At 39.0% G+C, this 144,179-nt stretch overlaps 3 protein-coding genes and 2 long non-coding RNA genes across 10 annotated transcripts in view; all 5 read left to right on the forward strand.

The window, feature by feature from the left end:
• The first annotated feature begins 1,999 nt into the window (after positions 1–1,999).
• FAM149A (family with sequence similarity 149 member A) lies at positions 2,000–17,280 on the forward strand. Of its 4 annotated transcripts, none has more exons than XM_026105229.2 (14): positions 2,002–2,256; positions 4,495–4,605; positions 5,929–6,058; positions 7,544–7,686; positions 8,986–9,111; positions 9,533–9,709; positions 10,901–11,091; positions 12,468–12,622; positions 13,237–13,340; positions 13,566–13,793; positions 14,109–14,229; positions 14,420–14,545; positions 14,949–15,027; positions 15,907–17,280. In XM_026105229.2, exons 1-14 carry the CDS (start codon positions 2,204–2,206, stop codon positions 15,978–15,980), a joined length of 1,818 nt encoding a protein of 605 aa, XP_025961014.1. In that variant the 5' UTR covers positions 2,002–2,203; the 3' UTR covers positions 15,981–17,280. The 4 variants fall into 4 exon arrangements, with proteins under 4 accessions (XP_025961016.1, XP_025961014.1, XP_025961015.1 ...); XM_026105230.2 differs by having other exon boundaries at positions 4,495–4,596; XM_026105231.2 differs by lacking the exon at positions 14,420–14,545 and having other exon boundaries at positions 2,000–2,256.
• A 146-nt stretch (positions 17,281–17,426) lies between these two features.
• Positions 17,427–42,245, forward strand: LOC112986138 (cytochrome P450 4V2). Of its 2 annotated transcripts, XM_064511059.1 has the most exons (13): positions 17,427–18,216; positions 18,731–18,865; positions 19,040–19,219; positions 27,795–27,907; positions 28,475–28,560; positions 30,015–30,205; positions 30,656–30,725; positions 31,928–32,054; positions 32,458–32,649; positions 34,250–34,352; positions 34,867–35,001; positions 35,176–35,355; positions 36,180–42,245. In XM_064511059.1, exons 2-13 carry the CDS (start codon positions 18,754–18,756, stop codon positions 36,350–36,352), a joined length of 1,662 nt encoding a protein of 553 aa, XP_064367129.1. In that variant the 5' UTR covers positions 17,427–18,216; positions 18,731–18,753; the 3' UTR covers positions 36,353–42,245. The 2 variants fall into 2 exon arrangements, with proteins under 2 accessions (XP_064367129.1, XP_064367130.1); XM_064511060.1 differs by lacking the exons at positions 17,427–18,216; positions 18,731–18,865; positions 19,040–19,219 and adding an exon at positions 23,510–23,968.
• Positions 42,246–44,285: 2,040 nt separating this feature from the next.
• On the forward strand, positions 44,286–62,635 carry F11 (coagulation factor XI). 2 transcript variants are annotated; one of them, XM_026105164.2, is made up of 15 exons: positions 44,286–44,390; positions 44,968–45,026; positions 47,851–48,010; positions 48,718–48,824; positions 50,449–50,608; positions 51,176–51,285; positions 53,643–53,802; positions 54,628–54,737; positions 54,825–54,984; positions 55,108–55,223; positions 55,621–55,795; positions 57,794–57,969; positions 58,272–58,367; positions 60,155–60,294; positions 61,888–62,634. In XM_026105164.2, the coding sequence occupies exons 1-15, from the start codon at positions 44,383–44,385 to the stop codon at positions 62,041–62,043; spliced, it is 1,893 nt and encodes a 630-aa protein (XP_025960949.1). In that variant the 5' UTR covers positions 44,286–44,382; the 3' UTR covers positions 62,044–62,634. The 2 variants fall into 2 exon arrangements, with proteins under 2 accessions (XP_025960949.1, XP_064367131.1); XM_064511061.1 differs by lacking the exon at positions 44,968–45,026 and having other exon boundaries at positions 44,332–44,390; positions 61,888–62,635.
• A 2,957-nt stretch (positions 62,636–65,592) lies between these two features.
• LOC112986145 (uncharacterized) lies at positions 65,593–87,184 on the forward strand. Its single transcript, XR_003259940.2, has 3 exons — positions 65,593–66,044; positions 67,797–67,916; positions 87,135–87,184. It is a non-coding gene; the product is annotated as an uncharacterized LOC112986145 (long non-coding RNA).
• A 54,158-nt stretch (positions 87,185–141,342) lies between these two features.
• The window catches only part of LOC135328393 (uncharacterized), a 16,244-nt gene continuing 13,407 nt past the window's right edge, over positions 141,343–144,179 (forward strand). Inside the window, exons 1-2 of the long non-coding RNA XR_010389225.1 lie at positions 141,343–141,472; positions 143,872–143,982. This is a non-coding gene — a long non-coding RNA (uncharacterized LOC135328393). The remainder of the gene's footprint in view (positions 141,473–143,871; positions 143,983–144,179) is intronic.

Consider the following 144,179-nt stretch of genomic DNA (forward strand, 5'->3'; position numbering starts at 1 on the left):
TATGTACCTAATTATTAATAAACCTTGGTTTCAAATGGCTGTCCCAACAGCCCCTGGGATTTAGAGAAACAGGTCATGGATGTTCATTCTTGTTTTTGCTTTCAGTTGTACCCATTGCAGACATATGTCTTTTCACTTTTTCAGCTTTCATATTATCTCCATACCTAAGGTATCCTGCTATCATTTTTGTGCTAATGTGTTCCACTTTTTGTATCTTCTGTTCAGTCGAAGTAACAGTCTGTGCTGCCGATAATGTTGCATGCTTTTGGAGGTGTAACAAAAACATAATTTCTTCACTGTGGAAATACACTTTTTATGTATTGAAGCATAAGTTGTAAGGCAAGTTAAATGGGGGGGAAGCCAAGGTGACTACAGCTGTCAGCTGAGGCACACAGAATTACTGTGGATTTTATATTTTCTCATGATAGTGATTTTGTAGGATAATTAGTTATGTGATGTCCTCTTAGGACAGAGAAGTTAAAAAGATAAAAAGAAACAATTGTTGATAACTTTATATCTGAATTTTTGCTTACCATCATCTGCTGCTTGCACATGCGAGCAAGAGAGGTCTCTGGAAATGCCCTCTGTCCCAGTACTGGTAGTGTAAATGGCTTCTGCAAAGCTTGCCTGCTCGAACTTAATGTAGGGGTGCATGGTTTTGGCCCTCTGTTAGTCATTGCCTGCCTTCTGGTTTGTTCTAGCTGATTACAAAATAGCAAAAGAGTAAAAACATCTTCGTCCTGTCCTGTATGCTGCGCATTCTTACTTCTTACGTACAAGTTTTTAATCTGCCAGCAGAGTAATTGTTTTAGTTGTTCATCTCTTTTGTAGTCTTACTGCATTTATCCTACTGGTACCTGTTACTTAAGCTTGCAAGTGGGTGTTTATGTGTGAGTGGCCATGGAGCAACATTTGGAAAACACTTTCTGCTTCACTGTAGTATCTCAAAGGGGGGAGTGGAGTTCTTGACAAAGGTCGTTTTCTGTTGCTGTCCCCTGTGCTCGCTTTTTCTTGTCTCTTGTACAGTCCAGAGATTGTGAAAAGTCAGCCCTTATTGTATTAAAGAATATTTATGCACCTGTGTGGATTGGTCTTTGGGACCAAAGTGACCAAAACCTAGTGTTATCAGTGTAACGTGTCATTGATGAAAGCGAGATCCCCTTAAACTCTGGGTAACGTTTTCTGCAGTAACAGAAAAATACTTGGTGAGGGGCACTGGAAACTACTGGGATCACAGAATCGTGGAGGCTGGCAGGGACCTCTGGAGATATCTAGTCCAACCCCCCACTCCAGCAGGGCCACCTGGAGCACGTTGCCTGGGACCATATCCAGAAGGCTTTTTGAATATCTCCAATACTCAGCCTCAGACAAGTTTAAAACTAAGTAAGAAATGGCAGAAAAAATAGTTTGTCATCAGGCTTTTGTTACAATTGTGACAATCCTGATGAGCTGAATACAATCAAAAGATGGATAAATATGCAATTTTTATGTTCAAGGTTGAGGACAAACCTACAAGAATGCTTGCTGAGGATGATGAGTTGTTACAACACATTTAATATAAATTTATATTAAAAGTTATAGTGGATCAGAAGCATGGGGAGCCTATTTTTTAAAAGCGCAGGCTTGATGATATTTCTGTAACCGACTGTCAAGAAACAAAAAAGCATAGTCTTTTTCCATACTTTTTCAACCAGATAAAATACTACATGCTAAATTATGACATTAGGAAGAGTTAAGTATCAGTTTAATGTTGCTGGGTTGTTTCTCCTGCGACGAGAGGTTTTATACCTCATACTTTTTAATTTTAACTGCACTTAATATTGCCTTTTATTTTTCTTTTCTGGTAAGAATACCTTTTTTTCTTGTTTGTGAAGAGAGATACTGTCTTCTTTGAGAGAGGCTTCAGGAAGACACACAGATGTTAGAACTGACGTACTGGTGCTGGGGAGAAATGGTCTAGCGTAAGTCTGCAGCCTACGCTCTGTCCCGCCACCCCTGCTCGTGGAGATCCGGGAGCTGGGCGGCGAGAGCGTGAGCCGGGTCGGGAGTCTCGGGGGGCCGCCAGCCGTGGCGGCGGTGAGTGCCGCCTCGGGACGGCGGGGGCACCGCGTGGCCTTGCCCTCGGTGCCGGCGGCCGGGCGGGGGAGGCGCCGCAGCTGCCCGCCAGCTCCCGCTGACTGTGCTCTGTCCCTCGGCGGCACCGATGCGTGCTGCGAGCGGGCCGTGGGGCGGCTGCCGGGGGCTCGTCGTCGTAGGGTGAGTGTGGCGGCGGGGGGCACCTAGCTGCGGCGGGCTGCTGGGGACGGTGTCCCTGGGCTGGCTGGGTAGCACGCTGCGGGAGCGGGTGGTAAGTGAAGCCCTGGCGGGTGGGCAGACAGCGGGTGATTTTGTACTGTCGTGATTTCATGCCTGCAATTGCAGAGGCATCGGTTAAGGCTTGAGAGCAGTCAGGAGCTGGCTGCTGGAAGTGCCTGCCAGTGCTGCGGAAATGTGCTGTGTACGTAGTGTGTGCGTGTCTTTCCCCTCTCTCTTTTCTTTCATTTTATTGCAATCATTTCCTAGGTTATCTTCTGATGTCATGTGGTCCAACGAGTCAGCATGAGCAATACTGCTGCATGCAGTGGAATAGTGTGGCAGAAACCCTTTCCTTGCCTACATCTCGCACAGTATTTGATGCCGTTAAATGTTATGCATATGCTGTTTTCACAGAGAAAGTCTGAAATTTTATTAGTGATACTTTGTGGAGGTAGGAGGGGGTAATTTCATATATGTAGCTTTGGGTTTCTTTTAAAGCCCCAACAGACTATTGTGGTTCTTTGAGGGGTAAGCAAGCGTTGCAGATGCAGGAGATCCGATTGGTATAGTCTGTTTGGCTTGCCAAAGACTTTCATCAGTCTCCTACTGAAGTCTTCTGAGGGAACTAAGCAGCCAAGAGGAAAGGTTTCTGGGCAGGCAAATCACTATGACAGGAAAGAAACTGTGGTTTCTTTTCCAACTGTGTTGCATAGGGGTCTGTGCTGGGCCCTGGGTTGTTTAAGATATCCCTAGCTGCCCACATAAAGAGGTGAGCGGTGAAGCACGAAGGCTTGGTGATGATAGGAAGCAGTGGAAAGATGCTAGCAACAAGGATCAGGTATGAAAAAAATCAGAAAGACCCTATAAAACTGACTGGGCAATAACATGGCAGATGAAATGGCAGCGGAGGGAACTAGCTGCCCGTGCAGAACGCTGGGCGGAAGCGAGCTGGCCACTACTGCCTGGGAGACGGCTCTTGGTGCCACAACAACGTGAAGTTTTTGTGGGACTGCCCCATGCCAAAGCCATTTATATGGTATCTTTTTTTTCTGATAGTAGACAAAAGCAGGTGCCTAGGGGACAAGGAATAAGATTATAGTGAGCATATAGACATGCTTTCCTGTACTGTTGTCTCAGCTTCCAAGAATTTAGAAGTCAGGTCCCTGCAAGTCCATCTCCCTGATGAGAAGTTTAAACCTGTGGTAGCTTTATGGTGGCTTGTTAGCCAAGGCATAGGAGTATGATATGTGATGTGGTTAGAGTGAGTGGGGAGTTAGATTTTGACAGATACATCCTTGTGATCTGTTGAATGGCAGGAGAAGTGTAAGAAAGGATAGGAAGAAGGTAGAGCAGCTGTGACTGTTGCAGGGCCAACGCACAGTTCTTGGTGGGAGAGATCAACAGAACTCAGAAACTATAAGCTGTTTCCTTACAGTTACTCATTCGCAAGTGTACTTTGGTGCAGTCATGCTTCTATTCACAGTTATGGTCTGAGGATTTTTTCTGAGGAACCCTTTGACACATCTATGTATGTTTTGAAGAGGAGGGTTTAGTATGGTAATGACAGAACTTAACAGGATTGTAGAAAAGCATGATTATAAGCAACTTCTGTTCAAAAAAAAATAAAGTCTTGCAATCTGTAAATGTATTGAGAATATGTCCTTGTTCTTGATGTTGGACTAACATCACAGTTGACTTAACCAAAACAGCCAAGTTCAGCATTCATAGTTTTAGTAAAGTAATAATTTTGGTAATCATTTGCTCGGCAGCATATCTGTAACTTGTTTTTATGCAGAGATATATCTGGGAAAATTGACTCTAGGTTAATGACTGAACAGAAACACATAGTTAATAACTACTGCATGAATAATCATTATTTTGTGCCTTTGAACTATTCCTGGAATACTTAAGTGCTGCTGCATTTGTGTTAGCTTCAGGAAAATTTTGAAGTGCAAAATTGAAGCAGAATGCTTTTGGAATAAAATCCCAAATTACACGCACGTTTTACTGAATAAGTGTTCGTGTAAATAGTGAAAAATAAAAAACATTTTAAAACAAGGTAGCTCGTTTCAAGCAAATGTTTGTTTTCATGGACAAGATTGAAAAATTCAACAGAGACACTTTCCCCTTTTGTCGGGGGGGGGGGATGCGTGTTAAGCTTATTTAATATTATAGAATGATGTGTTTTTATGTTTACAGGAAGGGGCTGTCCAAAGGTCCTACAAATAAATGTCTTTCAGAAAAAAGCAGAGTGTCTCTTCCAACACTTTTTGAGAAAAACATGCAGGAAGCCATTGACAGGTATACTTGGTATGCATTAACTTCTGAAATGGTACTCCATTAATGGACTCTGGGCTTAATTATTTCAGTATTGGTATTCATTTTCACTGGTCATGCTTATGGATGTCAATTCACATAGTCATTCTTATGGATGACAATTATTAGGTTGGGAATTTTACTTTTCAAATAATTGTAATTTGCAGGTAAAGCAGAAGTTTAATCAGCTGAGATCCTGATGGTCCAGCCTTTTACATATGAGCCAGGTTAATTCATTATTGTAGAGCTAAGAAAATATTTGCCTGTTATCTTTTCTTTCTCTAATTTGCTTACTACTTTTGTATGGCATTTGTTAATTAGAATACGTTTCTGTGGTTTTTTTCCTTCTGCTTCCGCTAGCTAAGTAATTCCTCTCTCGGTATAGAAATATGCAGATTCCACACAATGTGGAATATAAATCGACCTAAACCATTGCTTAGAGGGTTTCAACTTTGTTCCCTGTTTGTGTTATGGATTTGCATATTTTTAGAGCATAGCCTGGAAGGTAAGTCCGACTTCATGGTTAAAGGCAGATAATGGTAGGCAGCTTTGCAGGCCAGCCAATTTTCCAGAAGTTTCATTCCAATACACACTGGTTAGGGTTTGGCTGGCCTGCCAGTCTGACTGCCCTTGCTTTTGCTGTATCCCAGTGTTGGTGGTAGCTGGCAGAGGACCAGTTAGAGCCTTCTGAGAAGCTGGAATCCCATGATTCAAGATTTAAAGCATACCAAGTCTAATGGTCTAAAAAATACTATGTGTACAGTTATATAGCTGGATGGAATTGACACATATGTAGAGATTTTATGCTCAGCTTTAAATAATTCATTGTGATAGCTTCTAATAATGTTAAAGAAGGCTTGTGTTATCAGTAATGTGTAGTTTTGGGTGTGCTTGTTAAATATGCTGGAGAACATAAAATAATTGTTAGAGCTGAAAAAGTAAGTATGTGTGCAAGTAGGGGTGTGTGTGTGTATTTATATTTATCTGTACACAGGCAAAATAAATACTTAAGTGCAGTTCTGGAGTGCCCTTAAAATTAAAATGGTATATGTAAAAAAGTGTAATACAGTGGAAAGAGTTGCCCTTACGGCAATAAATGGTACACATAGCGTATACCCATTGCCCTCTGCTTACAAACGTACACTTGCAATTCTTCACATTGACTCTAATAGTATGTTCTGAAAATCGTGCCTCCAACAGGAGGCTGTATCACTATCCATTTATATAATCACTTGCATTATTTTTAAAACATTTGTATAAAAAATCTTCATTTTATTCTTCATGTATTCTTCATTTTAATTTATTTTCTTTCCACAGTGAAACAGTTTCATCACTTTCTAGTGGTCATACAACACCTACAGACTTGAAAAATTCTTGGTCTGGCATAAACAGCTATACTACTGGCTTGTCTACTGAAAGAAGTTCGCTTTACTCTTGGAGGGATGATGTACGTCACAAGCTGTTACAGTACACTGTATCTAAATATTGTAGAAAAGGTTAATTTTTACAGAAAATGGGTGTGCAACACATGTCCAGAAGAGTTGATCATTTCCATCCATGATAGCGTAATGATTAAGTATATTAACTGAGTATTGAAAAGATAGTTTTGTGTGCAAGTTGGTATCAGTGCAGCTGATGTGTGTTAAAAAACACAGTATGAAACAATGATATTTGGAGAAAACAAGCCGGTTTTACAAAAGAAGATAGGATTTAGGTTTCTGAGTCCGAGTGAGTGAAAGAAATATCTGTTTTCAAATGCTGCATAATGCAGAAAACATCCAAATTGAGCTATTCTGAACATTTTGAATCATGCAGTATGTTCATGAGTATGCATATAAGTGTCCTACTCTTATTAAGTAAGTGTTTAGCTCTTGCTTAAGCTCGGTTCTGTTTCATAGATGATGCAGACGTAGTTTAAGTCCATTAAGGCATCTGATCTCTCAGGCGTGCTTAGTACACTCTGGCAGCACTGAATAAATCCAAAAGCACAACAGCCACTGTCACTTTCATTTAAACAAAGCCAGCCCTGGCTGGTAGTGGTAGTTACATCTTTAGCATAATGGCCTAATCTTTAAAGTACTGACCCAGTCTGTCACCATCCAGGAGAATGCCTGACCCTAGACTGTATCACAGCCTGGGTGAGAGTTACTTTGCCACTCCTGTTTGATGTGGTCTGCTCTGTGGCCTGGAATGGGTGGAGCACTCAGCTGGAAGTGAACAGATATGGTTTGGTCCCTGATAATTATCACTTTTTTTTCAGTGCAATGAAGTATCTAATGTAAGTAGCAAATAACATTTTGACAGTCATCAAACCTGGGATCCCTCAGCTGAGCGCTTGTGCCCACATTGCTGGATAAAGTCAGGCTCCTCTGGCCCCTCTGTCTGCCTGTGGGCTCACCCATCTCTAGTTGCACTGAATTACAGCTTCTGTGAGCAGGTTTGGAAGGCCATTTCTCAGACTGAGGGATGTTTCCTAGCCACCAGGGTATGTTGCAGAGAAGGAAGGTGCCTCCTCGTTGCTGTCTTAGTTATTTTATTCAGAAGAGTGCTGCTCAAAGAAGCAGGAGGCTTTGAGGCCTTCAGTCTCAAAGGTATGGGGTGTGTGCGTGTGACTCAGGTTTGGAGTAGGGAGGGAGCCAAGAGTCCAGACACTTTATAATTGGTGTTTTCAGTTGGCTAATCTTAGGCAGCTGTGCGTTACGTTGACTTCATAGGAAATGTAATTCCTTTTCACTAAGTCACCCTGCTCAGGCCAGCTACCTGTTTTTTTTGTGGTGCAGCATATAAATTGTGTGTTCAAAGCATGTGGTCTGAAGATCCATCCTGAGATGTTCAGCCAAATCTGTCTACAGTTACCCTGCTCTTTAAATATGATTTTTGACTATAAATATAATAAGTATTTGCTAACAACTATTGATTTTATAATATGCAGGAATTTGATAAGGCCAGCACACAGAGAGTACATCAGTTATTTTGGGACATTGATGAAATGCTGTTTGAAGGAAAAGTGACCTCTCAAACTCAGAGCCTGCAAGCAGAATGTGCAGACTGGGTTGAACGATCTCTTCATCTAAGGTAAGGAAATTTCTTGCTGATGCTGGTTTTAACCGGTTATCACTATAATGTGAATTTGATTGGTATCTTAATGTGAATTGCTTTTAATATATTGTATCAGTAAGACTTTACTTTTGAATCTGGATCTCTGAGACTGAGATGTGCCCTTGTTTTAGTGCTAATGATATTTACTTTGATTAATGCCATGATTACCAGGATGTTAAGAGAAAATAAAAATCACCTATTTTCATAATCACTTTTTCTAATGAAATAATGCATCTTACAAAGAAACACTTGCGAGGTGAAGGCATGTGAAATCCCAGGAAATTCACTTTTACTTTCTTCTACTGATTCTTCTAAAAAGAAATGAAAAACGAAGGTGACCACATGCTTCTGATCTATGCCACAGCCATAATGTCTTCCTAGCAGATCTGAGGATAAACACATGATTAATGAGAAGTGTTTTACATAGATGTGCGAAGCATCCAGGCAGCCTGAAGACTGGTTCTTATAACGCAGAGGAAAGAAGTCAGTGTTGTGCTGCATAGTAGTGCTCCCACCTTCATAAATAATGGCCTACTGTTCTTAGTGAGATATGGTGGCCCCAGGCTGTTTTAAGCCTAGATCTGCATGTGTCTAAGTAATCTTCTAGTCAATAGTTTGTTAACACTATCAAAAAGAATGCTGTCAATAACTGCAGCATGTTTTTAATGTGTTTTAGATATATTTGCTAATAAGGAAGCAGTGGTTATTAATTACATAAACTGTGATCAGAAATCATTTTACAGTGTAATTGTGCGTACACTTAAATGCAATTGCTCTTTCCTTTCCTTTCCCTGCCTCTGTGCATTATGTATGCTGGTGTTTGTGCATTTTCTAGTACCAGTGTACATTAATTCTAACATTATCTATATAAACATTTTGGATTATGACTTCTGCTCACACTGATGGAATTGTTCACTAAAGTTGGATGAGTGACCAAAGTCATAACAGATGTTATTTCTTGCAGACTTTTGAAAGGAAGTTTTACTTGCTTCATCCACCTTTATACCAAGTGAAAATGTTTGACTTTACTTTTAAAAATGATAAGCTAGATTCTCCACTTGCATAAATCAGCTCAGTTTTAATTGTTTAAATGATTGTTTAAATACTGGTTAGTGTAATGTACTGCACAAGGACCTGACATCTCTATAAACTGCTTATTCAAAGCAAATGTAAGGTGTGCTTTGACATTACCAGCTGTTTACAGGTGTTTGTATTTCTCGTATTAGTATGTGGAGTTTATTTTCATCTACAGTCTCCCCTCCACTTTTTTCCCAGGGTTCTAGGAAAGCAGCTGCTATTACCGAAGGATGAAGGCTTTCAGCATTTTCAGAGCAGAAGTGATAGCTCTGTGGACGCTAACATTTTACCTGGCCTCCATGATGATACTACTGATATAAAAGAGTATGTTAACAATTTTTTGTAGGTTTTCTCTTTTGATATGACTACAGTTGCGGGGGAGGAGGTTATATTCAGAGTATATTTGCAGAAGTATCAGCAGTTTGCTGTCATCTGTGTAAGACATGCTGTCTGTATAGAGGTGATAAAGTAAGGTTTTCTAGTATATAAAACAAGTCTCTTGATTGTTTGGAATTTCTGAGCACTATGTAGAATACTATTTCACTTGCATGGTCTTTGCTTACTAAAAGTAGAAGGTACTTAGCAAAAAAAAAAAAAAAAAAAAAAAAACCACTTTGTTCTGTCTTCCCTCTTCAGAGATTTGTAAAAGTGTAACTTTTATTAAACATTTCAACGTAATTAAATACATGGTTGCTTCTTTCTTTGCATATTTAGTTCTCTTTTTTTCTTCTTTTTTTCCCCCCAGGCTCTGCATTTCAGGCTCTAAATTGGTCCCAGCAGCATCTCCAGTTCATAAAACAATAGATTCCAGTTCCACTAGGATTTCTGCCTCTGACTCTTCCACATATTCATTCCTGGAAGAAGAAATCTATGATGTGGATGGAAAAATAGAGGAGTATCTTGCCTTTGACAACAAGGAGCTGTAAGTAACAGATGTATGTATTTTTTGAAGAATACCATGAAGAATTATTATTGAGCCTGGTCAGAGTTCTCTGCTGTAAAATATGGTTCCCTCTGTCCCTGTATTCAGTAGTGTGGTGGCTAGAGCACTCATTGGTCATGTGGAAAATTACCTATATTGTCTTTTTAGTGGTTCAAAACTCACCTTTCCTATGTCAGAGGAATGTGTCTAAATGACTAAGCTGCTGGCTGTTTTAAAGTTTTTTGTACGTGAAAATTCAATAAAATGCATGCTTGGTTCTGAAACAGGCAGTGGAATGCAGGACTCCCTTTTCCCCTTGCTTGTTTCTTGTTTCCTTCTCAGGATTAAATTCTGAGATGTCACATTCTCCCTAACTAGAACATTAGGCATTATAAAGCTTGTTATGAAAGTAACCAAATCATTTTGTGGATTAGACCATGCAACAATGTCTCATTTGTAATTGAGAAATTTGTAGTTCAGTTTGAGGAAGACAGAGGAGGGAAAGGGAAATGGTGGAAACCATTATAAATTTGAGATCATCCTTGTAATCTCAAGAAGGAAAATATGATGACATTAATGAAAAAGTAAATACAGGTTAAAATGTTCTTTGCGAGAGCCTGAGCCTATCCAGGTGGGAAGGAGAGGGAAAAAAAAAAAAAAAAAAAGTAAGTGTCCCACATGAGTGGAAAGGAAGGAGTTGAACATAAGTTTGTAGGCTCTGCTATTCTTATCAGGCTGCAGAAATCTGTCAGAGTTGGTTCTCTTTGATCAGTGGTACATGAGTGTTGCAGATATTTCCAGATACACAGGACCTGATATAGAAGAAATGTTCTGTGTGATAGTCCTCCTTTCAAATGCATGGAACAATAGTTCCCTTATGGTAAAAAGCATAGAATTTAGTCTCAAATGATGAAGTGCCATGTATAAAGCTGTTTTTTCTCGAGTTGCAAATCTCTTTGTTATAAAACACTGACTTGATTTTTTTTTTGCTTGCAAGCAAAAGAAAAACATATCAAGATAGGTATTTGTTAGGTTCTATTCCCATATGTACTCAGTACATCTGAATTTGATTTTTTAAACCTGTATTTGACTTTTTTCCTTCTGTATGTGTGTTTATATTTGCTCAGCATATTAGAAGAAAAAAAAAGTCGAAAAAGGTGGTAACGCATTTGACTTTGCTTCATTTATTAGCGATGATGAGAGTTTGGAGCAAAAGAAAATGCATCTTGCTGAGAAGAAGAGTAAACCTGGCATTCCCCCTGTGTCTCCTAATGCCTGTATCAAAGATGCTGTAGCTTCTGAAGTATTTGATTGTATCTGGAGCAATATAATTGAAATATTGGAAGAGCTGATTAAAAAAAAATGGGAAACGAATATCACAGGTATTTTATATTTTTAGAAATGGTAACCAAATCTAATTTGGAAAAGTAAATTTTTCTTAAAGTTTGGGAAACCTGTATATTTTAAAAAATCCATGTTTGTAGTACAGCATTATAAGATACGTAATGCCTTGTCAGAGATACCTGTCACCCCTGTCTTAAATAAGAGTCTAACTGATTTTTGGTGGGTGGATTAGAGGTATGAAGAAGAAAACATTGACAAAAAGAGCTCCACTGCAAGAAAGCACTAGATCAGGATGCAAATCAGTGCTGGTAGCAGGAATCACAGACAAAACATGGTCTGAATCTAAGAACTAGGAATCAAAGTAGCCTTGTCTTACTGCTTGAGCTTTGTTAATAAAAAGAACCCTTAGATAGTCAAAGCACTAATGAGAGAGAGACAGCTGTGCTGATATTGCAAGGGGTCGTGAGCTTAATGTGGGATTAAGAAATGGCAGTACATATAACTTTTTTCTGATGTTTTAACAGACTTAAATGAAAAAAAGTAAACCCTAGAAAAGTTAGCTAGCAGTGAAATTCTGTTCTTTTGTGTGCATGTGTTGTCCTTGGAGGCTAAGGGAAAATTCATGTCTTTCAATTTATTTTAAAAGGACAATAACAGAAAATTGGTGGTGGTGGTCGTGGGGCGCTTTGGAAACTACCGGAATAATCAACCTCAAATATAAGTTTAAAACTAAGTGAGAAACGATAAATTTTTGGGAAAGTTTGCAGAACTTAATATGTCTGGAATGTAAAAAGGCTTTTCACATCACAGGTGGATTGTGCAGCTCAATATTATGGTTTAAGGAGGATAACTTAGCAGTTTTCTGATATGTCCACTTTTCCTTTTATGAATGGCATCAACTTATGGCAAATAGACAGCTAAGCAAAGTATTTGGACTAGGAGAGTAAAAGAATTTGGGATTATAATAGAAATAAGATGATGGTATATATCCATGATGAAACAATATGGAGCTGCTGTCAGATGAGGATAAGCTCAACAGACTTTGTTCTTTCTTTTCATATGTATGTTTAGCTTTTTTTTGTTTTTTTTTTTTTTTTAAGTAATTCTTTCTCTGGGAAATTTTTTAATAATGTTCCAAGAGTCTTAGCAATATTTTCTTAACATCCCCCCCGCCCAGAAAAGAGAGAAAACACTCCATCTGTATAGACCATCTTTTTTGTCATTATCAGAGCACGTGTAAACAATATGGGAAGTGCTTTCAGAAAGACATTTATGGTAGATTTTAAATATCGTGGAAACTTAAAACTATGCAGAAGTATTTACTGTGATGTTTAATATTGTCTGCATCTTAATAAAAACTGACTGGTAAAAGCATAAGAATGCCTTACACTCCCTGTATTTTGTTGTTGTGCAGAGAGTGACAAACGGGTGGAAGAACTGAAAGCTGTTACAGCTAAACTGTCACATTTACCAGTCATTCGTGTTACAGCAGATGCTGGGAGTGTGCCTCTTTCCAGAAGCTCTGAAGCACGAAGCATGTCTTATGGTCCCCATTTTGTTCCATCACAGGTAAAAATAACTTTCCACCCAGGAACAGTCTCTTTTATGTTAACCTTGGATAGAGTCCTGATTGAAACTAGAAAAGACCTTTTTTAAAACTGATTATTTGTGCTTAAAGTAAGTCATCTCATTTAGAGGGAAAAAAGTTCATTCAAGGTGCATTTAGTGCTTACTGTTGCTTGTTTTCATTTAGTGGTTCCTAAAAGCTTAATTTAGCATTGAGATCAGTTTGCAGAAAAACTAGATTGTCAGACTCTATTCCCTCCTTAGAAAACAATTCTACTTTTATTGTGTTCTAGGTTCTGTTCCCATGGGTTGGACTATAAGTAAAAAAGAAAACTTGGGGGAATTGAATTCCAGTTTCAACTGAAGCTTATATTGCAAATTGAATTCCAGTTCAATAACACATTTCACTGTATTTTGTTTGTAAGAATGTTTTAAAATAAGCAAGACAACATATTTTCCCTATCTGCTACTTACAATTCTGCTGAACCATCTTAACTGAAAGTCTTTTTAAGTAAACAAGTACAAATATCTTCTAACTGCGTGTTTTTGAGGTCTTCCTTAAAAAAGAAGTCTTGAAACTGAAAGGTTAAATAAAGCATATTTTTTGCTTTTACTAGATTCACCGTTTCTCCAGCAACTTTTGTAGTGATTTGAAAGGTGTTATGACAATTCAAGCAAAACCACTCCAACAGAGGCATGTGGCCACAGTAGAAAAAATACGGTAAATGTTGGTCTGGAAATTTAAAAAATGCAGCATAATTTATATTATGTAAAAGATGTTTGCAATTTTAAAAAGGTAATAGAAATGCAGACATCTTTGTGCACATCATTGATGTGACTGAATGTTTAGATGTGTAGAGGTTGCAGTGATACTATATTAAGAAATCCTTTTACATTTTTTTCCTCTCTCTCTCTCCCTATACCTTTCTCCTCCTTTTTCCCCTAGGAATGAGCAAGAAGACAAACTACATAGCACTGGCTCCAATGCAACAAACTCAGTGCGTGCTAAACTGGGGAGAATTGCTGATAACAGTGTTCTCTCATCATCTCGGGTACTGCTGGCATCTTCTAGGAAGCTACCAAGCCATTGTAGGTTACCTTCTCTCACTTCTGACCAACCCTCCTCAAAAGCTCCTAATGTGTACAATGATGAAATCCTTAGGGGGACTAAATTGTGAGTTTTTTCTTTTTACTTTTTGCTTTCCTCTGAACTTTACTGAACTTACGCCAGTGAAGGATTTTGCAAAATACTTGAACTAAGCCAGGATTTGTTACTGATTATAGAATTCAGACAGAAAAATACAGCAACCAGAATGGTGTTCTTTAAGGGCTGGCATTTATGTTATTTTTTTGTTGCTTCATTAAATGCTGTTACTTTCTGTAGCTGAGCTCCATTAAGAAATGTCCTGTTTAGGTGTTTCTCATCATTTCAACTAAAAAGTCTCTTAATATGAATTTTCCTGAAAGAGGATCCTGTACAATTTTGTAGGGCTGCCAGCTTGGATCGTTTATCTTCTGCTCATGCACATACAACTCAGAACAAGTTACCACCAATAAACTCGGAGGCTGTTGAACAATATCTTTCAGTACCTCAACTGCAACAGAGCTCTGTAAGTTATGTTCGTTTTCATACCAGTGAAGAACTGCAAGCTATCTTGTCCCTGTCCCTGTGTTCTCTTTGTGTTCTCCTTGTGTTGTCTTCATGTTGTGTTCTTTGTATGTCAATTGAAAAATTCTTATTTTAACTGATTCAATAGCTGCATTCTCTCAGTGCAGCTAATTCTTTTCTAATTCTTTTAGCATCAAGGACATTATGCTTATAGTAGAGTTTCAAGTGCGGTACCTGGCACTACAGAGCAACGACCACTCAGAGAACAAACTGTTATCGATCTATTTTCAAGGCCCAAAACAACGCATACATTCAGGGTATGTTATGCTGTAAGCAGAGATGTGGAAAAATGAAGAAGCTTCTATTCTTGCCCATTTTTGGTCTATAAAAGGTTTTGCAGCAGTTTTTACTGGGTCTCTTCTGATTTCTGGTTTACAGGATTCCTACTCCCTTTAGAGAAGAGGAGGTTAAAAGGCTTTGGGAGGATGTGCAGTCTTGAAAAGCAGGACTAGTGTATGAAGAAGAGATTTCTTCGGCTTAATGCATCAAACAGTTCGTTTGAGGCAACCAATGCATGAAGTGTACAGTTTTTAGTATTCCATGGAGCTTTGCAGCTTGTTAGGGCTCACTCTGCTGGACTGTGTAATAAAAATTGTAATAAAACCATTTCAGTAGCTAAGAGTACCATACTAACTAATAGTACTGCTTTTCTTTTTACAGGCAGACACACCTCAGAAAAGGTCACTGACTCCCATGGATTTTGCTAACCAAACGTGGACGGGTCAAGGGTTTTCAACAGGTAGGCAAAATCAGAATTACCTGGAAGGCTTGAAGTCAACAAAACCTACTAACCCATACTACGGTCAAGAAATAATGAGTTCAGGGGAGCCATCTCTGTTTACAAGAATGGGCGTGCTTGGCAGGATGTTTTTACTCTTGGTTTTGAAATTTCTTTCCCCTTCGTGGTCTGAAATAAGCCAAACTATTGACTGTTAGGAGTCATGCAAAGCATCTTGTGCTTGTTGTGAAGAAAGGTTATTGGAAGGAAGGGAGGGTTGTTGGAAGGAAAAGGAGGAGTTTCCTCTTCCTGCTTTTCATTAAGAATTCATTATTCTTACAATTATGGCAAGGCTATGTGATGTACAAGCTGGATATTTTGCTGCTTTTAGAATGGCAACACAATTACATGTTTGTGAACTGTTCCATGAATTTTCTGATTTTGTGACACAAAATACAATTTTCTTTTATTTTAGTCCCTATATAAATTCACCAAATTAGTAAAATTCTAATGTGGGGAAAAGTAAAATTGAAAGTTTATGGTTTTGAACATAAAACCCTGTTGAATAAAAAAAAAAAACAAGTTCAGTTTGCAACTCAGACTTCTGTTTATAGTACCAACAAAAAGAGCAGGCTGTGAATGACTAATTTGGTTTCATTATTAAAATAAAGATGACCAACTGATTTCTGAGGTATTTAAGTGCCTGTACATAATCTTTATTCATTTATGGGATATATGTTTCCTTGAGTTTGAATAATTATATGATTGTAATAAGAGATGATAGAATGATTGCTAACCTGTTTGTATTCTCCTTCTGAGCAGGCTGATGGAAGTAAATATAATTATGCCATGCCTTTCAGTTTCTACTGCAATTAACAAACAACGTTTTATGTTTTCTAGGTTCACAGCATTACTACAAGTCCTTTCAGAGAAATCCTCGAACCTCAAGGAAGAGATTTCAGGTTGCTTCTTAACTCGGCTTAGGAAGAAACAGAAAAACCCTGCACTGATGGAGTGCTAAAGTACTTGATGTACCAGCTAGCATCTTGCGTACTACAGAACGTGTGCAGTATGTTAGTTTCTGCTGAGCCTTGTGATCCTCAGAATGCTGGTATTGCCTTTTTTGAAAGTTGTCTAAGCAGAGGTTACATAAAAATTAGAGCAAAATGAAATAAATGGTTGAGATCCCCAAGCTTCAGGTCTCTGCTCTCTTTGCAAAGTCAAGATGCTGCTCCTCTACTTGTTTCTCAGGCATTCCTTCTTTTTCTGTCTTTCCTCTGGGAAATGTTATTCCACCTAAAGAAGCAAATATGCTTAGGTTGTGACATCCTGTTCCCACTCTTTCATGTTTCTTCAGTGTTAAAGATGTTATGGCTCTATCCAAACATCAATCATATATAAAATTAATACTTTTTCTTCAACAGGAGTTTGCTGCATCTCCTCTTTAACTCCTGTTCTAACATTTCTCCATTTTTAGTCTCTCTGATTATTGCAGTTGCTCTGTTGTAAATATTGTCTGTCCCTACCTTTTCTTCTTCTTTTAATTCTTTTAAGATGGAATTCATTCATTGCTTCTAATTAAGCTCTTTTGTTTGTCAGTTACTGTGAAACTGCTGGGATAAACTTTGTTTCAGGCAGCAATGATTTTGCTGTGAGGCCAAACTTGTTTGTAGATCCTGAACAGTTGAAACTGCATGCTGACATGTCAGTAAGATAGTTCCCACTTCTTGAGATTTCTTATAAAATGTTGCTTGTTACTGTACAAATCAATCATGTTTCTTTGTACCTGATCCTTCAAAGGTTTAATATGAAAAAAATTACTTTAATGGGTGGAAGCATTATTTAATACTTCATGTGTGTAGACCCAAATGAAGGAAGATCAAGGAGAAGGCTGGGATTGTGTTTTGCCCAGGGGTCACAGCTAAGATCATGTCCCAGTGTGTTAATACTGTGTGTGCACGAAGTCATTCTTCCTTCCATCAAAGACGGTACAGCTTGAATAGATGTGGTAGAAGAACTGTTGAAGAGGTAAAACAGGAGGAGAAAAACTTAATTATTTGCCCAGATTTTGCAGTTAAGAACAGTCAGTTTCTTCCAGTTGGGAACTAATGTCACTTCTCCTCACTTCTCTTTATAAATGTTCAAGGATTGGTAATCCAAGATAAAGTATTTGTAATACATCTTTTCTATTTATACTGTTATCAGATTTCTGGTTTATGTCAATGGTTGTCAAACACTGCATTCTTTTGAGTAAATGGAAGCTTTTAAAAATTACTTTTCTGATTTAGTGTTTTCCTCTGGCTACGCTAAGCTTATTCTTTAGTGGTGTTACGATAGTGACTGAGAAACCAGTTTTGAGTTGCAGGTCTGCTTCATACGTTTTAAAGACTGTAAGTTTCTTAAGAAATTTGAGTCAGAGATCCTGTATGAGTTCAAAATTCACAGTTAAGTTGTCTTCAAAGGCATGTCCAACACAGTTTTGCAGTCATGGGTCTTCCTTTCTGTACAATAGAGAGATTCACAAAACTATCAAAAAAGACATGATAAATTGTGTTCATTATCCATCCTGTCGCATTTGATGGCAATCCAGGTATTAGGTTGTGGAATAAATCAAAAGATGAATGTTTACCTATTTGGCTCTGTAATGGTAGAAACAGGAACTAACTCGGTGGAGGTATTTTCCCATGAAAATAGGAATTGCTGACCTCTGTAGAGCCATAAGGGTCAATCAGTCAATTTCTGAATAAAAAGAAGAGCAGAGCAGTAAGCACCTGCTTCTGAAACTTAAAAGCAAAGGAAAGATCCTGCTAATTGAAATGCAAAACTTGCAGGAGACAAAAGAGGGCATTTGCTGGCTAGCAGAACTGTTTCAACAGTTTTTCCCTTTTGGTCAGTTTTCAGGCCCCTGGCTGAATCACTGGTCATGTTATACCCAAATAATTAGTGTGATAGGATAGAGTTCTGCAGTCTTGACTTTTCTTTTTCTCTTGGCTGTTGGACTGCTGAGTCCGGCTTTCTGTAATAGCTGCACAGCAGAGTATTTGCACAGGCTGCCTGTGTACAGGAATGGAGTTGAAGTGAACGCCTTTGTGAATCTGGACCTCTAGGGCCACGATACAACGGCCGCGGCTATCAACTGGGTGCTGTACTTACTGGGGCATAATCCCGAAGCCCAGAAGAAGGTTCACAGAGAACTGGATGAGGTGTTTGGTACGTTTCCATTCTTTCTTTGTTGGGACAGAGGAGGCGTTGGCCTTTGTGGGTGGGGCAATGGTACTTTGTCCTTTGTAAGCCTAGACATGGAAGGGGAGGTTGCAACATGCCATGCAGCTGCTCTGGAGCTTTCAGTAGGTGGGGGTGGTTGGGATGAGCTGTGGGAGATGTCTGTGAGTGAGCATTGCAAAGGCAGCAGCCAGTGTTGGGTCCCTGGGGCAGGGCATGTGGTTCTGATGTCTGTTGGTGGGTAGCTGATGCCTGTGCTTGTGGTAGTTGACAGGAGGTCCTGGAAGGGAGCTGGAGGGAGGTGTCCCAAGAAGAGTTTACCAGCGTTGTGAGAGTCCTCGCTGAGAGAAGGGATTCCCAACTTCCAGCGCCAGAGTTCGGTGTAGTCTTGTTGCTGCTGCTTGAGTAAATTGGAAGCCTTCTCAGGGGTGTGTTTGCGTCACTGCAAAAGGGATGTGTCGGTCTTATTGGCCCCTGTTTGTTTGTTTGTTTTTTTGGACAGGTAACAGCGAGCGTCCTGTCACGATGGAGGATTTGAAGCAGCTTTGGTACCTTGAGTGTGTTGTGAAAGAAGCCCTTCGGCTGTTCCCTTCGGTTCCGCTGTTTGCCCGTACCTTGCGGGAGGATTGCTATATTAGTGAGTAGTGTCCCGTTCTGCCTGTGTTGGCCACTTGGAATCCTGCCGGCACCTCCTCAGCAGAGGTGTTTCCCAAGGAAATGGCAGTTTTTGTTCTGTACAGCTGTTTACTGAAGTCGCTTACGTTGCTGTTGGGTTGACTCTTTTCTCCTGCCTTTCCCTTTCTCCCCTCAGAAGGCTATCGGATACCAAAAGGCACAAGTGTTCTCATTGCAACATACGTGCTGCACAGAGACCCGGAGATCTTCCCTGACCCTGAGGAATTCAGGCCTGAGCAGTTCTTGCCTGAGAACTGTAGGGGAAGGCACCCGTATGCTTACGTGCCCTTCTCGGCTGGTCCCAGGAACTGCATTGGTATGTAGCTGAAGAGAAAGCCCAGCTAAAGTAGCAGTGCTGCTCTTGGCGTGGTGGGCATAGCCCAGAGAGTGTATCAGAGATTAGGGTGGTGATTGTGCTTGATGGTCCTCTCTGAAAAATTCTGAATGCTGTCTCACGTGTCGGCGTTGTGCTTGAGTCCTCAAAGGGTATAGATCAGCACTTCCAGAGTGTGTTTCTAGTTTCAGTTGAATCGGTGTGAATTTCATGAATTTTGAGCACTGGCTTGCCTTCTCTTACTCCCATGTTCTCTGTCTTCTTCCTCACCTTTCTCTGAAATCTAATCCAAAGTTTTTAATCTGTGCTAGAAATTTTTCGTGCTAGAACTCATCAAAGAAGGTACATTCTGCTACAATTGTACCATCTGTTGTTCTTGTATATGAAATAGTGGGATTTGTGTCCTTCATCAGTCCATCTGGTGAATCCTCTCTGTCTTCCTTCTGGTCTCTGAACCCTTCCTCCCTGCCTGTCCAGTCTGCGTAAGACTCATGACAGCAGTGTTTTTTGCCTGAGGTAAATGGCAGATCGACCGGGTTGTCTCTGTGCTCCTCTTTGCCTGAGCGCTGTGTGGTACAGGAGTTTTCCCCGGGAAGGCCAGAATATCTAATTCCAGAATGTCTAAGTTTTCTTGGTACTTGCAAAGTCAGGACCATGTCCAAGTTATATTCATTTTGTCGGTGGTCAAATTCCACCCTTTAAAAACATGATTCAGAGTTTTACCTTGGTGTTTCAGAAATAACAATGTCATAAATGCAGACAATCACGAAGTATTGGTCAGTCGCCATTGCAGTTACAGTGGTATGTTTTTGATGGAGGAGTGTCTAGTCTGGTGAAGGGTTGCGGGAGTTAAACGGACAGCACGCCAATCAATATGATTAAATGCTGACACTTTATTAAGCCCGAATAGCGTCTTTTATATGCCTTAACAGTGATCCCGTGAATCAAACTATACAGTGACTGGTACATGTTCATTTAGCACGCACATCTAAACAGTGTATGATTGGATAGCATTTACTGTCTCCGAGGTGGCAAAGAAATTACCTAAGCCCGTAAGTTTCTCACTGAACGTCTGGGAGTTGTTTTTCTCCTTCCAAGGACAGTTTCTCACCACATTGCATGCCCTCTAGTAACCTTACCGGTAGGCCGCAAAACCTACTTTCACACTCTTGCTATTAGGATTAGGGCTGGATTGCTCACATGTCCATCTTCCTCTAGAAAATCCTCCACAAAGGGTATCACTTCTTATATGAGACCAGTGTTTGGTCGTGCTCTAGGATTTTGTAATCACTGAGGGCGTTGCTTGGCTTATTTGGTAATTTATTTTTGTTCTGGTTTTTGTTCAGTTCATTCAGCAGTTGGTGTCATGTGCCAAACTTCTGTCATCTGTGTGGATGCGTCTTTGTTAGCTTCCTTAAACTTCAGTCACAAAAAGAAGGGGTAGATTTGGCCAGTAACTTTGGGACTCACAGTGAAAGGATGGCACATGTCCTTCCCAAAATGGGCCGTTTCTGTGTTCTTTTCTTGGTGCTGGATTCTCTTTTGCGTAGGTCAGAGGGCGTATGTCCCCTAGGTTAAAAGTTAAACTTCTTTGATATTTATGTATATTTCTCCTCTTCAGGTATCAGTTTAAGAATGTTAAGAACTTTAATAAATGATTATTAGCTTTGTTTGTTTGTTTTCTGATTTTGACAGTTTGTTCCCGAAGCTGCTCAGCACTGGCAGCATCTCTTCATGTGAAGATGTGCTGCACTGATCCTCTCTTTGTGCAGATGATAGCTACTGAGGACTGCAAACTGACTCTTGCTCTTACTTTCTTCAGTGCTTGTAGCCTTCTACATAAACAACAAACAAGCTCCCTGCTTTGTTTAACCCTGTTGTAATCATGTGTGTTGAAAAAGAGGGAGGATCTTGCTAAGAAAAACCCTTTGCAACTGTAAATGAATTGTGGTGCTTACCAAGTTAGCAACTGGTTACTCTTTAAACTTACTGTGAATGTTGTGGGTTTTGCAAGGGATGGCAAAAATGTCTGATATTCCTTAGCTGGAGTACAGGACTAGTGAAAGGAGCATATCATGGTTTTCCAGAATGTGTTGTACCACTTCCATCTTTCTGTCATATTGGATCCATTTTCTTCATGCTTTTCTTTGGGTTTTTTTTTCTTCTTCCAGTAATGATAACTTCATTGATTTCCTATCTAAGAATCCAGACCTGCAATTTAGGGACTAGCAGAAGCCTGCGTTAGCATAACAGCTGTGGTTTGAAATAGCTGCCTAAGAGAACACATGCTTTCCGTGAACACAGACAAATAAGGTTTCACTTACGTGAGAAGCTGAGTAAAAGCAGATTTGCACTCCTATACACGTTTACTAAAACAAAGCTTCAGTAACTGGTAGTGCCCATGAAAGCCCAACATTGAGCAAATTGAGCTCAGCTGAGCTCTCCAGACAAAAAAAGGCATAGCCCCACATGCTAATCACAACAGACCAGACAATCTGGTAGAAAACTCTGCTGATAGACATGTCACCCTTTGCAGAACATCTTCCTTTGAAACTTGTAATGAAGGTTCTTAATGAGGGCAAGTCTTGATGATGAAGGCCTCAGGTCTCGGGTGCCACACCTCTCATTTCTTTCTGAGCATTTCTTTTACATCTCCTTTCAGTGTATCTGCTGCCTTTTGTTTGTAGCAGCATCACGACTGCCAGCTGCTGGCAGGATTCTGCAATGTGTTTCCTGATGCATTTCCTGCTCTCCCTCTCCCACCCATGGCTTTTCACCCTTTCCTTGCTATTTCACTGTTTTTCAATTTTTCCTGTAGAAGGAATTATCAGCAGACAGAAGAAACGGAGATTTTGACTCAGACCCCCAGTCTGCTGCTTCATCTAGCTATCAGCTGCAGGAAGGCATTAAACTGCGAGGTTTTTACATAGAACAAAGTATTATCACCTGACATGTTGATCTCTGTGTTACAAGGACAGAAGGTGAACCTCTTAGTCCTGCACACTTGCTTCTTTTCTGGGATGTAACTTGAATGAGAGGGGAGTGATGACAGTGCAGCTTGCCTTTGTATGTGCTTGCAGAACAGAGTATGTATCTGCTACTTTCTGTCATGAACTAATACAAATAACAGCAATAGTATCAAAGTTCATTTCCAGCTGTACTGTGTGGAAAAGTGCAAGAGCCAGCATTTGTGAAGTAGTGTTTGCTGGGAAATTGCAGGAACAAAGTGCCAAAACTTACTTCTCTCTGCTGCGACTGAACATTTGCCCTTCCTAAGCTTCTGATATCCTGAGCTTTCTCTGTGTTTCTTCTCTTAGTTGCTTTGTTTATGCTGTTTGCTGGTTTACTGAAAATGCCAGTGTTTACAAGTCAATTTTGGTTAAAAATTGAGCATGGATGTAAGAAAGCTTTTGTGATATGCTCAGGCCTCAGAAATAGGGGATGAAGTTTTGCAAGTCTTCAGCAAAGCAGCCAGGCTTTGGATACTGATAGCCTTTACAGTCCTCCGCCGTGGAGAATCCTGTCTTGGACTGAGCTATTGCATGTGAGCAATGCTATTGTCTTGCCAGACTTCTGTTTAGTCACAAGGTTTCTGAGCACTGGAGGCTTTGAGGAACAGGCGCTGAGCAGCAGTGAGAGCAGACTTCATGCTCCTGAGAGGAGGCAGGAAGAGAGCAGGGTTTGTGATGGGATTGCTTTTCCCCAGTGCTTTGCAAGCTGCTTGCTGGCCTGACCCGTGGCTGTGGAGGAACAGCCTGAGCCCTTGCCTGTGCTCCCACCTGGCCAGTGCACCTGTAGCACTGCCTGTTGCTGCTGGTTGTGTTACTGGCACCATTTAGCCTGTGACTTAGCATTCAGTAGTGAGATCAGCGATGGTTATTTGAGCAAAGAAGCATCTCTGCTTTACAGTGCTCTTGATCTCAAGTCTGTATGGGCTCTGGTTTTTGTGACCCCTTTCAGCCGTGAACCCAACACAAGACGAGCGCCTTGTCTTAAGCATCTGAAACTCTGCAGGTATCATGAGTTGGAGAGCACTGGAGCAGTTCTGTCTTGGGGAATGATGTTCCCTGAGCATCTGGAAGCAGACAGGGAGAAAGTGTTGAACAAACCCATCTTCCCCAAATCAATAAAAAAGGCTTTTTCCTCTTGGTAGCAGTTTGTGGCTTTTCCTTATATGGTCTTACATGTGATTTGTGAAGTCTGCTGTGACTTTAGTCATATGAGGACAAGGAAGCAACACTGTTTCCTGACACTGTTTGCTGTGCCCTCATGAAGTGCTTATAGGCAGCCTCTCAGCTGCTCTCATTCCACCTTATCTGCTGGCTTTATAATTTCTGTATTTATTTTCCTGGCATGGGGCTGTGCCTCTGGGCTGTGTCTGCTGGCTCCACCTCCTGCTCTTGGATGTGGGCTGGACGCAGGCACTTCGCTCAGTGCAGGGAGGCAGCCGGCAGTGACACTGGCTGCAGAAGACAGGGCATCCGGCCTGGTCAGGGACAAGGCGCGGAACAGCCAGCTGGGAGGTGGTAATGGAGGTCCTGCAGGGAGGAACCTGGCTGCTCCCCTGGGGGGCCGGGGTCCTTGCTCTGCTCTTGACAGTTGTGGCGGTGTACTCCCTGCGCTCCCTGATGGATCACTGCTGGCGGTGGTGGGTGATGAAGCCGATCCCGGGTATCAGCCCCTGCTATCCCCTGCTGGGAAATGCTCCGCTGTTTGAGCGGGAGGGAGAAGGTAAGGGCAGCTCACCCTGTAGCCCAGCTGTGAGGTCCTTTGGCTGTGTGGGGCTTTGCTGCAGGAGCTCTGTCTGGCAAGGGTCTTGGGGGCTGAGCAGTGGCTGGCTGTGCAAGCTGTAGTGTGTGCTGTTGCCTTTAGGTCCCTTGGGGCTGTGGGTGACAGAGAAACTGGGTGAGAAGTGGGGCAGTGGGAGGGGAGAGGAGAAGAGTGGAGTTGTGTAAGTGTGGGGTTTTTATCAGTCAAAGATTAGATGGAGGTCAATCTGAAGGTGACTCCCAGGTCTTTAATGCTAGACTCGGACCCATTTTTTGTTCTTAATGATGTGGAATATGAATGTTGCAGGACGTATCTTTTTTTTTGACTGCTCTTATGGGAAGTACTGTTTCACAACACAGAATGCTATCCCCAGTATGGCCGTTATCTGTGATTCAAGCAAAGCTTTTAACTTGGGAGGAGAAAAGCTTTTTTAAGCAATAATCTTCCCCCGAGTGAGCATATGCAAGGGACTTAGCATGCTGAACTGTTAGGTAGTTTGCAGAGTTAACTGAGCCTTAGTCTTACACATTAGGTACAGAAGAACTTCCTGGGTGTTTGCAATACTTACCTCCAAAGCAAACAGTTCTGTGCTGGTGGTGATCAATGGTACTTTCTTTTTGCCAGATGCTTGAGAGGGAGTAAACATGGTGCACGCTCCTTTTTTCTTCGCTACTTTGCTTTAAACAGGAGCATATTTCTTTCTTGAGTCTGGTATAGTGTTGCAAGTTGCTCTGCGTGTGCTGTCAGTGGAATAGCAGACTCTCTTGAGTGCGTTTGTGATGCCCGTGTATGCCAGTCTGCGCTCTCTGTGCACATGCATGTTCCTATTTGTGCTGATCCTTCAGGTATGAAGGACTTGCTCTTTAACTCCCAGACAAAGCCAGAGGAGAGAGAATTACTGGGTTATGGAAATGTACTGAAAGACACAGTGTGTGGGTGCACACATTGTGCAGTGCTGACACATGCTGAGACATGATCCCTCTGCCTTTTCAACTGGGCGCACACTTGCATCTTGTGGCAATATTGTTTCCTCTGGATCCAACCCTGCTCCTTCCAAAATACAGATGCAAAAAATCTTTATTTGGTGGAAGCAAGGGCAAGCAGCTTCCCCTGAAGTTGACTTTGGGAAGCAGCAGCAGGATCACAGTTAGAATGTGGTTATGAGGCTGACTGTGAGGCAAATCTTTTTTGAAAGAACATTCTTTCTGTCTCCAGAAAGCAATTTGATGGAGGCTTTTACATTCTGTTGAGTCTCTAATTCCCTTGGTTAGCAGGAGTCACATAGCTTCCAAGCTTTAGTTAAGCCCAGGACTGACCTTCCTTTGTTCCTGTTTATTTCTGTAAGTATGAATGAAGATTGTAGTTTAGATTTTTTCATCAAAAATGTAAAGGTTAAAAAAAAATTGGGATGAAAAAGGAAAAAGTTATATAGTAAAAAGCAGAATGGCTTATTGTCCATCTGATGGTCTTATTTATTGATGGCTGTATGCAAACTCTTGTGCTTCTGGAAACCAGTGGACTTCTGTCATAATCATGTTAGAAAACAGAAAATAGCAAAATAATTTGATACTATGAAGCCTTTTGGACAACATGTCATTAGAACTTGCACCTCAGACTAGATAATGCATTTTCTGGTCTGGGTATCTATTAGGAAACAAGCACTGTATATGTTTCCCTGGGTTTAGGGACCTTGGAATTGCCAACTCTACAGAGGCCTTGGAAGGAGTCATTTATCCTTTAATCTGATTTCTCAAAGGGCAGGGCTAGGATTTAATCCCTGAATATCCTGATTGCAGACACCATCTCTAGAATTGCAGAATGAACCTGATTACCTTCTGTGATGAGATTATTGGATCTGTGAACAAGAGGAGAGCAGTGGATGCTGTATACTGTGATTCAGCAAGGTCTTTGATACCATCTCCCATGGTTTCCTTAAAGCCAAACTGGCAAGATATGGACTGGATAAGCGGATTGTAAAGTGGGTGGAGAACTGGCTGGACTTCTGGACTCAACCAGTGTGAAGTCCAACTGGCAGCTTGAGCGCTAGTGGTATCTCTCAGGAGTTGATGCTGGGGCCAGTGTTGTTTAACATCTTTATTACTGATGGGGTGGAGTGCACTCTCTGCAAATTTGCAGACAATACCAAATTGAGATGAGTGGTCGATACGCTGGGGGGCAGGGCTGTTATTTAGAGGGACATTGACAAATTGGAGAAATGCTCTTGACAAGAACCTCATTGAGTTCAAGAAAAGCAAGTGCCAGGTCTTGCCCCTGGGATGGATGGGGCATGCTGGTGCCTGACTGACTAGAAAACAGCTTTGCAGAAAATGATCTGGGCTCCTGTGGATACCAGATCGAACAGGGGTTAGCAAGTGCACTCTTGCTGCAAAGAAGGCAATTGGCATTCTGGGCAGTTTTAGCAATAGTGCAGTCAACAGGGCAAGGGAAATAATTATTTCCTTCTATCTGGCACCTGTGAGACTGCATCTGGAGTATTAAGTCCAGTTTTGGTCTTCCCAGTAAGAGAAAGACATTGCTATACTGGAGTGAGTCCAGTGGAGTGTCAAGAGGCTGAAGCACATGGCGTAGGAGGAGAGGCTGAGGGAGCTGGGTTTGTTCAGGATGGAAAAGAGAGCTCAAGGGAAGGTAGTTGCTGTCTTTAACTATGTAACTGGGGGCTGAGGAGGGGGCTGTTAGGACAGAACCGGACCTTTCTTGGAAGTGCACAGTGGTAGGGCAAGAGGCAACAGACACAGGCTACAACACAGGAAGTGAGGTTAGTAATAAGGACAGAATTTTTCCCAAAATAAGTGCAATCAGGTACTGGAATACGTTGCCCAGAGAGTTTATGGAATCTCCATCCTTGGAGATATTCAAAATTCAACTGGGAAGGCCCTGAGCAACCTGATTCAAGCAGAAGGTTGGACTAGATGAGTCCTGGAGGTCCCTTCTGACATAAATCATTCATTGAGTCCTTGTGTCCGTAGAGGAGAGGACACCTGAAATGCCAGATCCACAAAGGCCTCATATGGGATCATTTATCCTTCAGTAAGGTTTCCAAAAGGGCAAGAGTGGAACAGTCCTGTTTAATCCTGGAACAGTCTGTCATCAGAGGCCTCTGCTAGAATTGCAAATTGTCACTGCTGGTTAGGGCTGTGAAAGAGTGAGAGCATGTAGGCAGGTAGGAGTAGGAAGCCCTTTGTTTGCTGGAGAACACTGATGACAGTGTAAGGGCTCCAAAGACTTTCTTCACCAACTATCAGAGACTGGCCATTTCAAGTGATACAGATGTGCAATGCTCTGCCATTAGGGTGTACTACAATGCCTCTGTGTGCATTACAAGTTTATGACCTGTAAATAAGGTCTTGGATAAGAAAAGGCTTGGTATTGTTCTTGGAAAGTAAGCAAGTGTCTTAATGTAGCATTTTGGCTAGTGTCAGCTAAGCAGAAATGTTAGCATAGTCTTAATAAAGTTTTATTTAGTTCAACGTACTATAAAGTATAGTAGTACAGAAGAAGTCCCTTGCTGCAGTGCTCTGAGACAGCTTTAAAGCTATCTTATCTCAAGTAAGCTGGGCTTTCTCTAGAATATAGTGCTGTCAGGAGTGTAGAAGTAAACAAGTGCTGCTGCAATGCAGCTAATACATGAGTGCAAAAAATGCAGCTTGCCTGTGGTAGAACTACAGCAAACATTATTTTAGGGCATATTAGGAAAAGCAGATCTTTACAGAGTTTTTATCTATTCAGCAAGCGCTTTTCTCTGTTTTAATTTGTTTTTACATTCCAGGTTTTTTTAAACAACTGAAACAGTATTTTGAAGAATTCAGGCATGTACCATTGTTCAAACTTTGGATAGGACCATTACCTGTCATGGTTTTGTATCACCCTGATACTGTGGAGGTGAGTGTGTTTGTCTCCTCCTTTCTACCTATTGCACTGTCATATAAAGGCAGTGCCCAGCCTGTTAGAGATGCCATTCTTTCTGTAAAAGTTTTGAGAATAAGGGCTTGCAATGATGTTGAAATTAAACTGGATATTATCCTCTGACCCATTGGTAAAGAAAGGCTGAAAGTGTGAAAGAAAGCCTGGTCTTGGAAAAATTCAGTACTGAAGATGGGGCAAGCAAATGAGAGCAGCAGATCAATATGTTTGGTAGAAAGAAGTGTCTCCTTAAGCTCTGTTTTTTGACTTGTGCAAACGTTTTTGCTCCCCAGAGCTGACCTGACTAGTAGATAGCAGGTCAGACTGGACCACTGAAATAGAGATAAAACATTGTGAAATGTTGGTTGCAGTGCTGGTGTGTGTCTGACTGTCTTTTGCCTAAGAACTCAATTTGCCTGTCTTTATCCTCCTGAGTTTTGGGGCATTTCAGTGGAGGGATCGAGGATGTGTAAAGTAATGTCAGCTGAAGTAATCTCTCTGCATCTAACAAGGGATGCTTTTTCTCCTCCCTTCCTTTTCTGACAGGTTATTCTGAACAGTTCGAAGCACATAGAAAAATCTTACCTGTACAAATTTCTACAGCCATGGCTGGGCACTGGACTTCTGACAAGGTATAGTAAAATGCATGTGCAGAGCTGTCTTCTTAAAATTTGCAGCGTATTTGATAGGAAGAGTGCTTGGTGGCAGCACTGTTGAGTGGTATCCCTGGGTAGAGACATGGAGATGATAGCTGTAGAAGTCTTATTCCTTGTGGGGGTCTTGGTAGCTATTTAGTACCTCATATCTGATAAGATTTTGGTGTTTATTTCTCAGCAACTTTTCAGCTCTTGTGGTTGCAGAAAAGAGTGTTTGTTTACTTCTCTGTATGTTGACTGTCCTTCCTAGACTCCAAAGGCCTTCAAGAGGCAGAATGAGCATTGCTAGTTTTTCTTTCTAGAATCTTGGAAGTGGAGTGAATTTAAGTTTTGAAAACTGATATCCTCTGGCACGTGGTGTCTTTTAGTCTTTAATGTTGCACGCTGGATCTTTCGACTGTCGTCACATCTGACTGATGTATTCTGATTCTGGCAGACCTTTGACTGTATATATTGCTTATCTTGGCTAGAGGAGCCCAAATCTGTGTGAAGGTCCTGGTGATGCTTTGGGGCAGGATAGGAGAGGATATGCCCTTGTCTTTGATTTCCATTGTGCAGTGGAGGCTCATAAGAAATGAAGCCTGGGAAAGAGTGCAAGTTGGGAATGGGAAGAGGGATTCGTGTCCTCTGCTGTCTGGTGGGTAGTGCCAGGTTCTTCTCATCCTTGGTGGTGGTGGTGTTGTAAGAACTGGCTGTGGTTACATGGTGTGGGAGGCACAAGTATATGTGGAAGGCAGAGGAATGCCTTTTATCCTCCCGTGTTTTGTTTACCCCCTTTAAGCATGAAAGGCAGTAATCAGTAGCAAAGGGCAGAGAGCTGAGGTCCCTGGTGGCCAGAATGGCATATGCTCCTGTTACTGTTCCTTCCTGAATGGTGGTTTTGTCTCCAGGTAGGCTTCTGGAGGTGGTGTGGCTTCCTTGTCCTTGCAAAAATGTGATGAGAAGCAAATGTTCCAACCTCACTGATCAGGGCAGTAGTGAGAGACTGAGATGATGAGATGCCCTGTGAAGAAGTGCCCTGCCTAGTCAGCAGATGGAGGCAGCCATAGGTGGAGACTTGCAGGGAAGATGGGATGAGTTGGTGCTTCAATGCCAAATGTTTGTTTTAATCCTATAGACAGATGCCTTCTGCTCACTTCCTCTGACTTTGTGCACTGAGCGACCCCAAAGCTGCATTGCTTGAAGGCTTGCTGGCATGTCCTTTGAGTGACAGCAGCTACAGAAATGGCTGCTTGTGCTTAGCTGGAGCCAAAGCACATCCTAGTGTCCCCTTCTGGGGAGTGGTCTGGACAGCTTGAAGAGTCAGCAAAAGCATGTCCATGTGTGAAAATGTAGCAGGCTGCAGTTTTGACTGTGTGATTGTGTGATGGTGGGAGTCTTGTCTCTGAGCTGAAGTTTTAACACATCCTTCTGCCCCCTGAATTTTGCAGCACTGGAGACAAGTGGCGGACACGGCGGAAGATGATTACCCCCACGTTCCACTTTGCCATCTTAACCGACTTTCTAGAAGTTATGAATGAACAAGGGAGTATTTTGGTGGAGAAACTTGAGAAGCATGTTGACAAGGAGCCGTTCGATGTCTTTCTCGATATCACTCTGTGTGCCCTTGATATAATCTGTGGTAGGTCCTCTTTGGTTATCGTGGAGGGATTGTGAATGCTGCAGAGGCTCTTAAGTACAGCTGCTGCTGTGTGCCAGCCTCCTGTGAGGAGGCAGTTGAAGTGGAATGTCCTTGCTTACTGTGTGAGTGTATTTCCATGCCCTGCCCTGCCTCACCCTGCCACCCAGTCTGTGCTTCCTCTTAGGGTGCCTGTGAGCAGGTGAGTGGTGAGCTGAGTTTGTGGGACAGGGCAGAGGTATGTGTCTAAATCGAGGCTGTGTTGAGGAGCGGGAGGTCCTGGGTGTGGAAATGTAAAGCGAGCACATCGCCTGGGAAGGGATGAATGCATTTACCTGTGGAAGGGGGTGCTGAGGTGCCAATCAGAGGCTGTAAGCAACAAGAACTTACTGTGTGCAGTGACTCACCATTTCACTTTCCACTCATGAACCCTTGGTCACTTCCTCTTTGTAGAAACTGCGATGGGCAGGAATGTGGGTGCTCAGGAGAATAAGGATTCTGAGTATGTTCGTGCTATTTACAGGTAAATGAAGACCTTCCTGGGCTACTTTGTTCGGTTGGAGTTGATACTGCCCATCTCAGGAGTATGTTAACTGTGTGAGGAAGTGGTGGTGTTGGGGGGCACAGGAGAAAGTAGAAAGCCAAAACAGCAGGAAAAACTGCTGCAGTTTTTGAGACTTCTTCTGGGATGGGTATATGCAACAGGATGCTGAGGCTGTGAAGAGGGTTTGGCTGCCATTCACTTAGTCCCTTGCCATTGGAGGTAAAAAGTGCTGCAGTGTTGCATGTCAGCATGATTGCCAGAGTTGGGAGGGTGCTAATTTAGGCAGCATGTTAAAGCTGAGTCACTGCTCCTCTGCAGTGGTATTTACCCTGTTCAAACTGTATGTGGCTGTCCAGTGGGTTAGGAAAAGCCATGGTCTGTATTGGTACCACAGTGGTGTTTCAAACCAGATGATAGCCCCTTGGAGGAGTCTGACTCCTTTCCTTTTATGAGGCTTGTTGGAACAGGTATGTTATATAAAGGGAGCAGAGTTAGAGGGTTTGATTCTCATTGGTTTCCTGCCTTTTTCCCAGTACCCAAATGGTACTGCAGGTGTGCCTGACATGGGTCTACAGGTGATTATTGCTCCTCCAAGTCGCTTCCTGCAGCCAAAAGCATGTGAAAGAGCTGAATAACAATGACAGAGCCCTTCAGAGCATGCTCCAGTGTACTTGAACTCATATATCATCTCTGATGGTTTATTTCAAGTACTTTGCATGTGCTGCATGCCATATATGGCATATGGACAGTCAAGTAGGAATGTAGGAATTCCAGAGGGTTAGATATTTTGGAGAGCTGGCACAGGTTGTAAATCTTTGCATGATGTGGTCAATGCTTTGGATGTGGATGTGGCAGGATGTGGAGAGGAACTGGATAACTGAAAAGGTCTGTTTCAAGAGGATTCCCCCTAAATGAGAGTTGTATGATCTTCTCGGAGATCACTGCTTAAAGATGTAATTCATGGTGATGCTGAAATGCTGGGACAGGTACAGAAATTTTGAGATGGCCTAAAAACAAGAAGCAAAGAGAAACAGCCTTCCCTTCAGACAAATGTGTTTAAACCTACAAGCTATGGTTCTGATACATAGGGGCGAGTATGGCTGGTTTTGTTTCTTGAAAGTGTGCTGTGGATTTACTTTTTGTCAAGAGATGTTACTTAATGTAATTGTTGTGCCGCCTAGGATGAGCGATCTAGTTCAACGGCGACAGAAGAGCCCTTGGCTTTGGCCTGATCGTGTGTATGTGCTGTTCAAAGAAGGAAGAGAACATGAGAGGAATCTCAAGATCCTTCACAGTTTTACAGATACAGTATAGCCTCTTTTTTTATATGGTGGAGCCTAGTGGATGGAGAGAAGTTCTACACTAGTAGAGATTTTCCAAATGGGCGGTGAGGTTCATCCCCATTCACATAAGTGCATATGTGTCTTATATTTGGGTTGTCAGGAGGACAGCTCCTTACCCATCTGTTAGTTTGTCAGTAACAGCAATACTGTTTAGTTAATTGAAGGGCTCAGTTCTGCTGTTCTGAGAATGCTGGAGATGTTAGAAGCTCTTGACCTGTCTCAAGGTCTTTAGCCTGGAAAGAGGACTCTCAAACATTTCTCTGATACACTGTTCTTTTAAAATAGTTGAAATAAACCTGTGTGATGTACACTGACTGCGTGCATGTGCTTCATGTCTCCTATGGCTAACATAATGTTTCAAATCTCAGGTCATTGCAGAAAAAGCTGCAGAACTTGAAAAACCCAAGCAAGGGAAATGTGATGCTGATGGCAACTGTGAAGGAAGTGGCCCCCAAAAGAGAAAAGCTTTCCTGGATATGCTCCTGAGTGTAACTGATGATGAAGGGAACAAACTGAGCTACAGGGATATTCGTGAAGAAGTGGATACTTTCATGTTTGAGGTACCCAGGGGAGCTATTGTGGGGTTCTTTTGTTTTCCGCACCTGAGTCTCACCACTTACAGACAGTGACTACTGCTTAGCTCCAGAGATTGCTTTTAGTCTCAAGTTGTTTTAGCCGTGGAAGCATAAGAGGAAATGACTATGAAATTTTACTGTGATGCACAGATTCTTCAAAGCAAGGAATTACCCTTTAGTTGACACAATGTTGTTTCAGAAAGATGGAAGCTTTAGACCCAGAACTGTGTCCCCTGGTGAAGTGCTGGGCAACACACATCCAGCAGTCACTGCCTGTGTGAGAAGGCTTCACTCGTGCAAACGGGTGAGCGATAAGAGCTTAATGGATGATGTGGGCCATGAATTCCCAGCTCCTGCCGTAAAGCTCCTTTGTGGCAATGAGAGCTCTTAATGGTTTCTGTTTTTTTCCTTGCATTTTTATTGGTTCTGCTCTCATTTAGTACCTTGTCATGTTGGCTGATGGTTTTCCTTTGCTCTCCTGGTCTGTCATGATTCTGCATTGCTATTGTCTTCTCTTGCCAGGTCCCCTGTCCAATGAAGGATCTGAACAAGGATATTAGTTCTCCACACACCTCCTTTAGGTGGATGTGAATTCTGCCTCAGAGGAGCTTAATTCAGAAGCAATTACTGCTTTTGTAACCTAGAAAAACTCTTTCTAAATTACCATTCCTCAGCTGCTCTGTAGTGAGATTTGGAAGAGGCCCAGCATCCTGAACTTCATTACAAGTGCACCCTTTTAGTACCAAAATCTTGTGCTAGTCAGCTTTTCCCTTTACCTGTTTCCTTCTTTTTCTTGTTTCCTTTCTCCTCTTTGTTTCCCTTATCTTCGAAGTCTTTGTGCAGCAATGAGAGCTGCAGTAGGTGACTCCTTTTTCACATGGAAACAAAGAACCCTTCCCTCCAATGGCCACTATGCTGTCTCTCATTTGACCTTTTTTGATAGTTCTGTGAAGATTGCGGCTTGTGTCTCTTACATCCATGCTGTGGTGTAGTCGCTGGCACCCCAGGCCTTATGCTGTGGACAAGACAGTAACCAAGCAGGTGAACGTAGGTCCATATGGCTGTGTAGGTGTGCTGGCAGAATGCTCTGCTGTGGCTTGCTGGAGAGTTCTTGCTGGCCCTTTGCAAGAGCTGGGGGGAGAGAGAGAGCGAGAGGGAGAGAATTTCTGACTTGTGTAGAGCAGCAGGTGTCAGTCATGGGATTTTTGAAGAGGAGAGAAGAAAAAGCAAGCAGCGAGGGTCCCCATCTGAGACAGAGTAGAAAGGAAAGGCTGTGCTAGTTCCCCCAGCTGAAATGGAAAGCTTTCAGGAGGCAAAGGAGAGGGAAGCAGGATGTTTGCTGGTTTGACTTCAGCCCTTTTCTGCTTTTTTGGTCAGTTTTCAGGCACTGAATCATGGGTCCCATCATACTCTGATAATCAGTGTGATAGGATGGAGTTCTGCAGTCTTGACTTTTCTTTTTCTCTTGGCTGTTGGACTGCTGAGTCCGGCTTTCTGTAATAGCTGCACAGCAGAGTATTTGCACAGGCTGCCTGTGTACAGGAATGGAGTTGAAGTGAACGCCTTTGTGAATCTGGACCTCTAGGGCCACGATACAACGGCCGCGGCTATCAACTGGGTGCTGTACTTACTGGGGCATAATCCCGAAGCCCAGAAGAAGGTTCACAGAGAACTGGATGAGGTGTTTGGTACGTTTCCATTCTTTCTTTGTTGGGACAGAGGAGGCGTTGGCCTTTGTGGGTGGGGCAATGGTACTTTGTCCTTTGTAAGCCTAGACATGGAAGGGGAGGTTGCAACATGCCATGCAGCTGCTCTGGAGCTTTCAGTAGGTGGGGGTGGTTGGGATGAGCTGTGGGAGATGTCTGTGAGTGAGCATTGCAAAGGCAGCAGCCAGTGTTGGGTCCCTGGGGCAGGGCATGTGGTTCTGATGTCTGTTGGTGGGTAGCTGATGCCTGTGCTTGTGGTAGTTGACAGGAGGTCCTGGAAGGGAGCTGGAGGGAGGTGTCCCAAGAAGAGTTTACCAGCGTTGTGAGAGTCCTCGCTGAGAGAAGGGATTCCCAACTTCCAGCGCCAGAGTTCGGTGTAGTCTTGTTGCTGCTGCTTGAGTAAATTGGAAGCCTTCTCAGGGGTGTGTTTGCGTCACTGCAAAAGGGATGTGTCGGTCTTATTGGCCCCTGTTTGTTTGTTTGTTTTTTTGGACAGGTAACAGCGAGCGTCCTGTCACGATGGAGGATTTGAAGCAGCTTTGGTACCTTGAGTGTGTTGTGAAAGAAGCCCTTCGGCTGTTCCCTTCGGTTCCGCTGTTTGCCCGTACCTTGCGGGAGGATTGCTATATTAGTGAGTAGTGTCCCGTTCTGCCTGTGTTGGCCACTTGGAATCCTGCCAGCACCTCCTCAGCAGAGGTGTTTCCCAAGGAAATGGCAGTTTTTGTTCTGTACAGCTGTTTACTGAAGTCGCTTACGTTGCTGTTGGGTTGACTCTTTTCTCCTGCCTTTCCCTTTCTCCCCTCAGAAGGCTATCGGATACCAAAAGGCGCAAGTGTTCTCATTGCAACATATGCGCTGCACAGAGACCCGGAGATCTTCCCTGACCCTGAGGAATTCAGGCCTGAGCGGTTCTTGCCTGAGAACTGTAGGGGAAGGCACCCGTATGCTTACGTGCCCTTCTCGGCTGGTCCCAGGAACTGCATTGGTATGTAGCTGAAGAGAAAGCCCAGCTAAAGTAGCAGTGCTGCTCTTGGCGTGGTGGGCATAGCCACAGAGAGTGTATCAGAGATTAGGGTGGTGATTGTGCTTGATGGTCCTCTCTGAAAAATTCTGAATGCTGTCTCACGTGTCGGCGTTGTGCTTGAGTCCTCAAAGGGTATAGATCAGCACTTCCAGAGTGTGTTTCTAGTTTCAGTTGAATCGGTGTGAATTTCATGAATTTTGAGCATTGGCTTGCCTTCTCTTACTCCCATGTTCTCTGTCTTCTTCCTCACCTTTCTCTGAAATCTAATCCAAAGTTTTTAATCTGTGCTAGAAATTTTTCGTGCTAGAACTCATCAAAGAAGGTACATTCTGCTACAATTGTACCATCTGTTGTTCTTGTATATGAAATAGTGGGATTTGTGTCCTTCATCAGTCCATCTGGTGAATCCTCTCTGTCTTCCTTCTGGTCTCTGAACCCTTCCTCCCTGCCTGTCCAGTCTGCGTAAGACTCATGACAGCAGTGTTTTTTGCCTGAGGTAAATGGCAGATCGACCGGGTTGTCTCTGTGCTCCTCTTTGCCTGAGCGCTGTGTGGTACAGGAGTTTTCCCCGGGAAGGCCAGAGGTGTCATGCCGGGCCAAGTGCTGGTTTCACTAGTATACATGTGACCTCAGTTTTGACACACACCTGGTTCCATTCTCAAGGCAGGTACTCAGTCCTTGCTGTGCTGTGTTTCTAGAGTTATTGCTGTGGTCATGTAAATGCAGAAATTGTTGAAGTTGCACACCTGACAACAACACCTCTTTTGCTGCCCTGTAATGTGTAGGTCAGCGTTTTGCACAAATGGAGGAGAAAACCCTTCTAGCCCTCATCCTGCGGCGCTTTTGGGTGGACTGTTGTCAAAAGGAAGAAGAGCTTGGTCTGGCAGGAGAACTGATTCTTCGTCCAAATAACGGCATCTGGATCCGGCTGAAGAGGAGACCAAACTCTGTATCATAATGAAAGGAAATTCAATATGTTATTTTTCCAAAAACTGTTTAGGTTGGAGAATATTTTTAAATCGGATGTTTTGATGGCAGTCCAGTTAGTGAGGCTTGGAATCTTTTGGAACTAAAGTTGTTACTGATCGTTTCATCAAAGATGATGTGATAGTCCTGAAGTGCTGTAGTCTTCTTATGCATGAGAACTTCATGTTCATTTTTAAAGTGCAAGTTTTTAATCATCAAATCTTAGTGCCTCGTCTACTCAGATGAATTGCGACAATGCAAAGGAAAGGAAATGATGGGGTGAGGAATTGACCAGATTTTACAGTGTTAGTCAAAACTCCAAACAGTGAATGAATGTACTCTTGCATTTTAAGATCCTGCAAGCAACATAGAGAGATTCTTGCTAGTTGATGTTAAAGAGGAATTGCAATGGTGGACGTAAATACCTCTGAAAATTTTTGACTGTTCCTAATTAGATTCTCAGGCAGAAGCAAAATGCTCTCAGCAGCTCTCTAAGATGTTAATGATGACAGAAAAACCTAGAATGTCTTCAGGAAGCAAAACAGCGAGTATGTTGAGTAATGTAGCTGAAATATTTTTAAAACAGTTTTGTTCACTACTTCTGCAACAGCCTCAGGAAGATGCTCAAAGATGTGGTTTTTTCCCCTGTTTTGTCAATCAGAATGCATTCGAGTAACTAAAGGGATAACTGGCAAGCCCACAGGTCTGTTTGATTTTTATTTTTTTTCCTTTTCCTTTGAGAATGCAACAGTAGCATGCCTCTACCAAGGCTGCTGTATTTATACCCCATCATACCACCCAGTCAAGGAGATACGTGATTTGTTCGTTCATTCAATAGAGTAAAGGTGTCATAATCTCGACTTGGAGTTCACAGTTATATCAAGATGTCTCCCTGAGACATTCACAGAACCTGAGTGATTTCTTCCCTCCCCCCGCATTCTGCCCTATGAAGCTTTGTATTTTGAAGAAGGATAAGGCAACCACACAATAGACAAAAGCAGACAATTGTTAAAGATCATGTTTTCCTGAATGTTCCTCTAGTTATATTGGTATTATAATCCCCTTGATTTAACCTGTGGAAACATGTAAAAACATGGCCTTAATCCATAAGCCTCAAGCTGTGCCTCAAGACTTTGAAGGCTCCTAGCTATAAGTAGATGACATTTTGGCCTTTGGAATAGATGGGCTATATCTCATGCAGAATCATCAGCTGGCTGTAGTTTTGCATGTTGCGGCCCAGGTGCTAGAATTGTCCTTCAGGTCAGGTCTAAATCAACAACAAGCCCCACAGCAGTCTCCACGGCTTTTGCAAACACTGGAGAAGAAACTATTGCTGGACCAAACTGGGATCCTCCCACCGGTCTACCCTTCTGCTCTATGCTCACACTTTTGGGTGGTGCGTGTTACCCCAGCAGTGACCCCCGGGACTGCTAAAAGGAGGGCCTGCACAGATAAGCTTGTTTATCTTTTATCTGCTGATGCAAATGCTGTTCTGACCCTCCTTAGTGAAACGATCTGTCAAGAGCCTTCATCCTTGCTGTTCCCTGGATGGTGCCTCCCAGCCAGTGGGAGATGGTGCCTACTGTGGCCCAGGGGACAAGGCACAGCACAGCCAGTTGCTAGGTGGTGATGGAGGTCTTGCAGGGAGCCACAGGAGGAGCCAGCTCTTAATGGTTGTGGTGGTGTGCTCCCTGATGGATCACTGGTGGCAGTGGTGGGTGATGAAGCCGATTGCAGGTACCAGCCCCTGCTATCCCCTGCTGGGAAATGCTCCGCTGTTTGAGCGGGAGGGAGACGGTCAGGGCAGCTCACCCTGTAGACCAGCTGCGAGGTCCCTTCGCTGTGTGGGGCTTCGCTGCAGGAGCCAGGCCTGGTGAGGGCCTTGGGTGGCAGAGCTGTGGCTTGCTGTGCAAGTCGTAGTGTGTGCCGTTGCCTTTCGGTCACTTTGGGGCTGTGGGCGAACTACAGAGAAATTGGATGAGAAGCTGGAAGCCAGAGCTGGTACAGCTAATACTAGCCTGGTCCACCTCTAATGATTAATGTCTTAGAAAGTAAGAAAAATGTAATCTGTCCTAACTGCTTTTGATTTTATAGATTCTCTTCTTTCTTCTGTTACACGCTTCTAATAATACAGAGTGGTTCAATGTACTTCATAAAACATTAGAATAGAAAAAAAAATTCCTATGTTTTCTGAGTAAATTAAAAATTTCCTTGAACTTGCTGTACTCTTTATTTTGATAACTTGGTTTTGCCTTTTTCTGAAGATTTTACAAAAAAAATGTTTTACTATCTACTTTACATAAATGAAATCACAGAGCTGGACAAATAATTTATTGTAATTGCTACCTTTCTAAGCTCTAAAGAAAACTAAAGTGATATAACAATGATAATATAACTTTTTTCACTTCATTTTCAAAGGCAGTTTTTGTTGTTTGGTAATGGTGAGAAGTTAATTTTACAGGGTTGATTATAAAAATAATTTTCTTTATGAAAAGGTGACTTCCAGAGACAACCTTCTTATGCTAATACACATAAAAACAAATAACTCATCTTGTGTTTTCCCAAGGGATTCTTTGGTAAAGAATTAGTTAAAACTTCTGGGTACTTGATAATGTGAGCTTTGCAGGTGTACAAGATTTGCATTCAGAATACATTTTCTCAGGACATTTGGTATCTATCTGAAAACTGGAATGGTACCTCGTGTTTTGTTGAGCCCTGTCCTTAAATTGAGTATTTTGAAGACAAATCAAATCTACAGTTAGTTCCTTTTCTTCTGAGAGATCTATTTTGTGTACAATTCTTAAATTAACAAAACTGTAGCATTCATTTCCATAAGGAAGTAATTTTTGTGACACCTGTCTACAACAGACATTAGTTTTGCCTGTATTTGCTTTATTTTTGTTTCATACTTCTAATGTACCTCAAGTAAACTTTATAACCTCTAATAGGAATACCAAAAATAATTTAGAGATGCAATGCAGTCTTGCCAAGTTTCCTGATAAAGTAAGGGGATAATAAAATATTGTGTATTGAAAAGTATATGTACAAAGTAATTGTTCATGGTTGTTTGCTGATGGCTAGCTATCTCATGATGCTTAGATCTAAAGACAGCGGGTGAATTCTAAACCCAAATGTTCCTACTGAGTACTGGTTCATAGGGTAGTCCCAATGATGCTAATGATGGGCAGTGCTGGCTCCATTTCTGAAATACAACTCTGCCTTACCATAAGAAATGGATAGCCTGGTCTCATACAGAGCACCCTTCCTTATGGTGGCAGCAAGGGCAAAACTTTCTACTGGAATGACCTAAAAGAGTGTGCAAGCTGTTCAGGAGCATGGCATTTATGGTTGTTATGAAGAAATCTGTTAGTAGACCTTCTGCATGGCTTCCTAGGCAGTGCTGCCTGAAGGTGCTTCCAGAGCTGCCTCAGAGGTCCTAGAGGTTTCCAGCCATCTTGACACAAACTGTTTTCTTGGGCCCCTGACAGTTGCATGTATGGGACATGTGCAGGAGGTGGACTATTGATGGCTAACTAGATATCCTCCCGCCTTCCTGAATTTTGTCTGCGTGCACCAAAAGACAAACACCCTTGTGGAGATGTTACTACCTTGCTGCATACAGATCCCCTTGACATGCATGATTGAACATGGTATCTCACTGTTACTCTTCTTCCAGCAAGTAAAAGACTCAACCTTTGGAAAATCCCTATCCATTTCCCTTCCTGAAAGCAGTATTGGTGCCATCCTTTGGCAAACCTGTGAATGCAGTACTACCTCTCTTCATAGGTCATATTTAGAAGATTACCTTCTCAGGTTGTATGAATTAGAAACTAAACTAGCTCACTTTTCTTTTTAAACAAAATTTTAGATTCTTCTGAAGGCAGGAGTTCTCAGCTAAGTATAACTCCCATCTTTTCCTGGATAAGTGGGCTTTTCTGGTCTGTGCCTGGAATTACCATTGGCCAAGATTCACAGGGCCTGGTCAAGTCAATGGGAACCTCAAGTTGACTGAAATGTTCTGTCTTGTCTAATGACTAATAATGGCCAGCATCAGTTGTTTTAGTTGCGAGAAGCCAGGACTTGGGCAGTCCTTGGATACTCTATAAGAAAAAAATCAGAAAAGCACTTTTACAAATCAGATCCAGTAGTGATTTGTTACCTCATGTATTTACAACTCTCTTCGATGTGTTCTATGATCCTGAATTTGGTCTGCATTGATTTCTTACCTGACAACTGATGTACTGCCATTTCTGGGCTGTATTGCTAGGAAGACTATTGTGGACGTGTTTAATTGCAGGAGATGTGAGTACTATGCTATCAGTGCTTTTATTTTAGTAGAATGTGAAAAAGTGCAAGAGTTGCAGCAGTTCTGAGTGGAATTGAGTCAAACAGAAGACAGCTTTGGACAAGTGAGAAAATTGATTCTTCACCCAAATAATGGCATCTGGACTCGCATTCAAAAGGCTCCAGATTTTTCATCATAAGAAGAAAAGTTTAAGATTTTATTTTTAGTACTTTTTCTTGCAGCATTTGGTATTTCACTCTCTCTTTTGTCATATGTATGATAACTATACAGAATATACAGAGAATATATTAGAATACTTAGTATTTTTTCCTACTGCAGTATTCAAAGCCATACTTACGACATGATTATAGCATCCGAAGTGTGATGTTGAAATGCGAGTGTCTTCTCTTCTTGCTGTTTCACTGGTATCTTCCATCATTCCCTCTGAGATGCTATGCATTTTGTTCCACCTAAAAACTGATGGGCATCTCATCACAAAGTAGATATTTGCACTTTTTTGAGGTATCTCATTTTCCTCTTTCATGTTGAAGTTGCCTTTTGAGTAGGACTGCAATAAAAAATATGAGACTTTGTTTTGGCAGCCAGAATTAGACCTTAATCAGACCATAGTATTGTCCAGTCGTTCATTTCCTGAGGTGAAACAATTTAATAATTGCTGATACCAGCTGCTATGATTTTTCTTACCTCAATTACTGACAGATGAGATTTTGCTTACGTCACACAAATCAGAAAGTAGCATGAAGCTAGTAGGCAGCTACACTGCTAGAGAGATTTCATCTTAAGGAACGTGACTGGTTAGGCTGAATTCTTTTTTGCATGTGTGTGTGTGTGTTTACCAGGTCAAAATGAAGCAGGAGAATCAAAACAGAAGCAAACACTCCATTTTTATTTCATCTGATTCATCACAGTTTTGTAATTGTATCATCAAAAATGTTTCATTTTTATCACAATATTTTGGTGAGATCTTCCTTTGACCTCAAATTACTATCTGTGAGCTGCCATATGCTAGCTTAGTTTCTAGAATATTATTGGTGGGTAAGTGAATCTGATAAGGGAAATCAGAAAACTCGAGTCTTACATGTAGCCTTTACAAGGCTAAAGAGTTTTTTATGTGGTTTTGGAACTATGTACAATTTTAATTTCCAGCTGCCCTCCTACTATATGTCAGATTCTGTCTTTGGATTTCAGTGAAGCTCTGTAAATTGATACCAGCTGAGAATGTCTCAGTGTATTTAATAATTTGTCCTGTAGTAAACATTTTTTGTTTAATTCATTCAGGAATGTGTAGTTATTAACACATTCTTTTCTCTTGAATGGAAGTACAGCTCTTTTGATTTAATTGACAGTGCACTGATGTAAATAAGAGTGAATTGGTCATGTGAATAGCAATAGGTCCAATGAAAGAAAATGCATTTATTTTTCAAAGTGAATATGCTCATTAGGATTCTCTTTGATTATCATTGCTACCTTAGTTTTTAGTTTCACCATCAAATCTCATTGATATGTATATAAATCTAGTTAAAATGATGCAAGTTTTTGGGAGGGGTGTGGTAAATAAATTAAGCAACTGCTGTTTTAAGAGAGTCTTTTTGTTTTTCCACTGGTTTGCCCCTAAAACAAACAGCCCTCACCAAAAGATTCTTCTTCCTGAGACAAATTTCAAAAATACATAGTGGATTTTAGAAATTAAACCTTACACAAGCTTCTGATGATTGCTTCTTCTGTATGATAAGACACATGATCTTGGTGAAATTTATAATGAACCATCTGTTTTTTCTACCTATTCAAACTATATACCATATTTTTCCAAATGTTTTAAGCAGATGTAAATGAACTGGAATAACATTGCACAGTAGGAGCAGGAAAGCTCAGAGGAGAAATAAGCAAAGAAATTAAAAATCCTTGCAGAGAAGTCTTAATCAGTTTGTGTGCCACTAAGTGAAATGCACACGAAAATGAAAGAAAAATAATTGTTTCGATTACCTGAGCAACACAAAAGCAATAAGAAGTCCACCTTACTTTTGTTTATAAATGCTCAGGTACTAGTTTGTAGTGTTTGTGATTGCACTCAAGAATATGACAATTTTATAATTTAAAGCAACAGTGATGATTTTTCCAGAAGCATAAGGGATTATCATCATTTTAGAGATGAAGAAAGAGAATGTGATGTATCTGAGGTCACATAGAAAGTCTTTGGCAGTGTTCTCTAGAGATAGTATGACATCCTTTCCCAGAGCTTATAATGCCATGATACCTCTAGACCCCACAGGCATTGGAAGATCTCTTCTGAGCTGAAGAAGATCAAAACAGTACAGGGATCTTCTCAAAACACTTCATGTTACAAGAATAAACTATCAATGTATCTCGCAGCAAAGTCTTCTAGCTCATTCTTGTCAGTGTTGTATACATACAGCAAAAGAGTGAGCAAAAAAGAAAGATGATGTACTGGAAACGTTTCAGTCCTTTCCTGCAAGCATGACACAAGTAAAGCAAGTTGACACACAAGAGGATGTGAAGACTTTCTTTGAGACAGTTTTTCCATTGTAAGGAAGATGGGGAGACCTTGCTGGTGCATAAGGCATAGAAGTCATTTCAACCATCAGGATGCTCAAAAGGATCACAGGCAAAATGTTTTGGTCTAACCATTTTTTGAGCAGAACATATATATTCAGATTTGTACATGAATTTCTGTCTTGTCGGCCTATTCAGCCCACTTCAGAAAAAGGGGGGAAAAGTTCTTTGACAATTTCACTTTGATGTGAAGCACTTTGGTTTTTAGATTTGAAAGATTTTTTAATTTGAAATTTATTTTGTTTTTATTACACAAGTTAAAAAGAATTCTAGAAATCAAAACAAATGATTTAGGCTATAAATTAAATTTGCCTTCTTGTTGCATTTGTGTTTCAGATATGCAGCAGTTTTTTTTCTAGCTTCCTGCAAACCGAAAATGCCATTAATTGCCTTTAACAACAACAGACAACTGTAGAAGAAAGGGCCCAACTAAAACTACTGGAAGATATAGATAGGATAATTTCTGAAGAGTACTGAAAAGAGAGAATGAGAGCTCAAACTGGTGTTAGAAACAACAGAACACAGAATATGTAGCTAAAGAATATGCCTGTCTCCCTTGTCATGGGAACACCTAAAGAATATGGTGTAATGGTTAAAAAAAAAACACAAAACCTAAACAAACAACAAACAAACAAACAAACCCCACAGGTGATGAGTTGCTGCTCAGTTATGTTAGTTTCATAATGATGTCCTTTACTTGGGTCTGAATCTCTCTTCCTAATAATTTCACACCAATGCCTCTGACTAGTTAAGGGTTTACTCTTGAGATTTATGCTGATGCAAGTATGACTCTTATTCCCTTTTTATGTAGGTTTGTGTGCTAGTAGCGGAGAATCTGACTGATCTGAACCAGGGATTAGGTGTTTATTAAAAAAAAAAAAAAAAAAAGAAAAATGTCACTAAGAGGCTGATGCTCAGCTGGTGGAAGTCATGTATATTGATTTCCGTGCAGTGCTGGTGATACACACTGAAAATGTGGCCCAAGGTCAGTAACAATATTGACAGAGTGAGCACACTTTCAAAGTAAATATTAAGACAAGCTAGTATTGCAGACACAGTAATATTTAACACACATTGTAGATGGTTTGACTTCTTTTTTTTCTTCAGTAGAGCACAAACCTTATCCATTCATCCAGACCTACTGTATGTTCAGGTATGTAATCATTATTGCAACTGATATTCAGTACAGGCTTTCATAGCAATAAGGCAGTGTATGTTGATCTATTTAGAGATTCTGTTGTGTGGTTAATTTATTTGATTCACAGTTTAAGTGGTAGCCTTTGTTTTTAAAAAAGGAAACAATATAAGATTTATATAATGTGAAGCAGAAGTGGTGAGTGTGAATCAAATGTCTGCTGTGTTGATAATAGTATCTGTTTAACTACTAGGACAGAGTCATGGTTAAAACAACATCTTGACAAAATGTTGTTCCTGGTTTAACCAAGAATAAATATTCTGCTGCAAAACAAAGCAAAGATTATCCAGGTGCTGATTAGCTTTATTATATCTTTGCAACCCTAAGTAAAGGACAAAACTTTTGCTGATATTGCATATCACTGTGTATATGCCATAATTGCATATCACAGCAGTAATTTGTAACTCTCCATACCATTTTGAGTTGTAGACAGTACACATGTAAATCACTTAGTGATATACATTGTGGTACTTTATAAAATTAATTATGCATCATTTATTAAGCATATCCTAAAAAATAATTTTGTGTTTTTTAGGATGTTTTGGATTTATCAGACTTTTTATTTCATTTTCTTATTTGCTTCAGTTTACAATGGTAAGTGAATATATAATCCCTAAATTACGCACATGGAGTAACATAACCCTTTTAGAAGGGGAGATTAAAGAGGATAATGTTCGGAACAGCCTAAATACTTATACGCAGAGTGAGTAGAACCACAGAGCAAAGTGATTGTGGTGGGAGGACGCATGTTAGCGTCTGCAGTCTGGTCCTGAGAGAGCTGGCTTGATGTTCCACTGGCAGCAACTGAGTTGGGTAACTCTCACATAACCCTATTACCAGAAATGGAAGTATCTAATGGGGCTTTACTGACATTGTTGTGCCAATCGCCCGTGCTTTTACCTCGCCCAGCATATGTGGGACCCTGCTGCGTGCAGTTTTTTTCTGTTGGAGTGAGGCTGCATCCAGCTCTTTATTGTGAAACCAATATGAGGTTTAAAGTCACACACCCACAGCAAGGTTAACAATTTTAGCAGTAGCTTATGAAAAGAGCTGTTAGCAGCTGATAGAGTCCAAGAGGTGGTGGGGGCCTGATGTTTCTGAGCTGGCTTTGCTGTACACCAATTTCCCCCAGCACAAATTACAGCCCTCTAAAGTTTGCTGTAATTTGTTTTGGCTGCCAGCGGTTCAGTATGCCGCGTGGGGGTCGATGGGCTGCCTCTTCCCGGAGGCTCTGCCATTCCTCGTGGTGGGAGGCAGGGCAGATGGTCAGGGCGTAGGAGCTGCTCAGCCCAGCAGCCTCAGAGGAGGACAGAAATTGAGCTTCAGAATCAACATCTGTCTCTCTTTCTTTCTTTTTTTCCTTTATGTGAAATTACTGTGATTTAAACAGTATCTGTGTGATACCCACGTAGTATCAGACTCAAAAGATTATTGCAGTAAGCATGAGTAACTCAAGAAACAATTGCTTTAGTATAAATGATTTTGTAGAATTCCTGTGGAACACTGGAAAATTGTGCACATTTTTCAATGCCACTCTGTGTTAATGATTTACTTTGGTTAGCAAAAGTCAGACTACAAAGTGCCATTGCATTTCCCTGAAGTTCCCTGTGCTGATAAATTAGAGCTAAGACCTAATACAGTTTCATGTTCAGTAATGTATTAACTATTTTCTCACAGGACAATTAGGTAATGCAGTTTTTTAGCAAAAGCTGTTTGACAAATGTAGTGTTGTTTAAGAAAAGTTTTACTTGGATTGAAATCTCAGTAAAACTAAAATTTTCAAACATTTCTAAGGCTCAAGAAACATATACTTGTATAAAATTATTCAGAAGCAGCATAATTTTACATGGTATTAGAAGTTAAACATTAAGTAGCATAAATTGATGTACGTATATTAATTTACACTGCAAGAAGGTAAATAATATCTAAAGTACCTGATACGGCAGACAATTGCAGCATTCTTTTATTTTTACTTAATAATTCATGTAGAATGTTCCGAGTTATAAAAAATGCTTTCCTGTTCATGACAAAGTTGGGAAAAGAAATTCTACTGAGAATAAACACCAACTTTTAGACAAAGCTTATGAAAGCATATATACCAGAAAATTCCTGATACTTGTAAAGTACAAGTTTTTGTAAAAATAAGAGATTACATTTTTAAAATTATTAGCAAACCTTGCAAATATGGCTAATAGTTCCTTGTTTTTTCCTTTTGTTTATAAATGATATATATCTTACTCATGTACAGGAAACATTGAATTCCCTAAGTATAGTTTATTTTACATTATTTAATACCTTATCAAATAAAATCCACTTGTAATATTCTTAAAACTGTAAAAAGTAATACTTATATGTGTTTTTATTACACAGTATGAGAGCTCTAAAACCACAGACTAAGCAGCGAGAAAATCTCTTCAGTTGGATTTCCTCCCATTCTCTTCATCCCTGAGCTAAGGAAAAGCTATTTCGTAGATACAGGCTACAAACTAGCATGTTTGCTACCACTTCAGCAGGCAAAATATAAGGAGCAGAGAGTGGGCTTCTCTGTGAAGCAGCCGTTATGTATGTCTTAGCATGGAGATCTTGCATATTCTCAAATTTCAAAAGATAGGAACGTGTTGCCACTTAGATATTTTAAATTCAGTCAAAACAACTATACAATGTGAGTGGCTTTTACTACAGAGCGTTCAGTACAGGACTGATGATGAATTCCTACAAATCTGAGACTATAGCCAATCTTATTTTGATTTTGCACTATTCCTTAAATATTTCTCTCTTAACAGCATTTTCTTTGTTGTGAAGCAAGTTGGACTGGGTTCGAGGCAGGTCATAAGGAAGTAGCAGGTTTCTAAAATGCTGGGAGCGATTGAAACTATACAAATCGGCACCTATGAATTTGGCTTTAGAATGCCCCTAAGCATTAGGATTACCTTCACATGCAAGTTTCCAACTCTTTCAGCCTCTGTACTTTCTTCCGTCTCCTGGTTTTCCTCTTAATGATTCTCTGTCCTCTGTGCTCTTGGAAGATGCTGCTGCCACTCCTGAAACCTGCCACTGCCACAAGTAGCTCCCCGTCCTCTCCCAGGTCTGCTGTGCTGCGTGCACCCTCCTCGTGGCCTGTCCCGCTACCAGGGCTTTGGGTTTGGCTGCTGCCTCAGCTCAAGCTGTGCTAGTCCAGAGTTGAGCACAAGGCTTGGATGCCAGGGGAGAGAGACCAGAGAATTTATTTCTTGCAGGCTGGAAAACAAAGGTGATGCCCTCAGAGGAACTGTGCTACTCATTCCCCTCACCGTCTCTTCCTGTCAAAGGACTGTTTTAAAAGCAAGGTCAATGACAGAGGAGCAGTGTCTTAACCCTCTTCTGGTGAACTGTGTGCTACCATCTGCAATAATTTATGCATTTTGTTATTCCATATCAGAATGTGTGACTCAGATCTATGAAAATACCTACTTCCAAGGAGGAGACCTCTCTACGGTTTTTACACCAAATGTCAATTATTGTCAAGTAGTGTGTACTTACCATCCCACGTGTCTGTTCTTCACCTATTTGCCAGCAACATGGACTAATCCTACAAAAAGGTAACATTCACGTTTGTGCAACTTTTGCTGGTCTTGTGTGATATTTTTAGGAATTGAGTGCCACTTTGTCAGAACATAGCCACGCGAGGAAGGCTAAAGGGTTGCCATGGAAAACACGGTATCATATATCTTTAAAACCAGTAATTTAAAAGAGTATTTCCCAAACTTTGAAAAATAAAATCTGGTAATACTTGATCTTTCGCACTCACTTACCAACCCTTTCCAAGAAACAAGACCAGCTGTGCCCTCCCTCCTCTGTGCCATGTGCTGCTGAGAGACGATGGGAGCAGTTTTACATCTCCGGCAGCTCACTGTCTCCTGCTGTGTAATCTTTTCCCTCCCCACCATCCTTTCTCTTTATTTTTCTCACAGTTAAGAATGACACTAGCCTGAAAGGTTTATGCTGTGATCTCTCTGTATGCCCAGTACATCCCTGCCTTCAGAACCGTTTTACAAACCATTTGAAAGTGGGTGTTTCTCTAAGAGCTCTTGATGCTCCCACATAAATCATGTATTTTGGTCTGCCACAAAGCGTGCCAGTGCCAACAAAGCAGATACAGCTCTATCCTATCTTTCTCTAAACTGTAGTTGTTGCTTAAATTTTAATGCTGAAGGAACAGGAGATGGCCTATGTTTCAGCTGAGAAAGAATTAGAAAGGACTATGTTATACTGTAAAAGCTGTGAATTGCTGAATTTTAAAACACAGGTTTTCCTGCTACTTAAAAGACAGCGATACTGAAACATTGCCAAAAGTGGATATGGAAGGCGCTATCTCTGGACATTCCTTAAAACAGTGTAACATCAAAATTAGCGGTAAGATATGGTCAATCACGTATATGAATTTTATGCTCTGCATCACATAGCATATGTATTAGAAAACTATCATTTTGAAAACAAAGAGAATCAGGAGCAGCCAAGCATATGTATTAGAAAACTATCATTTTGAAAACAAAGAGAATCAGGAGCAGCCAAGCAAGGATTGGGATGTCCCTTGCCAGGTCTCTTTGAAACACAGCTTACAGTTCTTCCACTCGCTTCATCCTTCAGCCCCAACTATCCATCACCTAGGCTCCCCAAACAAGGTAACAGGGAAATTATGCTACTGCAGGCACACCGTTGCAATTGCTTCAGGCAGATGCCAGCCCATGTTTCAACTCAGCTCTAGTTGTAAAGATTAATTTATTCCTACAGTTCCACTCCAGCGAGCTGCTCATAAGATACGTATGACTGCCTGCTTTATAACTCTATAGAGTGAATGCCCAACAAAGCAGAAGCAATGATAGTCATTAAGTGATGTTGCTGCCTTCAATGTAATAAATTATTAGCAGCTCCATCTTTGAGTATATGCATGTTGTATGCACAGTCTTAGTTTCGGCATGCCGTGCCTGGGAATTATCAGTGGGCACATTTTAAGTCTATTAAGTGTGTTGTTTAAACCTCTACCACCATCATATTGTCATTACATAGAGATCAGCTTTAAGTGTAACATGATGCTGTAGGAAAATGTTGTCCCCGAATAAGGAATATTCAGTTGCTGCTTTTGAGGCCAAATAAAGCCTTATGGATGGCAGCATAATTCTTTAGTTTCATTGGAACAGCACCTGAATATGCCAGCAGTAAATGCATCTTGCTCTATGTGAGCTCCACATGGCAACTTATTGACAAATCAGTTGTGCTTGGTTCTTATGGGCACTCACCTTTCATTGCTTTCAGGACTTCTTTTAAAAGTGCTTTCCTGCCAGCATCCTATCATATTTATCCTTCTGAGTAGCTTTGGCCCAGCAAAATAGGCTTCTGTGAGATGTTATTTTTTATGCTATTTAGTGCAATTGATGTCACTGGAGTTACTCTAGAATCAGACTAATGTCACTTAAATCAAAAGCTATGCCTGTGTATTCACATGGGGGGGGGGGGGGGGCGGGAGGGAAACACCCTATGACTGGCTGACCTATGCATTCTGTGAAGAGAACCTAGTGACCACAAGGTAAAACAAGCATCCTTCATTGGGGAAAGCTATTTCAAACTCCACAGTCAAAATTCTCCCTTTGTGGAAATGGGAAATGGATACTGCTTAGGAGAATAAAATTTGCCTTTAAAACTGCTGTTTGAATTTAGAAATGGGAAAGTATATGTTTTAGCTTTAATCTGAATTACTTTATGATTAATCTCAACATGGTCTCAGCCATAGGTATTGGAGCTCCTCTCTCATGTAGGCAGAGACAGCATCAAAGTCTAAGTTTTTTCTCTACCATGCAGTACTGCATCCTGCCCATACTTCTGATTTTGTTGATAGAAGCATATGAGAAGTATAACGTAACCTAAATGAGCATGGGCAGCAGACAGTGGTTTACAACGGTTGTGTTGTATGAACATCTTTTAGGCAGTTCCAAAAAAAAAAATCTTTTTCAGAATGCTTTCTCTCTTCTGTTTTTCACAGCTTGCAGTCCAGACGTCCACAAAGGACTGGATATGGAAGGGAAAAATTATGATGTTACTATGGCTGACACCTATCAACAGTGTCAAAAAAGATGCACCAATGACAACTATTGTCAATTTTTTACATATGCTTCAGAAACATTTCACAATGCAAGCCTTCGGTAAATACAGGTTTGATCCCTCTCCCTGGACAGCGCTGTGGTTTAGTAGAGTAAATCTCAGAGCAGTTTAAGGTGAGAGAATTTATTCAAGGAAGTAAGTTTTTCCTTGCCTTGTTATCCTTGAAATGTTGATTCAAACTGACAGATAGGAAAATGTCTGTAGTAAATTAGCTTTCATTCATCTGTTGTGAGAAAGACAAACTCGATTATCATAGCACTGAAAAAATTTTTAATCCACTGGAGACATTAAGATGCAAATGATATTGGTAGGTGAGCAGCTTTATTGCTCTATTAAATCTTGCTCTGCTTATTACTCTGAAAATAGCTTTTTCAGTGCAGTCAGAAAAATACTTTCAATTTTAGTTGTACTATTTTTGAGCTGTTAATCTGCTCAATTTTGCAAGTTAAACATTGTTCAGCTAGACCTGTTCCTCATTTGAAGGTTGTTCTGGAGATTGGAGATTGTTTTCACCCATGGGCAGAATATACAGCATGGTAGGAGTTAAGGTGCCGGAAGCATATTGTAGGCCTATTGTCTTACTGCTTTCTTTATTTTTTGTCATTCAGTAAAAAATGCTTCTTGAAACACACCACTTTAGGAACTCCAACCAGCATAAAGGTGCTTGATGATGTTGTATCTGGATTCTCTTTAAAGTCATGCCAGCTTTCTGAAATAGGTAACTATTAAAATCTCTGTTGATTCAGTTTAGATTTAAGGGTTATGGATGACAAGAGACTCTCTATCTCTGATATACATAAATGTTTCATTATGTAAAAGAATTTTAATATAAACTTAATTCTTGGAAATATAGCTAGTACTCAGGCACTGAAGAGGTTCTGATCTTTTTAATTTTTCCATTTTATTATTCTGTGTTACAAAACAGTCATTTCCTTTGAAGATTAAATAATTCTTTCGTAAGATTAGGTTAATCAAATTGCATTTTATCTTTATGTCAGAGATACAAAAATCAAAGGTAAAAATCTCATCCAAGTCAAAGATCAGGAGGAGTACAAAGCTTTCCAGTTTTGTTTGTATACCATGTATGCACTTGGAAGTTTTTAATGAAGACTTGTAGCTTTCTGATACAATTGGCTAATGTGAAGGGCTGCATTCTGTGGGATGCACCTGTGATTTGTGATGAAAGCAGAGTCTGTGCTTGTTCCTGTAATCATTACTCAGCCAAAACTCTCAAGAATGCCGGATCAAACAGTTTGTATTATACCTTCTTATTCTCAGTTAAAACATCCTGCTTCACTTTTCTGTTTTTTATCTACCTCTTTCTTGTCTTATTGTCCGGTATTTTCTCTTCTTAACGGTGATATTGTTCTTCTGCCTCTGCATAGCCTTATTTGAATTTGCAGATAATCTTTTCTTCTCATTTTAAATCACATTTTGTATTTCTTAGGTCCCTCCATCTTTTTCTCTATCGACATGTTTTCTTTAGACTCTGATAGTTCCGCTATAGGAATAATCTCTGTAAACTTTGAAAAAGTTTATTTCCACTCCTAACAATGGAGGACCCATGGAAAAATAAAGTGTGAAGAATAACAAAGGAAGGAAAAGTTTTGGGACGGGGTATAAAGAGAAGAAAACAATTCAGCTATTCCCTCACTACATATATGTAGAAGAAAGACTGGAGGGAAGATTTTTTTTCCAAAGTGCTGCTTTGTCAGATAGACTAGAAGGACACATATTCAGGCTTAGAAGAAAAATTCTAGCACTTTGAGGGTCCAACTCATAGACTTGGAGAAGAATCAGGGGACTGAAGTACATGCACAAACAATATGATTTTTAAGTTGAAAGAAAAATCCAAAAACGTTAAAAATTATCAAAGACATGTATAGCTTATGCCAGTGTCGATATGACAGTAATTAGTATTCTTAAAGAGGAGAGGAAAAGAAGGCAGTAAGTTCTTTAGTCTTTCTCTCATGTCCTTTATCGTTAGTTTTCCTTCTCCCCTGAGCAGAAGACCAGCTCCTTTCCTAATCCTAATTGAATGTTACTGAATGTTTTTCTTCTGGCAGTTTGTTTCTTGCTATTTGGCCTTTCATTTTGTGCCTTTGCATCTTTCTGATTTTGTCCTTATGTGCTCATGCTATTATTCATTTATAGTAATTTGTCCTACTTTCTGCCTTTTGCAGTTTCTTCCTTGATGTTGTCAAATATTGAATAAACGATCATTGAACATGATCATTTAGATCATGGGTTAGCTTCCGTAAACTTCCAGATCCACATTTGTGCTTTGAATATTATTTCCTTAAGAAAATCCTGTGCTTTGGATCATTTTGTTTTTTAAAAAGCTTCATTTACACTATCTCATCTTTCTGGTTTGGTAGTTTTAATAATGCCCTCCATGTCATTGCTGCATTCTTTTCCCTTTTTATTATTGTATCAGGATTTTAACTAGGAGTTTAAGTACATCTTTGGAGAAGGCAACTCCTTTTTTTAAACTTGCTGGTGCTTCCTATAACTTCCATATCTATAGTCTGGTTATGTGAATTACCCTACCAAGTCTTTATTATGTTATTTTGGTCACATCATTGGGCAGACTTCAAGATTCTCCCACTATTCTGCCTACTTTTTAATTAGTATTTGGATAAACTGCTGAGCAGATCAGCCCACTATTTTCTTTCTAGTCTCCATGATCCTCCTAGATAGACCTGTCACCTCAATGATTTTAAACTTTCTGGGTTACAATAATTTATGCCTAACTCTGGATTTGTACCACTGATTTCTGGTAATCCTGGTTTAAAGTTCTCCTCATTAGATTAGTAAATCCATATTCTAACATGTAATTTCCCTGCTTCTCTACTTGAACCTCATCCCTGCTCAATAATTCTCTACATAAAGTGACATGCTTTTTTAAAAATGTTCATAAGAGATAGTTTTCTAGTTAAAATATCTTTCCAGCATATCAGTCACAAAGGAAGGAAACAGTGAATCAGGATACAAATAAATAATTTGTAAGTCTTAATATTTTGATAACACTATAAAATATTTGGAGTTTTGATATTCTTTTCTTGTTTTATACAGATTGTTACATGGACATTTTTGAACATAAAGAATTTTCAGGAATTAATATTACAACTTTTTTCACTCCCGATACCTCCGTCTGCCAAACTATTTGTACTTATTTTCCAAACTGCTTGTTCTTTACATTCTTTACCAGGGAATGGCAAATAGAATCCCAAAGGTGAATATAATGACTAACTTTAATTTTACAAGTAGATATTTGAAAAAATACTGCAGTCTTTTTTTAACCACGTTTTTATTATATTTATGGAAATTCTTGTTAAAAGGTTATTTCCAGTAAAGTGTCACTTTTTACATGTTTTATTTATATGTTCATAATTTTCTGTGGGCATTTCATCTGTTATGTGATGTGACCAGGTGTCTTGTAACGTAGCTGCATATTTGGTATTAATCTGAAAAGTTATATGCATATAAAGAGAGAATAAGCCTCCAGATCACTGTAATGACTTAAAGCCATATTTCATGAAATTGTTAAAACAGGCATTTGGTTTCCTGTGTTATGAAGTTATTTACTTGGAAGGATTTTGCATAAAGTTAACAGGTGTAAAGTGTTTCCTTTTAAAGATTGAACTTCCTTTTCTCATATTTAGTAGTGAGAAGAGTTAAAAGCCTACATTCCACACAAAACAGATGTGAAAAGAAGAATAAAGTTTCAAAGAAATTTCAGGGAGCAGCAAAACTGAGATGGCATATATCATCTAAAATCACCTTTTCTATGTATGTATAAATACTGTACAATCTTTAGTAGTACAGCCATATGCCATTTCACAAAACTGCAAAAGCCCTCTTTTTCTATGAACTTAGGTGCTGAGTTAGCATTTCTTTAATGCATTTTTATATGAAATATTTTTTACAGGTACAGAGGTGGGAGAAAAAGCACATTTAAGAAAGAACATTCTCTTACTGGTACCTACTTAGAGTACTCTAAGTACATTACTTAGAATGTGAGAAAAGAATTAGTTATATTTAAAATTTTTCATTTTAGAAATCTTTGCCTTCTGAAGACATCAAGAAGTGGTATACCAGATGCACTTATATCAAAGGAAGAAGCTGTATCAGGTTTCAGTCTCCTAAATTGCAGAAGATCCTTCCCTGGTAAAGAATAAATTACAATAAAAATATTAATTTTGAATTAGTCATGTCATTTAGCCTTACTGATGTTTGAAATATTCATTCTTACAGCCTGCAATTCTCGCACTTACATGAATATGAATTTTTTGGGAGAGGAACTCAACGTCACTTACACTAAAGGACACAAGGCTTGTCAGCGAGTTTGCACAGACATGATCCGCTGCCAATTTTTTACCTACTTTCCACTCCAAGATTCATGCAATGAAGAAAGGTGAGATACATTTTAAAAAATGCTTTAAAGATTGCTGAAAGAATCATTCTACAGACTTAGGGAACAGTGTATATGTTCTGCATAAAGAGTGTAAACTGAATCTTTATGTTAACTTATTGGCAGAAAATGTAAGTGCCACCTAAAAATGTCCTCCAATGGATCCCCCATGGAAATAGTACATGGAGGAGGAAAGATCTCTGGATACTCACTAAGATTATGTAAAAAAAAGGCCAGTACTGGTAAGTACAATTTTCAGTTAAAAGAGGCATTGCTTAACTGACTTCCGTACAGGAAGCCTAAACCTCCCCAGGACTCAGGAAGCTATATTTTTTTAGAAAAATAATTGCATTGAAATGATAACGGGACACCTTGTGAAGTTAAATAGTGTTCTGAAAAAGTGAAGGTAGTCTACTGTGATCCTGTGTAGTATGTATGTTGTAAACACAAATGCTAGCACCATGAACTTGCTTGTAATAGACATTATGATCAGAAATTGTCAAGGGCTCAGCATGTATCATGTAAAACCTTCTTAGCTGAAGACTGGGCCCAATTCATTGGTCAGCAGTGGTCTCACCTTTGTCTTTTCATTGGTGAATGAAAATGATCTTTAACCCCCCTTTTCAATTATTTCTGTAGTATGTATGGAGCATTCTGAAAAAACTATTAGGATTGTTGGAGGGACAGACTCTTCCCCTGGTGAATGGCCATGGCAAGTGAGCTTGCACGTGACGTTATCTCGTCAGAGACATCTTTGTGGGGGCTCTATCATCAGCAACCAGTGGATTCTTACAGCTGCTCATTGCGTTTTGAGGTGAGTGCTACATATAAATGTACTCGTAAAAAAAAATTTCATCCAGCATGTGAGAAAAATTGAGATCCTGCTTTCAGAGAAACAAGTATATATGATAATGATGAGGACTAGAATGAAGTAAACTATTTTCATGTAACCAAAAGGGGAAGTTTTAAGGCAGACCTTGTATTTTTGTTGTAATTGGAACTCCACACTATAACCTTTCTCTTTGTAGCATAGTCTTGTATTACTGATGCTAAATTATTTTAATGTACCCAGAAGATGAAGTTCTTAAGCAGGTACTTTAGATATCTACAGTAACTTAGACATCTTCATGTGATATATGCTTTTTCTTACTATAATATCATATCATATAGCATGATATCATGTAAAGGAAAATCTGTTGCTAATGTGTTCCATTTCATAAACTTCAAATGACTATCCCAGAGATTTCACTGTGGTACTTGGGTAATGGTAGTAATCTAGCTTCAGCAGCACTTGATTTTGCTCAGGAAAAAAAAATAATAATTTGCTCAAATTTTGCTGGGCGAAATCTAACTTATTTGGCCAGGATGCAAGATAAAGCTAGGTGGTGCTCAAATTAAGCTGTTTCTGATACCTGAGCTTTAAACCGACTCATTTATCTCTGCATTATATGAAATATAATTGTGTTGGGTTTCTTTTAACTTTTTTCTAATTTTATCAATCAATCAATTAATACTCTTTTTAATGTATATTTCAGCTATAAGAAAAAATTTAGAGCAGCCAGCACCTAAGGTATTGCTAATTTGCACTGAAACTTATAGTATGTATTGTTGATGACAGCAGATTACCATCAGGTCTGAGTAATGAAACCACTCCTGTTTTGAAGAGCTGATTTAACTGACATGCAAATGATCCATTTCCCTTGTTATATTGTCTGTATCTCTAAAGCATCTTATCCTGTCACTTACAGACTGAAAATTTTAAGGCTATATATTGATTTGGACTGATGGGACAGAAGAACGAGTAACAGATAACATGCTTCAAAGACGAGACCCAGCAACACAGGCTGAAATTAAGCATTTTTGTTCAAGTAGAGTAATCTGATTTTAGTGTGAAATAGTGTTGCCAACATTTGGCCTTTAGTGACAAACCCTATTAAAGTGTTTATACTCTCTGAGCCCCCTAAAAACCTTTATATAAAGAATGTCATTATCTCTCTGATATCACATTTGTAGAAGTTGCCAGCATTTTAAAGGGCAAAGAGATAAAGTATATTTTAAAAATAAAAAAAAGATGGTATTGGTTGGAAATTAAGACTAACTGATATTTTTGCGTTCACATACAAAACTTTCAAAATTTTTGGAAAACTTACTTAAAACAAATTTTTTATCTTCTCATTGCATGTACCTAAATTTAGGTTGCCTTGATAGCAGAATATTGCAATGAAATATCCCTTAAACTTAGTCAAAGTAAAGTTGAATTTATGAAGATTAACTGGAACTTTTCATATGGATCCATATTATTACACTTCCTAATCTCTTCTTTGCTTTCATTTTAATGGCTAGAGTCATTTTCATATTAAATAAGTGTCTAAATAGACTCTGCTTGAATTTATATTTCCAACTTTGTTTTAGTTAATAGGAAAGTTGTACTGAAATAAATGGAAAGAATCTCATTTACTTCTTCAAGGCTTACGTTAGGCCCTTGAGGATAAAAATATTAAGAGAAAAAAAGAGGAAATAAAAATTAGAAGGCAGAAGTAAAAGAATGAAAAATTATCAGGAGGAATGAGAGTCTGAACACAGAGGGGAAAACTGATGTGGGATGAAAATATAAACAGGAGGAGGATCAGGAGAAATGAAAAGTGGAGGGAATGGATCAGGCAGATCTCTAGAGTTTGAGAACGTGAACACAAAAATGGGGAGGATGACCTCAGTGCTTTCACTATACACTCAGGAGTTGGCACCTGCACGCAAACTCCAAACCAGTGCAAATCTTTGTGCCGCAGACTGACTGTTTGTCTTTTTCCCTCAGTCTTGAGAATCCCAACATTTGGCGTGTTTATGCGGGTATTTTAAAACAATCAGAAATAAAAGAGGAAACGCCTTTCTTCAAAGTGGAAGAGATTATTGTTCACCCTCAGTATAAATTCGCACAGACTGGATATGACATTGCTTTAATGAAACTTGATAAGCCTATGAATTTTACTGGTATGTAGAGTATTACAGAGGAATTCTGAAAATGCGCAGGATGCCATAGGGCTGGTTTTGTTACCGCAGTGCATGAAACCTGTGCTGGCTTCCTTTAATATGCGATTAATGGGGTTTGAGGAGAATCTTATTTGGTTGGCTTTGACGAAAACATGGGTGGGTTTTGTTTATGGGGCAATATATAGTATAAGGGACAAAACATAACATGGAGCCTATCATCAAGGGTTGTATAAGGTGCCCGTGAAACCTTAACATTGTAATTTTTTCTGCTGACCAAACTAACATTTCAAATTGTATTTTAGATCTTCAACTACCCATTTGCCTGCCATCAAAAGAAGATGCTGACACACTTTATACCAACTGCTGGGTGACCGGATGGGGTTACAGGAAAGAAAGAGGTACATGTTAATATTTAAACAGTGAGTGCTTATATCTGCAAAATTAATGTTACTAAACCCCCCCAAACAAACAAACAAAAAAAATGAAACCAACCTCTTGAGTCCTTGAAATCAGGAATTGTGGTTACAGGCTACACAGACAGCGCATTTGCTCACAGCCTTACTTGTATGAATTTGCATCAGTCATCAGAGTCAGTGGGCATGAATATAGCTAATCCTACACACCGATGCTCTGCACAGGGTCGTCAAGCTTTCTTGCTGCAGCTAGATGAATGCTGCAAGTTGCCTAGTTTCACGTTACTTTGCATGCTCACAGATGTACCTCCAGTTAAGAGATGATATATTATATTGAGAAGACTTATGCTAATCTGTGAAGCTTTAGGAGATCTACTCAAGACATTACTAATATCCTTCTGTACAGTTTTGTGGTCTGATCCTTCATTTACAAATGCTGAACGGTCTGGGGAGTTTGTGAGCTAGTCCACTGAGTTAATACAGCCCATTTGCCCGGGCAGAGGAAAGAGAGAGAGGGATAATGCTTTAAATAAGGAAGTTTAAGGATATAAGATAGACTGAGATCTTTTGGTTTCAGCTCATGATACATGTAGAAGAAAGACTTTTTTTTTTTTTTTTTTTTTTTTTTTTGCTAAGAAATATTCACTCGGGGATCAAATCAGATACAGAAAATACAGAAAAACAAAGAAGTTTCCAAAATAGTGTTTGAGCTCATGATCTTAATATGTGATTCTACAGTCAGTTATTCTGGTGGTTCCAGTATTACAGTTGCATAACTCCTTTAACTTCACTGGACATTTTTGTGGTCTACACTGGTAGACATTTGATTAGAGTCAGGCCAAGGCTTTTCTAAAGCAAATTCTACCATGCTTTGCACTACTGTTATTGCTGTTGAGCAGGCACTACAGTTTTCTTATCTTGCAATTATTTCTATTAAGTTTTCTTACAGAAAGCATATAGGAAAGATGAATAAAATCATCACTAAATAATTCTGTGTTCTGACACAAAAATCACAACAGGCTACTGTTGTGATTGTGATTTACTGCTATAAATGAATTTTGTGTCCTGATACTATCTCTGATTTGAACGCCTCTGATCTTGCACAGAGGTAGGTCAGGTGGCTGTTAATTGTCAGTCTGCTTTTATACTGTAATTTTTTTTATCATCTCCTTAAACACAGTGTCCGCTCCTTTATCCACCTTCCTATTTGAGGGTTAGAGTTCAATGTGAAATCTATTATATTTAGGCAGATATTGTATAGATTATATTTTTTTCCTTAATTTCTAAGAAAATGCTGACTCTCATACTTCTACACTCTGCATGCAAATTTCTCCACCCAGTGAACTACAAGGGCATTGAGCTGTCCAGAGTTGGCAGGTGGGAGGTTCCAATACTATTGCAATACACTAGTGAGACGTAATTGTTAAGGATATGATGCAATGCCTTTAATTGGGAATATGGGTTCCAAGGGCCGATGTGCTGAAATCCATAATCAAAAGAGGATTCATAACAAATCACAAGGGAGTTTTGAAGCTCACCCAGTCATGAGAATATGCACTGATAAAATGGTGTTACTGAAACATTCACATTAACGATCAACGTTGTTTGCTAACACAGAAAAGGAAAGACAGTGTCATAAAAGTCCAACATCACTCTAAAAGCAGTGGCCTCCAACTTTATAATATCACCATATGAGGATTTCTAGATTTTAATTTAAACTTTTATTTTGATGGAACTGAACATTTCTCTGTTCTTACCTGCATGTTATGTAGGTCGTGTAGAAGATATTCTTCAGAAGGTTACTGTTCCCCTCATGTCAAAAGAGGAATGCCAGGCAAGATATCGGGATCGCAAAATAGATGACCAAGTGATTTGTGCTGGCTATGAAGAAGGTGGAAGGGATGCTTGTAAGGTAATGAGAAAAAGTATATGATAATATATTCAAATATATAATTGCAAATCATAACTAAACTCTTTATAGTTAAAACAAAAATACAGTTATAAACAAAACTATCATTTAACTTGTCGCTTTTGCATGCCAAAAGCACAGACAATTGAAGTATATGTAGAACTTTTGTTATGCAACATAGAAATCATCAGGGATAGATTCTATGCATCTCCAGATAAGGAAATGCCTGAATGTGCATGTACACACACGCATACACTTTCTCTCTTTCTCTCTCTCTCTCGCGCGTTTTCTCTTACATGCAATCTCTCTCTATTGTCTCCTGCTAAGAAACAAAGTCAACTTCATACTGTATGTCTCCACTTAAGTATTGAGGCAAAATTCATTAATTTGATGAAAACTCTATCACTTTTGCTGAAAAAACCCCCACAGCAAATATGAAGAATAAATAAAAAAAGAAAATACAAATTTGTCACTCATCCATTTAAGGAACAAAGTAGTATTCCTTTGGAGTATCAGAAATCCAAAGAGAGGAAATATATATCCCAAAGCATTTCTCCAGTAATAGCAGATTTCCTATGTAATGTTTTTACTCCTTAACATGAAATACAGGAAGGCTTATTTTAAAACATCCATTATTCACAATTCTGAAGGGACAGTGTTAGGAAAACTATTAAAGTACATGGGTATGGAATAAAGACAACTTGAGCAGACTTGTCTGTTCATTATTGGAATTCAAAATGTCAAAACATCATGAGTTCAAATTCTCTGATTTTGTACTCATGCACTTCTATTAATTTAGATATTTTGAGCTAATTTATACAAGATGAAAAGATTGATTAGTAAGATTAAATATTCTACTGAATATAGTATTTACATTTTAAGCATTTAACAGTTAACATTTCTGTTCTACATTGCTGACTATTATTTTGGTTGGTATTGAGTAATTAAGAATAAAAATTTTCAAAGTTGGGAAGTAATTTATCCTCTATGCTAATTAAGCTTTCTTTATATAATAATGTGTACCAGAGTATGGAGATGCTGTTATATAAAAATAACATATTGCTATCTCAGCAACTCATGACAGCAACACTATACTTAAAAATGCTATGTTCAGAAAGGTCAGTTAGAAATAGGAAAAGAAAACAGATGTCTTTTATCCTGGGGAGGATAGAGTCGCTCAAACATAATAACCCACATAGAGAACTGAGGTTAGCATACTGAAAACAGCGTCACAATAAAAAAGATGGCAAATGTATTTTTCTTGGTTGCACATATGGTTTTTTTAGATCAATATATGTATATAAATATATAGGTATGTGTATATACATATATATGTATGTATGAGAAGTTTTAAACATTAATGGGAAGCTGAAATGTATTGCAATGCCTGGAAAATACTTAGAAGTCAATTTACCAGAAAAACAGAAAACCTGCTTCACCACTATGTTAATCAGCTTTAGGTAAAAGTAATTGAAACCTAGGCAGTTATGCTGGTGTAAACACTGAGTGATGCTGATTTTTATCAGGGTTTTCCTTGAGAGAAATACTGACCAGAGCTATCCCTTGCATACTCTGTCTTTTTCTCCTGTGACGCAGGGAGATTCAGGAGGGCCGCTGTCATGCAAGCATGAGGAAGTGTGGTATCTGGTCGGCATTACCAGCTGGGGCGAAGGGTGCGCTCGCCCGAGGCAGCCAGGTGTCTATACAAAAGTTGCTGAATATGCAGACTGGATTCTAGAAAAAACTACGTAGCGTAAGAGTTACCTGCAGGCTCAAAGTGATGCCATGGAGTAGTAACCATAGCAGCAAACAAAGAAGTGTATTAACATTCTGTAAATGGTGTTTACTGTTAGGCTGAAACATAAACATAAGACATGATTAGAAAAGGAAGAATGAACAAACTTTACAATTACTAAATAAAAAGCAGTAATAAAAATAAACCATGTTTAGCGTCACTGATTTGGCAGAAAAAAGATAGTCTGAACCATTCTATGGGACTTGATTCCCTGACCCATCAAGGTCAGTGAAGGGTTTACAGATGATTCTGGTGATAGCAGGATTCCCCTCTGTTGTGTAAAAAGAACTTAGATGAATTTTGGGTTCAGATAAAGCATTAGAAGTTCAGGAAAATCTTGGTTGATGTTGCTACTGTGAGGATTTGGTGATCATTAGCCTCAGACAGGAATTCAAAATATCATCTATCTTCAGTTTAATGCTGTAATTGAGACTCTGGCGACAGCCATTTAACACTGAGAGATGAAAGGGAGTAAATAAGATAGCAAATTATTACCTCATGAATTTCTCTATGACAGTATTTCAGTAAATACTAACAGGGAGAAAATGTTTGAAGTTTTTGGTAACAAAGGCATTTCTGTAGTGTCAGTCACTGAAGAAGATAAACAATGTACAATCAAATTTTATTACCTTGTTGCTTTAGTTTTAATTTAGATTAGTTGCTACAAAATTTATTTTACTTTTATGATAGAGAACCCAGATAAATTTTCTTGATACGTCTTCAGTGGGATTAACTGTAGAATCCTGCCTCCATGCATGATAGTTTGCCTATGTCTGGAGTGGTACTTACATGACTGAATAAAAATTCAGATGTTCTAACATGATGGTAGACACAGAAGCAGCACTTTCTTGACCTGCTGTGTCCGTGGTTGTTCTACAAATACACAGCTTGACTTGTTATTGACAGTGCCATGATGGTATCGTGTTTTGAGGAAGTCTGAATATTTTTCGTTGCCCATGAGATACAGAAAATGCACAGTAAGAAGAGTTTAAACATAACCAATCTGCACGTGGTTATTAAAATTTTGGGAGATGAGGCCATAGTAGTATGTGATTTGGAAAATGTACAGATAGCAAAGGATGGAGGTGAGTTATGTAAGAATCAATGTTGATTACTTGTCTCGGAAGGGAGAAATCAATAGAAGCACACAAGGGCCTCTGTGATCTCTGAAATACAGAAAGCCCAACTTTCTGAGCCTTTCTCTTGGTGTCTAATCATGTAGCTGAAGTTAATTGCAGCCTTTCTCTCAGTGGAGACGCTAAATGACCCCTTCCAGGCTGTTTTCACCGGGAATGTGTAGAAACTTGGGTAGTGTTGACTGTATGCAAAATATCTGACAGGTACATGTCTGGGGACTCACGGGTTCTAATCTGCTGCAGGAGTTCCTGACAGCTACGTGAGAACCTTATGATTTCATTTAAGAATGGCAACATTAGAGAACACCTGACCTTTCTGTGTATTTATGCACCAATTTAATATGTAATTCATGGAGACCTTTAGACTCATAGATAGAAAGACATTGGTATTAATATGTGTTAGATTGCTCAGGCTTTCTGATATCTTGCTATAAATGAGAGGCAGTTTGCAACCTTTATTTCTTCTCCCTTCTCTCTATTCGTCAGGGTGGGGGGCAGGAGATGACAAAAAAAATCTCTATTTCCTTAAAAAAAGTTGGCTTTATATTTAAAATGTGCCTCAGTTTATGTTAACAAGGAACATAAACATCAATGCTTTACTTGTTTTGACTAATGGCAAGTGTCTTTGGCAATCTCTTGTATTCAGCTCTTTAGTTATACTGAGAATAATAAAGCTCATAATCTTACTTGCACTAGATTGGTGGAAATCTTGCAAAGGTCAAGCGTCACTGTTGATGCATTGTATGACAGCATTAGTCTGCCCTGAGATTTTGTACAAATAAGGTTCCTGATCCCAGAAATTTACAGTCTCTTTCAGGCACAGACAAAACACTGCATAATACAATGATAGTCTGGAGGACAATTAGTGTGCATCATAAAGTGAGGCAGATTATAGTGCTGCTCAAGTGCATTCTTCAGCTTGTAAGAGTGTTCTTTGTAATTATTATTTTAATAATATAGTAAACCAGATAAAACCAGCTTCCCATTAAACTGGTGTTGCATCATGTTTCCTGTTACTGCTCACACTCTGCCTAATAGGGGGCTGAGGTATGTCGTCTTCAAAGTGACCTGAACTGGAAAGAGGAAGACATGAAGCCTCTGATTGCATCTGTACAGAAGAATTAACTAAATATCCACAGAGATCAACAAGCTGGCCCACTTTCTCTAGTTCCACAGAAGGGGGAAAATCTCGCTGATACTAAAATGAAAAAAAACCATGCTATAGTGTAGGAGAGCAGAACCCAGCTACTTACGAGTGATTGCCTTTTTTGTTTAGAATATAAATATTTATTTAGATAGGTTCCTGTAGAGCTGTTATATTTTTAATATCTAGATTTTCCTTACTCAATGACTTCTTTGAAAGAAAAAGAGAGAAAAGGAGAAATAAAACTTTGAGGTAAAGTGGAATAGTTCTTCAATGTGCTCTCATTCAATGATGTAATTTTGATTATCAGAACTTTCTTGTTTGAAAGATTATTGGTTTCATGGCTAAAGGAAATCTTTTGGTATAAGCTTTATTTGTTCTGTGAAGAATGATTATTCTGCTGTGATGAAAAATGCATAAAAGTAAGGAACTGGATGGAATGAAAATAATTCATAGTGTCAGGCTTTATGCTAGAAGAACTGGTTAAATTAAAATGTGGATTTTTATTCCCTACCTAATTTTCAGTATGTATGGAGAATTCTTTGGAAAACTATAGCTAGCTCATTTCACTTATAAAATATCTGCATTATATGATATTAAAAATGCATTTCCACTGCAAATAGAGGGCAACATTAATTTGGCTGTTGGAATAATAGCAGAAATGAAATATTATATATTTATATGCAAACATTTCCTGGAGTAGTAAATTAATTTTGTCCTGTGTTTATGTTGTAAACTGTTATCAATATTTATAGATCTATTATGTTTACTAGGGAGTATTGTATGTTATATGAGGGTTTTTTTGTGAAAGCTGTTGTGCTGTGGAGATATAAAATAGTTGCCTTCTATTTCTTAAGTTTTCTTAATTTTCATAGGATCCTAGAAAAGAGATCTGGAAAAGCTCTTGGGAGGTCACCTAGTGCACCATCCCACCCTAAGGCACAAGGAACAGCCTCTGCATCGTTCAGGACCAAAGCCCGTCTTGCCTCTTCCTCAACGCCCTCTAGCGATAGGGATTCTACAGTCACCTTGCACAATTTATTCTAGTACTTAACTATTTTTATCACTACTAAGTTCTTCCTTGTGGCTAAACTAAATCATCTTTCCTGCAGTTTAATTCTAGTAATTTTTGTGCTAGCCACAATGGAAAAGAAGAACTGTTTCTTTTTTCGTAGTCACCCTTCACACATTTAAAGACTTTCACTGTATTTCCCTTCTCATTTCTTTTCCCTTGACTACAAAACTCTGATCCTTTCTTAACCACATTTACCCTGGCAGCACCTAGAGAACAGCTGGAAAAAGGAAAAATGCATAGAGACAGTAGAGGGAAATACGCAAAGCTAGTAATGTTATGCTAGTAAATGTTAAGTCAGTTCAAACACTTTTCTTAGGGTTTTTCTTTTTTTTTTTGAAAGGGAAGGAGGGGGAAGCACTGAAGGAAGAAGACAATAGGCATAGGGCAGGCAAGAAGAGATTAAAAGGAGCTGATATGGAGTAAAACTCGAGTGAAGTAATTGAGAGGAGAGTTGGGACAAACAAGAATCAGTGCAAGATGAAAAAAGACCAGCCCAAAGGGTAGCTTGCTCGTCCCGTCACCTGGAACTGAAAACATGATAGAGCATGCAGAGATCTCTTCCAGCTCCACACAGACTTGCCCCAGGACCTGAAGATTGATGAGGTATGGTGCATAGACATGCTTGTCAGTTCTTTGCGTTAGGAAGATGCAGAGTCAGCTGAGGAGCAGCACTGCCCTGAAACCTTTGTGTTTCTGAACTGTGGATGATGCCCTTGGTTCGGCACATGGTTTGCTATTTAAAAACTTCATGCATAGATATTTGGTTTTTGAACAACAAATATGTTGCCCAAGATATTGAGCAGAGGTATATTCAACATGTTGTCCAATGCAATGGGAGAGCAGTGACATCCCATGGGAGAGGGATAGAAAGTATACAACAGGAAAGAAAAAGGTATGCTAGCTTTAAAGCTGTTTATCTTTTTTGGGTTTTCTGGGATTTGGCTGTTTTGACAGATGCCTTGAAGCCATAATGTGTGTTATCACTGAATGCAGCTACCCTTCTGAACTGTCTTGTTGGGAGAGCTGTGGTGAACCAACTTTCTGGTGAACTTAAAATTTTATAGAGTTCATACTGAAAGAGTCCACATAGTCCAAAACTTTGGACTTCAAAAAGTCCAAAACTTCAAAATAGGTGGAATGGGCTGGTGGAAGCACTGAAAGAACTATAAACATGGAAAAAAAAATCAAAGAGGATGTATGTTTCTTTCAAAAAAAAGTATTCTGCATTTTCCTATCTTTAGCAAGTTTACTATTGCTCTCAGTAAACTTCTGATTTCTTTACATTACTGCATGTTCAGCTACAACTACAGGGGAAAACTTTTCTTGTGTTCTAAAATAACTTAGAATTGTTTTGTCACTAGGTGGCACTTTTACTCTAGTTTGTCTTGCGTTTAATAGCTATGGTGAGTAAAGGAACTTGTTCTAGAATAGCTTTGATAAGAGTAAATATGTTCCCTAGATCTAAGATAGATATTTTCATTCCTACATGTATTGCTGAGAAATAATAGCAAATAATATACTTAGCACCTTCATTCATAGAACTCAGAGTTCAAAGAGGGTGGGTATTTTTAGCTCCACTTTTCTGTATGGCACAGGGAGATTAAGAGACAGTAGCACCTGAAAGTTGATAAAATCAAGCTAACCAAGCACTATTCACATGATTCCCTGCCTATGGAACTCTAAGATATTGCACATTTTAATAAATGCATAGAAAAAATATTAAAAGCTACTGTCAAGGTCCAAAGTGCATCTACTCATTCCTGGTGGTTTGGCTGCCTGGGCTCAAGGCTGGCCTGGTACAGCGCAGTTGTCTGGCCCTGAATCAGAGAGCTGTGGGAGGCAGAGCTGTGGGAAACATCAGTGAGGGCACCCACCATTGCTGGGGAGCTGTGGAGTGCCCTTGCCCTGGCCATGTCCTCAGAAACCCTGGGGCCAACCCTGTGGCTGGGGTGTGAGGTGGCTGCCTCAGTCACTGTCACCAGGCCTGCTCTGCTCATCCTGGCTGCCTTCTGTCTCTGTGTGCGCTGGCAAGTCTGATGAAAAGCTGAGGGAAAAATGCAATGGAAGACAGGAAAGGGGACATTCACCTGGAAGTTACTGTATGCCTAAGGTGATGCTGCCAACCAGAAGCAAGGTTTTTCATTGCGGTGAAAACACTATGGACTTTAAGCTTTGTTTCCTCAGAAGGCACAAAATTACTGCATGTTGTAATCTTTAAGCAAAATTTATGTCATACCTTAATAATGTATACCTACTTCTTACCACCCAAAAATATGATTAGCTGTTAGGAATTTTTTTTTGCCAAATTTTCTTATCTGGAAAATCTCTAGTGAGATTGTTTGAATAAATGCTCAGGATCAAGCATGGATGGACTGAAGTTCTGAAGCATTACTCTCCAGCATTCATTCTGGACGCGATCAAAAGTGCTGGTGCAGAATGATGTCCTAGATACTACAACTTCTTGAGAAGAAAAAGGTATGTAATATTTTACTATTCTACTACTATTCTATTGTATGTCCTCATCTCAGTAAAGTTAGCACCAGTCAGGCGGGAGGACAGAGAATGTGTGTGTGTGTTGATGAACTGATGAAGAATCAAGGAACCAAAGGTTAGAGAAATGTTTGTGGATTGAACAAGAAGCAATGGCCTTAAATTACAGTAAGGAAGATGCTGAGAAAAAATATTTGAGGATAAAGAGAGCGAAGCAGTGGGTAGGATAGCTGAGGGTCTTGTGGAACTTCCGTCATTGCGAGTACTTAGGGGCAGACTGCCTAGCGACGTAACTGGCCCGGTCTTCAGCAAGGGAGACTAGACAATCTGCTTTCCAGCTGCTGCCTGTGATCAATATCAGCCATACAAAATCATGGGTTTGTTCTTCTCTAATATATGTGACTTTTCAAACTTGAAATATCATCAGTAAAAAATGTTTTTTCCCTTACCCTTCCGTAGTTCAGTCCTTTCTTTCTGCTGCAAGTATCAGAGTTTTATATTTTGGACCTATTTCCCTTCTCTGTCGTGTTCATTTGGAAAGCTCAAGTACATTTTAAATAATAATAACGCAAAAGGAACTAAAAAGAATAAAAGGAAGAGAAAACAGGCCTAAACAGGACTAATATAAAGGCATGAGCTAGTTGTGCTGGCCCAGTAAATACGATTTTTGCCATTACCAGAAGGCCCCAGGCGTTGCACTGACTGGGCGGTGCAGGGTCTCAGGACTTGTCAGCACTTGCCTTGGCCTGAGCTGCTTTTAGCCTGGTTTGCCAGGTGTGCAGTGGCCGCTGCCTGCTGCCTGACCTGCTTTAGCTTCAGCGCTGGGAATACCCTGCGGGGTAAAGGCCTGCCAGCCCCAGGGAGCTGCTGGGCAGCAAACTGCCCCTTTGACTACCGAGGCTGGGGGACAACTTTCAAACTTCACCTGGGAAGTAATGAGAAGGAACGGACTGATAAGAAAGCATGTAAAAATAACCTCAAGTGGATCCGAAGACTGAGGAGGAAGGGACCCCCACCATGAACACTATACACCTTCCAGCTAAAGACTTGGGGTGCTGATAGTTTTAACCCTCCCCGCCCCCTGCCCCCAATTCCTCTCCTCTCTTGAGAAAGCCTGAAACCCTTGGCATCAGGAGCCAGAAGGACACTGGAAGGGTGAGCACACACCAGAGAAATGGTAGACAGTAGAGAGAGTTATTTTCTTTTTATAGCAACTTAAACTGTATTGTTAATGAAGCTTTTCTTTGTCAATTAGATTATATAGATTATTAGACTGTTAAAATCTTCTTTGGACCTCAGAGATCATTTTTGTAGTACCAGAAATGTTCTTTATACTGAAAGGGCTATGTTGCTTTTCCTATCATATGACTTGAAAAAGAAAGTAAACAGCATAGGAAAAATCTTTGTATGAAAGGACTGAATTCTGCTGGAATACTTTTTTGTGAAAAAAGACATGGAAGGTTGGCAGACCTCTTTGACATCACGGAAGGAGTTAGAAGAAACTAAAGGATACACTGGTACTAAGTAGTACAAGCAGAAAAATTTGCCATTCCAGTGCAATTTAAAACCATAGAAAAGATTAAAATTTATGGCTGAAGGGAAGATTAATGAAAGAGCTTACACAAAAATTACTGATGAGGAAAAAGAAAGGGGCTAGACTGAAAGAGCTAAATATACTTTGGCAGTTGAAGCATGCAAGCATATAATAAAGCAAGCAAGTAAAGAAAAGGAAGTAATGCTGACTTCTTAACTATTCCATAAACATGAGGAAACAGCAATGTATTAAAAAAGAGGGAATACAAAGGCCCAGTTCTGTCCATCAGCACTATATAGTAGTGTATATAAATATCTAATATACAGAGAAAATAAAAATGTAGTGGTACAAGTTTCACTTTGTTGATGGATGTTCAAAGTTTGGGGGAAGCACAATCAAGAGCATTGCCATTTCTGATTACTCTGACAGTTTTTTCCAAGAATACAGATGCTGTACTGTCCTACCTATATTTCATCCAAGGCAATATTTACATTCTCCTCCTCTACCACCTTCTTGCAGTTTCATTTGAGAAATTTTCCCTTTCCTTCCTGTCTGAAAAACAGTCTTGAAATATTGCAAGAATGAGAAGGATGTCAATGCCTTTCAGCCCTGAGGGTTAGCTCATTTCAGATGTGGCTAAAATGATCCCTACACATTAAGGAAAAAATTCTAGCTGCAGTCAAGTCAAAAGTAAAGTCTTGGCTATAATAGTAGCTGATGTTGACATACAAAGTCTGAGTCTCACTACGATGAAAGGGAGATTCTGACCCTCTTCAGGTCAATGGGTAGTTCACTTTGTAGTTTAGTAAGGCCAAAATTTGCTTGCAGGATTTCCTCCTACATCTTCTCTACACCGCATATTCTGAGCTGTAAAGTGGGGTGAACAGAATGATTTATCAAAGCTCTTTTATATTGCAAGAGGGTGCCATGGGCTGTCTCCTTTATGAAATCCCTGAGCTAGGTCTCTGTAAGCGAGCACAATCTGAGTGGTGCCATTGCCCATGGGCTGCCGCAGTGCGCTGTAAGGGTCCAGCTTGGGGCTTGCAAGCAATCTGATGCTCTCCGAGGACAACTTAGCTCTGTTGAATGGCAAGAGTAATTAGCCTGGATTCAGCATGGTGCTGATGCAATAAAATTCCTTTTTTTTTTTTTTTCCTTTTGTTATGCAGCTTATTCAGAGTTTGGGTACTTCTTCATAGTGCTAAATTGCACTGGCTGGGCATGCTTAAAAGCCACACCCCGGCCAGAACTTTACCCGTTGCCTATACAGTAACCAAGAGCTATTCTGTGATAAATGTCTGTCTTCATTTCTCAGGGGTTTTATCCTTTGCCTTTCTCACCATATGAACTTTCATCGTTACTTATTCTGCAGACCTTTTGTCTTTCGTTTGACCTTGCCTGTGTTGGTTGAGTTCTCCAGGATGTTTGTTTAGCTGAATGAGCATTGGTTAGATGTTACAGTACATTTAAATGCAAACAACAGTTCAGAGAATTCAGAGAGGCATGAATTATATCTGCTCCATGGATGATATAGCATATGTCCTCAGATACAAATATTTTGAATCTTCTGTACTGAAGAGCCTAACTTGTCTTTGGAAATTAGGAAACTTACAGTGGCAAACTACCTGACTGCAGTGGACTAACTCTTTATTTCACCAGGGATAGATTAAAAGAACACTAACATGGGATTTAAAAGTATGTGCTAAAGAAAATACTTAATTACAGTTCAACTTTCATCCAGTGGGCATTAGCTCAAAATCTCCCTCTCTTCCCAAGATCATTTATATATCTGACCTAGGACAGCCATGGTTTTTGAAAACTTAACAAATACTTCAGAGATTTTCCTTTGTTGGTGGGATCATTGTTAAAAACTTTTCTGAAGCTTTTTGAAGGTAGTAATGTATGTGTTAAGACTACCTAATCTTCAAAAATATGAAGAGACATTGGATAAGATAAACAGCAAGTCTTTAGACTTGAGAGTAGGACTATGTCTTCAAGTCCCTAGGGGGTACACTAGCCATCAAAACCCAGCTACCTAATCTGAAGAAAGAGTCTAAAAGCTGTAACACAAATGGAAGAGGTATTTTGCTAAATAGCTTCATATGATGAAGCTGGACACGCATCCATCTTCACCACTTACCTATGCACCTACAGAACAAGCTGTCTCTTTTGGTTTCATACTGAAGATTTTCACTCTTCTAAATGCTTTGTAGGATAGCCTAAAAACCTGTAGTAGGTTTTTGATATTGGACTAGAGGCCAAACTGTAGCTCTCAGAATAAAAGTAAATGAGCAGGTTGGAGGGGAATGGTTTGCCCTCCGGCATCACCCTGATACTGAGTTAGGCTGAACCTGAGCTGTGCTTCCCAGACCTTGGAGCTTGGAAGCACTTGTGAGACGCTAAGCTCTTACATAATCTTTACTTCACTGGCCTTTACCTATTACAGCCCTTACCTATTCCCATGCCTTAAGCAGTTCATGCAGAGAGAAACAAAAATGAAACTTGTGATAATTTCATGAGATTTAGCAGTACTGGAATTAGTTTTAGAACATAATTTTTTGTGAAATGGGTCCTTTTGAGGTTTTGTTGGTGGATTCATTTCACTGAGCATGCTTAAAAATAATAAAATTCAGGAATGCAACATTTATGATAGTGTTAGAAGGAAACTCTAGAGATGAGTCAATGGCAAGACTTTGACCTATTAGTTGATTACTTTTTAAAATTCCCTGGACTAGTGGCTTAGTCTGGAAAAACTCATTACACAAGTGTACTCATTATATACTCAGACAACATTCTGAGTAGAGTTCTTAGCACTGCTGTAATGTCTTGTTTAAAACTGCTTTCTGTTGATAGATGCATTTCAGATAACTATCTCAGTAAAAAAAAGAACTGAAGCACAAGTTATTAGTCTACAATTTTAAACTATTTGAACCTAGGGATCTTTTTAATGACATTATAAATACCCGACTGAGTTACAAACACCTACCAGTATTTGGATGGCTTATTCATGACCATCTACTTTTAAAGTGCTTTTCAAAGGCTTTTTGAAGCTTTTGGGGATCCTTATTACTTTTCACAGCATGATAAATCATCATTATCATACAGTAAATAAAAAAAGAGTAAATTGATAAATTGATAAATAACTGATATCAGCATAAAGTCAGTATTTGAATCAAGGTGTAGCAATAGCAATGTGATGTATGATAAAAGCTGCAACTTCAACATATGTTATATCTAAGAGTTATCTAGTTTTCTCAATAAAATTACTTGTTCCCCCCAACACACACTTTTTTTTTTTTTTTTTTTTTTTTTTTAATCAGAGCCATGCTCTTAAGACCATCCATCTCCAACTCTGCTTCTTTTAAGCTGCTCAGAAACCAATCAGCTCTGTCCACACATTTCAGCTTTGGAAGTTGGTTCATTTTAAACAAAAATTGCCTTTCTACTTGTGAAGTCCCCATCTCAGTCCTCAAAAGACATTTTTGTTCCTTATGAAAGCTCCACTACTGTAGAGCTAAAAAAAGAGCTCAGTTACTTCTAAGCAACTTCTCTCTCAGAAGTGCAGGAGCAATCACATGAACATTAAAAAAGTAGGAAAGAAGCAGCAGAAACAGGTCTACTCTGAGGAGCTTCACATGTAGCTCTCTGGAACTGAGAAAAATGCTCAGAAAAGGGATGAAACTTTCAGAAGACAGCCAGGAGGGGGCAGCTGTCAGTGCGTCCCCATTCATATCAGTGATATTGTAGACCCCAGAGAACAAAACAACAGATAAGGAAGATATAGCTTTTATTTTTTTTCAATTTAAGTGACAACACAACTAAAATGATATAATTTGCTTTTAATGCTGAGGCAGTCCTTATGTTCACAGAACATACTCTGATCCAACTCATATCCAAAATAATCACAGTGTAGCTGGAAGAATAAAAGTAAACATAGATGTCATTCTCTAATAGCCTAACAGCAACACTGCTTTATTGCTTTCCCATTCACTCTGATTCTCCTTTTCCTATTTTTCATTTAGTCTTCTGGCACCTCTCTCTCCTGATTTCCTCCCCTTCTCTGCTAATTCCTGCAGCAAGCAACATATAGACCTCGTAGTGACATTTTATGCAGGCACATTGGACCCCGCAGTATAAGCACTGAGTTACTGTCCTGTCAACCCAGCAATGAGAGATTTGAATGATAATGCAAAATCTATCCAATACTGGTACAGGAAGTCAAAGTGATTCCTAAGGATGTATTTCATTTGCTTTGTTGTCATTGCATAAATCTACACGTACTAAAAGATACATAAAATCCAGCTGGGGTTTTTCAAAACAATCAATGAGCATTATACATCTGTGGGCTAGTGTCTTTTTGCGGCATATGGCATGTGGGCAAAGAGCAGCTATAGTAAGCACTGAAGATGAGATCCTATATGAGCACAGGTTTTTGTTTACATGTTTGTTCATGTGGGCGGTTTTTTTTTTTTTAAATGAAGTCCGAGCTCTTCTACCAACCATGAATTAAGCAGCCTACTTGTTTTCAGAGTCTTTCTGATCACATGACACAGGAACCCAGATGGCAATTCTTAGTGAGATAATTTAATTCTCACTACTGAGCTATCTATCTGTTTAATTTACAATCCCTGGGAATTGTAGATTGTGCAACTAGTCTATCTTCCCCAGCTGCACAATATAGAAAGCAGTCCTTCCACTAATAAATTCACATTTTATTTACCAATCATGGAGTTGTATCTTAAGTACAATTAAATATGACTACTTAGAAAGGAGTAGTTATATCCATCCATTTACCTATCTATATGTACATATCTGATGAGAGATTTTCTTTCCTTTATACTATATATCGCTCCCCAGGTTCCTAGGTTTCTTTCTTTGATAGTGGGAAGAAAAAGACAGTTACAAATTTAAAATATCAGAGCTGTTTGTTCTTGCTTTAATCCAGTCTTAATTGACAATGATAGGGCTCAAATATATGAAGAATTGCCTTTTTTATAGCCTGTCTAGATTTCTTTGTTTCCAGTGTCAATTTTAGTTTCAAAGCACCAAAGCTCCTGAAAACATTCTTGGGGATGTAAGAAGCCCTGACGATTAGAATCTATGGTAGAAAATTTACGTTTCGGTAAGAAAGATTTTTAAGGCTTCCAATTAAAATGATATTCCTTTTTGTAATCCTACAGAACAGCAGACTAGGACAGGCTGAAAATAGAGCAAATGATTCTTTCATTTCTCAGTTCAAATAAAAAATAAAATACTGAAGTTGATTTGAAAATCACGCGATATTTTTTTTTTCATTTTGAGTTTGGTTAATTTGCTATCTGTTTTTTGAGATTTTTGTGTTCATGTTTATATGTTTGCTTGGTATCTTTAAATGCTAGACAATACTCTTGCATTGTTTTTATGGAAGCAATTCTCACACTAGGACTCTAGCTTTCAGAAGAACTTCAGATACTGAGACCTGTGATTCTCAATGTGACTATGAGAACTGTCAATACTACACCACTGTTGTAGGGGGATGCATCCTGTTTACTCAGTAATTGATAACTTTTTGGCTCTAACTAAGCTTAGGATTTATATAAATGGTCCTGACAAGTCAGACCCTGATTCTGCAGTCTCAAATTCAGTAGGATTTCATTTATGTGACTGGAACTAAGTATTTCAGTTAAGTATTATTATTCTAAAGCCCTTAATCCCAGTTGCCCTGAGAAGGAAATAGCTTCTTGAAAGTGTAACAAGCATGGGAAAGATACATGTTTTGCAATTTTTCATTGGGAAACAAAACTTTCCTACTATTTAGCACAGTAAAAAAATGCCACTCTAATGTTTGTGAAAGAAGTTGATTAGTTGCAAAGACAATTGATGATTATTTAAAATTAAGTCCCAATAAAACGCTTTCCAGAAAAATGGATACTGCACTGAGGAGCTTATAACATAAGACTTTGCACTTACAAGAATACTGCCAAGTGTACACCTTTTGTAAGTGTACCTTTTGTAAGGTGTGGAGGAGAAAAGACAAGTAGTAGTTTGTCTCCGTAGGCTAGTGGAAGGCAGAAAGAAGTTTTTGATTCCTCTTCCTGCCTCTTGTTTATGCATTGTACACAACGTCTGGATAACATCAAAGAGCCAAGATTCATAAGATGATGTAATATTCATTAATAGATGAAGAGATACACTTGAAAAGCATTGAGCAGGCTTTCAGGCATGTAAGCCACTTGTCAAATCTGAGAAAGAGACACCAAATACCCAGCTAAGTAGGACCAAGTGTCCTGGATATAATGAAATTGTGTTAAATGTAACTTAAGGGAGGAGGAACTTTAGAGTCTGTAGAGAAGGGGAGTTGGATCAGCTGAAGTGAAAGAAATCGTGATGTGCATAAAACAGTTTTCCTTCCTGTTTGTGCTATTTAGTTAAAAATTTTTGGTCCCAGCCTTGTCTTTAGAAAGCATTTATTTTGTAAATGTCCAAGGAGACTTAGTGCTGAGGCTGGGGTTTGAAGTCCCATTCTGGCTGTACAATCCCGTCTCCACGCCATTCCTGAAGTTGCGTTGGCATGACGGGGGCTGCACTGTGAGCAGTGTCAGGGGATAGTGTTGGGATGGGCACAAGAAGACAGAGGGAGAAAAGAGAGTAGTAGGAGGGCTGGGTGAGTTTGGAGTCAGGTAAGTGGGGAACTGTAGTTGAAGAGGTCAGAGATGTTGTGATTATTTTCTTCAAAAGCTTCTATGTTCTTATCACTGTGTTTCAACAGATAAAAATGTTCTTGTGTTTTGTACTATGTCATTATGGCTTGCAAGTTTCCTATTCCAGTGAATGATGCTAGGAAAAATACTGAATATAGTGAGAGGAGAATAGTTCTTTTTTTTCTTTTTTTTTCTTTTTTTTTTTAATTCCTTGACACTCTGAACCAGTACACTTCTGTAAATGTCAAAATGAGAAAAAACCCTCAAAGATTACCCCTAAAAACTACACTCTTCACTTGAAAAATTCATGGGTTATTCTTTCTCCCATATATCACCTAACTTACTTGAAAAAATTGATATCATTGTTCGTACCTGCACACATACTTAAATGAATCTCATGCTTTAGCTCTTAATCTCTTGCCCCATTCTTCTTGTCATTTCCATTCACAGTCTGCGAATTGTAATAAGTTAATGCAACTACTTTTGTGAATGAGAATTATTTGAAAAATTTCAATTTGTTCCAACTTGAGGATTTCTTAATGAAAATACTCTTAACATCTACAGAGGCTTATAGTATTCCTGCTTGTTTTTCATCTTTTTCTCATGAAGTTTTAAGCATTTCTACAAGCAATTAAACTCCTAAACCTGTAGACTTTATGATTTCTTCTCATAAAACTACAGAAATCTTGTTCTTACAGTCTTGAAGAATTTTTTTTCAGTGTTGTCTTTGAGATTATTTTTTGTGGCCAATACACCAGTTAGAAAATGAATGAGAAACACGGTGTTACTTCTACAAGCATGAAATTATTACAGAGGCATTCACCTTAAACTGTGTAATTTCTTCAGTTCTATTTTATGATCAGTTTTAATTCCCTGGGAATCGTGCATTCAGTAATATGTCAAGGTTTGTAGTCTGTGTGCTCATTAGTTTGGACAAAAGACAACATTTGATTTTACAATAAGAATTTTCATGTGCTTTGTGGAAAAATGCAATGGCCAAGTTTGTGTTGCTGTTCATAATCTGATGAATACCTTTGCATTTATTTCATACTTCATATGCGTAGCTGCAGTGTTAACACTGGATGAACTAATGTTTTATTCAATTGGGCTCAGCTTGGCTCAACTACTTTACCAATGATGTATCTGCTTCTGAAGTGGCTGGAACTGGTGGTGTTGAGACTGAGCAAATAAATTCTCTTACATGACTGCAGTAGTTTGAATAATGAACTGGTACTTCATTTTGGTGAATCAACAGGGAAGGGCTTTAAATACCAGCTTTACATTCACCAGATCTTTAGAGCTTCTTGGGGTGAGTAAGGGTGAACGTACAAATTATGTGGAATCCTTTCTCAGGTTTTACACAGTTTCTAGGCTCTATATCATGTTACATCTTTCATTTTTCTCACAGCAAAACACCAGAAAAGGAGAAAGCAAATCTAACAGCTTTTACTTTGGGACAGTCTTTAAGCACCATGGCCTGGAGATTTTAGGAAAAGTAAATTCCTAGTCTCTCAACCAGTCTGCCTGGTAAATCCTAAAATGTCTGGACCAACCTCACACTTTTCAGTCTAGCTGGCTTCAGGACTGACTGCACAACTGAGTTTTAAAGGCAGTGTAGCTTAGACCTTTGTGAGTAGCATAGCTCACAGTACAAAGATCTCTGATTTTTTCTGTATTGCATTATACCTGCCTTCTCACCTCCTCCTAGTGCTCTGAATTCAGTGGCTTTCTGCTCCTTTTTATTCCACTCTACACTCTGCTTGCTTCACAGCAGATAGGAGGGAGTCCTAATCATTGCTGATAGTTTTGTGCTACTAAATGGTGGTAATAAATTGTATTTTAAAAACTGCAAAATAGCATATTGGGTGTGTCAAGATTGCTGGTCACTGACTAGAAATAGTATTACACAGAAGGTAATAAAAGAAGCATGTTCACGCACAGGTTTAAATATTAGAAAGTAATTAATCTGTGGAGGGTGCTGATTTGAAGCTACTGAACCTTTAACATGCAGCGTATGCAGACCTTTTTATATGACAAGGGAGAATACAGTCATGTTAGAGTTGAAACCCTGCCTCTTCTTGGAGCCAAGAATTTATCTCAGGACTTTACCTGGGGAAAGAGAGCTCTCTCTGCTATGGCTGACACTGTCTAATAGCTGGTCAAGTGGTGCTCTGACTTCCACTCCAGCTGTGCAGGATCAGAGGGAATGGAAGGGCTGGCTATAAAGATAGTGTCTGTCTAGCAGATAAAATTGAGACAAAGCCAGGATCAAGAGGAAGTTTCAGCTTGAGGTTTTGAAATTCTCATTTTATCCGAATATTTTTAAGCCTGATATGGTCTAAACTAGCTTTAGTTGACTTTCCTGGAAAAAAGAAGCTTTTTGGTTTGATCCCTAGGTAGCCAGAGTACTACTTGCTGCATATTAGGGAGGAAAGCAAAGGTGACATTTTGCTGCGAAGACCACTGCATGCTCAGTATATAATCCCACACCGACAAAAACTGGCAGAATGCATCACATCCTAGCCAGGACTTTTTCTGTCCCTGCATTAGAGATAAAAATGATGGACAATTCTACAGTATTCCTTCTTTTCCCTTCATGAGAATTTTCTGAAACTTCCCCCATGAAGAAGCAACACACTGTGTTCTCCTATATAGGCACAGTGCATAAGGGATTTAATGATGGCGGATTTGGCCCTCTAGGTCAGTTTCCGGTGCGAGTGCTTTAAAATTCATAAAATGCCAGGGTAGGCTTTGGCCTGTTGCTAACTCGTACCATCTCAAGATGAAAATCTTTTAAAATGTGTGTGACGTTTAAAACACTAAGTGTTGTCTCAAATGATTAAAAACCCTAAAGCAACTGTAATTAAAGTTTAATAATTGATAAGGCAAGTATACAAAATGACAAGTTGCTTCATTTTGTAATTTTCCATTAAATCAATTTTGATAAGAAATGGCTGTTCCTGAAAAGATAAGCACATGGAATCTCGGCCCGTACCAGTGTGTGCACTTGTAATTCACCTCCAGTAATTAAGGAATATTTATGAAAGAGTAGGACAGTGGGGAATCAATTTAGGTAAAGCACTCTCTCTGATGAATAACTGTGTGCTTAAGGTTAAGCACATGTTAAATAAATGTTTACTGAATCCAGATCAAAGGACCTAAGGAGATATTTGGCGTTGACCTTCGATATAGAATATAAAAAAGAAACCTTTGCTGCAGGAAGAAAAAGAGGGGTTATTTTCACTGCTCTTCTTCCCCTTCCTCTCCGCTCCAGCAGCTCAATTTTATTCAGTGCAAGTTGCTTTGCAGTGCAGGCTATTCCCTGCAAGATCTGTGGAATTGCAATGCTCATGCTCCATATTCTCATTAAAAGGTGATAGGGCCAAACGAAATTTAAGTCAGGGCAGAATCTGACCACTGAAAGTTATCCTGACAGAGTAAAAGGTAACAAATGAAAAGAGAGAGGATTGGGAAGAGGAAGGAACAGAAATAAAGGAGAGAAGAGAGAGAAAAAGAGAGATCGTAATTAGTTATTTGAGAAATAGAAGGATATTTTGTAAAAGATTGCAATAGAAAACTGCAATAGAAAACAGTATTCCTTCAAGCTGTTTTGGGGTTGTTTCTCAAGATAAAGCTTGCTGCAATTTGTAGTCAGTGTTCAGATGGACATAATCTGTTTTGTTTTTTTTTTAAAAAGATGGATAACAGATATTAATGCTACAGATGTTGATGCTGGTTTCTGGGGAATTAGAAATGAGCACAACTTTAAGAACTTAGATGTTAGATATAAACAATTGCATGGCTCTAACCCCAAAGGGAAAATTTTATTCCGTATTCAGTGGAAATATGAGCAACATGGAAATAAAGGGGAACCAGTTCATTGCTGCTCAGTCAGTTTGGCAGAGTGAATTCCTGGAGCTTTCAAACAATAGCTGGTGAAAAAAAGGGCATTTTCCTGCAGTAGGATACACGTAGTGCAAAATCAGAATTTAATAGCCTTTAATCCTGGCAAATGAATAGGTGAGCTGATGTCTTACAAGTCAAAGTATGACTACAGAATATGTCTGCTGTATTTCCAGAGTGCATGGAGACACTTCAGGCTTTGGTAGCACTATGTTTGGTTTTCTTATGTTGTTACATTAAATGTTATGAAGGCAATGGAATGCTAAAGGACTTTGTAATGAAGAAATGTCTTACTAGTTTCTTATGAGTAAAATCAGAGGAACTATGTTTTAGTGTAAAACACTGGGTAAACGCTCAGTAATATAGGTCTGTAATCACTGGCTGAGATCTCTGTGTGGAAGTGTAATACAAGTGAGTATCATAAAAGCAGGAAATGCAGCTGATTATTGCCTTGTATTTCCCTTCTGGAACGTAAGGCTGAGTTATTCTAGACAAGGTGAAGGAAAGAGTCACTTGCAGAATGACTCATCTAAGAGCCACTTAGATGTTTCAGGTAAATGTCAAATTCTGATCTTTTTAGAGGTTTGCAAAGTAAGCCAAACCCTGACAAACAAGGGATCGCAAAACCTCTGATGATCCAAAAATCAGATTCTCAATACAAACCCCACATTTTGAGCTGGAAAAATCCAGCACAATATGGAATTTTTCAATAGGTCTCTTTCCTGCATGGAAAATCATGGAGAGCAACGCATGCATATGCATGGGCCTGTGTAAAGAGGTCCATTTTCTGACACAATTAATACGGTTCTTAATTGCTCCATGTTCTGCCACAGCTGGCAGATGAGGTGATTTAGTTCGTTGTGCGTTTGTTTGAAAAATGTTGTTATGCAGTCAATTTTGTCACCAGAGCTCAGCCTTCAATTTTATTAACAAATGTTTATAGTTTTTGCCTTTCAAATGCTGTTGGAGGGGAAATTGTAGATTGTGGATAGCACTGCTGTTCTAACTTAAAATGCTGAATATTCTGTATAAAGGTAGTTCTAAAGTATGTACTATTTACATATTTACCATGATTTTAAAAATTTGTGTATTAATGGACTTTCAATAATAAGCAAATTCTTATTCTTATGGAAAGTTGCATAAGCTTCTGCATATCTTCATTCAACATATGTGTTGAGGCATGCCTATTTATGCATATATGTAAATAAATACATATATTTATTTTTATGTATGTATTTAATGCTTTTCATGAGTTTATCCAAATTTATATACAATTAACTACAGGGAGTGTTCAATTTCTCCTCTCACAGATCAAAAAGAGGACTGATTTAGGCACAAGTGGCCTAGTGGGAGCAAGGTACTGAGGTGCACTAACTCTTCCAGTGCAATATCATAGAAAATGGAATGAACATGGGCGGTCAGACATGATTTTTTACTTGTTTCATTGATATAACAGGCAAAATCTAATATGCAGCCATAGTTTTCTAATCTAGATCTGATCTGAATTGTTACAAAATGATGAGTGGTATAAAAAAGATGCATCAGGTGACCCTAGTCTCTGTTTTCTTTATTGAAAAAGCAAGAAATGATCAATTAAGTAAGAAAAGCGACAATTTAAAATGAATGAAATACACAGATTATCTGAACTGTGGAATTCACTGCCTCAACTAAGCTAAATAGAAGTTACTATAAACCAGGCATCGTGGATTTTGATGACAGCATCAGTCACATTTGTTTAGGAGACAGCTATTTTTACATGAGATATCTCCATCTGATAAGCAGTCTCTGGCAAAGACCAGGACCTGATTTTTAGAGAAAGGAAAAAGAAATCCAATAGTGGACACTTATTCCTATTCAAAGTAACTTGGTTGGCTCATGCCCTGAGGAATGATGGTTTGTATTAGATAACAATAACTTGTTATAACAGGTCATTCTTTTTAAAAAAAATTATCTTTTTTTGTCAGACAGAAGTATTCAATACATCCCCGTCCAACAGCAGACCTTAAAAGAAAGTGTGACCAAATTAAGTTTTATGTTTTGAAAATTTGGTTTGTGAGATACAAGAAAAAGATTTTATTCTTTCTCTCAAATGAATACGTGTAACATAGTAACTATTCATAGCTTTTGGCATATAGAAATTGGCCCAACAATCAGAAATGTCAGTCACAGATAGGTTTGATGTTTCACTCTATTATAATGTAATCAGTTACAGTATTTAACTTTTCTGTTTAGGTGTCACTATAAAATAGCTACGTGTTTTAGGAAATGACTAATGTCGGGTGTCACCTTTGCTTTCCTCCCTAATATGCAGCAAGTAGCACTCCGTATTACTAATGTTGGGTGTATACAGAAGAATCAGAATGACAGCTGGGTAGGAGACTGTTACAGCCAAAATAAAAGCTACTTGCAAATTTCTTTTTACTTTTGAGGTGTAGGAAAGCCCCTCTGTAGAGAATTAATTTTATATATGTTACCAGCAACAGAGATCCCCGTAGAAGTTCAAAATGAGCAGTATTGTGATGCTAATCTGTGAATGCAAAGCACAAGTATGGTTACTTAGAAAACTGGGGCCTTCATGGTACAAATAAAAATAAGCACTGAAATAATTTTAATTTGAAAACATTTTATTTGTAATACAGATATGTAAAATGTATAGTAAATACAGTTTTGGAGGAACTGTTGGACCTAAGAAACTTTAGTTATTTATAATCTATTAAGCAGTATAAGAAATCTTCCCCCCACCCTGAACCTGAAGCCTTTGTCCCTGGAAGTTTGATATCTCGCGAGAACAGCTGATTATCATTTTTATTTTTATTCCTGAATATACGTATAGGATACATATTGATAATCTAATATGACTTGCAGGAACCATACAAGTAAACAGACAGGTGGCATTTCGTTTTTGACTTTTATCATTGACACTGTCATTCTCAAAACCAGAATGTTACATTCACATTAATAAACAAAGTATGTTTTATACTTTGACAGACAGAGTTGGGACTGCAATTGTAGGTGTCTCCTCCCCTTCCCCTTCTACCCTTGATTTTCCTCCCTTCCTCATCCCTCCAAAAGAAAAACAAGGCAGAATCCCCAGTTTGGGGCATTTTAGTCAGAGTGGTTGCATCGTCCCATCGGCTATAAGCCTCTAAGCTTGATCTGACCACCAGGGTCAGATGTCAAACCCACAGTAATTTGTAGGATTTTCTCTTTTAATTTCATTGTTTTTTGTAATAGGCTCCGTAACCAGTATTTATCTGTGCTTCTTTCTTCTGCTCATGTTCAGACTAGCAATTGCCCTTATCCTGCACCATTGGCTGGTACAGGCATGCATATGTACCTTCTCAGTACCCTTCCCATAGTCTGATCAGCTGGTCATTTAACCTTTTATCATTATCACATTATAATATTCTTCATCCAGGTGCTTTAGTGTGCTTGTTGGACTTCTTTATTAATAGAAACTGAAATATACCATCTGCTAGGGTTGTGGAGAAGATTCTGCAGGACCCTTTGGCAACTTTGACATCTGAAGACATTGTTTTCTTTCAGTGATCTGCTAGGTAGGGACTTCCACAACTCTCCGTAAAGGAATTTATGTTCCAGATTATGTTTATGGAGAAAGAGGATGCATAGTATTTCCAGATATGAACAATTTTTTTAGGGGCCATTACAAGTATTCTGAATGATTTTCATCATAGAACAATGATAGTTTTAATTTTATAAACTAAACATGGAATTTTAATGTCCATCTTATTATTAAAGCTAGACACTTTACAGCTGTATTTTAATGCTGATGCCTTGTGGATTCATCAGTAGTATGAAATGCACATTAATCAGCATTGCTGCAGCGCTTCTACTTTATGATTTGATTAAGCAAGAAGGGCAATGATATGCTGGTAACGTAATTTACACATTGAGATTTACAGTGGCTGAATAACTCTTGAAAACTAGTTCTGCTAGTGTGGAGTTTCCTTCTGTTCACTTAGGAAAATTCAATAGCAAGACTTTGTCACATCATCCCTACTACAGTCAGAAATCTATAGTTGCATATTGTCATCTCAGGTTACACAATACAAGAACTGAAACTCATACTTCTGATTCCTAAGGGAATCTCAAATCTTTAAAGTATCTACTTACTGCTTGGGAAGAGTGAAAAAAAGAATGAAGATAGGAATACAACAGTTGAACTAACGGTGATACCGCAACAGTTCCTTTCTGTTTGTGTACATAGGAAAGAAAGGAATCAACAAAGAAGAATTACTTCATAAATTTTGTGGGAAAAATATGGCATTTTTCTGGTTATAAAAAGCAAGATATTATAGTTATCTTGTTATGCTTTTGTGAAGAAACTATGATTAATTTATAGCTGTATTACAGTTGTATAATGTTTAGTTGTAAAAACAAACAAACAAACAAACAAAAACCAACTGAAAGTTTACTTAAACCATCAAAAATAGCTTTTAAAATGGAAAACATATTGGAAGTAGTCCTCATTCAGAACTGAACAAATAAAACAAGGGAGCTCTGATACAGCAGCCAAGATCTTAAACTGATGATACATTCGAAGGATACTGAATGCAAATGATGAAAAGTTGTCATTCAAGAAAACATATGAGAGCTTGAACTAAAATGGCTCTTATTGTCTAGCTCTGAAAAATACCTCAGCATTTTTTCCACAGGGACCCAAACCACATTTTTGTGTGTTTTTATCAAAGAAAAAGTAGAACTATTTCTGAAATGCTATTGCATTTTCATGCATAAAATATTTGCACAGTATGCAACCTCTACAGAACTTTTTTTTTGAAAAGGAACAAGCACCATGTGCAAGATCAAATATTAATTGATTTTTTTTCTTTTACCCTTTTTTATTAATGCTAGTCACTCTTGAGGAAAAGCAAAACTATAATGGCATATCATCCACAAACTCTGAATGAGCAGAGTATACTGAATGATTAAATCCAGGGGCTCACTAGAATGGGGGAAAACTCAGCAAACCAAATGTTAAAAATGATCCTCTTATTTTTGCAGGTTTTTAATAAATGAAAATTGTGAGCCAGATATTTCTCCAGTACAAAAAGCCCTTTATAGTTCTTGTTACACAGGAGAAAAACAGGATTCATGATATCAAACCTATTTGAAATCTACACACCGTTGGGGAATGCGATAGTACCATTTGTACCACAACCTTGATGCTGATATTGCTATCTGATGACAATCTGAGAGAGAGGAAACTTTTTGTTACCAAAGGTCTCTAAACTCCAAATAGACTTGGAGAAGAGTTTGTCACTTGTGTAGCAGGGTTGCATGCACACAAGGTAAACTTGAGTAAATCTACAGTTTCAAAAGAGAGCACAGCTCATGGTGTTACTTATGAATCCTGCCCAATAAAATCAGTGGTAGGCTGGCATAAGGAGGTGTTATAGGGAGGTTAGACAAACGCTTCACATACCTCATGGCTGACAGCACCTAGAACAGAGCTCCAGAAGTAAAAAAAAATATATATATATATACATATATATATAAAAATCACTGCCACTTATTTGCTTTATACATAGAATCAACATTTTTATCAACCAAAAAAAATGAATTTATCATAAATTTCAATGCTGTGCAATTTTTCTGCATTAATTCAATTACAGAAAGATAGAGTAGTACCCTACTAATTAACGATAAACTTTTCACTGTGGTTCAAATATATCTGCTTTGCTACTGTACCAAGGATGACCAAAGATTTTATGTAATTACAATGGCTCTATTACTTTTTATTGTCTCTCAATTTCAGTTATCACAGTTGGATATCTTCTACTCAGTGACAATATTTTTTGTGTTTAGCCACAATAGGACATCTTGGATTGTTTCCTGAAGATAATATTTAGCATTTTTACACTAAATGGCACAGAATTGTGACATGTAGTTTGACTATTCAGGACTCATTCATAATTAACAGCACTGTCTATAGCCTAAGCAATATTTTATACTTCAAAGTACTGATTTTTTTTCTTTAGGCCATCTGTCTACAACTGCTTACTCAAACCGGTGTAGCCAAGGTCATTTTATATTTCTTGTTTGAGGTTGTCAGATTTATTTTCAGCCTTGTCAAGTTTGGCCTTTGCTTTTTCTCTCTGTGCTAAGGGGACATTTAGTGTAAGTGTGCTTCTGTTGGCATTTCTTTTTCTGCCCCCCTTTTGACATATTGCTTTCTGTGCCATTTATTGATCTGTGTCTGCTCTCGGTTTATTTTAAAACACAAACTATTTTCTTTCTATTCTTTATTATCTCTCTTGCAGCCTCTAATGCAACCTTAAAAATCTCTTACAGCAAGGCAGATATTCATGGTATTAGGTTTGCTAATCTTGTTTCACAAGAATTGAACTGAGAAATCAGATTGGAGGCCTCTTGAAAGGAAAATTATGTAATTCTGGCTCAGGATGTGGGAAAGGTTCTGCAACATTTGTTAATCTCTGTTTATTCTTGTATTTTGAACAAAAGAAACTACTTGATAAAAATCTATCTTGTTCTATTAGGCAGTATAGCTGAGATGCTTAAAAATGCTCTAGGAAAAATGTAACCAGAGCACCACTTCCTGCATCAGTATGTATAAGTGCATAATTTGTCCAGTTTACAGTGAAAATATGTATATTTTCACATTTGTGCTGTTCAGCTACAGATACTGCGATATGCTGAGCTAAACTTATCTGTACCATGCTGGCAGTGGCTTATTGCTATATTTTTCAATACGGTGCACCCAAAGTAAGATTACGCCTAGTTACTCGGTATAAATTGCAACGCCTAGCACCCAGCATCCCGCTGCACGTAGCTGCCATTTAGGTAGCCCTTAAGGAGACGAGGTGATTACAAACTGCACAGCAGCTAACTGAGGGGGGAGTATTTTATTTACTGCGTGCTTTGGGGAATTGTTCTGGCCTGTCTTCAGGACAACATTTGCAATGGTGCATTCAGCACGTGAATGCTTCGCTTTGGGTAGAGTTTAACTAACCCCCTTGTGATAGGCTTTAATACCAGCTTTCTCCTTGATGACATGGAGCAAACTGTGAACGTCACATTTTTCATTTTGTTTTCATGATATAGTATTTTGGAACTCCATGACTGACCTTGAAAATATGGTTGTGCCCTGAAGTTTTTCTCCTCCTCGGTTGGGCTTTCGCTCGTACTTGGACAGACTCTTCCAGAGGTGAAATGGTGAAAACTTCCCTTGTTTCCTTTCTGCTTTACCACAACAAGGCTCAGGTAGCGGTTGCTGCCAGGGCCCGTCTTCCATCAGTCCCCGAAATGGTGGAGGGAGGCTCTGAAATGGCGGAGGGAGGCTTCAAAATGGCGGAGGGAGACCCTAGGAGCTGTGACCTTGAGGGGCCTACAGGCATTGCTGGTGTCCTCACCACACCAAGGGGGTCTGCCCCCGGGCTCAGGCTGGCCCAGCAGGCGCTGCTGTGGCGCTGGAGTTGAGCGGCCGTGATGGGGCTGTGAGCGGCCTCCCATGCTGCTGCGAAGCTGTGGCCCTCGCCCTGGCCACACACCTTGCTGGCCCTGCGGGGGGGTGGTGGAAGGTGCTGCCCTGCAGTCTGGCCTCAGTGCAGGCCCTGCGCCCTGGTGGCCCCGCTGTGGCTACTTCCCCAAAGGAATAACGTGGTTTCCTACAGCTTTGCGAGGCTACACAAAGCCGGGAAGAAAGGGAGAAATACTCTGAGAGCAGTGTAGGGCTGCTGCCATGAGGCAACATGGCGACGCGCTGTCAGTGTGCGAGGAGATCTCCAGCCAGCCCGAGTGGAGAGTCTGGCAATCCCTGCGCAGCCCAAGGGCGAAGCTGGGAGAGGAAGGGAGAACTTTGAGAAGCGTCTGGATGTGGCTGCTCAGCGTGTTTGGGTGCCCGGCTTCCCGCAGGGTGCTGGCCCCAGGTAGGTGGGTTTTGGCTTTCCCTGCGGAGGGCGGCTGTGGGCCTCGGAGGGGCCTCAGGGCCACCAAGTGCTGAGCCAGGGGGCACCAGGAGCCATGAAATAGAGAAATTTAGGGGTCTGAAATTTAGGATTCCCTGCTCCCACCTGAGCGCCATAAAACTAGAGTGCTGGGTCAAATTCGTTTTCTTTCCAAGATAAATTTTTGGGGTTCTTCTCTGTCGCAATGGCCTTAATAGGAGAGAGAATAGGAGAGAAAAACCTCTTCTGCTGGGATAATCTGTAGGGATTTGCACATTTTCCTGAAGGAAGGCTTCTCACTGGTTTGAGGGGGATTAAGGTCCCTGACGAAGCCCAGGTTGTGCTCTGTGCCCGCTCCGGCCCAGCTCTTGGGCCCTTTCCCCTCCCATGGCCGGATGGATGATCCCTCAGCAGGTCTTGTTGGGTCAGTGCTACCAGTGACCTGAGTTGCCCGATTGCTCTCTGTGGTGCCTAATGAAAAAGAAATATACCTGAGGGCTTTATATTTTAGGCCTTATGTGATAGGGATTTGGTGTTTTATGTTTTTGAATAATTTGGAGGCTGCTACAGGATTTGGCAAGTTGTGCAGTGCTCCTGATGTCTTTGATTTGTCAAGTTGTACACTGCTCCTGATGTCTTTGATTATCTTCTGGGAAGACCTATAGGGGTTATGATGTGGAGAAGACTGGCCTTTTAACTCTAGCTACGTTTATTTTTGCAAATAATATTGGTGAGGGGCTATTCTTTAGCCCTAAGGGAATGGGCACTCTTTTCCCTCTTTGCTACTGAGAACACTCAATGGCATGTGCTGTCACCTGACCTGTGCCCACACATTGTCTGTGAGCACCATCATGGGTCAAAACTATGCTAAAAACTATGCTAGCTCATTGTGGGCCAGTGTCCTGGTGCTGTTTAATATAGTAGTACAGAGGTACTAGTATCAGTATGACTTAGAGGTCTGAATTACTTTACAAATATTTAATTGCTTGTGGTGGTGTGCTCTGTATCTTGAAGACCATCAGGGAAATTGTGATGACTTTTGAGGGGGAAAAAAAAAGAAAAGGCATCTTTTCAAAATCAAAATATTTTCAAGTGATTTGCTTTGGGTTGGAGAACAGACTGTTCCCACACTGGAAGAACTGGAAGTACATCTGTTGTTTTAGATGAAGGTCCTGAAACTGCCTGAAGGCATGGAGTTTTGCAGCTATACTGATGCAAAAACTCTACCTAATGGCTCTATATCTCTCTGTTCACTTACTTTTAAATGAATAAACTGTGGAAGTTTTAGGACACAAGTTCTTAACCATTCTGTTCATCTCATTATTTAGCTGAACTTATAACACTGATCAATAGCTCATGATTCTTTTTTGATAGAAGATAAAATGTTTTCAGGCTTGCTATTTGTAGCTAGACCATTATGGATCAAATCAATGTTCTTTTACTAAAGTATCTTTTTAGAAGATGGGCCTATAAAAGCTAGAAGGCTGTGAAATAACACACCAACAAAGCTAAAAAGAAACTTGTAGAAATTTGTTTAAGAAATTCAGTGGTAAAACTTTTAAGACTCTATCCTCCTGGTACTTCCATATTTTAACTAAAGAATGAGTACGCACACTGCTAATTCATTCTGAAATCTTTCTCTGCCTGCTGCTCAACTGAAACTGGATCCAGAGTCAAGAAATTGGATGTGAAACACATCCTTGCTTTTGATCTGAGCTCTGTGATGCCATGTTGGAAGCACAGTTTAAAGATTGCCACCTGGTTAATTTAAAGCAACACTGAATTTATTTAGATAGGAACTCTCTGGGATATTATTCTACTGAATTTGGGATGTTGATCATCATAATCACTTTGCTACACCATTGTAAGCAGCTTTCTTTTTATCTGTTTAAATACACATCCACAAATTGATCTAAATTACACAGACCACTGCCTGCTTGTTTCTATGAAGAGTTGTTGATTTTTCTTATATTCACTGTAAAGCATCTAGCCCACCTGTGGATTCTAAAGCACATAATGAATGTCATGCTAATGAATGAAAGACTACTCACTTAGGCTTTTGCCAGACACAGTGCCTCAGATCTTCAAAGCTGGAATGATTTATGTCAGACAGGGCTGACAACAGTCTTTTGCTGTTGATCTGCTATTTTTGCCATCCTTTAGTCATTTACATTGGCGTGTTTCCCAGGTGTGTGAAAACAGGTATCCAAAAAAAGAGGATATGGATCATCCATGAGCAGCATGTGCAGCTGTCTCAAACCATGTTCCTGGCACAGATGGAGCAAGGGCCAATTTACTGATGCTGACTTATTTCTTGCCTTTGCTGAAAGGAGTGTTTCTGAGCCTGAGCAAATTTTGTGTAGGCAGTACTGAACTGTCTAGATACTGGTTAGATGAGTTTTCACACATTTTAAGTATAATTAAGGATCAAATGCACAGTTCATCATTCAGAATGATCCTGGGGATTCATGGTACTCCCTGGGTTATGCTGGTTTCACAAACAGCCAATTCTGCCATGCTTCTCCTCTGGGAGTATATTCTTTATACTTAGGATGTAATGAAATGTGTAAATAACCCAACTCTGACAAGTTAGTCAAGTCTCAACCCAACATGACAAGTTCGAGTCATTTCTTGGAGACATGCAGGGCCAAGCCATATACCTTTCCTCTGTTCATGAAAACTACCAAAGAAACCTGATATAATAAATCCACAAAGAAATGAGAGTTACGCCCCTACTGCCAATAAATACATCTGGTTTAGAAACTATATAGATTTGATTTTCCCCGCTGTCATCTTATTCTTCCTCCCCTCCCTTTTTATTCTGCATTTCTGGAAGATCTGCCAGTAATTCCCCATTCATTACCTTAAAAATTCCTTTAGTGAGAGTCTGTTGAATGGATGGGCCTGCACAGCTCTCTCCTCATGTGTTTTCTCTGAGATGGAGGGGGAGGCTGGGTTTTCATCCTATTCTCTCAGCCGTGCTTGTCCTGCACCCTTTGAATCTCCTTGGGGACTCCAGTGGCTATTTTGCAGTTGCACAAAATTGGCAATTGATGTTTCTTTCTAAATGAGGGCAATCGGTTGCCCACAAGAGATAAAAATTTATATACAGATCCACATGTTCACTATTTTAGGTTACCCACTTCTACTTGTACAAGGCTTTTTTATTGTGTAGAGTATAAATCAGAACTTTGTTATTGTTTTGGGCTGTTTGTTGCAGGAACGCAAGCCGAAGTGGTGCAAGAAATGATCGTTACTAGACTTTATGTGCGTTCACACAAGTAGATGTTTTTATATCTAGAAACCTAGAAAAATATGGTTGGTAGGTGGTTTCTAAACCTCTTGCTGAGCACTTTCATGTCCAAAATGCAGGCCTAATTCCTAAATTACATTTCATCTGTATGAGCTGGTGGTAAGTACTATTAAATTAGAACATCAGTGTGTCACAAGTTATTTGTTCCTACTAGAAAAGGTCCAAGATGCTGAATAAAATGACAGGCTGGCTCAGCCCTTGAAGGGGGAAAGTGCTAAATTGAATAAAACATCTTTCATTTCTGAAATGACAAAGTATTTCCCTTTTTGCTGTATAGGGAAAGCAGTCCATTGGTATTCACTGGAAGACCTGTAATCATTAGGGCCTCCTTCAACAGTGACTTTAGACATAAAAATAACAATGAAAATTTCACATAGTCCAGTGAATCAGGCAAAGGAAAAATAATTTATTTCCTGACTAATCTCTCAATCCATTTGATTACTTTTTCATAAAATTTGAGTGATTTTTATCTTACTGCATTTCAGGTGTGTTCTGCCAGTTTTGTTAGTGAAAAATGGAGGAAATCTGTATGGGTGGTGCTATTTGTCAGTGTCTCTCTAGTATCTGGAACTTAACTTGATCAGCTTTGTATTTTTGATGTTTTTTTTTAATTATTGTCTTTGTGATTTCTGGGTTAATAACCAGAACACATGTATTGTGACCCTTGTTATATCTTTACTTCTATATCTTTCTTTTAATCTGGGTGTAGAAGGAAGCGCAAAGGAGACTGATTATCAGACTGATTAGCTCTGTCCCCTCTACTCTGAGATCAAGCATCCTTCAGAGAATCATGAGTATCTTTCATGTGAGATCAAATAAAAGTTAGTGGTGCAATGATGTTTTTATTTCTCAGGTTTACCCTCTCACGTTATCTCTGCTTTGGTTGCCTGAAGGCTGGATCATTGCCTAAATGCAGCCAATTGAAGTTACAGTGGTACATTTGTGAGGTGTATTAACTCAATCAGGATAATATAACTGCTATTCCACATAATGTTCTTTATCCACACCTTTAACTCAGTGATACCCCTATTTTTTTACCTTAAAAAATGGTTGTAATCTCATAACCTAGGATGGTATAACTTAGTCTGGTGTTTAGATTTAAGAGTCACGTTTTTAGATTTAAGAAATGTGTTCTTATTAGTATCAGAAGTTGAAAGAGAGAATTTTGCATTATGACCAAACTTCATCTTTTTGTTTGAGCTTCCTTTTAACTTGCAGTTTTTTTCAGAACCCTTTAATGGCTGAAAGATGTAATAATGAGATTAACAGCACTCACCAAATGCTTTTCATCTCTCCAAAATGTGGATTTCAGGGACATCACAAGGGTATGGTTGTTCTCATAAAGTTCTTTTAGCTCAGCCCTGTCACAAGGGTTCAGGAACCCTTTGCATTGTAAACCGATCACTTGCTATGCTAGTACTGGGAGCTGAGCTAACTGAAGCATCCAAGTATGCATTGCAAAAACTGGCACAGCTGATTTGTAATGTGCAGTTTGTAGAATTAAATCCTTCATTTTCAAGGGATTACCAAAAAAAAAAAAAAAACAAACAAACAAACAAAAAAAAGCTGAACATAAAGCATCTGTCTTTTGAAAAGTTGAATAATTGTCAAAAGCTAGACTTTTTCCAGAAAAATTAATAGTTTGGATTCAACTGCTGTGCAACACTGCAAGACAAAAATGATTAAAAATAAATAAATTGCTACTTACTGTACGTCAGCTTGGATTTCTATAGTATTCTGCACTTGAGTTTCATAGCATGACTTACAAAGAGTACATGAATTTGCCATGCTCTGTGAGCTATTTGTTATTTTACAGACTTGGGCCTTGAGTCAGAAAATCATCCCTATTTAGAACGGTGCAAATTAAATTTTACAAACTTGATAGTACTTATGCATATGTTTAAAGCTAAATGCATTCTTAAATGCTGATCGGAATAGAGATGGACTTGATGTGAGAACATCCCTTTGCAAACCAGGGTCAAAGACAGGGGAACTTAAGTGCTAGTGCTCTGCTCGTCTGTACAACTGTTCTCAATGGTCCTCGCTAACACTTTATACCACAAGCCACATGCCCTGTCCATGTGAGGTTGTCTAAATGAGGAGGCTTAGGAGACTTGAAATAGCATGCAGAAGCCTAAGGAATGGATGAAATAATTGTGGTAGCCTACTGCTCATGCAGATTTTTATTGTTCAATGTTTTACTGATTTAACTTCTATACATGTAAACCACACTGACTTTCATTTGTTCCTCATGAGATCACTGCTATGAAGTTGCTCTTTATTAAACCTGAGCATATTTCCATCTGTGTAAAATTACACATTCAAGTAGGTGTGAATTCCAAAGGAAATTACTTACTTTTACTTCAGTCCCCTTTTGACACAATGTTCTCTTCTAATTCTCCTCACCCTCTATTTTAATTCTTGATGCTAGGTTGGGTTATATGCATGGTAGAAACAATATGTGAAACTTGGTATCTGGGGAGCTGGGAAAGGAGCCTGTGTAGCTACATCCTATTTTTTGCTTTATTTGAAGAAGTGTGTGTGTATGACTCTATGAAGCTCTGTCCGTGTTTAGAGCCCACTTGTCAAAATGTGTACACAGCTGGAAGGACTTTTCCTACAGATTTTATTTCTGTGAAAAACTGCCCATATTAATAGTCCAAATGCTTAACATTTTTGGTGAGTGTTTGTTTCATGCACACCAGAAGATCAAAGCCCATATGTCAGGTTCTTTCATCTGTAGCTGGGCAAAACCACATCAACAATAAACTACTCGTTATTTACCTGCTTAGACTTTTTTTTTAATGGCATCTCCCTTGTTTTAATAACATACGCAAATGTGGAGGAACTGTTATGGGGAAAATTTTTCTGATTACTATCCTCTTGTAAGGAGCATAAGCTGTGAAGTAGTTTATGCAGCTTTACGATATGAAAGTATTTTTAGTATTCTAGAAGTTACTAGTAAATACTGAAAAAATTATGTGCTGAGATGCTTGAGGGAAGCCTTCAGTTCTGCATATTTCATGTGATTGAATAGAAGCCTGCAAATGAGTTTTATATTTAAAAAAAGGTTTGGTTGAGGAAATACAGCCTGCACTATAAATGAGCTGCATGTTTTGAAAAAGCTTTGGATGTGGAAATACAGACTGCAGTGGACTGACTACTGTCATTCAGTGGGATGGTTGTTTACCTTGGAGTGGCCTTCTGCTGGTAACGGCAAAAGTCACATTTACAGAGCTACATGGTCTTGATGCAAAGCTGGGACTCCTCTGTGTGTACTCTGACCAGAAATTGGAAAGTGTTCCTGGATGTAGTAGGTTACCCATAGCCTCTCTGCTATCTTTAAAATAGAGAATACTTCCTTCCTTTACTGGGTGGTTCTGTTATAGTCAGAAGTACCAAAGATACGTAAGCACTAAATGAACATGACTGGAGTGATTTGCTGTATGTTAAAAGGTAAATGTCACAAACTTTACATTTTTTTCAAAATGTATTTGGCTTGCCATTACAAAAAATTCATAAGAACGTATCTACCAAAGTCTTTAACATTAACCACAGTTTATTTACTAGACACATTGGATCATTTCTGATACACTGAAAGTAAACAGGAAGGAAAATTTCAACAGGCGCTAGACTTTCTTGCCAAATAATGTTCTACCAAATAACACGTCAATTCAAGATGCTATTATGGGCTCAGGGGACATCACTATAATAGTGTTTGCCCATATTTGTAAGTAATAGGTGACCCTGAATTCAGTGATATTGCTAAGGATCACATTATGAATATTATATTTCTCAGTGTATGATTTGTGTAAGATCATTTGAATTTGTAGTTGCTCTAGTAGATATCAAAGGCTTTAACATGGCAAAACTAATCTAAAGTTAGTCTAAAAGAAGAGTTGTCTTTTTTTAGCCTAATAGGTGGTTATCATCAGGGAACTGTCTATACCCTTTTTTAAATTAACTCTCTTTTCAAGCTATATTACGTCTCCAGTTTGCCTTTATTTACAAACAGAAGCCAAGGGAAGTCAATTTAATGTTACAATGTTGTTACAGTTTAATCATAAGTAAAAATGATTTCATACTGAGAAGATAAAAATGGCGTAATCAGCTTCAAGATAAAGAAAAGCTACCAGCTGTCTTTTTTAGATTACTAATATAAATGGAAAATGAAATTGGACCTAAAGTAGACTGTACAGCCCTTTGGACATCTTGCTCTACTCTAGCACTTAAACACTTAGTGTTAATAACATTTCATGAAGAAAACAGTATTGGGTTTGACATGCTACTTAGAGTGATGGAAGAAGCTCCCTGGAACATACCCAAGGAAATGGGATATTGCCAATGTCTTTTAAGTCCATTTAATACAAGAAAATTGTCTAGTGATTCAAGCACCAGAAATGTATCAATAGAGACAGCAGTACAGAATAAGCTATCACTGATTATCACTAGCGTTAATCCATCATATTAATGAAATCATTAGTTATTTTCATGTCAGCTGAGATAGAGCTGTGGCGACCTTCCTTATTTGACATTGATCAGGAGGGTGGTCATGTCCAAGAAATCAATGAGTAATGAGCCAATCTTCTCAAAATGCTGGGTAGTACTAAGAGCAACAGGATATGTCAGATTCACAACAGACACTTTGTAATGTTTGGAAAAAAACCAAAAGCAAATAGTAGAGGAAGTAAACTACACAGATAAGTTTGGAGCAGATGGTCATTTCTCACTGTAGTCGCATCCTGTGCTATAAATGTCCATGTAATTTAGATATTACTCTATGATTCTTAGTAAGGCTAGGATGACTTATAAATCTCCTGCTAAATTCATGGTAGGGGGAGATCAGTCTAAGCAATCGTGCGGTCCTTTTTGGAACAAATTAGGGAAAGAGCTGATACTGAAGGAGTTGCAGCAGAGAATGAGTGAAAGAACAAAAAAAGTTACCATGTGTTTCCAAGCTGTTTGTATACCTTCATTACTACCTGTTCCTATAAAAAAGAATGTGTTCTCCCAAGTAACACTGTCTACAAAGCTTAATGTTTCTTAGCAAACGAACGTGACTGTATATGATGACCTGTGATTGTACTGCTTTTGCAGGAGTTATGGTTTTTGTGTGCTGTAGAGATATTTTCTCTTGGAAGACATATCTGAAATTATATAGTAAGATAAAAGCCCTGTCTAGAAACATGTAGTCTGAAGGACAAAAAATAGGTGACTCTATAGGTTGTTGCAATATGCCAGAAGAAAAAAAAAGGATTCATATTAGTATGCTTTATTTAATAGTTTTTGTGTATGTGAGAGTTATCTCCAGTTGGTCCACAATTAAACTGCAGATAATTTCTTAAAAAAAGCATAAATGGGCCTTCAGAGGAGATGTGAAGGAGAAAAAAGGTGAATTAAAATTTTCCCAAAAGGGGCTGGGATACCTGTGGGAATAACGGAAGCGAGGTGTCAATATTGCAGTGACATTGAATGCTGGGGAAAAAAGCTGGTGGAGGCATACTTTGGGGTATATCATGAAAGGCTTTTTTTGTTTTATGAAGCAAAACAGCTTTGAAAGTGTGAATAGCTTTTTCTGCATTGTTGATGGTCTAATCCTGTGATAAGAGATGCCAGTGTCAGAAGGACCGATGGTTTTAATCCACAGGTGGTATCAGTGAAGTTTTACAAACCTACACTCTGGCTTTTAGCAACAGCCCAAAATACAGGGTATCAATGTTGCTGGAGGGGCTTGGACGGGGGATGTTCCTCCCTAGTTTACTCCGGCTTTCAAGTACACTCTGGAAATTTATAAACCTCATGGTGGCAGCTTGCTCCTATTCTATGTCAACCATCTGGTTTACATGTGGGGTGGCTGCTTTATACACTTCCTTTTTACCTGGGCACTTTAAGAAGAAATGTGACCAAAAGACAGGTGGAAAAAGCCACTGATCCTTGAATTACTCTAAGCTCAGAAATCAGATTCCCCCTTTACTTTTGCATGATGAGCGTTAAATAGAATTTCCCTAGCTTTTCATTTTTTCCTTTGCTTTATGTACAAGTACTACTACCTTTTTTTAGGAGAAGTATATATATAAAAAAATATATAATCGTATATATATATTAAAATTTACAGGAATATACTGCATGGAATGCTTTCTATTTCATTTTATAAGAGAAAATGCCTTGTCTTTCTTGTGTTTAGCAAAAAAAAAAAAAAAAAAAAGAAAGAAAGAAAAAGAAAAGAAAAGGTGCTATCTGCACTACAAGAGTGAAATTACCTTCTCAATCTCAGAATTGCAAGATTTCAGATATGAAAATAGTCTTTGTTCCTAAGTGGTTCAAGAGCAGGGGGAGATGAAAATGGACCCAAGCACAACTGGCTCTTGAGTGCTGGCTGAGCTGTCCCTGTCCAGTCTGTAAGTGGTGAAGAAGATGGGCTTAGAGGTAATGTCTGTACCCTTCCTTGCTCCTCATTCAGGCTATCCATGTTACAAATAAAGCCTGAGAAAAAGGAGGAAAGCAAGAATTTTGCTTGGGCCTCTTATTTCCCCTGTAGGGAGCTACATGATCTTGCCTGGAAGTGGATAGAATCAAACACTTTAAATGGATGTCACGGACCAGCCTTGAAAAAAAGGGTAGAAGAGTCAATGCTGCTATAATTATTCTGGTAATAGTGCCAGTGGTAGAGGCAGACACGGATGTTGGAAGTGTAATTATGGCAGTGACTGTAGCAATAACAAAGGCACTGTAACACCAGGCACACACTTTTCTTTTTCCTTCCTTTGAACAGAGCCATCAAAAGAAACAAATGACAGGTTTTTTTTAATGAGAAAAAAAGTATTTTGATTTTAATCACACATCCCCTTGTTGTTTTCCCTTGCCTTAAATTATTCCCTGCCTTAAATTATAAGACTGGGGAGGAGATGATGTTAAAACTAGGGAGACTCAGTCCAGAGGACTATTACCTAGAGTAATAGTGCCTGTATAGACAATTTCACAGAAATTAATAGCATGGGGAAGTATGGAAAACTTTGCTTAATTGACCGAGCTGTTTCTTTTTTTTTTTTTTTAAGGGGTTTACCATGCTTAGTCAGTTCACTGTCATTATTTGGATGACGCAGATGCATGAAATGAGGCAGTTTTATGGCTAAATCACTGCTGATTTTTTTTTTCTGTTTTCTCTAGTTGCCCTGTTTACTGTTTTAGATTGATCTGTGGGATCATGAAAGAGCTATCCCTTGGAGGACAAACAAACCTTGGAAGGAGGAATATTTAAAGTCTGAAAGCTCAAAGGAGGAATACGTAAATACGTGAAGACTTACTATCTTCATCTTATGCAATAGCTCAGAAACAGACCTGATGTCAAAACACACTATAGTCAGCTTCAGCAATTTACTACAGGCTTATTTGTGCCCTACGTTGAAGAGTGAGAGCAAGAACACTGTTTTCCCTGGGCACCGTTTTTATAGTGTAGAAACTCTTTAGTAAGGGATTAGTATTTTGAAGCAGCAACTTTTATAGTTGGGAAGGAGGTTAAACCAATGAATTTATTTTTCTAAGAAATGTGTTTTAAGAGCTGGCAAACCTTTTTCCCCATTGAATGCCTTTTTTTTAAAGCTAAGGAACTGCTTTTTATGTGCGTGAAAGAGGTAATAACTTGATTTTCATCAGCTATGGAAGAACTTGCAACTTCCTTAAGGAGCCAAGCCAGAAGCCATAGTTGAGCGCATCTGCTACAAGGTAACTGAAAAGCCAGTCAGTAAAGCCCTGGTAAACTGTAGAGAACAAGGAGAAATGTTGCAGCCTGGCTGGGGCAGCGAGTGGTCATTGTAGATATGGTTGGTAGAAAACTTCTGTAATTGTTTTTCCACGTAGTTTGACATGGAGGTTTAGTAAGAGGTGTTCATGACTGATTGTTTAAATATCTTAGAACATCACAGGAAAGAATAGTGTTCAATGTGAAACTTGTTGGTTTGGATGGTTATGGCTCTAGCTGGGGTTATGATGGGTCTCTACATCTCTCTCTCTCTGGATTTTGATCTGTATCTGATCTATCCAGTGGATCTCTAATAACTTCGTGGTTTATAGTTAAAATGCAGAGTGTTCAAGGACCTGCAAGCCTGGAACTCTTCCTACCTGGGAAGTCTGCAGGTCTTCATAAGCATGACCAACTTTTTTAGAAGCACACATTTCTAATTGAAATTTGAGTTCCACGTATAGTCTGAATTGCTTTTAGGTTTTTCTTTCTTTGTCAAAGGCAACTTGCAAGTAAACAGCAATTCAGTCTACTAAAGGATACATTTGTCAGTTTTTAAAACTAGTCATCAGATGAGTATTTCCTTCCATTTGGGAACATAAATCCTGATTAACTTGTAGAATTTCTGTGCAAGTGGACTCTCAGGTTTGCTCTCCCTTCTGATATGTTTATAAATCTTAAATTCTTTTTTTGATGGATAGCTGAAAAATAGTATGCAATGTAGGTAAGAGTAGAGTAATCCAGTTTTAATTCCTGTCATCTTTTAAATTAAGAAAATACTTCAGATCTTGCATTTTTTTCCCAGATTTTTGTCTTTCTAAAGTGCCTGTGATTTTCATGTAATGGGCAATTTAATTTAGAAAGAACTTTGTAAGAAGTGTGGGAAGAAAATGTGTCATTCTTATTCCATTTAAAATTCTCTGATTTTTTAATAGGACACAACATAAATTGGAACAATTTATATACATAGTAATTAAAAAAAATAAAATCAGGTGGAAAATTATAAATCTATTGTTAAAGACTCCCTCTGTGAGAGAGTCATAAGTGATAGAAAAACAAACCTGATCCAGGAACAGAGAGTAATAAAGTACGGATTCTTTGTGGCATTATCCAGTGATCTAGTAGATTGATGTAACTGATTAATTTGCTAAAATCATTAGAATTAGTAAATGTTTAAGTGTTACAATTCATCACCTTTAAGTATAGGATAATTTGAAATTGATTGCAAAATGAGTCGCTTTGACAATTGTCATCTTCCTTGTATCAACTAATAGTATTTCCCCACCATTGCACTGCTTTAGCCAATGTACTTTTTTAATGTTTAAGCAAATGTGCAGAATCTTTTATTTTAAGATCAGTATTTTTATTTACAGGATGCATTCTATGAAAGGCACTCTACTGTTCTTTTCCATATGAATGTTACAGTTAGACCTGGGCCAAACAGATTCAAGTTAATACAGATACTTTCAAAACAGAACTACAGACATCTTAGAGAATGGTATCCACTCTGTTCATTTGCTTCTTTGCCTGTTCCTCATGTTACAGAGCTTGAGAGTGTGTCAGGCTCTTTCTTCTTCTCTTCAGATATACTGATATGAAATTCACAATATGAAATTTAAAAAAGTGCATCTGGGGCCCATATATCCAAAAAAGGTGTCAGAAGTCTGGAACCTTGTGGAGTTCAACAGACTGAGATGACGTAAGCACTCTTTGGACTCCCAAAAGTAGGTGTGAAGAGGGGGATGAGGTATGGGAGAGAGGTAGGGAGGAGAATAAGCCATGGATGGTACCTGAAGCAGGGGTTTGGCCATAAGGATATAGGGGCTAGGATGTCAATCCATCTCACTGGAGGAGGTAAGCAGTGGCTTAGTGGCTGGAGAGGTCTGTGTAGGCATGAAGTGGTCCCAGGAGTTAGCTCAGTCACTCCTTTATTGCAGGGCACCCAGATGCATTATCCGCCTAATTTGAGATTAAATGCTTAAGATATCCATGCAGCATAAATGAGTGGTAAGCAACTGGTAGAATTACTTTGAGAATGCTGGTTAAAATGGACTTTACTAATGATGAAAAAAATACGCGTGTATCTTGAAGGAAGTATCTGGCTGTTCTGAAGGAAAATGGAAAGCACTTGCTGTCATTAGCAGAAGGTAGGTACTTGTTGATGTCCTTTCTCTAGTACAGGCGGGTTTGATTCATCAGCAGAATCCCTCTGTATGGATGTTCCTAAAGAGGCTCTTGCCGTGAAGAGGCAGGATCCTGGGATTTGTTGTCTGTCTACTTGTGCAACCGTGTTTTGAGGCTTTACAAAGAACATTGCATGAGAAAGGAAAAATATAGCTCTTGCATTTATGCTCTTTCTTTGACCTGGTTTTACATTGTTTATGTGAGGGTTAGAGTCTACACTGGAGCAGGCCAGAAGGAGTTAATCTTGGCAGTAAGTCTTGCAGAAGTAGCTGATTCCAATATCTTTCTATAAATAGCCTTCTGTTACAGGCTGTACCGGGTGACTGTCACATGCATTTGTAGTGAGCACATCTTCTGCTTCATTATATGAAGATGAAGTCTATGGAGAAGGAGGCTAATCTGCCTTTGCTGTAGCAAAAGCAAAGAGGAAGATGTGTTCTTCAATTCCTTATCAGTAAGGACGTCTTAATCCAGTAATGAGTCAAATCTGCTAGGAGATCAGTTGAAATCTTTAGGTACAGATTTCAGCTATGGACTAGATCTGTATGTGGATTTAGGTGACCATGCACAGGCATAAGAGGAAAAAAATTCCAAGTCTAATTTTTAGCTTGGACTAATTACTCCTCACAGAGAAGCAGCTTTAAAGGCAGGTTGCGATGAAGGGTGTAGGTAAGGAAAAGGAAGGGGCAAAGCCCATAGTTTTTGATCTGTTCGTCTGAGCCTGCTCTGTGTAGCTGCTTCTGATAAAGGCCAAAATACAGCATGTTTCTAAAAGCAAGGGAGAATCCGAAGGGCCTTTATCATTTAGATATGTCTGAGTCACAGTGCTTCCTATGGTTTTCTTAGGGTAATGTAGCTTATGCAATGCATATGACCACTGGGCTAAATATAGAATATAGTTATTAGCCTTGCTGTGGTTGCAACATTCCTGGGGCTTTCCTTGCATGCTATTGTGCTAGACAGGCTTTGGGGATATTCTGAAGAGGATTAAATTTTCCCTTTGATTTCTTGTACAGGGAACTACTGTAACCACTTGATGATGTAGCAGTAGTGAAATGGGTCTGCTGCCTATCCGTGCTGAGCAATGGAAGCAGATTCTCAAAGACTTCCTGCATGCTCACTGAAGGTGCTCAGACTACGTTGAAGAGGTGGTTTTAGCTTAAGGATACAGACCAACAGGGCAAAGTGACAGCTGATCATGTATTTCATTCCCTACTTTCATTTTTCTTCAAAGAGTAAACACTTTCATAGTCTTTGTGCCCTCTTGGCCTTTCTGCATCTCTGCCAAATAGATGAGTGGACGTTAAAAAAGTTACAAGTATTTCAGGATGACAGGAGTAGGTAGAAAGGAAAGTGTGTACTAGATATGTGGAAAGTGCAACTTATTCAGAAGCCCTTAAATAATATCTACAGAGAATAAAATCAAGACTTTCACACATGCTAATAATTAATAAGACAGGATTTCAAATATCATTCTGTGAATCAGAAGTCTTCTGGTATTACTGTTTGTGAAAAAAAAATCTGGAGGAATATAGTAAAAGCTCACTGTCTTTATGGGTTTGTTTCTTGAGTAAAATTTGTGCTTTTGAGTTATTTTGAGTAAAAGTTGCATTATTGATAATACCGTGAACATTTTCGTCATCCACGCCCCCAAAAAGAGAGGGGTATTATCTTGCATCAGGGCTGATGGCTGACTTGCTGATGAGATTTATGGCTACCATGTGCAATCCATCTGAAACAGGAAATTTCCTTTAACATTTTAACTACTGAAGTGGTTCTGTTTTTAGAACACCATTCCAAAGGAGTGATTGTTTTTTTCATTTAAATACAACTCACATTATTAATCTAATCCATCTCACTCTACCCTGTTTTTTTCTCAAGCTTCTAGATCACCTTTTTTTGCTGGCTACAGAACTGCAAAGGGCCAGATTCTCTCTGTGCTTTTTTGGGGGCAGTGTCACTGGTTTCCATGGAAGGGGGAGGTCTAGTCACACCAGTGGAGATTTGGGTTCTTCACTGCTGCTCTGCTTCTCCTTTTCACTATATCATTTTTTCCTTTTGTGTTTTGAGGTATTACTTATTCCACAATAATTTTTCTATTAATGCAGCTTTGTTTCAAGCAAATCTATGTTTAATTGCATGCTGTCTAGATGTTGAAAAGAGGGAAATCAGACAGTACGTCATGCAAAACTGCATGATTTCATTATTCTTTCTGCTTGCAAGTGTGTCCTGTTCCTAATCTGGAGATGGGACTCTCAGTATGCTTGCCCAAACTGGCAATAAGGGGTGGAGTCAGTTGGTATATTGGAAATCAAACTTTATAAGACACAGTCTAGCCAACAGTAGTAAGTTGCTGCTTCTCATTAGAAGGTAGAATTTTAATCTTTTCTGAAGAAGCAGCAGTGTCAATGAGAGGGCTAACACTGATCTGAAAGTAACTGTCCTGTGGTGGCAGTAAGATAACTTATGTGTCATACTCAAATACGTTGTGGAAAGCTGGTGAGATTACCTCAAAGAGACAGTCTGTTTGTTTGGCTTCACCTGCGTGCAGTGGGTCAGGGACAGGGGCATGATCCCTGCACATTTGCACTGGGCTGGTGTCCTACACGCATTGCACAGATATACTAGTATTTCTCTGAGCATGCTGGAGACAATGTGTTCTGTTTCTTTGATAGGGAATAAGCTTCCTAGTTTTCCTTCACCACTTGAAAAGTCATAAAAACTGAGCTTTGTATTTGTAATTTATGTCTGTTAATGGCAAACAATTGATCATTGTTGTAGATTTAATTGATGCACCTTTTCTGGTCACTAGATGGAGGTATGCAACCGTAATGAAAACTGCTTTTCCCGCATCATATACCATAAAATGAAAGAGATCTTCCTGTGCTGGTTTGCACATCAGGGAGTGTGCTTTATCATTGGAAATATTATTCTGATACCAAATTACTTGAGGATAACTCAATTAGTTGCCAATCCAGAACCTTGTGTCAGAGCAGACTTTGCCAGCTGGGTTGAGTTTGATGTATTAAATGAAAAAAAAATGTAGTGTTTAGGTATAATATAATCTGAAGTATGTTTTGTTATCAATGATCCACTTCTATATTTAGACAAGCGTGAACATTATGTAGGTCATGCATAGAGGTATGTAAGCTACTGCATGAGCTAAGGGAAAAAAGAGGAACTTAGAAATATATATCTCATACCTAATATATCCTGGAACCAAATATATTATGTATTATGTACCCCTTAGCACTGGCAATTATGAAAAGCAAAGTTGCATATTTTACACAGTGGTTGTACTTTCTGTGTGCTGCATCTATACCACCATGCAAGAAATAAAAATATTAGCAGCCTTTTCAGTACTGGCTTTCAGACAGTGCTCATTTAGAGTCACTTCTAGTTATGGCATCTTTTCAATAATGTTCTTGATCTTTATCTTCTGTTACCTGTCATACAGAGAAAGGCTACAGTGTTCATGCCTGAGCTTCTTGGGAGATAATAGATTTTACTTTTCTAATTGTGTGGGTGAAACTAGTATATAGGTGTCTCGTATTTAGCTAAAATGATTAATTACTCACCACCCTGACCCTTCAGAAACAGTGGTGTACATACCTTGATAGTCTAGATATGTATTATTACCACATTTACTGTAAATGGAGTTAAGCAGGGCTGTGTATTGGCTACAGGATTATTTAGAATCACGTTTGCAGTCTGATCAGCAGTGCTTTTAAGCACAATACTGGTATCATTAACAGTAGGACAAGTATACATAAGTACTTGCTTTTGTATGTGATCCATCTTCTGACAATTTGTTGGGGTCCTGAACGAGAGATTGTATCTGCATCTCTGTTTTGTTCTTGAGTTTAAGAGGTTTTTTTAAGCAATTATCTTTTAGCCTTCACACCACTCTGTGGTAATGAGGTTTGTGATTCGCTTACTGTTGTAAGGAAAAATATTGTCTTTGTTTTCCTCTGATTATCCTCAGGTTATGACACTTCGTGAAACAGTAAATTGTTTCACCTTCACCTTCTTCATGCCATTCATAATTTTGTGGGCTTCAGTCATATTCTCCTTACGGTATGTGCATGGTTATGCGGATGGAGGAGTAGATGTAACAAGAATGTGGGAAAGGTGGAGAGACAGAGGACGTATTATCAGTGGAAAACTCATTTAGTTGGAAGTACTCTGAACAGTTGTATGCATCTACTTGAAAGGTGTTGGTGATTGTTTGTAGACAGTTGTGCTCCATATTCTGCAGGACGTTAAGTTACTGACTTCTCATGTGGTACAAAGTACTTTGACCTTGCAGTCAGGCTGAATCAGTCTCTGTAGAGGTTAATGATACGGTGCTGCTCAAATTGGTGACAAACTTTTTTACCGTGGTAAAGCCCCAATCTTTATAGTGATTCATAGGGAGCTCCAATACAGATTTCTTACCAATCTTTTTGCCTGCAACATCTGCAAGAGGAACTCAAGTAGGGCATGGGACTTAGGGCTTATTTCTCCTCCCTCATTGCTAAGGTATCTGAAGAATTTTTCTCAGTGGTGACCATTACCTCTTTCAACTGTTTTGAGGAGCAGTGGAGGTTGTAAATCTTTTGTCCTCGGAGCTTCTCCTTGAAACTTTAGCCATTTTGACTTCCTTGAGTTTTTGTTTGCAGTTGTTGTTAGCTCAGACTAGCCCTACGTTTTCATTCTAAGCATATCCTGTATCTCCAAGTTGGGTATTTTTATTTGACTAAAGAGGAATGTAGACTTCTTGTTCAAAGCTAGTTTCTTGAATAGACTTGACTCCAGTGATTACTATATGCAATAGCTGCACCTTCCTTTTCTCCTTCAGCTTTTGTTTTGCTTCTCTTTGATTCCTGTTTTTCTTGATTTGCATTCTGTCTGCACCCCTGCGTTGCCTTCCCTCGGCTTCCTTTATGTAAGGTGGAATATTTCCTTCCACGCAGCTGAGCACACACGCAGGGAGCACGTGCCTTCAGCCTTCAGTTGCAGAACCCCTAATGTTTGGTAGGAGCAAGACTGGCTGAGAGCAAACTGCTTGCACTCTCATAGGAATGCCATAGCCATACATATAATAGCAGCTGTCAGGAGAACGAAGCATACTTGGGGGGAAAAGACAGTCTCAGAGAATTTGGCTTTCAGGTGTTTTACCAACTATAATGTAAATATGAGCCTTCTTTCCCAGTGCTGAAGCAGTGTATGTATCACAATTCTGAAACAATATGTATCTGTCTAGCTTTTGAGAACAGGAATCTAATCATGGACAACTTAAAAACAGATTTTTTTCAGATTTTATAAAAATTCATTTCTCGTAAGTAAGCGGAACGACAGGACACTGCCTGTAGGACTTTATTTGCTGGGAAGGATGTAGCACTACAGATTATCAACAGCTACAATGAAAATTAGTCTATTGAGATGTAAATGAGCTCATTATTAATTTCTCTGAGCTTCCGATTTAAGTTTTGAATCACAAAAGTGGCCCATACATGAGAGCTCTAGAATAGAGTCCATAATTATTTTCATTAATCCAGTCCCTCTCTGAAGAGCAAGCTGAGTGTCTGACTGGCAGGCGTTCTCGGGGAAAAATGCCCGCAATGCCCACGTGCAGAACGTGTTAATGCTCAGCAGTGAGGACTCCAGGCTGCTGCCTTCTATGTGGAAATCCTACAGAGCTATTAAAAATTAAAACCCTGCTTATGGGCATAAAAGAGGAAACGATCACTGAGGCACTCAAGGCATTATGAAGGTGTAGGCAAAATTCATTGAACTTTGCAATTTAGTAAGCTGATTTTTTTTAAATCACTTTTCTGTATCTGTGTATCTTGATTGTAAAGAGCTGCCAGAACCTGTAAAAGTATCTAGTGCATTATGTGTGTTTGAAGACTCTCTCTGCAGGAAAGTATTTTTGTTGCTAGCTTTGGCTTCAAATTAATTCAGTAGAGGGCTCCAAAGAAGAAAGCCTTCGAAAGCTGTACTTTACAGGGCTTGAGCTTCAGCAGGAGTCAGCATCTTGATTGATTTCAATGACCCTGTGCAGATTTATAGCAAGTCTGGCCTTTCTCATTTAAAATAGCACTGGGTTTGGGAAACTGTGTAAATAACTCTATCTGTGCTGTTGTGACCTCTTTTTACTTCTGCCTTGGTAGTTTGTGTTCCTTGTATATGCTGCAGACCAGAATGCCCCTTTTAGTCGCAGTATTGAAATAGTGGAGGCAGGTTTTTGTTTGTTTAAATAATAGAGAAGTCATGTTTAGAGTATTGATGCTACTGGCATACTGTTTTTTTAGTCTGTGTCTGCTGCTTGCTTCTCTGAGGTGTGTGTGTGTTTGTGTGTGTATGTCTGTGAGGCAAGAAGTGTGATACTGATTGCATAGTGTAACTCAGAATGTATGTCAATATTCATTTCCAGCTTAATCTTGTCCTCTAAAAGAGCACCCTTTCCTTTTCCATTATTAAACAAATTAACAGACTGTGTGAATTAGAACCTTTCTGGCCTGCTGTTTTTGCAAGAATGGCCTTTAGATTTGCAGTTCAGGTAGGTTCCAAACTTTCTCACTGTTCAGCAGCTTTGTTCTGTAGCTAGTGCATGTGACATCTATGGCTCTTGATTTGATTTAGTCTTTTCAAGGGGCGGTTCATGAGCAGTTATTCTGCTGTATTGCTACTGAACTTTTCATGACTGAAATCTATGGCAAATCATTGTCTCTTATCATGTGAGAAGACTTCCATTTGTAGTGGTCCGCTGATCAGTTCTAGCATGAGAGCCTGTCTCATAAAAGTCTTTCATCTTGAGTGCTCCCAGAGTCCATCTGTCTAACTTAAGCTTGGATGAAATCTGAGTTGCATTATAGATGAGTGGCAAAAAGAGGGGTTAATGAGGCAGTTTGTTGCATAAAATTTTCATTTGTGAACCAAAGCCAGTTGAGGTTAGGAGAACAGAGCTGGCCTTCATATGTGAAAATCAGTGTGTTTAATCCACCTATTGTTCCTTTTCATCTTTTACTTTGGTCCTGATGATATAATAGTCATGTTTTTATAATGGCATTTCCAGTTTGTTCCAGACCCAGATTGTATGCAGCTGAATGAAACGTATGCTTCTGGAGCAATCTGAATGATCTGATGATGTCTTGGTGTCAAGTGGTTCATCATTATCATGCTCTTCTCAAGTCATTACTCTGTCTTTGGTGGGGCAGCTTTGAAAGCGTAGAATCACAGAATAGTTGAGGTTGGAAAGGATCTCTGAAGATCTAGTCCAACTCCTGACTCAAAGCAGGGTCATCAGCCTGGCCAGGTAGCCCAGGACTGTGTCCAGTCAGGTTTTAAATATCGCCAAAGATAGAGATTCCACAACCTCTCTGGGCAACCTGTTCCAGTGTTTGACCACCCTCGCTGTAAAAAAGTTTTTTTCTTATGTTTAAATAGATTTTTCTGTATTTCAGTTTGTGCCAATTTCCTCTTGTCCTTTCACTGGCTACCACTGAGAAGAGTCTGGCTCCGTCTTCTTTACTCTGTCCCTCAGGTATTTGTATGCATTGCTAGGATCCCCCTGAGCCTTGTCTTCTTGAGGCTAAACAATCAGATCTGTCTCAGCCTCTTCTTGTATGACAGATGCTCCAATCTCTTCATCATGTTCTTGGCCCTCTGCTGAACTTGCTTGAGTATGTCCATGCCTTTTTTGTACTGGGGAGTCCAGAGCTGGCCACAGTACTCTAGATCTGGTCTTAGCAGTGCTGAGGAGAGAGGAAGGATCACCTCCGTCGACCAGCTGGCAACACTCTTCCTAATGGAGCCCAAGATGCCGTTGGTCTTCTATGCCCCTAGGACATATTGCTGGCTAATGTTCAACTTGTCTATCAGGACTTCCAGGTCTTTTTCTGCAAAACTCCTTTCCAGCCAGTTGGCGCCCAGCCTGTATGGTGCATGGGCTTATCCCTCCCCTGGTGCAGGACTTTGCATTTCCCATTGCTGAACTTCATCAGGTTCCTGTCGGACCATTTCTGCAGCCTGTTGAGGTCTCTCTGAATGGCAGCACAAACTTCTGGTCTATCAACCACTTCTACCAATTTTGTTTCAGCTGCAAACTTGCTGAGGATACACTCTGTCCCATCATGCAGGTCATTAATGAAGATGTTAAACAGTATTGTACCTAGTATTAACACCTTGGGTGTACTGCTGGTGGCTGTCCTCCAGTTGGATTTCATGCCATTGATCGCAACCCTTTGAGCCCAGTGGTTCAACCAGTCTTCAGTCTGCCTCACTGGCCACTTATCTAGTCCATACTTCATCAGTTCATCAATGAGGATATTATGGGAGACAGTGATGAAAACCTTATTAAACTTGAGAAAAATAACATCCATTGCTCTTCCCTCGTCCACTAAGCCAGTCATCTCATTGAAGAAGGCTATCAGGTTGGTCAGACATGATTGCTCCTTCATAAATCCATGCATATTAGTCACAGTCACTTTCTTGTCCTTAATATGTTTTGGAAATGATTTCCAGGATTCTTTGCTCTATGATGTTCCCAGGGGATCGAGATGAGGCTGACTAGCCTGTGGTTTCCTGTGTCCTTCTTCTTGCCCTTCTTGAAGACAGGGATGACATGGTCACTGCAGCCAAGGGGCTGCCCTCAATGTTTGCATCTTCTACCAGTTCTTCCTTATTTGTAAGTATGCGGTTCAGGAGAGCATCTCCCCTCGTCATCCCCTGGATCACCTATGTTAAAAATTTATCATTAATGCACTCTAGAAACATCCTGGATTGCTTGTGTGCTGCTGTGGTGTCTCTCCAGCAGATATCAGAGTAGTTAAAGGACCAGGGCCTGTGAACATGAGACAACTTTCAGTTGTCTGAAGGCCTAATCTACTTCCCTCTGATCAGACAGTCTGTAGCAGATGCCCACAACAACATCACCTACTTTGGTCTGCCCTGTAGTCCTGACCCATAAGCTCTCAGCTGGCTCACTGTCCATCCTAAGGCAGAGCTCCATGCGTTCCCACTGCTTTCTGACATAAAGAGCAACTCCCCTCTTTGCCTTTCCAGCCTGTCCTTCCTAAAGAGCCTGTATCCATTGTAGCACACCAGTTGTGTGAGCTGTCCCATCATATCTCTGTCATACCAGTTAGATCCTAACTGCAGCTCGCACATGGGCCTCTAATTGTTCATTTGTTCCCCTTGCTGCATGCATTAGTGCACAGGTGCTTCAGAGAGGCACCCAGCTGTGTGACCCTTCTGTGAGCTGTGAAACTTCACAGAGCTGCATATAAAACACATTTGAGCATATTTCAATTTTAACAAATTTTAAAACATACTTTATATGTTGCTTTTATGCTACCATTTTTGCCAGGCTTGACACTATGTCAGACAGCCATTCAGTGTTTCATGTCTATACTGACAGTCTTGCAGTTAAGTATTTATGGAGATGCAGACGTTCTGTTTTGTTTTCAGGTTGACCAAAGAAATGCAACATTAGTGCTGGTGTTTGGTTTCATGTCTTTTTTTTCTTTGGTGACTGCATGCTCTTGAAGTCATGAGATGTATAGTTGCATAGGCACAACATGCATTCAGCATGCTTTGCAGTCACTTTTCAAGCTTCTGGTTTCTTAATGTTCAGGATTTCTTCAAAGTTAGAATCATCAGGCAACTTCTGTCTTAAATATGCTGTTACAATGTTTTGACACTAATGGTTGGCACTTCATTTAGCTAAAATAATTTATTGCAACTTTTAGCAGCTTCTGCAACTGTTGCTGAGGTTTGATTAGCTGCTGTCATGCCTCCTTCCTTATACACTTAAAAGCTGTGACAAAATATTTGTCAATCTTCAGCTATTCCGTCTTCCAAATCTCTAAGAAATATACTGAGCAGCTTCAAACTAGGACAGACCTATAAGACTCCATTTGAAAAGCCTAACCCAGTCTGACAGTAAACTGCTTTTAACTGTTCCTGGGAAATGTTTTTGTCCAGTTGCTTACCCACCTTATGTACTTCTTATACACTGCATTTCTCTAAGTTGTTTAAGAAACTTTCATCTGGAACTGTGTCAAAATCTTTCTAATACCAGGTTATATCCCACATATTCCTTCATTCTTACCCGATAGACCATTTTGTGTGCCTGAAGATTCAGGTTCGCTACCAAAGTTTTAGGTAGCGAGCAGTTTCATGTAAAGCTTTCAAACATTTCAATAGTTTTTCATGAATGTTGATTTTTTTTTTCCATTTTATTACCAATGAAACAGTTCTTGTAGAAGTCAGACTCTTCCACTCTTTTAGTTTCTGTTGCCTTTAACTGTGATTTTATTCTTTTCCTCTTTTCCCTTCTTGTCTCTTGTTTTGTTACAAGTGTATCTGGTGTGAAGAGAGACCAGGATATAAGTTGAGGAGGGAGAGGAAATAACAAAATGGGGAAAAGAAATCTTGTTTTCTACTGAAACAATTTGTAAAAAGAAATGCAAGTGAAAAATTTCCACTTGAAAATGTTGGACATTAAACTTTTCTCTTTTTGGTTACTTTTTTCTGCTTTAGTGGAGCATATATTCTCTTGCCAAGACCCAGCACCTTCTGTCCAAATTAGCTCTATGACAAACTCTTATCCTCTTATTATCCTTATTACTTCTAGTTATTCCTGGTTAACAATTTGCCTTCACATTAGGATTTCAGTTTCACTTGTGCCTCTTTAAGCATCAAAGGATTTTTTTGTCCATTTCAGGCTGTGTTACTACATTTATGTATAGTGACTGCTGTGACTATTAGGTATGTCTGTTTTAGACCATTTGAGGATATTTGTTGCTCATTCTTTCTGTTTGCTGTTTTTGAAATGTTTATAGAAATTCTTGTAGATGAAGATGTTAAGACTTTTTTTAGATGGTCCATTTAACATCAGTGCCTGCATATTTTGTTGCTAACTACTTGACCTATTTGCTAGCTAGTTGCTAACTACTAGCCCTCGTGCTAGCAGCTGTGCTGTTGACCTCATTCTAGTTTGGCTGTATTTTAACTTCGCATCTTTTTTCTGTAAAATTTCATTTACTGTTTATCTTCTGGTATTTATGTGTGAGTATTTCTGCTCCTTTGAGGGCATTAGTGCTTTCTTTAGGGCTCGATTAACATTTTTCCTTTTGCTATAGATTGGCCTATGAACATTGCCATATCTAGGTTTATGTATGTCATTTCACTTTGCTTTTTTTATTAAAGCACCCTAAAGCAGTAGAGACCTGTTTGGTCTCTAAAACAGAAACCTGGTACTCCAAATTCAAAATGCAAACTTTTTACAGTCTAGTGACTAGAGCAGTGGCTTTTAGTAACTATATCAGAGCTCCGATCTGTGGACTTCCAGTTCCTGGTTCTTCTGCTGAATCAGTAGGTGGGCTGGGGCAGGCGTTTTATTTTTCTGTGCCTCAGTTCCTCCTTGTGGAAATTTGGGCAAAACAGCTGCCATTTGCATGTATATCTGAGATTTGCAGAAAGTGTTCCAAACTAAACATCATAAATTAATATATATATATTTTTTGAGTATAGGAAACTGATTTTATTGTTCATGTTTTCTGTGAGTTCTTACCTTCCACAATAATAATTTCCTCTTTGGAGTGCATGGTTCCTAATGTCTCTTTCACTGATTTTCAACAGTTTCTTCCCTTGCATTAGTAGACAGAGTTTGAAACTCTTTGTATATATTAAGCACTTGAGCTTAATATATGCATTTTCCATTTTCTTTCCATTTCCATTTTCTTGCTTCTGTATATTTCATTTGCTGTCAAAATTGCTGACAGTCAAAAATGCTTTTTGCATTATTTGCAACTCTGTATAAGGCTGATTGGAGAGGAGGAGAGGATATGGGGTAGAAAGAAAGTATATTTGCAATAGTATGAGTTTTGCAACTGCCATTTTGTTTCTTCTTTTATCCTTGTAGTCAGTGTTGTTTTAATTATAATCAAATCTGGACATTCTTTTCCTGCATTTAATGGCATTGTGAGACAGATGGAGGATTTAGGTGTCATCCATATAAAAACAGTGTCCAACACAGAGGAGAGAAAAGGCTGAAAAGAAAAAAGCTAGGCAAATGACATTTTTGCTCACTAAAAGGCATTTCTTGGTTATCTGTTCTGTGCCCAATTCTGGGCTCCCCAGTACGAGAGAGACATGGAACTACTGGAGAGAGTCCAGTGTAGGGCTACGAAGATAATTAGGACACTGGAGCATCTCTCTTATGAGGAAAGGCTGAGAGAGCTGGGCCTGTTTAGCCTAGAGAAGAGAAGATGGAGAAGGGGATCTTATCAATGTACACAGCTATCTTAAGGGAGGGTGTCAAGAAGATGGGGCCAGACTCCTTTCAGTGGTGCCCAGCGACAAGACAAGAGGCAATGGGCACAAACTGAAACACAGGCAGTTCCATCTGAACGTGAGGAAAAACTTCTTTACTGTGAGGGTGACTGAGCACTGGAACAGGTTGCCCAGAGAGGCTGTGGAGTCTCCTTCTCTAGAGATATTCAAAAGCTTCCTGGACGCGATCCTGTGCAACGTGCTCTAGGCGACCCTGCTTGAGCAGGGGGGTTGGACTAGATGATCTCCAGAGGCCCCTTCCAACCTCAACCACTCTGTGATTCTGTGGTCTACAGTTAAATTCACATTTACAGCAAGTCATGAGAGTGTTTATTAATGGGAATGCATAAGAGAAAATGGAATCTGGGTAGTTCTACAGAGAGATCTGGTTTATGAGACAGTTTTTGTCAGTAAAAAGTGAAGCATAGAACATAATTAGTGAAACCTTTAATGACATTTTTCAGATAGCTTAGGGGAGGTCTATGCACCAAGGAGCATATAGCTAAAATTAGAAAGACAATACAATTTAAAATATTAATGTGCCATAAAGGAGGAGAGGTGAAAAAGGAGTATGCAATGAATTTTAAGACAGTGGTGTTTACAGACAGTTCATCTACCTCAAATCTCCACCATTTTTGTCCTTGGAAACCAACTGTCAAGAAATCGCTTGGTTATACTGAGAATTGTCTGATCTCATGTTTATCTGTCTGCAAAGGAGAGATCTCCAAACTCATTTGTAAATGTTATTTCTTCTTATTATTTATTTATAAATCTTTGAAGTACATCTGGTAAGAAAAATACATTTCTACATGGGAAGGAAAATGAAATGCCCCTATGGTACCTGCATTTGAAAAGAAAAATCTGAAGCATTTATATATTAAAGCACAGACTTCATAAATAAATTTACAGAACATATTATCAGTACGTGTTGAGGTGAGTGGGGAGTTCTTGAGAAAGTAATTACTACTCCATATCCTGAGGAGTATTATCCAATTTACCAGCATTAAAAATTCTGCTTATGAGTCATTTTATACTTATGACTTGTCAGCTATTCATATCTACAAAAACACTGCATAAAAAGGAAAAAGAATGAAGATTACTTTGCTATAGTTCTACAGAAAACATTCCCATTAAGGAACTTTTCTGTCAACATCATAATCAATATGATAATCAATATTAGCTAATTTCTTCCTATGATCTTAAAAAAAATAACATTACCAAAATAGTAATAAACTATGTGAAGTTTATGAAGTGTGATGATGCCATTCTCCTTTAAATTATTTTTAATTTTTTAATGGGAAAATGTCATTTTGAGTTGTAGTTTTAAAAAGGGTAATTTTCCTGTGTTCCATCTGAGTCTGTGTGCATGTGCATGTGCCTGTGTGTGTGCACAGAGGTGATGGCAAGTGCATCTTTTGGCCTCAGGGAGTGAGGCTGTATCCACAGTCTAGCTGTTGTCAGTGTTTGTGAGGGGAATAAATCACAGCAGAGGGAATTTCAGATAGGGTGAGCCTGTTGTCTTCTGCAATTTTCGTGTTTTTGCAGAACTGGTCACTGAGATTTAGCATCAAACATAGCTGCTTTATCACAAGTGATTCACAGAATGACTTAGTGGAATACAAATGAGATTTCCCTTTGAATAACTGATTCAAAATCTGGCCTGGTACAATGTTTTTTAACTTCTTTTTCAGAGGTGGCCTCTTATAAGCTCTACCAACTTGCATTCAAGTGTGTTGTATCCCTAATTTGCAGTTGGAATATTCTGAGACCTGTTCCATAACACATTTTTTTGTGAATAGGTATTTGGAGAAACATTTTTGGACATTTTTTTTAGTCAGCTATGTGATAATTAAGGCTTCAGAAGATCTTCCATAAGCCAGACCACTGGATTTCTGTGGTGAAATCTGAAATCTTTGTTTCCTTTCTTTTTACTTTTTTAGCCAAAGAAAGTGATGGGTTATTTTCTTTTTCCTCTTTTTGACATATTTTTGTTGACTTGAAGTTCAAGTTTAAAATACAACCACTGTCCCAAAATATGTAATACAGGAAAATAATAAAAATGAGGGGAGCTTTTTATAGTACTAAGTCACGCATTTAGGTATTAATAGCAATCAATTTTGCTATAACTTGGGGATTAAGAGTTGAAAGTTTCAGCAGGAGCTTTGAGTGTATCAACAATCCCAAGATGATTATGAGCCATGAGCATAATGAACCTCCGTAAAGACAAACGTGAGCCTAGTTATATCAGACAAGATAAGTCTAGTAGGTAGAAGTGCTGACCACTTATTTCCTTCAGAGGTCAGTCTGTGCAGCTGGCTAGAACTAGGACTGCAGGGGCCCAAGCTCTTGTGATTGTTTCTTTACCTGCAGGGCAATATTAACTGAAACTCCCCTCAGAGGCTTTGCCCTGTTTCTTTACTATCGCTTCAGCTCAATACTATACTTATCATTAATTTTCCTTATTTTGCTAAGTATAACATGTACTAAGCATAATGATAATCAAACAGCACACTGATGTGTCCAGCAGCTTAAGTCTGAGACACAACTCTCCTTTATATAGATTTAATAGTTCCTTATGCACTGTATTGTGTATTGTGCTTTATGGCAAACAGTCTGAAAACTGATTCTTTTTTTAGTCAGTACCTTTGCCCATACACTAAATATATATGGAAGCTGCAGTCATTAACAGCACTGCGTTCAATTCGTCGTACGTGTCTTTGAATACATTAATTCCATACTTCTTGATCTTGACATTCTTATCACTGAGTACACGGGGGTCCTCTCCCTACCTTTATTAGTCATTTGATGGACTAGGCACCAAACTTATTAATCTGTTATTTGACTACTTATTAGTCATATTCTTAAATACCACATCAATTCTGCTGAACAATAGAAATATTTAGGTTTTCCAATTTTCATGTTTGTATGCTAATGTGTTAGCCTGCAATGGAAATTACTAGTGTCAGGGTACAAGGTGCCAGTAAAAGTACTCTAGAATACCGTTTACAGTTCTGGTCACCTATATGCATGAACTTTCTTTGGAACAATGCAGAGAAGAGCTAGTTTCAAAGACCCTAAAGAATATAGTGAGTATACACTACAAAAACAGACTTAAAAGTCTTCACGTTTTTGTTATCCAGAACAAATTGTGAAAGGGCCAATAATTATTGTAACCGTCTTGCTCACATAATGTGTAAACACAGTGTATTTTTAAGTATTTTTAAAAACTCCATAGCTGAGTATCTGTAGGGGCAGAAAGCCAAACACTCTAGAAATTTTTGACTATGACCTAATTCCACTGTAGAGAATCAAATTTTTGATTAAGTAATATTTGCTAGCATGACCAGTAAAACTCATTAAGGAAAAAAAGATTGACATTTCTTATCTTTGCAAAGCTGTGTTAAGATAAGAAAAACAACATGTATTTAAATTAAAATAAACTTCAGTATATTTTAAAAATACTTTATTTTTTAAAAAGTGAAAAATATATATCATTTTTAGGATATGTTATTCCATTTTTATAAACAATTAAAACAAAATTAAATACACCTTATGGTGCAGCACTTTATCTAAAGAAATTGCACATCTGGAAGCTCAGATGCTGTAACCGTTCTGCCAGATTGGAGTTTGAGTGAAATTTTGCATTTGTCTTTTATCTTTTAAAGTAGCTTTATATTTTTATGTTCCACTTAAAGAGAACCAAGATGCTTATGGATATGTCTGAACTGTGTGAGCCAGGATGTGAATGCATGCTTTGGCTATATCCCAGTCCTATGTCAGGATGAACCACCAGTCCTCTCTCATGCCCTGTTTTTCGTGGAAAGGAAAACTTTGCCAAAGAGATGTTAAAGTGTACTCTGACTAAAGCTCCAATAAGGATTTCATCACTCACTGTGGTGTAGGCCTCCAGCTCGATGTCTATGCAGCTTATGTTCAGCAATAGAATAGGGAAACTTTTGGCTACAAGAATTTCATATGCGGCTGCCTCTGGCTTGGGGTAGATGAAAAGCTAAAGAGGGGAAAAGGATCCACAAGAAGGGATTTTAGAAACTCCTCAGCTTGAAAACTGAGGTGCTTTACACTCACATTTGAGTTCAAATGCTGGAAAGAATGCATCTCAGGAGCTGGTTTATTGGAGGTGGTACAGGCAGGTGTTCCAGATGACTGGGATCTGAGGGTTGATAGTCTGTTAGTAGAGATGTCCGAATTCTGCTTAATCTTCCTCTTTCTTTTACAGCAGAGCTGAAATGGGTCTACTACTTTCGTTGCTACTCATGTATTGTTTTTTATACCACAGCTAAAAGTATAATAAAATATTCTAAGAAGTTATTCATGAATCTAAAATGTCTTGGAGGTTCAGTCTGGGAAAGCACTTTATAGTTCAGATGCTTATCCAACTCTTATTAAACAGACCAGGTCTCTTCATGAAATAAAAATGGGCCATTGGCCCCATAAGAAGGATTATTGCAGGCATAGGGTGTGCTGCTCAGTTCCCAAGCTATTTAGGTCAATAGCACAACTGGTTCACTAATTTAGGAGATGACTGATCTCAGGTACATATTAGCATGTTTGGGGGTTGGCTGTGGCAGCTCAGGAGTGGATACATAGCTGTTTCAGCCATCTCTGCTTTGGGAGTGGGACCTTCCAGCAATGGGCTGGGACCAGGAGCTGAAGACAGCCCATGCTTTAGCCTGTCTGTCTAAATGGGTCTTCAGACTGGAGTCAACACTGACAGGCAGGTTTCCTTGGCAGCCTGATAATGAAGACACATAGTAAGATATTTCCACTTGAATTTGCAAATTCCAGGTATCTGTTTCTGCTTTCCTTTCTCTTCACGTGAAGTTTACAGCCACAACTAAAACCCTTAAGGTTAGATATCCTGTATTTCTTTGATAAACAGGCTTATGCAAGGTGTAATTCTCTAAACTCTTCTGAATGTTCTTAAAACATTTACATTCAGAAACAGTCTCTGAACCTCTCCGTGCAGAATTCATAACCTTAAACCTGCCGGGGGAATTTCCCTTCCTGTGTAGGGCCGTCGGAGCTCTCCACTGACTCATGGGTGCACTTCAGAAGTGATGGATTTGCAAGAGGCAAGAGACATAAGTGCATCACATGTGTGCTGCAGCTAGAAGTATCCTTCATCTCTTTTCAGTAAGAGCTCCTCAGAACCTGAGGCTATTTAGGCAGAAATCTGTGGGACTCAAGTGGTGATAGCAAACTAGTTTCTACAGATTTCACTCTGAAATGTCTTCTTTTTTCTGCAAACCTACTCCAACTTTCTTTTACATTTTCTCTGAATCCTTTTGTTCCAAATAACATTTCTCCTGCCTTCCTTTTTCCGTTGGTGACATCTCCTTCTCTTCAACAGACCCTGTCTTATTAGCTAATAAATTCCTGACAGAGATCCATAAATTTAAATACCAATCCTCTGCATGAACAGCTAGTTTCTCCCCGGAACTAATTTGATGCCTATAAACCATTAGTCTTTTCAGTCTGCTCCAGTATTACATCCTTGTATCTCAGAGTTTCCCAAGTTACTGAGCTCCGATACCACCATCAGAGGATATAATGCTTTCTGGGCCTCTGCTTTTCAGGTAACTAATTAACTGAATGGAGCTGGTTCTGCATTCCCCTGAGCACAGGGTCTGTGATTGTTCCTGACAATTGTATAACTTGCAGAAGTTATATTGCATTTAAACCTGATGCAATCCTTGTAACGGCCAGCCACAATGTAACTCTTAATTTCTTTTCCCTGATGCACTGTAGTTAATTAGAATCTGTGCCCTTGATCTGAGCCACTGTTTTACATTTTAATACAAATTCATTCAGTCACAGTAACCAGCACGTCCAGATAACAACTTTGAAATGTCAGTGGAACTCTTAACTTTCTTGTATGGACATACTTTATTTTTTTATTTAAATACACCCTAGTGAATACTGATACCTTTTAAAGAAATGTTGCATAATCCCATAACAGTGTATTACACAGGCAACTCTGCCTCTGTGCTTTTCCAATTTTTTAATGTTTGACTTTGCAACCTTAGGATTTTTAATATTTATGTGTAATGCTGCTGCATTTTTTTATTGCAATTCTATTAACATGTTGTTAAGAGTACTCATAAGCAATAAGATCAAGAAATCAAGATTTGACTTGGCGTATGAACTGTGTTTCTATCCTATTGCACATATGCATTAAGATTCAGTCTTTTATTGCTCAATATAATACTGTTCAGGAGATCTAATATGTTCAATGCAATCCAGTAGTTTTTGGAACACTGCTCAAATTGCTAACAATTTATTTCTCATATGAGTGCAGCAGATTGAGAATAATTTTCAGGATATTGAACACAAAAAGAAGGATGGGTCTCTGACTTCTTGTTTCTCCTGTAAGTAAATGCTAGTCTAAGTGCAGATTAAAAATGAATTAAGCTCTAATGTTGTTCAGCATCTTATTTTGTGTTTTGGAATTTTCTGTGTTCTGCTGCTTCTGTTCTCATATTTGGCCCATGTACACGTACAACACTAGTTGTTACCCACTGCAAGTGTAAAATCAGTCTACTTTCTTTTCAAAATTTCTATGAAAGTGAATGTCTTACATTGGAAATGCAAAGAGATCTTTTATGCTTTGCCTCTTGCAGCAGAAATATCTGTATTTAGAGTAGCGAATTGGTTTTCCACTTACTTTCAAATAGTACATTTTTAAAGGCTGACATATTTTTGCATGGAAAAAAGTTCCTAAATTTAATAGGGAAATGATTTTGTGAATAAAGATCTTTCAAACCTGGTTATAGAACAAGGGAATTTACAGAAGTTTCAGTGCTTTTAGCGATTTTCCACTTATACCAAGATCGCATCTATCCCCTCTTTGATCCTGCCAAACAGCTTCTATTGTTGAGAGAGAGCATGTGGAATTCAGCTGTTTGGTACTTTTAGTGATGCCTATGTCATTTCTCTGACACAAGGTCTGATTTGCTTGGAAAATGTTTGGTTCAGAAATAGCTTTTGAGAACTGCAGTGTTTCCATCTACACTGCATTTCTAGTGTGTAACTACAAGAATTGCTAAGTGATTCTTCCATGTCTGTGCAGGTGATCAACAAGTAGACCTGCTTCCATTTGTGGTTGTTTATATTTTAGCTTAAAAAGTGAAATTACTTAATCACACTTAGATAATGCGTATAGACTTGTTTTCCTGACGGCTGTCCTTGTCCCTCCAGTCTTGTTTCCTTAGAGCCTCATGTCTTACAATGAATAATGTGGGCTGGTCAAAAGGGAGAGCATAGTGAACCACAGGAGACAAGAACAAGCGACCTGAGCTATTATGTTCATTGAGCTATTCAGTATTCAGATATGACTATGCTGTGGTTCTTCTGCTTCTCATCTAATCACATTAATTTTAGATAAAGTCTTAATAATTTTCTTTTTAAATCATAATTAATTAGTGGGATTCAGTCTGGCAAAATCCCTGGTGTTTGTTTTGTTGCTTCTTTTAGAGGGATATCTTAATACAGATTTTGCAGAAAACAGTCCCAACTTGCCACAGTTGTATGTATCTTTATGAAGGATTTGTAAAGTTAATGGATCATCATTTTTATCAAAGTCATCCTTTTATAAAGCCAGAGTTGTAAGAAATCCTATAGAATGGGTTTGAGGTAAAGGTGGAACATTTCTCAAGCAACAGAAAATATCTCTGTCTTACAAATGTCAGTGAAATTTCACAGAAATGACTTACTGTTGGTCTTTAAAATGCTTACTTTTTTTTCCCCCCCTTTAAAAAATGTCACAATTATACTAAGTCCTTTTTCAGCAAATGTACTTATAGCCATGTTTGGATAGCTTAAATTCCTGTTCAGTCTCCAAACCCACTATTACCTAGTGGATAAGTGTGCTGATGCTTATAGCCAGCCTCCAGTCACAGGAACTGAACTTTGATGTAGGTTAGCTGAATATAGTCTTCAGAGTATAGCTAGGCAAAACTGAGTTCAGTCCTAATTTTAGTGGTGAAAATGGGGCTCAGTGAGACTTAAGAATATTTGTGATATCTGATATTTAGGCTTCTTCATAGAAGAATGAAATCCAGAACATATTGTTAGCTACCAGAATAATTGGCACATTAAAGAGGAGCCCCATGGACTGAGCTGGTGGGGAAGCTGAGGATTAGGGTGTAGGTAAAAAAAGTTACGTGATTGTCCGGAGCATGCATGAGAGCAGAAGACTTGCTTTTCTTTTAAAGACATCTCCTCCTGCAGCTGCTATGACACTCCCTCTAAATGTATGAGGTTCAGGCTCAGTTTTCTCCACCTGAGAAGACTCAGACTAATGTCTCTCTCTGCAGAACATCTGACGCTATTTGAAACTTGAGCAACAGGAGTAACTTATTGCCTTCCCCTGCCGAAGCAGACACACACTACAAAGATTTCACTGGGCTTAGAGGAGAGTCAGAGTAAGCCTAGTTTAAAGCAGTAGGGAAGCCTGAATTCTCATCCCTCCTTTACTTATATTGTATTTTATACAATGATATTTTATTGTAAGGCCACAGCTGGATAGACACTGAAGAAGATAAAGCTCTGGATCCCACAGGCAGGGCTGGTACTGCCTCTTTCCCTTCCTACTTTTCCCTGCCCCCTTAACCTTGTAAAGAAGACTACCCAAAATTTCCCATTTTATGACTGTATTTAAGATTTTGTCAGACTTCAGCTGTGTGGGTTGAATTTCTTCACACAGTCAGCCTTTTGTGCCAGAGACAGACATTTAGCTCTTCCTGTGAAAATATTTCAAAGGCTGGCTTTCAAATTATCCTGGTTTGTACATGGTCTGTAGAGACTTTAGTAACTGATGTCTCTGAATGGTCATTCCTCGGTGGCTGTGTTCATACCCTGTCATTCTGAGTGCCTCTCTAGCACCAGATATGTGCCAGCTTTACTGAGGGACTCAACATGCTTCAGTCTGAGGGCTGTAAGACTGCAGCACTGTGCGGGAGTGGGACCACTTGGTGGGACAGGGACCTGAGGTCTGGAGAGCAGGGAAACAACCTGGCTAAATGTAGTTCAGAAGAGACAAAAGCTATACGGGGTGATGATCTGCAGAAGAGTTATGGACAAGTAATTTGTCACTGGACAACATAGTAAAAAAGGGAAAATTGCTCCTGTAGTCAGGGGTTGCTGGTGTAGGGGTGGAGGACATGTAATGGCCAGGTACATGAGAGCGTGGGGAAGTTTACCCAAAATGTTCCAAACTAGACCTAAGAGTTAGGAACAATAATGAAGGGGAGGCTGGAACTGGCTGGAGAACTGTATTGTAGATGGGATCAGAAAGATTCTGCTTGGGTTTGAGGTAGAAGGAGACTGAGAATGTATGAAAGAAGATGAGATAAACCCTGGGGAGAAAGTAAATCTAGCTGCATGAAAATGCTCAAACTAGAAGGCAGTGGTGTGGATGGATGGGGAATGAGACAGATCAGCCAGAAATACAAGAATGAGTGGAAGCTGGGAGGGAAGAGGACTTGGGAGAAGACAACAGCAGTCAAGAGAAAAAGACAGAGCAAGTGAAAGAATAGCTAAGGTCAAATCAGGAGCTTGATGCAGATGACTGGGAGTGGAAACAAATGAGGGAAATGCGTGAGAATGTCTAGAAACTGGCCAAACGGAGGACGACAAATCCTGCAGTACGTAGGAAGAAAGAGTAGGACGTTCCCCTGTGTGTTTCCATCCATGTCCTTTGGGAAGGGGTGAGGGAACCCAGGAGGTGTTGGGATGAGTAGTTTCTCTTGATCTCATGCCTAGAAGCTGTCAGTTCTCTTCCTCCTCTGCCCTTCCTTCTAGCAGACTAAATCGTGGGTCGGCCTCATCTCAGCTCTTCCCAGATTTGCTGAAGCCTGTAAAGAGTTGATATTTCGTGCTTGGACAGGGCCTAGTTAATTTTTAGTACATTCAATACCGTCATAGACATCAAGTCTGATACCTGGGGTGCCAGGACTGTGCCTATATTTCACTAAGACAGGTATGACACTCTTAAGTAAAACAGTTGTGTTTGTAGAGCTCAAGCCTAACTTTCTCCCCTATTTATATCAGATACCTGTTTCCCTATGAGTAACTTCCTTCTCATCTTAAGCCAAATTATCTGAATTTCCCCACCCTGGGCAAAGTTCTCATTCCCTCCTTATCAATCTCTCATCCTGCAGTTTTACAAGCTAGTCACAGACAGGACTATAGAGAGGACAATGTAAGGTATATCTAGCAGGAGACTAGGCCTCCAAAGCATCTCTTTCATGAAAACGGTGCCTGCTTGATGCTGGTTCCTGCGCAAGCCATCTCATAAAAGTAATGAGCCAGTGGGTCTTTAACTACCAGAAGAACAAGATTTAGGTGGGGCAAACACATCTCATGTGCCTAGTCCCAGTAGCATGTAGTCAAACCTCAGAGGGTCTTTTAAGCTTTCACAACAAAGCTAACAAGCAGCTAGCTTTATCAGAGTATCACAGGTGCCCAGTCTTTCCCATTCAGTTCATTCATTACAGCTTATAGAACTGCTGAATGTACACAAATGATAAAGGAGGAGCAAGGCTTTCCTTTCCCTTGCAAAAACATAAAGAGTTTCTTCAGCTTATCTGTATTTCATGCACTGAAAACATTTTGCAAAACTCAGCAAGCAAGTTAAATTTTAAATTAATTTCTTCAGCTATAGCATACACATTAAATTTCTTCGGGAGATACGGAAGACGCTGCACAAATGTGTTCCTATGTGTGGCAAAAGGTGTATTCATGTTGCTCTGCCTATATAGTTCTCAGTTGCAGTCTGCAATATGAAATCATGAAATTTTTTTCCACAGCTGAAAAACCAAAGCACATTGTGTTAGCATTCTTAATCCATTTCAGTGAAACATCATATTCACTGAAATCACTGACAGTGTTTCACTGCCAAAGCTGATTTATTTTGCTTGTGAAATTTTTTTTCCCCAAACCGATAAGGCTTTCTTTAAAGTCAGTGTTTTGGGAAAATATCCCTGCCATTAAATTAACTTACTGAATATCACAGCAAGCAAATTTAAAAAGATGTGAACACAACCAGGCTTGAAAATACAATAAATGATAAATAAATAGGGTGAATGATATGACTAACACTTCAAAGGAAAAATTTACATCAGTGCTGTAAATAAGATGCCCTGGAAACTGGATTTCAGTCTCCAGTTGAAATATGTCTGTGTTACTCCATGGCTTTGATATGACAGCTGTACATCCACAAACCCTCCGTACCTGCTGTACTTCTCATCATTGTAATGTATTTTTCTTCAGTAGTCAAAGCACTTCATAAACTATTGTATGCCTTTATATTTTCCAAATGTTTTCACATCAGACCTTCTTTTATTATGTAAGTGATGTTTGCAGTTTTTCCTAGCCCCTGGGACTTGAGTCAACAACTTGCCTCTAGTTAAGGAGGACAAAAAGGGGGGAAAAAAAAATTCAGTTTCTAATTTCTCCTTCCTAACCCTAGAGATGCATCTTTTTTCTTGCTGAACTGCATAACAAATCCCATGTTACCACAAGAGATGGAGACTTACTTCTTTATATATACCTATATATAAAAAAAAGTTTTTTTTTTAACTGAGCCTTACTCCTTATCACAATTCAGACACAAATAATGCCCAGTGCTTTAGACCCCTACGTTAATGTGCAATATATGATTATGTCAGGGATAATAGGCACTAGCAAAGTTTTGAGATCTTACTATACTGTCCATATAGACACATATTCTCTCTCTATATATATATGCATGTTTTTTCCACATCCTTCTGTATTGTTTCTCTGTTTTCACCAGCATTTTCAGCTCCTATTTTCAATAGAATCTGAAGAGATTTTTCATGTCTCTTTTATGTTTGTTTATTTTTCTTTTTGATAGTTACTGAAGATGTTGAAAATTTAAGGCACGGGAGCCTTCACATTCTTGGAATATCTCACTGGATAACTAATCAATCTACTTATTTTATGGCATTTGTTATGTATTTGTTCGCTATCTGTCTAGCTGCACATATCCAGATGAAGTTGAATTTGGCAACCAAGATTTCATGATTATTTTCATCAATATATCAAAAAACTCTACTGCTACCCCAAGAGATGGCATTAAGTTTAAGGAGCTTTTAATATTAAAAGGTGGTTTTACAGCTTAATTTAATGGACTGCAGACAGAACCTGAACAAGATGAGATGAGCTGAATTTCACTCTGGATGTATGTCTTCCCTTATGACTACAGAGAGAGTCCTAAAAACTAGATTAGATTTAGGTAAAGCTAAAAGCTTTAGGTTTTCGGTGGCTAAAGTTTGGTGAAGAAAGCCATCTTTCTTCAGCTGCACTTCATTCACTTACTGCTTCTGTAATTTTAATAAAAATAAACTTTCCTGAGCCAATCTAGAGTTTAAAATCTGGAGTCAAAGCCCTCTCAATTTGATGCAAATGTCCCTTAAGTTCTGAAATTTGGGCCAGTCCTTGATCTCTTATGGTGTCTTCTATTTTCATTCTTTTGTTTCGTTTATTTTTATTTTTCTCCTTGTAAAATAAATACAGGTACCTTTTTTCTAAACCAGTAGCTAATATTAATTTCATGGGAACCTATATCCAAATAATGAGTTCTAAATATTTGTTACTGAGGGATCACAAAAAAACCTAGTGTTCCCAAGTCACCATTTTGTAACCCTGCGCTCTGCAGGAGATCTCCAAATAATCTGACATTTACTGTCTTGCTAAAAGTTCTGCTTAGTATGTTTGTACTACTTTTTGTCTGACAACTCAGTAGGAGTTTATGGGAATTTGTGGGTGGACATATTTAACAGCTGTAATTTTTTAATAATAAATGATATTTTCATTCCATTCCATTATGATACTTCTAGGACTGAGATGTAATAATGTGAGGAGTTCGCAGCTGTTGATACAATCTAGTTGTGTCTGTGTTGTGATATAATTTTCTCTTATTGTGATTCTGCTGTATGATTTTAATTGGAAGTACATTCATATGAAAAATAGGAGTATTTTTGATTCAAAGACTGTTGCAATCAATATTCTCCTGTATAATATATAAAACTATGCATTTTCTACTTACACAATCTGTGTATTAACTGAGGTAGAAATCCATGTGCATCAAGCTTTGCATGATGAATTATCATGTCTTGGAAAAGTTGTATCTTAGAAGAATCGTAACATATAAGCATTATGTTTTGTTGTTTCTAAAAAGCAATTTCTTGCTGGCTCACAAAGTCACCTCAGCTCCCATGTGGTATTTAAGATCTCAATATCTATTTAAAATTATTAAAAGGACATCTTAATACCAAATGATACCAAAATTCTTGTTAGTTTGGTATTGTCTGAACTTTTAATTAAATGAAACGACTTTATTACTGTATTCACTCTTCTAGGTTTTGTTTGCTATCTTATGGACTGCTATCATCACTTAGATCAAAGCAGAAAGAAGAGACTTAGGAAGCTTTGTATTTAAAGAAAGAAATTAAAATTTCATGTCAGTGTAGATCAAAATTCTTCTACTTCATATAAATAAATCAAGGCGGCACAAAATTTCCTCTGCAAAAGACAACACCTGGAGATAGTAGTTTAACTGATGAAGTACCTAGCTATTATAGTTGATCTGTAATTAATTAGTCCTGGATGTGTTTGAATGGAAAGCACTGAGTTACTCTGATTCTTCTGAGTGTGGAGAACAGCTGTACAAAGTAATGATGACTTAAAAAATTTTAGCCCTGCTCCTTATATTTGAGGAGACCAATGACAATTAGATGATCATAACTTTTTTTAAAGGAACATGGTCTTCCTAAAAGCCTATAGACTTCACCATAGGGTCTTTTACTAATATGCTTTTAGTACATGACTTTTTGAACCTTTCACTTGGCAATACATATATCTCTACTGTCATCTCTATTGCCTATTTCATTCTTTAAATAAAAGCTGAATTGTTGGCAAATCTGTGAACTAATTTAACATTATATGTTCTGCTTAGGTGACTGAAAATTGAGTTGAATAGGATTAATTTAAATATAAATCATCTGCACAAAAAATGAATTTAATATTGTATGCTGAGTTGCGTATTAAGAATAAAAATGTCAGGATCATAGCTGTTAACTAACAAGAGACGTCTGAGGAATTTCAATGTTTTTTTCAGCCAAACTTTACACAAAATTAGAAGCCTGTGTTCTACAGAAGCGTTCTGTACAAGGCCATTTGCCTAATACCTAGACTATTATAGAGATCCCACCCTGGCTGAAGATTGTAATGCAGTTAAATGAAATTAAAGTGAGTATATTGAGGGGATGACTGACGTGTAGAATGCTCATTTTAAGCAACACTAAGAAATGATTCCCTAAAACTGAGCTAAATGTCACCAGAAGAGCTAGGCAGCAGAGTTGCAGGCCAACATAATTGTAACAAAACAGAAAATCATTGCCTTAGGCATGGTAAATAGTGGAATGTTTTATTTCATCAAAATCCTTTGATTTTGACATAGGATATATCCAAGTGTGAAAAGTGCAATTTATTTAAATTTATTAACTTCAGAATCAGACAAGCCTTGCTTATGCCTTGGTCTGCTGGTGTCATTCTCTCTCCCATATGATTGCTGTGATAAGGAAACACAAGAATATGCTGCAGAAATTGTAAGACTGTATTGTTTCTAAACGCCGATGTCCATACAAAACCTGAAATGGGAACAAGGTACCTGATATTAATTCCTGAACAGCTTTGGATTATTGTGTTATCAAGTGAAGTACTTGTTATCCAGCATATATGTGAACAATACATGTTACGTTGTTTACAGAGGTAAACGATACTGTATTTGTTACCAATCCCTGTTGTTTCCTCCTCATTCCCTTAACACTTTCTCAAATGCTTAAGCATGGAAGGCCATGTCTGATTCTCAGTTTAATTACGACAACCTCACTAGAATTAAAAGTAACTGCATGTCCTAGAGATAACTGTGTTCTAAAAAGTCTAATTTTTTCTTAATAATATTCTTAATATGGCAAAAAGGAATACTTGGGTGCTTTTAGTTCAGCTGATATAAGCTGCTTTTCCTATTCTGTTTCAGCCCCCAAATAGCCTAAAAAAATCAGCCCCCAAACATGCAGTGTGATCAATTTTATAGGTTAGACAGTAAAAACAGCAACGATTCTGAAAAATTCAGTAAAAGAATAGAAATGATAAAGCACCGCAAAGTATAGAATTAATTCGATTGGGTGGGAGGAAGAGGGGGAAGAGTTCTTAGCCAAATTCAGAAGAAATATTTTCTTTTGGGAATTGAAATTCTATTTAAAATCTTCTAAAGTCCCTCTTTTTGTGTAACTTCTCCTGCTAATCAGACTTATGAATTCATCAGGACAGATAGTACTGACCTGCTCACAAATCATTTTCTTCATGAAGTTATCTTAAAAAGGAGAGAAGTAGATCTCTTGTTCTTGAAAAGCTATAATGTTTTAAGTAACTTGGAAAAGAGATTTATGACATTCTGTAAGTTTGGGAAGGCCACGTAATCACTTGATACGCTTTCAAAGTTTAAAAATAGTTGAGTGATTATGACATACTCTCTTTGTTACTGGTGAACGATAATTTCAAGGATTTCAAAACTATTCCTGAGAATATAAATGCAGAAAGAGTAAGTTGATTAATTGTTGTTACTTTAGAAAAGAAGAAGTCTAAAATTAATATGTAGTCTATTCAGCATTTCTTTTTCCGTGTTTCTGTCTTGATGAAGAGGAGGGCAATCCCATTTCGCTATCTGAGAACAAACCAGTAATGTAACCAGTACTCTATCTGGCTGATTTTAGGACATTTCTGAAGGAGAGTGATGATTACAACTCTCATTGCTAGTTATAAAAGTACACTAGTTGTCCTGACAAATTCCAAAATGTTCTGTGCAGTGAGCCAGAGAAGTGTCCTAAAGCAGTAGGCTGTGTCGAGGGCTATGCAGTTGTGTCCCGGCACCACCTATGAGACCTGGTTCTAGTGACAAGTCTCAGCCACCATGTTGTAAAGTGGCACAAGCACTTTCAGCAACATAAAGTGTGCCCCACTTACTGCAGCTCTCACTGAATATATGCAATATTTTCTTCTTCTGTTGAAGTCTTCCCCTCAGCCCTCTGCTATGCGATGGCCATTGCACCTGCACAGCGTCCTGCTTTGTAAGCCTGGGGATGGCTTCGTTAGCTTGTATCTAAATTAGGGTGGTTCCTGTGTATCAGTGGGAGCAGGCTGCTGCAGTCCTATAAACAGAGCAAGTACTTTCAGCATGACTGAAGTTCAGCCACTTCAGGTCTAGAACACAGTAGCTGCTTTTAGTGACACTGAGTAACATTTCAATAACCAATTCAAAGGCAACATTTAGGTACAACCTCCCCCCACCAAATTCCTGAATTAATTCAGATGAATTTACACAGGCAAAGCAGGATGATGATGCACGACAAAGATGATATTTTGTCAGAGCCTCAAGGATTTTATGTTATGCTATGTTTATGCTATGTTAATGCTTTTTACATTAACATTGTCCTGAGGTAGGAACCTCAGTGTATCTGTAAGGCTATGAAAGGAAAAGGCTTCTGGACGTAAAAAGCCAAAGTTTGGGGAACTGAGGCTCTTCAACATTCAGGCTCTGTTTGTTCCTTGCTCTGTGTCAGACTCACATGAAAGCTCACCAAGAAGTTAAATTACTTCTTTATATGTGAAACAAATGTCATTTCTTAATTCTATGTTGAGAAATGAGTGAAACTTTGGACGGATGATTATTACAAAAATAGGTGAAAATGCTGGGAGAAGAGTTCTGCAGGAGTGAACCGCAGAATGTACTGTGCAGGTCCTCAGCTGTGCCCGTGCGAGGCCAAGGAGCCAGCTTTGGGTAGCTTTCTGTGAGCTGGCCACCCTCACCCCTAAGAGAATCGGGAGTGTGCGCGCACTTCGTTGCACTGGCTCTCCTGTCAGATCAAAAACGTTCAGCAAAAAGGAGGTTACGAGGAAAAGGTTCGAGGCCCTAGACCCTCTCAGCCACTTCTGTCACTGTTGTCTGATAATATTGTTATGCGTGCTAGCTTTACTACCAGTTAATGCAAAATAGAAATTAAGGTTCAAATATATTGTTAAACATAATGATGCATTGTCATCGAAGAATGAAGCTTTGATATGTTAAATGTCCTACTGATTTCACTGTTCCAGAAAGTGACACCAGCCTGGGAAATGCTATATGTAAAGTAGATTGGAAACTAAGTTCTTTCAAGTTAAAATATGTAGCTTCATTAAATTGCTGTCAGAAACCCTGAAGGGTGGTACATAGTGATTTGGAAAAGAAACCCTAAAAATTTGGAAATAATTAGCAGGGACATTGTGGCCAGAAGTTGTTTACTTTCTACAGCCTACTCCCATTCCATATTTCTCTGAAGTTGTTGGTTCTTCTGGTGTGATGATAGCCATAGTAACGAAACACTGTAGTGTTTCTGTAATAATCTGGTTGGCAGATCATAAAATGCTGTTTTTGATGGAATAATAGAATTCATCTATACCTTTAGTATATGAATGCCGTCAAACTGATTCACCCAGTGTAAACAACATGAAGTAAAAACTTCAGTAATTGCTTTTAGAACATTGAGAGGTTTCCTTTAATTGCTATTTACCAGCAAGGTACAGAGTAAGCAAATACTGCATTAAAGGTCTCTTATGCAGGTAGTTTGCTCTGACACTGGAATGCAGAGCAAGAGTACTGCTAACCAGAAGCCTTTTTTCTGAAAGCTATTTTTCATGAGATTAAGATAACTGAAAGGTTAATATCTAAAATTAACTTGTTATATTGTGCAGACTATAATTATCTTTTTTTCATTCTGAGTGCATGGCAGACTAGTATAAGTCTTAGTAGTTCAAGGTATTTATTAAGTTTGGAAAGAGAGTCTTGAGGAAATAAATAAGTCTTTCCTTTTCCTACCAGAGAAGCAATAAATAGTTCACTTGCTTCCCCCAAACAAATAAGTCTTTCAAGAATAACCCAAATCTTTTCTTCACAATATGATAAAACATGCTCTTCTTTTTTCAGGTGGAAAGTTCCCTGGGGGGCTGCAGAAGTCTTCTGAACACATTTTAGGGATTACCTCTCTGGGGGTTTGGATCTATTTATGGCCTAACAGAATCTTATTCTCTCTGTTCGTTTCTTTTCACACTGCTGTCTCTGTACTGTTCTTCTGTGTTCGTTTCTTTTCACACTTCTGTCTCTGTACTGTTCTTCTGTTTAAAGTCCTGTCTCCCCACTGTGTGCCCTCTAGCAGCAGAACTACAGAGAGATTATGGAAGTCAGTATGCATCCTGGCAAAGAAGTTGTCCTCGTATACTCTCTCGTATACTCTGTAGAGCTGAGAGCTCTTTATTCCCTGCAAGCACTGTAAATAATGGCTTCTTTGCTGCTTTGGAGAACCTGTAAAATAAAAGAAAAATCAGTTTTGGATCACTCAGAAGAGATTTCCTTTCAGATTTTGGAAGATTTTTCTTGATCTACTGTTTCTTCTGTTGATCCAAAACAGACTATTCTGTGTTTCAGTTCCTGCTCAAAGGAGAGTATTTGTATTACAATCCTCTACAGAATCCACGAACCTTTATAAGACAAACAGATTGCTGTGATACTTGATTGTTGTTGTTTAGTTGACTAGATATTGGAATGCTTAATAAATTAACCAGTTTATTGTGAACTAGATAATATCCCTTCTATTTAAAATACAACAAACCTTTCAATTTAAAAATTCAGCATGACTTCAGTCTACTGTTAACCACGTTTATAAAATTACCGAATTCCAGATAAGTGCTGTGCAAAGCTTAGCTTCTGCAATATGAAATTAGGTTTCAGTACTTAAACTGGCACTTCTGCTCGAATTGTTTCCTGGTGTTCTCACTGCTCCATATGCCTTCTGATTTCTTTGGCTAACTAAAATTATAATGCATATAGCAGAAGTTAGCAATTCAAACTCAGATTACAAATCTTTCATTCTTCAAGTGTTTTCCCTTATCCCTACACCATTTCCTAACACACCATTTTAAATATATTTTTCCTCTTAGTTCCCTTTTAGTACTGAGTATTCTTTCCTTCCCTGAGGAAAAATTCTGCCCTTCTTTTTGACCCTTGAAGGCTCTGAGTGCAATATATTTAATGCATCTTTATTTCATGGATAAGAATGGAGCTGGAAACTACAGAAACATCTATGCTGCACACAGCTCCACGGAGGCTATCTGCAAAATCCGCGTGAAAGCTGGGACTATAATGAGATGAGGTGGTGGATTTGTGATTACTTTCTTTGAATGAGGGCATAGAGGAGTAGCACTCGGAGTACCAGATAAGTTTTTGGAAGAGGAAAGTGCTTATTTTGGGAAAGGTGGGTGGCTAGTTAATGGTAGTAAAGCTTAGAGATCTCATCAAAAACAAAGCCAATGAATAGGCCTTCCTGAGGAAATAGTTTCTAAAACACAACATGAAACAACAAAGTGGGGTGGTAGGTGAAACCCAGAATGCAAGATACTCAAGGTGATGATAGCAATGTTTCTTAAAATAATTATTGTTATTATTTGGCAATGGCAAAGAGCTATGGGCCATACTTGGATGTAGCTAGACTGTTATTAAAAACTTTAGTAGATAACTAGATAGGTACTGACTATTCGCTGGGTTTCCCTTGATCCCCTGACAAAAGTAATATGCAGTGTTCAAATGCACTGAAACTAAAATCTAGAAAGGCTCATACCCTTCTGTTCCTTTATATTTCATTTCATGAAGATGCAGATTTATTGTACCAAGTTAATCTATGTACAGAGCAATGAAATCAGAGAGGCTCTGAGATGCCAGCTCTAATGTCTACTAAGACATTACAAGATCTGCTAAGATCTTACAAACTTCATAACCCTTCTTACTGAGATCGTGGCACATCCTCGTTTTGTATCTCAATGCTGTGGTTTTGCTATAAGGGTGGAGCAGACGGTGTTTGTGAGTTGAGTGACTTATGCTTGGGAGATGTTCTTGTGGGTTTGTAGGCTTGCAAGAAGGGACCCATCCTATACGTGGCTCCTGTTTTTGCTATCTAGTTGTCCCTAACAACTGCCACGACCAGGAGTCCTGTGAGCAGAGGCTGCAGACAAGGACTCGGTAGTTTGCAGGGTGGTTTAGGGGACAAGGAGCACACAGGGCACCTGGGACGCTGCTGGGGCATCTGCTCGCTGAAGCTTGTGCAGCAGTTTGGACTCTGCTTCCAGTTCTGGGAGCTGTTTCTAGTGCCGTCACATGCAGATTACTGCTGGGAAGGGCTGACTGCTGATAACAGTGGATTGAGTGCCCATTTGACTACTGGTAGGGGAAGAGCTATGTAATTGCCAAGCCTAGGGCATTCATCCTACGCTGCAGCTCTCAGAATAACATGGCAGGACACAAACAGTCAAGGTTTCCTTAGGGTGTCAGGGATAATTTCTTGATACATGACAAACCACATTTGATGCATGTCTTGATCTGCTTATTCACTAATAATTCACCAGGAAGACCCACCTGGGATGCATTAAGCAATGGTAGCCTTGGCTGTAGTGATGTGAAATAGCAGAGTGGATCTTGAGGGGAATGTGGAAGGAGGGTAGTGGAGTATGGATCCTGGACGTTAGGAGACCAGGCTTCAGCTCATTTAGGGACCTGGTAGGTGGGATCCTGTGGGAGGCAGCTCTGAAGGGGAAAGGAGTTAGGGAAAGGCAGGAGGCCTTTAAATACAGCATCCTTCAAATGCAAGAATAGTCTATCCCAATACTCAGGAAAACATGTAGATGTGTCAGGAGACTGACTTGGCTAAACAGGGAACTTAGGACATAACTGCAATGCAAAAAAAAAAAAAAAAAAAAAAAAAAAAAAGAAAAAAAAAAAAAGAAAAGTGTACAGGAAGCAGAAGCAGGGAGAGGCTACAGAAGAGGAATTTAGAAACATTACCCAGGCATGTAGGGATGATGCTAGGAAATCCATAGCTCAGCTGGAGTCGATACTTGAAAGGGACATCAGTGGCAACAATAAAAGCTTCTGCTGCTCCATTAGCAGTAAAAGGCTTAAGGGGTGTGTGTGTGTGTGTGTGTGTACATGTTGCTGAGTGGTGTGGGTGTTTTAGTGACAGTGGACGCAGACAAGGCTGAGGTAGTCGGTGACTTCTCAGACTTCACCAGCAAGGTCTCCCAGGACTCTGTGCTTGGTGAAAGCTTTCAAGGAGGAGAGCTATAAGCAGTAGCTGAATGAGGGTAGAGCCGGGAATGTCATGAGAGAATTCAACCCAGACAAGTCCAGGGGAGGTGGTGGGCTGCCCCCAAGCATGCTGATGAGAGAACTGGCTGATATCCTTTCAAGGCTGCTCTCTATCATTCTCTCCTGTGCTCTGGGAACTACAGGCTGGAACTACAGGTTCACTTTGGTACCTTGGAAAATCATTGAGTGAGTCCTCTTGGAGTATGTTTATGGGCACGTGAAGGAGAAGGCAATGATGGGAAACAGTCAGCATGAATTTATCAGGGGTGAATCAGGCCTGACTGAATTTACTAAGGGTGAATCAGGCCTGAGTGACCTGATTGCCTTCTAGGATGAAATAACCAGATAAGTGGAGAGTGGTGAAAGTCATTTACCTTATCTTTACCAAGGATTTTGATGCAATATTCTTATTTGCAAGTTAGAATGTTATGGTACGGCTGGCAGGACAACCAGATGGGTAAAAAACTGGTTGGATGGTTGGGCTTAGAATCTGGTGGTTAATGGGTTGTTCTCTCCCTGAAAGCGGAGTATTGCAGAGGTCTAGACTGATGTCTGTCCTGTTTTAACATCTTTGTGCATGGTCTGGAGGAGGTGATGGCATGCACACTCATGAAATTTGCAGATGGTACCGAAGTGGGGGGACCAGTCGATGTGCTCAAGGGCAAGACTGCCATCTGGAGGTGCCTGGGCGGGCTGCAGGAATAGGCCAACAGGGACCTCATGAAATACAGCAAGGACAGATGCCAACTCCTGTGCCTGGCAAGGAAGAGCCCCTTGCGGTTATACAAGCTGAGGTGCAGCTCTGCAAAAGAGGTCCTGGGGGTCCTGGTGGGCAAGGAGCTGAACATGAGCCTGCACAGCGAAGAAGGGCAACAGCCTCCTGGTCTGTATTAGCAGGAGCACGGCCAGTAGATTGAGGGAAGTGATTATCCCCCTCTACTTGGTGCTCATTAGGCCACATCTAGAATCCTGCATCCAGTTTTGGGCCCCCAGTACAAGACAGACATGAATAAATGGGAGTGAGTTCAGCAGGGAGCCACCAGGATGATCAGGGGCTGGATCACTCACCCTGTGAGTGAGGCTGCAGGACCACAACTTGTTCAGCCTGGCTTGAGGAGGACCCAACAGCAGTCCCCCAGTACCTATGTGGAAGCCATCAAGAAGATGGAGCCAGTCTCTTCAGTGTGGGAAGACAAGAGGCAATGGGCATAAAGTGAAATAAGAGAGGAGAAACTTTTTCACCGCAAGGACAGTCAGGACCAGGTTGCCCAGAGAGGCTGTGCAGTCTGCATCCCTGGAGATTTTCAAGATCTGACTGGATAAAGCCCTGGTCTGACCTCACAGCTGGCCCTGCTTTGAGCAAGCAGTTGGACTAGAGAACTCCTGAGGTCCCTTCCAACCTGAAATATCCTGTGATCATATGGTTTTCCTTTAAATCATATGGTTTTCCTTTAAATCATATCAAGGCAAACTGGGAGCAATAGTGGAAGACAGTAAGTATCTTTATGACATTTTTAATATTGCATAAAATCTCATACAACCCCTGAAGCTTAAAACAGAAAGATATAGGCACTCTTCTCTGTCATAGTATGTCTTTATGAACTAAAGATTAATTGAAGCTTTAAAATTTATTCAAAAAATTGTTAAAAATCATTATAGGACAAACCAGCATGTCTACTACCTTGAATTTAGTGGTTTTTTTTCAGAGGCTGTTGGTATCTCATTCTTCCTGTCTTTCAAATAGAAAGAAAAATTCTCATCTGACTTCTTCCAATATATTTAAACTTTAGCTTATATTTTTGTGGTAGGAATTCTGAAATTTTTAGTCAAGGTTTAATTATCAACATCTCCTCCACTTATAGGAGGGAAAATAGCTTTTGAATGATAACGAGACCATACCCTGCTTTATGTTGCTTTATTCATGCAGATAAAATCTGGGTTCTGGAGTATTTTTCTTGCCTGTGATATCAGGCCACAGTAGCTTTTAAGCAGCTCCCTGATCCGTGGTGGCATGCAGTTGCGCAGTTCCATCTGTACTTGTTTTGAAAGCTGGGACTAATAGATGGCTGGGTAAAAGGTAGATTAGCCTGGATGCTGCAGTGCTAAGACTGTTGCATATTCTGCCTGACATAATCCTGGCATGCTGGGCAAAGCTCTCATCAGATGCTGGGGTAATTTAGCCTTTATTAAAGAATGTCAGTGTGCAGCTCGCTGAGTGTCTTGTGTAAATACTTGCCATATGCCACTCTCTGTGAGGTAGAATGCAGTTGTCATCAGGATAAATATTCTATCATTTCGCTGGGAAAGAGATGATGTTTTTCATATTGAAAAAAGTCAGGCAATCCTATTGTATAAAATTTTATTACTGGATGGTTTTGTTTATTCCTTAAATGTTACAAATGTTGCATTTTTCTATTTAATTCATGATAAAAAAGATAGAAAAAAAGACACAAAGAAGCCCTGTCTCTACCCTCTGACGGACTAATCTGTCTAATTTTAAATAAACTGAGAACATGAACCAATACTTTATAGAATGGTGTAGGTCTTTATGAATAAGTATAGATTTATTCATACAAAATATGTACCTTGATGCATCTTTATAAATCTTTCATGTTGGGGACTGTATAATATCTTGATTATGAGACAAAAATGTGAATATTATTAATATCTACTTATACTTCATCAGGTAGGCCCCTATCCTAATCACTTCAGGTTTTCAGAATATTACCTACAGTAGATTTTAGGCTTAGGATCTATATTATTTAGGTTTTATATTATTTAAAAGTTTTAACTTTTTAAAAAATATTGCACCAAAAAGAAGACTTGACAGAATAGAAAGAAATAAGTTATTTGGCCAACTGATTTTCCTTAGTGAATTAGGTGGTCTGGAATTGTATGTACATTAATGAAGCCTGTCAAAAGGTGGTAGCTACCACAGAGATAACAAATTGAATGTCAATAAAAACACTTTCTTTTAGCATGTCCAGAAATTTTCAGACAATTTGGTTATTTTGGTTATAGTTTTGTTGAATAATCCTGTAAACTGGAGGACTCCTATCCTTCCTAAAAAGTCAAATGGCAATGTGAAATTTGGATCTGTGGTGACACCCATGTGTCACTTAAAAACGTATGTGTCAGATTATAAATTCTAACTAGAAATGGTAGCAATTCATAGGGAAAAAAGTCTGAAAGTGGATTTTTTTAACAAGACTGTTTTTATGAAGCTTGAAATAAAATAGTTGAGTGTTCTTTGTCTTCTACCCTCTTTTTTATTTTTTATTGTTTTATATTTTAGTGGGAGGAGAAAAAAGGTAGAAGGAGCTTGCACAAGCATCTGGTTCTATAAGAATGAGAGGAAGGAGGGCATTTTCAAGCAACTTTTGAGTTTTCTTAATGGAAGTGCTTTTCTTAAAAACTCCTTTTTCAAAGAAGTAAAATGACTTTCATTTTTGAAGAACTGAGCATGATTCGCATCCTTTCATTTTCAATCAAAGATACCTGCTTTGCTCTTACAGTACTGCGCCTCACACCTGAAAGGCTTTTAGAGCATACGCAGTCGAGAGTACAAAAAGTCCAGGCTTCTGTAAAGTGAAAATGGTGCACCTCTGCAAAGAAGTGCAGGGAAGGCCTATTTCACACTGTGCTGATCAGGGAAGGCCTATTTCATACTGTGCTGATAGACTAACAACAAGGGAAAATATTCCTCCCAGAGAAGAGCATAAATACTAACACATGCTGTGTGACTTTTGAATTACTTGAAAAATCCTTTTGCTTCAAATGACGCTGTTTGGCTGAAGTCACTGGGGTTGCACTGACGTTGGGAAGAAGAATTTGCATATGACATCCCTTGTCCCAAACACTGTGTTCTGCATAGATATGAGTCTCCTTTGACCAAAAAGCAGATTCAAAAAAAAAGCAGGGAAAAAACAAATGTAGTTCTTACTAAGGCTATGCTTGGCAATGCTTTTCCTCCTCCCTGCCTTTGATGAAACAGTTGCTGCAGAGCAGAGTTTGAAGGAATAGAAAACAGGAAAGGGGGTTTGATTTCTCGCAGGCAGGGTTTTTCTTGACTCAGGTATTCTGGGCTGTAGCGTGGAGGTGAGAACATTGAGTCCTACTAGGCTGACACGCTGAAATGCAACCTTCTTAATGCCCTACAGTTTTTAGCATAAAACATGATTAGCCTTTCCCTGTAAAAATCACGATTTTGATAACTGTGCCATGCATTATTAGAGTCTCTCTCTATAAATCATGATTTTGATAAATGTGGCATACTACTTTTTGTTCAAACTGTAGTTAAGAATGTTAGGGTTCTGTTTGGGGACCTCTCTGAAAAGGCCACAAAGAGTTGATTTTTGCACCAAAATCCCTTTTAAATGCAAATCATTTAATTCAGGACTACTGTATTTTCATTTAAAGGTAAAATTCTGATACACAGCGAGAGATCTGGATTCAAGCCATGGTTCTGCATATAAATTGACTGCCTCAGGAGACAGATTTGTTGTGATAAATTTGGGAACTCTCTGATCAGCTGCCTCAATGCTTCCTTATATTTATTACCTGTTGTTTAAGAATATGCCTAGGAAGATACCAGCGCTCCTATCCAGCAAGCCCGTGAAGGTTTTAGGAGTGAAGTGGCAAGGAAGATATTTGACTCCATGATCCCAAAAAGATGAGACATCAACTCTGTGATGGGGAGTAGTCCGGCCCCTGACCGTTCTACCAGTCTATGAGCAAGTATCAGGGGTGTTACTCAGTATCCCACTTACTGTCTGGCTATGAGAAAGTCATGCTGCGTCTTTACGACAGCCTCCCTGTCCCACACATTTAAGGTGTTAGGAAATACAGTTCTTGTCTCCTCACCTCTCTTTTACAAGCAATGAAACAAGTGGACCTGTTAGGAAGGATTTTAGCATAGAGTTGCAGTACAAAAATTCTAACTTATAGGAATATGGAGGTCACATTCATTGCTAGCTTCCTCCAGACTTGTCCTAACAGTAACTTGTCTATATAATTAATAGTAAATTCAAAGATAGATCCTTCCTTTTTAAATATATTTTAAATATGTCTTTTTCTTTAACATGTTCAATTAAGATGTTTTTAGGATGCTATAGAATATCACTTTAAAACAGAGTTAATTGAAAAATTAAATGTTGTACGCACTGGGCTTCATAGATATCCACTAAAAGTGATGCAGTGTGAATTGTGCCAAGGAACTGTAATGTGTGACCAAATGTCCATCTGGTTTTCTGTAATTATCACCATAATATTTGAGCCTTGGAAGGAGGCTGAGCCAGCTTACTTCTGGGATCTTTTTGAATATCATTTTCTAGAATCTGATGATTTAGCACAGTGTTATACCTGAGCTAGTTGGCTCAGCTTTTCTGCAGCTTTGTGTGTCGCTTCATTCAGGCTTCTGAGGTGCACTTTCTGGTGCTTTTTCCTCCTTGTCTGACAATTCTGAGATAAACAGCTCGCATGGAATAATTAAATATTCCTAACGGTGAAATCTCAATGATTTTTCTCTCTATTCGACATCTTGTGTTTCTTCCTTGTTGGCTTTTTTCTCTGTACATAGCATACATGCCTTGGCTACTAGTATAGTATAAAAATAAAGCCCTAATGGGCAAAAGTTTGCTGAGTCTTAAATCATCTACTACTTTTTGAGAGAGTTAGTATTTTCTGTAGAGATCTTACCAGCTCTTTTACCACATTTAACATGATGCAAAGTTAAAAATAAAGGCTTAAATAAAGTCACACATTTGTCAGGCAAATCCAGCATATAAACATTAAATATTGCCAGACCCATTACCTTTGGTCCACGTAAGGACTGGCTAGTAATGAGATAAAAAAAGAGTCAACTGTTCTGTTATTGTCTCTGAAAGAATTTGGGAATGTAGTGGAAACATGAAGGGTGGGGCTGTCCGTTCGAGGTGACGAAGAGAGGTGGTGGGTATTCCACGAGGCAGCTTGGAACCAGAAGTAGCACACTGTAACTCAGCTACATGGCTTCAGCACTGATCTCTGTATCTTGGCCTTGCTCTGGGTAGACACGTGACTTGCTTATAGCCCACTGGAGTCATTTCAAATGACCTGCTAAGTCTAAGCCTGCTCTTACAGACTTAAGCCTTTAAAGTTCATACAGAGCAAATCTATGCGTTTGTCCCTAGACCCTGAAGATGCATCTTTAATGCAATTTATCTCATGCTCTCCTAGGCTTTCCCTCAGTATCCGAATGGGCACCTAAGTGAAATAAATGATGATGATTACATTGTGATTCTCTGAAAGAAGTTTCTTCAGTTCAGCAACTGTAGCATAGCAAAGCTAAGAACAGGAGAGTGGGGTTTTTTTAAATTTATTGGAAACTGTGTGATACAAGCATTCTTTTAATTACTTATTTTTGAGTCACTGCTCATTTACAGCTATTTCCTGGTAGCCTGGAACATTCCTGAATAAAATACTATTAATATTAAGAATTGAACTGAATTCTCTAAAGCAAAATTCTACTTGCTGACAGGTTTTTTTGGTCTTTGGTGTCTAGGTATACAACTATATCTGTTTCTACTAGAGGATGCACTGTTCGGTGTTGTGCAACTTTTTGATTACACATCAGGTAAAACTAAGAAGAAGTGAGTCTGTGAGCTACCAAGCCAAGGCTGCTACAGAGAAGTAAGTAACCTTTCCATATGAAGGTAGAGATAGCTGCTCTGGGTGCCTTTCCATTTCTCATAGTTAAGCAGAAATTTGTTATTGGAACCAAAAAACTTAACGAAAAATTCATAAACATTAGAATTTTCCTGTGAAAAAATATGGTCCTGAGAAACTGTCATTTTCCAAGAGAAGTCATGATATTGAAAATCTTCCAGAAAATTCTATTTATTGACACTTTTAGATGTACTTCCCATACTTATTTTGAAGCTGGTCCATGAAGTTTTTCGCAATGCATCATCTGAAATATTTTTTTTCATATTATTTTTAATTTTGACAGAAGAGTATATGAGTGCTTCTACTCTGTGTTGATGGCATATGGAGTGTCAGATGTGTTGAAATTAGAGGAATTTGTTACGCTGCTTAGATGGAGGAGGAAGAGGAAGAAACAAGATTGTGCTATTTTCCCAAAGATAAAAAGGAAGGAATGAAAAATTCCCACCATTAGTTAGGAACTCCATTTCTGTTTGACATAAGGTGATCCTTCTCATGGTCTTCCCTCCTGTATTCCACACTCACCTCACCATCATAACAACATCAGGCCCTGAGACTCCATCTTATTTATCCTGAGACAAAAAGATCTTTTTGCTTGTAATTCTTCTGTCCCCGTGCTCTGCCATATTCCTGAAGCTCAGATGCTTCACATTCAAGTGTGTGGTTTGTTAACTGTGCTTCTGTGAGTGCTTTGTTCTGTTCATCTCTCCAGCAATGCTAATTAAAAGGAAAATATTCCAGCTCATGTTGATACACTGTAAAATAACTTCTGTTATTTTTGTTACTTTTGTTGTTACTTTATAAAATATTCAGGCTTCAATTCATCTAGCCTTGGAGTAGCTAGGGGTAGATTTAAAAGTGCCCCGCTGTAGCTACAGGCTTTTATCTCCTTAAATGAAGAAAAAATAAAGAAAAAAGGGAAACCAGTAGAAAAGAAAAAAGCAGTGTCTGGAGCAGAGGTGGGGTGATGGGTATTTTTTGTGAATGATGCTGGATCCATAGTCCTGTGTGAATGTCTTCAGTTTATGCTTTTTTTGAAAATTGCCAGATTCATCCATGGGATTTTAGCACTGTCATTCCTTAAACTGCTCTTGCAATCTCAGGTGTATATACACTTCACTCTGGGCGTGTTAACATAAGCTACCCCTTATGTGGGCAGCCTTCAATTTATGTGTAGACAAACTGAAGCACTGGAAAAGTAGCTTGTTAAGATAAATAGAAAACAGCAGAGCAATAGGCAGGGTTTCCATGCCCTTGTTCTGCTGGCCCACTCCTTGCTTTCCCTTCTGCTCTCATTCTTTGTGACGAAGGTGCTTTGAAAACAATGCTTTTATGGTGCTTCCTTTCCCTTCTCAGTTTCTCTGTTCTTCTAGTATGTTTGACAAATTAAGAATATACTTTTAGGTTTTAGAAAACACATCCTTGCTGTTTCTCTTCAGTTACCAGCCAGCCTTGAGATCTATTAATCACCAGCTCCTACTTCAATGCATGTAAGACTTTTGGAATGAAATGCAGATGCTGTCCTTTGTGTTATGTTTTACTTACACATTTTGCAAATGTGATCCCATAGTGATAAACTTTGAATTCAGGCATTATCTGTCATGCTTGTTTTCAACTTTCCCTCCTGGTTTGTGTTGGTTTTGATCTGTGATGATTGATTTATAAGTCTGTCATTTATATGATTTTGTGTCCTAGTGGACAGACTTGCTTACATATTTAGAAATTCATGACACAAAATGACTTGACAAGTCGTGAGTTCTGTCTTTTGTACTATAGATGTAGATAAGTAATTGTTACATGTATTATATGTATATATATGTTTTGCTAAAGATTATTACAGGCAATAAATCGAATGCTACGCAGGTTTATTAATTCAACTTACTACCTTTGCTACCGAAAAATGGCAGAACAAATGCTCATCATAGCATGAAATTGGATACTACCTCTTGTAACTCAAATTATCAGGATAAATTTCTCTTACAACCTCAAACCACTGAGATTTAAGAATCTAGTTAGACAAATCTTTTCTATTTCTGTTGCATTTTAAATTATAATGAAAGTCTGTGGACTGGAATTGATCATCAAAATCTTGGTAGGAATTTTCTCACAAATTTATATTGCAAACTTGAGATGTTATCTGTTGATTTCAGGATGGCAGTAATCAGAAGGCTATAGAGTTAATTAGTACAGAAATTTGATCTTTCAGTTTTTCAACATTTGTATTTATGGCATTATCTTAATCATGAAATGTTTCTTAGGGAAACTGAAAAGAACGCAGTGAGCTCACACTGTCTCTGTAATATTACCTTGTGTCTTTTAACCTCTTGCAAGGAAGGCTTTCCATCTTTTTCAACTTTACTTGACAGGAGTGTATGGCCCTCTCAACATTTACCCATTAAAGAGGAGAAGCATTCTGTGCATTTCAAAGCCCATGCTTGTGCTCTTGCTAAGCCCTTTGTCTCAGTCCATCCTTCCAGGTAAGACTTCTACCACTATCAATTCTCATTTTTTTCCAATAGCATAGGTGACCTGCCATATAGGGTCCGAATTTATGGATTCGCTATGAATATCTGTCTTGCTACAAGATCCTTTTCCAGCTTCTCTGCCTCTCCATGCTGAATTGTGGGCCACATAGCAACTACGGAGAGAACAGTCTATGAGCTTGCCGTCCTGG

This window comes from Dromaius novaehollandiae, chromosome 4, assembly GCF_036370855.1.
Source record: "Dromaius novaehollandiae isolate bDroNov1 chromosome 4, bDroNov1.hap1, whole genome shotgun sequence".
In the NCBI taxonomy this organism is placed as follows: Eukaryota; Metazoa; Chordata; class Aves; order Casuariiformes; family Dromaiidae; genus Dromaius; species Dromaius novaehollandiae.

Bases quoted from the DNA above. Each gene is read 5' to 3' on its own strand.
- FAM149A (XM_026105229.2), top strand. From the start codon at position 2,204: ATGCGTGCTGCGAGCGGGCCGTGGGGCGGCTGCCGGGGGCTCGTCGTC. The intron at 2,257-4,494 runs GTGAGTGTGGCG...TTATGTTTACAG, and splicing joins CGGGGGCTCGTCGTCGTAGG to GAAGGGGCTGTCCAAAGGTC. The intron at 9,112-9,532 runs GTATGTTAACAA...TTTTCCCCCCAG, and splicing joins GATACTACTGATATAAAAGA to GCTCTGCATTTCAGGCTCTA.
- LOC112986138 (XM_064511059.1), top strand. From the start codon at position 18,754: ATGGAGGATTTGAAGCAGCTTTGGTACCTTGAGTGTGTTGTGAAAGAA. The intron at 30,726-31,927 runs GTAAATGAAGAC...TGTGCCGCCTAG, and splicing joins TATGTTCGTGCTATTTACAG to GATGAGCGATCTAGTTCAAC. The intron at 32,650-34,249 runs GTACCCAGGGGA...CTGGACCTCTAG, and splicing joins TGGATACTTTCATGTTTGAG to GGCCACGATACAACGGCCGC.
- F11 (XM_026105164.2), top strand. The intron at 48,011-48,717 runs GTAACATTCACG...TTTAAAACACAG, and splicing joins TGGACTAATCCTACAAAAAG to GTTTTCCTGCTACTTAAAAG. The intron at 57,970-58,271 runs GTATGTAGAGTA...ATTGTATTTTAG, and splicing joins TAAGCCTATGAATTTTACTG to ATCTTCAACTACCCATTTGC.